This window comes from Somniosus microcephalus, chromosome 9 (genome assembly GCF_052327205.1).
Source record: "Somniosus microcephalus isolate GS21.2 chromosome 9, FLI_Smic_1.0, whole genome shotgun sequence".
Lineage (NCBI taxonomy): Eukaryota > Metazoa > Chordata > Chondrichthyes > Squaliformes > Somniosidae > Somniosus > Somniosus microcephalus.
The window spans coordinates 206,492,745-206,618,299 of record NC_140995.1 but is presented as its reverse complement, the minus strand read 5'-3'; the positions used below and the strand labels follow the sequence as shown (position 1 = coordinate 206,618,299).

At 42.2% G+C, this 125,555-nt stretch overlaps 1 protein-coding gene across 5 annotated transcripts; it reads left to right on the top strand.

Annotated features, from left to right (window-relative positions):
- The first annotated feature begins 11,332 nt into the window (after window positions 1-11,332).
- Window positions 11,333-119,932, top strand: slc22a16 (solute carrier family 22 member 16). 5 transcript variants are annotated; one of them, XM_085997808.1, is made up of 13 exons: window positions 11,333-11,820; window positions 12,011-12,272; window positions 13,459-13,505; window positions 22,275-22,345; window positions 36,908-40,495; window positions 64,343-64,422; window positions 64,804-65,277; window positions 68,961-69,078; window positions 83,761-84,313; window positions 106,343-106,470; window positions 107,844-107,953; window positions 109,179-109,278; window positions 113,231-119,932. In XM_085997808.1, the coding sequence occupies exons 5-13, from the start codon at window positions 40,436-40,438 to the stop codon at window positions 113,492-113,494; spliced, it is 1,887 nt and encodes a 628-aa protein (XP_085853934.1). In that variant the 5' UTR covers window positions 11,333-11,820; window positions 12,011-12,272; window positions 13,459-13,505; window positions 22,275-22,345; window positions 36,908-40,435; the 3' UTR covers window positions 113,495-119,932. The 5 variants fall into 5 exon arrangements, with proteins under 5 accessions (XP_085853934.1, XP_085853936.1, XP_085853935.1 ...); XM_085997810.1 differs by lacking the exons at window positions 11,333-11,820; window positions 13,459-13,505 and having other exon boundaries at window positions 11,902-12,272; XM_085997809.1 differs by lacking the exons at window positions 11,333-11,820; window positions 22,275-22,345 and having other exon boundaries at window positions 11,902-12,272.
- Window positions 119,933-125,555: the final 5,623 nt, after the last annotated feature.

Sequence of the window (125,555 nt, the reverse complement as noted above, 5' to 3'; positions counted from 1 at the left end):
TCACAATTTCAAGGGCAACTTGGCTTGTGATTACTCCATTCCACTGTCAATTGGGTCTCCCTATATCCAAACAGGTGGAAGGATCTGCAATGAAATGGCACTCACCCTGAAGCCGCAACCGAGAGTAACACAGGGGTTAAGGTTTCATACTTGACAGGCTGTGCAAATGCCATATGCAACTTGCTCTCGCACAAACATTTTAAAATGAACTTTTTCCTCCTCAATGACATCTTTGTGCATTTGTTAGGAATTCTACGAGATGCAGTCATTGCCTGCAGAGTAAATGTGTGTAGTTTTCCCTTGCCATAGCCAAAATCAGAAGTCAGCATGTGGCTGCAAGCCAGCATCGTATTACTGCAATAGGCAGCTTCAGAACATCAACCCATTCTGTCATAGCTCCATGCAGAGTACAAACAGCCTCCATTTTGTGGAGGAGCTTGAACTTCGAATCAAAGAAATAGAACATAAATGGTCAGCAAACATAGAGCTACTGGCCTTGGTCATGCATGGCAGCTGTGGGCTCTCAGATCTCACTTACCATTCGGCTCTCTGTTGCCACTGGTGTCTCAAACATGCTAGCATATTCCTAGAACCTATAATCTGTAGATATATGATAAAGTTGTATTCACTAGAATGATACACATTGGAGAACTGGACATATTAATTCACAGAAACTCATATGGTTAGTGCAGCAATCAATGAGGCGGTTAAGTTTGTGCCAAGCCCTAAGATTATATCAGGGGAATTGCAACACATGTTTCCCAGCAATGCTAATGCAATTGTCTGCAATAGCTATTAGTTCTGCAATATTACCTTATTACGGTGTTTGTATTGTCATATGATCTATGTGTCATTGAGTAACATTCGTGAGCAATGTTTCCTCCCAGATTTTCAACTGTTGCAAGTAAGTTAATTACGTGGATTTATTCATGGATGATATAGAAATTACAGCACTGCAGGAGGCCATTCAGTCCAGCCCATTGGCGCTAGCTCTTCAATTTCAGCTAAATGTGCTAGTCCCATTTCTCCTGTCCTTCTTCTGTATCCTTTTATAGAAAATTTGTATGAATGTCCCCATGATTTTGTTGGTGGTTGCACCATAGAAACATAGAAGATAGGAGCAGGAGTAGGCCATTCGGCCCCTCGAGCCATTTAAGGAGATCATGGCTGATCATTCAAATTCAATACCCTGTCACTGCTTTCTCCCCATATCCCTTGATCCCTTTAGCCTTAAGAAATATATCTAACTCCTTCTTGAATATATTTAATAAGTTGGCCTCAACTGCCTTCTGTGGTACAGAATTCCACAGGTTCACCACTCTCTGGGTGAAGAAATTCCTCCTCATCTCAGTCCTAAATGGCTTACCCCTTATCCTTAGACTGTGACCCCTGCTTCTGGACTCCCCTGCCATCGGGAATATCCTTCCTGCAGCTAGTCTGTCTAGTCCTGTTAGAATTTTATAAGTTTCAATGAGATCCCCTCTCATTCTTCTAAACTCCAGCGAATATAAGCCAAATCGACTCAATATGTTATTCCTGCCATCCCAGGTATCAGTCTGGTGAATCTTCGCTGCACTCCCTCTATGGCAAGAACATCCTTCCTCAGATAAGGCGACCAAAACTGCACGCAATACTCAAGGTGTGGTCTCACCAAGGCCCTGTACAACTGCAGTAAGACATCCTTGCTCCTGTACTCGAATCCTCTCGCTATGAAGGCCAACATACCATTTGCCTTCTTAACCGCCTGCTGCACCTGCATGCTTACCTTCAGCGACTGGTGCACAAGGACACCCAGGTCTCGTTGCACTTCCCCTTTTCCCAACATATTGCCGTTCAGATAATAATCTGTCTTCCTGTTTTTGCCACCAAAATGGATAACCTCGCATTTATCCACATTATACTGCATCTGCCATGCATCTGCCCAATCACCCAACCTGTCCAAATCATACTGGAGTTTCTCGGCATCCTCCTCACAGCACACACGCCCACCCAGCTTTGTGTCGTCTGCAAACTTGGAGATATTACATCTAGTTCCCTCGTCTAGATCGTTAATATATATTGTGAATAGCTGGGGTCCTAGCACCGATCCCTGCGGTACCCCACCAGTCACTGCCTGCCATTTGGAAAAAGACCCGTTTATTCCAACTCTTTGCTTCCTGTCTGCCAACCAGTTCTCTATCCAAGTCAGTGCCTCACCCCCAATCCCATGTGCTTTAACTTTGCACGCCAATCTCTTATGCGGGACCTTATCAAAAGCCTTCTGAAAGTCCAAATACACCACATCCACTGGTTCTCCCTTATCTATTCTACCAGTTACATCCTCAAAAAATTCCAGTAGATTAGTCAAGCATGATTTACCTTTTGTAAATCCATGTTGACTTTGTCCGATCCTGTCACTGTTTTCCAAGTGCTCTGCTATTAAATCTTTTATAATGGACTCTAGCAGTTTCCCCACTACCGATGTCAGGCTTACCGGTCTATAATTCCCTGTTTTCTCTCTACCACCTTTTTTAAATAGTGGGGCTACATTAGCTACCCTCCAATCCATGGGAACTGTTCCAAAGTTTATAGAATTCTGGAAGATGACCAGCAATGCATCTACTATTTCTAGGGCCACTTCCTTAAGTACCTTAGGATGTAGATTATCAGGCCCTGGGGATTTATTGGCCTTCAATCCCGTCAATTTCCCTAACACCATTTCCCTACAAATACTGATTTCATTCAATTCCTCCCTCTCATTAGACCCTATGTTCCCTGAAATCTCTGGAAGGTTATTTGTGTCCTCCTTTGTGAAGACAGAACCAAAGTATGTATTTAATTGGTCAGCCATTTCTTTGTTCCCCATTATAAATTCCCCTGATTCTGACTGCAGGGGACCTACGCTTGACTTCACCAATCTTTTCCTCTTCACATATCTATAGAAGCTTTTACAGTCAGTTTTTATGTTCCCTGCAAGCTTACTCTCATATTCTATTTTCCCCCTCTTAATTAATCCCTTTGTCCTCCTTTGCTGAATCCTAAACTGCTCCCAATCCTCAGTTTTGCTGCTTTTTCTGGCCAATTTATATGTCCTCTCCTTGGATCTTATGCTATCCCTAATTTCCCTTGTTAGCCACGGTTGAGTCACCTTTTTTGTTTTATTTTTATGCCAAACAGGGATGAACAAATTCTGTAGTTCATCCATGCGATCTTTAAATGTTTGCCATTGCCTATCCACCGTCAACCCTTTAAGTAACGTTCCCCAATCCATCCTAGCCAACTCGCGCCTCATACAATCATAGTGTCCTTTATTTAAATTCAGGACCCTAGTCTCTGAGTCAACTACAGGAAACTCTCGATTTACCGGCACCTAAATAACCGGAAATCTCTGTTAACCGGCAAAATTCAGGAGTAGGTTCAGGTAAGTTTTACTTCATATTAGTGGCCGTTCCTGGATCTGTGGCTGTATAACCGGGGTTCCTGCACCTGTTGCTAAGCAACAGGGACGCCTGGATCTTGTGGCGGGGTTCCTGCTCCTGTTGCTAAGCAACAGGGATGCCTGGATCTGTTGCTGTGTACCGGGCTCTCGTACCTTTTACTATACCTCTCTGTAATCAGGACTTTTTGATAAACCGGCATCATGCCGGTCCCCTCGGTGCCGGATAAAAAAAAGTTTCCTGTACTTCACTCTCCATCTTAATGAAGAATTCTATCATATTATGATCGCTCCTCCCCAAGGGGCCTCGCACAACAACATTGCTAATTAATCCTTTCCCATTACATAATACCCAGTCTAAGATGGCCTGATCTCTAGTTGGTTCCTCGACATATTGGTCCAGGAAACCATCCCGTATACACTCTAGGAATTCCTCCTCCACAATATTGTTACTAATTTGGTTAGCCCAATCTATATGTAGATTAAAGTCACCCATGATAACTGCTGTGCCCTTATTGCACACGTCTCTAATTTCCCATTTAATGCCATCCCCAACCTCAGCATTACCGTTAGGGGGTCTGTATACAACTCCCACTAATGTTTTCTGCCCCTTGGTATTTCTCAGCTCTACCCATACAGATTCCACATCATCAGAGCTAATATCCTTCCTTACTATTGTGTTAATCTCCTCTTTAACCAGCAATGCTACCCCACCTCCTTTTCCTTTTTGCCTGTCCTTCCTGAATATTGAATACCCCTGGATGTTGAATTCCCAGCCTTAGTCACCCTGGAGCCATGTCTCCGTAATTCCAATTACATCATATCCGTTTACATCTATTTGCGCAGCTAATTCATCCACCTTATTACGAATGCTCCTCGCATTAAGACACAAAGCCTTCAGGCTTGTTTTTTTAACACTCTTAGTCCTTTTAAAATTATTATTTACTGTAGTCCTGTTTGATTTACACCCTTGATTTCTCTGCCTTCCACTTTTGCTTTTCTCCTTCCTGTCTTTTGTTTCTATCCTTGCTTCCCTTTCCTCTGTCTCCCTGCACAGGTTCCCAACCCCCTGCCATTTTAGTTTAAACCCTCCCCAACAGCACTAGCAAACACTCCCCCTAGGACATCGATCCTGGTCCCGCCCAGGTGCAAACAGTCCAGTTTGTACTGGTCCCACCTTCCCCAGAACCGACTCCAATGTCCCAGGAATTTGAATCTCTCCCCCAAGCACCATTCCTCTAGCTACGTATTCATCTGAAATATCCTTCTATTTCTACTCTGACTAGCACGTGGCACTGGTAGCAATCCTGAGATTACTACCTTTGAGGTCCTATTTTTTAATTTACCTCCTAACTCCCTATATTGAGCTTTTAGGACCTCATCCCGTTTTTTACCTATATCGTTGGTACCTATATGCACCACGACAACTGGTTGTTCACCCTCCACCTCCAGAATGCCCTGCAGCCGCCCCGAGACATCCTTGACCCTTGCACCAGGGAGGCAACATACCATCCTGGAGTCTCGTTTGCGGCCGCAGAAACGCCTATCTATTCCCCTTACAATAGAATCCCCTATCACTATAGCTCTCTGTGGTGATTATTCCTTGTTTAGTAAAAGTATTGTGATTGGTTGTTTGTTAACTGCCTTGGGATATATGTTGTAATCTCATTGGTAGTTGATGTCACATGATGTGTGGTGGCCACCTTAAATTCAGTTCTTTTCCAGCTTTGGTTGGGACTGGATGTGGAAAGATGTGCTGCAGATTTTAAAGTTAATAAAGCCTAGTTTTGGAAGGCAAATCTATTCTTTATTTCAATTTATTAACTTTATGTTAGAATGGAGCGATATCTTCAACCAGAACGATTCAAGGCTGACCCCAATTCTGCTGGAGTGGATGATAAATGGAAACATTGGTATTGTACATTTAAAAACTTTTTGGGCGTGTTGGATCAAGAGTCTCTAAATAAGCTGAATATGCTGATCAACTACATTGCTCCGGATGTATATAAATAAATATTTTGGACTGTAAAACTTATGAAGTGGCTATTTCTACATTGGAAAAGATTTTTGTTAAACCAAAGAATGAGGTATTTGCACGTCACCTTCTATCTGCCCGTAGGCAGCAGGTGGGAGAATCTTTGGATACTTATTTACAAGCACTTCGGTGCCTTAGTGTTAACTGTAATTATAAGGCCGTGACGGCTGAAGAATATAAGGAAGAATCGGTACGGGATGCTTTTATTAATGGATTACTGTCTAGATCAATTCGTCAGCGGTTGTTTGAAAATAAGACTTTGGATCTTAAAAGTGCTTTTGAGCAAGCTTCTACATTGGATGTGGCTCAGAGAAGTTCAGATTCTTATGCTCTTTTTAATCGGCCTGCGACTATGGTTTCGGCAGTTTCGGATGAAAAGGAATTATGTGGACTTAATGGGAGTGGTTTACCAGATTCTGAAATAGTTTCTACTTCGGCGGTTGTTGCCTCTAGGATTCAGAAGTGTTATTTTTGTGGGAATATCCGGCACCCTCGTCTGAAGTGTCCTGCTCGGGAGGCTGTGTGTAGTAAATGCGGCAAGAGAGGTCATTATGCACGCGTGTTCAAATCATCAGGTTCAATTACCTCCTCCTCTCCTGGTGTGGGAGGGCCCTCCTCTACCACCTCCTCCTCTGTGACTATTCAGCCTTTAGATAGGGCGTTTATTGCATCAATTTCTGCTGCATTTGCTCATGGCCTAAACAAAGCTATAGTTACGGCTCAAGTTAATGGGTTGGAAGTGAAGGCCCTTATAGATACGGGCAGTACTGAGAGTTTTATAAGTCTTCAGTTTGCAAAGGAGAAGCATTTGAAAATTTCGCCTGTTACGTATCAGGTGTGTATGGCTCAGACGACCCTTACTTCACAAATAGCTGGTTGTTGCTTTGTGAAAATGATTCTTCTAGGTAATACGTATACTGATATACGCCTATCTGTTTTGCCTAATCTCTGTGCGGATATTTTGATTGGACATGATGTGCTTCAGTTACACGAGTCTCTTAGTCTTTCATTTGGAGGGACTAAGCCACCTTTATCTATTTGTGGATTAACCTCTTTATCCATTTCTCCATTATCACTTTTTTCCAATTTGATGCCGGATTGTAAGCCAATTGCTACCAAGTCAAGAAGATATAGTAGTCAGGATAGAGAATTTATTAATTCTGAAGTTCAACGTCTCTTATTGGAAGGAATCATTGAACCTAGTTGTTCGCCTTGGCGAGCACAGGTAGTTGTCACGACTAACGAGAGACACAAGAAACGAATGGTGATAGACTATTCCCAAACTATTAATAGGTATACTCAATTAGATGCGTACCCTTTGCCTAAGATTGATGAGCTTATCAATAAAGTATCTCAGTATAAGGTTTTTAGCACTATTGACCTAAAGAGTGCTTATCATCAAATTCCTATTGTTAAGAAGGATCAACCATATACGGCCTTTGAGGCTGGTGGAAAGCTGTATCAGTTTTGCCGAATACCATTTGGTGTTACTAATGGTGTTGCTTGTTTTCAACGGGCAATGGATGCTTTTATAAGTGATAACTCCCTCTCTGACACCTTTTCATACTTAGATGACATCACAGTGTGTGGCAAATCAAGGGTGGAGCATGATTCTAATTTAAAAAGATTCCTTCAAGCTGCGGAAAAAGTTGGTTTAACTTTTAACAAAGAGAAATGTATCTTTTCGACTACTGAGGTAAATCTATTGGGGTATATTATCTCGGGAAACAAGATTAAACCAGATCCAGAACGTCTGCGACCATTGATTGATTTACCTTGTCCTACTAATTCTAAGGCTTTGCAACGAGTTGTTGGACTGTTTTCTTATTATTCTAATTGGATTGCAAATTTTTCACGGAAGATCCGGCCTCTTATTCGGGTTACAACATATCCTCTATCATGGGAGGCCAGGACATGTTTTGAGAATTTTAAAAAGGATATTTTAGGAGCAGTTGTGCATTCTATTGATGAGCAGGTTCCTTTTGTGATCGAGACGGATGCTTCTGATTTTGCAATTGGGGCTACTCTGAACCAAAATGGAAGGCCTGTGGCCTTTTTCTCACGTACTTTGAACAATAGTGAAAAAAGACATTCTTCAATAGAGAAAGAGGCATACGCAATAGTAGAAGCATTGCGTAAATGGAGACATTATTTATCGGGGCGACATTTCACGTTGGTAACTGATCAAAAATCTGTGTCCTTTATGTTTGATGTTAAACATTTTGGAAAGATCAAAAATGATAAAATAATGAGATGGAGGATTGAGTTGGCATGTTACCATTTTGACATAGTTTATCGTCCGGGGAAGGATAATGTTGCTGCTGATGCACTGTCGAGGGCTTATTGTTCTGTGATTCACGGAGATACGCTTATTAATCTTCACAATGTCTTATGTCATCCTGGGGTTACGAGGATGATACACTTCGTACGCAATAAGAATTTGCCCTTTTCAGTTGAAGACGTCAAGCGGATGACTTCATCATGTTCTATCTGCGCTCGGTGTAAACCGAATTTCTTTAAGCCTCAACGAGCTCATCTTATAAAGGCTACTTCTCCTTTTGAACGTTTGAGCGTCGATTTTAAGGGGCCTCTTCCTTCAACTACTCAAAACCGATATATTTTTACTGTTGTGGATGAGTTTTCAAGGTTCCCTTTTGCTTTTCCTTGTGCAGATGTATCAGCTGCTACAGTTATCAAATGTCTGACTCAACTTTTTGTCATCTTTGGGATGCCTGCGTATATCCATTCGGATCAGGGAAGTTCTTTTATGTCTTCCCAGTTGAAGGAATGCCTTCAGAGTCGGGGAATTTCTACTAGTAGAACTACCCCGTATAATCCCCAGGGTAATGGACAGTGCGAACGATACAATGGGGTGATCTGGAAGGCAGTTATGTTGGCTTTGACATCCCGGAACCTTAAGAATACACAGTGGGAAATGGTACTGCCTGATGCCCTGCATTCCATTAGATCATTGCTTTCAACGGATACTAATGTGACCCCCCCCCATGAAAGGCTCTTTAACTATCCGCGGAGATCTACTACGGGATATTCGGTACCTTCATGGCTTACTATGCAGGGACCTGTGCTGCTTCGACGCCATGTTAGATTGTCAAAATATGATCCTTTAGTGGAGGAGGTGGAGCTGTTGGAGGCAAATTCCCAATATGCTCATATTCGATTCCAAGATGGGAAAGAAAGTACTGTTTCAATTAAAGACTTGGCTCCTTGTGGTGGCCAGCCCTCTTCTGAGGATATTAACAATAGTCATGATTTAGATAATGTGGATGCTGTTACAGATACTACGAATGTCTCCAATCCGATTGCAGATAATTATACTTCTATTAGTCAGCCCTTGATGGATGTTTATGACCGTCCCAGTTTACCTTCTGATGGGATTTCTAATCCGGAAACCGTTGAAAATCGGGATATGGATAGCCTTCCTGCTGAAGATACTTCTGTGCCTTCTGGTGTGGGAGGGCAAGGAATTTCACCAAGGTTAAGAAGGTCGACACGAACAAGATATCCGGTCGACCGATTGAAAATGGACTTTTAAATTGATAGTAATGTTTTAAAATTGTTGTAATATTATATTATATTGTTTTAGTTGAGAGATACTTAATACTTATGTGCAATGTTATTATTTGTTGTTGTTCACTTAGTATTGTGTCATGTAAACAGTTTTACTCTTGTGCATAGTTTTAGTTGTAAATAATTAATTATAAATTGTAAAGGTTATTTAGGTTGGAGTATATTTTAAAAGGAGGGGTGAATGTGGTGATTATTCCTTGTTTAGTAAAAGTATTGTGATTGGTTGTTTGTTAACTGCCTTGGGATATATGTTGTAATCTCATTGGTAGTTGATGTCACATGATGTGTGGTGGCCACCTTAAATTCAGTTCTTTTCCAGCTTTGGTTGGGACTAGATGTGGAAAGATGTGCTGCAGATTTTAAAGTTAATAAAGCCTAGTTTTGGAAGGCAAATCTATTCTTTATTTCACTCTCCCAGTCTTTTTCCTCCCGTCCTGTGCAGCAGAACGGCCCAAGGTGCCAGGAAGTTGGCTGCTGCTGCCTTCCCCCGATAAGCCATCTCCCTCAACAATATCCAAAGCGGTATATGTTTGAGAGGGGGATGGCCACAGGGGACCCCTGCACTACCTGCCTGCACCTACTACTCTGCCTGGTGGTCACCCATTCTCTTCCTGCCTGTGCAGCCTTTACCTGCGGTGTGACCAACTCCCTAAACGTGCTATCCATGATGTCCTCAGCATCGCGAATGCTCCAGTATGTATCCATTCGCAGCTCCAGCGCCACAATGCGGTCTGTCAGTAACTGCAGCTGGATGCACATCCCGCAAACATGGTCGTCAGGGACACAGGAAGTGTCCCTGATTTCCCACATAGCGCAGGAGGAGCATGCCATAGGGCCGAGCTGTCCTGCCATGACTTACCCTTTAATTAATTTAAATCAAATCAATACCACTAATTACACTACAATTAAATGATATACTCAAGGGCCCTTGGTTACTAGCACTCCCCGATACACAACAGAGACCTTAGAAACTATAACCACAAAAATTAAGACCGTCTAAATTTTATAATATATTCATCTTAACTGTCAAACTATATAGTATAAATACTTACCTGGCTGTACTCACCCAATCAGCTGCTTCCTCTTGCCTGCATCACTTTTTGAATCATGACGTGGCTCCAGAACGCTGCCGCCGGTCTGTGAGATTGGTAAGCCTTGTACCGCCGCTCTCTCCGCTCTCGACACCGGCCTCAATCAGCTCCCTTCCCTTGTGCCGACGTCACTTTTGACTTCTGACGTCACTCTTTGAAAATTCTGCCGGTGCTGAGTTGGTACCGCCGCCTCGCCACTCCTCCCAGGTCCGCACTGCCGCCGCTGCTGCTGCTGTGGGGCCTACCTGCGCCTTGGGCTCACTTTATACCGCCTCGCCACTCCGGAAAGGGCCAAAACAAAGGTGTGGATAAAAAATAAGTAAAAATATAATGGGGGCCGAGGTTATGATCTGAAATAGTTAAACTCGATATTGAGGGGGCCCTTCCCCCCCCTTTTTTTCTCTCCCACATGGCAGCTGTCTCTCACTCTGCCAGCACATTTCACTCCTAATCTAGTGCCGTCTTTTGTCTCCACTAGTCCTATCACCATCTCGTCTAGTTTTGAATACCTCTTAATGTCTCTTAACTTCTCTTTGTTCTCTCCCAGCCTGGCCTTTCAATCTATTTCATTTCCTGTGCTTTTCCAGTCTTGACAAAGGGTTTGACCCGAAACATTGACTCTATTTTCTCTCCACGGATGTTGCCTGGCCTGCTGAGTTTTTCCAGCATTTTCTGTTGTTATTTCGGATTTCCAGCATCTGCAGTATTTTGCTATCATAAAAGTTAATGTTGACTCTGATGAAAAAATAATCCTGGAAGGTGAATGACTGCAAACTATGCATTATTTTACCTACTTAAACAGTGTGGTGCAAGGCGATGGAGTTTGCATATCTGATGTCAAAGCTCACATCGGAAAAGCTAACGGAGCTTTTCAAACGCTTGACTCAATCTGGAAATCAAATGTGATTAGAGAAAAGATGAAGTCAAGAATTTTTAAGAGCAATGCGTTGGCTGTGCAACAAACATATCCACAAAAGAAGCTCAACAGCTTCCAGTATAGTTGCTGCAATCACTCTTTAATATAAGGTGGTTTAAGAAAGTAACAAATGAAAGTGTACTTCAGAGAGCACAGTCCGGAATAGAAGACACTGATCACATTCTGAGACTGCCTGACATAAAACTATAATAAAGATCCTTAAGCAAAGAGGAACTCTATGCAACACCATAACAATGATGTACCTGAAGTGTACTTGCAACTATGTTTGCTAGAGGCAAAAGCTCAAGACAGAATTGGATGACGTTGATTCATACCGCCTAGTGCGCCTCAACGGTGCAGGAAGAATGATGATGAGGACTGCAATGTTTACAATTCAACTGGACTTCTCAGCAACTGTGACATTTAACAAATCCGCTTTATCGGCCAAATCCTGTATGACAGGGAACTCCATCCTTCTATATCGGGCTAGTCTATGGGCCTGATGCTGGAAACAAAGTTAACCACCTTTGGAGGATGTCTGAGAATCATAAACTCAGAGCTGATCTCAAACTTGTACACAGTTGGGACAGAGTAGAGGTATCTGCATCCATCTGGTTTATACTGTATCCAGCCTGACGTTAGTACCGGGCGAGAAAAAGGTGGCGGGGGCAGGACGCACTATTTCCAGTCCTGTCATGTATCATTTGGATAAGCTCAAAAATTCAAATAACGATGCGGCTTTATGGACAGGACTCGACACGCTGGCACAAGACATGTATGTACTCAAGCTGTGGTCGCTAACTCCAACCCCTAAATCGCGCGATGTCAATCATTGTGATGTCTTCGATGATGCAGGTCACGTCGTTGATAGACATGATTCATAAAATTTTCTCTTTTTTTAATAAGAAATTAATCGCACTGCATTTTTTTAAAAACCCGTTTTAACGATTTAATATTAATATCAGATTGGACCAGGATGGAATGAGCCGTGGGGCTGGACAGACTCCTGAGCTGCGGGGTTCTTCACCCTCTCCCTTCCCCATTCACAGACCCCAAGGCGGGATGGATGGATGGATGGGGAGGAGCCGCTGAGATGAATCGTCTTCCAGCGATGGTGCGTCATTAGTCGGAGGAGCCGGTGAGGAAGAAGGCAGGTCAGCGTGCGCGGCTCCAACAATGGCGGGCAAGGAAGAGAATCACAAAACTTCCGATTTTTATCGGAGCGAGGTAAGAAGAAAAAGCATCTTTCTCATTAAATGTTTTTTTTTAAAAAAAACAAAAATTAAATTAACAACAGGCTGAAAGCCTGAATTTTCAGGAATTCTTCCAATTCCCTCACCACCATGTCTCCCCCCTCCTCCGCTCCTCCTCCCAACATGTCTTCTTTCATCCATGCCGCCACTACGATGTGGCGAATAAAATTGGCTTTAATCTCCACCGCGTTATCGGTATCTAATCTAAAATGTGGGCTTTGGGCTTTTTTTTAAATTTCCCCCTCCCTTTCTTAAAAGCCTTTTTGTATTGGTGACGGGACTGTTCTCCGACGGATTAAAAGCGGTGCCACGGATGATGCCGTGTTTCTTTCTCTTTCTCTTTGGTCCATGCGGCGCATGAACCGCCACCCAAGGGAAGCAAAAGAGACGAATTTTTTTGATGCAAAGCTACGCTTTAAAAAAAATACCCAAAATATAATTAACTTCATGAAATATATCTATTATTACTTACTTTTTTTTTAAAAAACACGATGGCGGGGGTTCGGGACTTGGCACGTGTCCGTTTTTTTTTTGAAAATGGAACCGAATTTCAACCGTTATTTTTTTAATGGTCTCGTTGCTACGGATCACGCCAGAGGCTAAAGCGACACGCGTTGCTGATAATGGCCGCAGGCCACCGAGGATGGAGAAATGGTCTTTATTTCATTCCACTTTACGCATGTGGAGATAGGAAGCCTCCAGTGGTTGCATTGGAATTTTTTTTTCTCTGTCGAGGTGTCATTTTTAAAAAAATATATAAAATGACCCTTTTGAGAAACACCTGGAAATTGCAAACAGCAGGAGGCTTCCAGTTCCCTAAATATGTAATATTTTTTGGTGTGGCTTGAATATTGACCTAACTAACTCAAATTCTATTCGATCCAGTTGGCCCCGTTTCCTCACCATTTAGTAGTAAGGATTGCCAATTTTTTAAACCTATATATAAAAACAATTAATTAAAAAGTGTACCCTTTTTTAAAAAAAAATGCAAGCTTGCAATTCCCACTCAGCCGGCGCAAATTTATGCTTACTAACAAGGTATTTTTTGCCATCCTCCATAACTTAAAAATCATGTCACTGGTTTATATTTAAAAAAAAACGAGGTTTACAGTCAATAAAGACTGGCGAGTATAATATTTATTTAAATTCTCTCTCTACAGGAATATGTTGTAAGAATTTGAGGGCATCATGCAATTGAAATAAAATCGTGAGTGTAAAACAGTGGTAAGATGTGGGTTCATGCACTCTTTCCCCACACAAGTGAGTTTCTTATCTGGGGTGGAGGCAAACCACTTGAGATGCTCTCCAGTAAATCTATAAGCAGCTAGTTACAGAATGATGGGAGGCCTAGTAGCCTTGCTTGCTGGGTATGACTTGGGTGGTGATGTTTTAAAATGGGGCCGAAAAATTGATAAGGGCAAGTAAAAGTAATTCATGTTTTTAAAGAGTGTGGGCATAGTGCCACGGTAAGTTGGTGTTCCAATGTGCTGTGACACAGTAGATGCATGTACGCTTTGTGTGGATCTACAGATTTCTTTTTTCCACCTTCAGCTTTTGTACAAGCCATGTAATCTCCCAGAATTCCCTTTGCTTCCCATTCTGTTCCAGCCCTGCCTGTGTCCTTGTGCCTTGCGTTCCGTTTCCCAGTTTGGCATTGCTAGGATTCAGGACTGCTCCTTTCAAGTAAGGGAAGACGGGATAATAATCAGTCTCCATTGTACGAGTAGAAATACTGCATCAACTATGATGGGACCATTGTGTTAATAAGGCCCTTTCATTTGTGCTGTGGAGACCAGAATAATCCCAATTCCCAAGAATGTTGTAAGCAGGGCTGAATCCTGATAATAGCAGCTGGGTAAAGGCAGATGCAGAAGTGTGGGGAAATGGAATGGACAGAAGTATGCAGGGAATTGGAGATTGCATTACTGGGGGGGGGGGGAAGTGTACAGCAGGGAGGTGGATAGGGTGGAAGCTAAGTACAGGGAGTTGGATGTGTGGAATGGGATGTTGAGTTTGGTGGAAGGTGGTGAAGATTAGATATATATCAGCAATGGGAAGCAGACTAACCGGTTTGGAAGTGACAGAGGAGGGCAGATGCGCAATTTGGCTGTGAGTTTGGGGCAAGAGAGAAGTGGAGGTAATGGCGGTGTGAACAGAAGGAAATGCATAGGGAGAAAAGAGGATAGAGATAAGGAAACGAGGTTGCTGCTGGAAAGTGAACAGATGGAATTTGAGTGAGCATGGGTTGATCAATTTAGCTTGGAGTCATATATATGGCCACATGGATTGGGAAACGACACATGGAGAAACTGGATGGGGCAGAGATAATGAAACGTGGTGCTGCTGAAGTACAAAGTGAGTTGATGGAAGTGGGGCATGCACCGTTAGGTGGATACAGGTGAGAAGTGAGCAGGTGTGGTTGAAAGGCCAATTGCTTTGGTGGGTGTGGCTGAAAGGAAACCTACCTACTTAATGCAACAGCAACTAATACATTTTGCAACAGCAAAGATGTGGTTATTGAAGGGAGAGGGAGGTCAGCGATCCAAGGGGACGTGGTAACGAGGGACAGAGACCCAGGAGAGTGCAATAGACAGATAGAATAGGAGTCTAAGGTGCATATCGGGAGGGGGGCAGCGGGGCAGCAGCACCCGGGGGAGGAAAGTGGAGTGGGGGCCCTCAATAACATGGCAAAAAGAGAGAACAGGATCCTGAGGCCATAGTGTGATTGGTGGGGGAGGAAGCAATATGAGCTTCCCATGTTGATGGATGTGACAGAGAAGTGTTGATGTGGAGAAAGAAGGCAGAATTGCAATGTAGAGATGGAGCCCATGACTGGGTAAAGAAATGTTCTGTGGGGTACAGCAGAGGGTGTGGAGAGGCCTCTCTGCAGTGTGGCAGAGCAAGGGTATAGGGTGGATGGGAATGGCTATTTGGCACCAAAGGCGGGGGGAGTGGAGTGAGATGTGGAGGTGTTGAAAAGAGAGTGGGGGAAGAATGTGTGCTGAAGAGAACAGGAGATGGGAATATTTGGTGTTACCAGGCCAGGGTGAATGGCAAGCAGCATCATGTGGCAGACAGGGATATGGGGCTAGAAGAAAGCTTGGGGTAATGGGAGGCAAGTGCAAAAATAGTGGGCATGTACTGGTGTGTTGTAGAAGAGAAATGGATAGAAGTCAGTGAGGAGGGTGATTGATGGGGGCATCTGTATTGGGAGTGGAGACATTTGAGGGTCAGACTCGGGAAGGGTAGGAAGGCAGGCTCCTGGGATGAGAATGGGAAGCTGTTGTTGGCAAATGGAGCTGTTACAGCACTGGTGGATGAGTGTCGTGGTTCATGGGGTAGAGGGACAGAAAATACCTGGTGGAAAAGGAAGGTGAATATGCTGGGGTGAAGAAGCACTTGACATGTTTGTAGAAGAATGCCTGTCAATAAGCTAAATTATTCACATTTTTAAAAAGCTGGTGGATTTTGTGGTCACAAAGGCTGGAGTTGCCTGCTGGGAAAGAATCTACAGTATTTCAATCTAGTGAAGGTGTTTGACATTTCCATTGCCAACTCCAGCTATCTTTATGGTTTCTAAGTAGGTGACAATTTAATGCTAATTATTATGGGCAGTTTTGTACTCTGGGACTAGTTTAAGGCTGTCCAAACTCATCACATTAGTCTGGGCTGGGATTGATCTCTCAAATTTAGAATTGAAAGAACATTGTTGTAAATTGCACCACCCAGTTCCCAGACAGTTAAATTTTATGCAAAAGCTGCACTGTATTCTTGATGCAGATACGTTGTGTGCCATTGATTTCTGTGTGTGTGCCATATTCTGTTTTGGATGTGCTGTTAGAATGTATTTCGCACATACATTGAGCCATTTTCCTGCATCATATAATTCTATTCATAAAAGCTCTGTTTAAAAGTTAGTATCTTTACTCCATTGCTGTGTATCTCGAATCTAACCCAGGGAAGACTTGCATTGGAGTAAATAACACTTGAGATTTTGAATAATGGCTGTTTTCATGTTTTGTTTAGTTTGCAAAGATGGGTGGGTATTGTTGGTACAGGCACATTTACTGTGAAAAGATTAGTTTGTCAGGGTTTACTGATGTTGCATTAGTTTTAATGATTGGTCTGACTGGCACTATTTTCAGAGATCTATATATTATATATATACGTTTCTAATAACCCAATGTAAGTAAATGCTGTGTGACAAGTGTTTTTTTTCTGTGTGTGTACATTAGGTGGAATAACAGCAGGGTACAGCCGGAGGCAACTGTAACAAGAACAGATGACTCTCAAATTTGACCCTGATGGTTTGTTTAGAGCACTGAAAGGTCTGGAGAAATTTTACTGGAGTACCAACTGGTAAGCCAGAGCTTTTCCATGACCTGTGTGTGCTCTAACAACTCCAGGTTCAATAAGTAATGCTTAACAGTGATTGAATTTCCGCGCGTGAGACAGACTTCAAGGTGACGGCGCTGTTTGGGAGAGAGCTCCAAAAGTAGGAGCAGGAATATGTGACGCTTTGCTGCTGGTATTCCATGTCGACTGTTTGGAATGATACAGGATGTTGAAGTGCAACTGCATCAGCTCTTGTGTTCCTGGCATAAACATGGAGGTCTAGCTAAAGCAGAAGCAACTCCTGTGGCACTGCTCCAGCCATGATCTTGAAGAGGACTGTCAGAATGGCAATGTGTCTCAGATGTTGCGGAGGATGGAGTATGCCAACTTAATCTGAACCAATGGTCTAAATTGCTTTGGACTGTAATGAGTCCACAAGTAAAAGATGGGTTCTCTGTAGCCTGCCAAACAAGGTTATAATATTCCATCACTGGGCAGATCCAGTCTTTGATACACTCAAGTTTTCCAGGCGTGATGAGTGGTGGTGAGGTTTCTTTGGAATTTCCACTTTTCTGCCGGCTTTTTGTTGGATGATCGTCAGTCAGTTGCCAATGCAACTCTGCTTGAAAGTTGAGTTACTGCTCAAGTCAGCGCCTCAGAAGAATGCATCATTACATCAGCTTTATGGTGTCCCTGCGACCATAGATAACCAGTGAGACGTTTGGCATTTCTGACTTCCTGATGTTTAGGTATCCACATAATAAATAAGAAGGTGGTATGCCGCACCAGGAATATCATCATGGATTCGTATTTTAATCCTTGCCTTTGCCAGCTCTCAACTAGTCAGGAGGTGGTTGGAAGAGAACAACAACTGATTACTTAGTAACGCCTCAATATATGGATGTCGGTGACTCACCTGGATTATCTTGTGTGCACTAACCTTACTGCACATTTACTGCGCATTGCAGTATGTTACTATTGCTGGTAATATAACATTGGAATATTTTTGGCACAGTAACCCTTAAAGCGCCAGCAAATCCAGAGAATTCCAAGCTCCTTTCAATGGCTTTTACGTTTTTGACCTGTATGCTACCACACTGAAATAAAGCTTGCTATAAGTATCAAAACAAATCGTATGTCAGAAGTAGATTTATCACTAATATGAAACATAAACTACTAAAATAAACAACATTCTAATTTTTTAAAAAGCTTTAATTTCACTCTTTTTCATTATTCTTCCTGATTCTTTTCTTGTGATTTTTAACCTTTGATTTATTTCTAATACTTTTACTTAGTAACACTTTCTGCCTCCCAGGTTCCACTATCCATTTTGGAGGTGGGGCCCAAGATTGAAAAACATGGCAACTAACTGGAAACTGATTACAAAGGGTGCTTTTTTAGCCATTAACTGATGGAAGTCTAAATATTGATATGGTCATATTGACGTGACTAGCTCAATTTGACAAAAAATAGACTTGAAAGTTTTAAATTGCAGAATGACAAAGACAATGATGAGGAATCACATATAACAAAGATCAACAAATACATTTCCTCAAGGAATATATAATGTAAGAATCATATGAACCTGGAGCTCACCATAAATGTCCAACTAAATCAAAACTAAGCCACAAAACCTGAGTTAAGGCTCTTTCAAACAGCTAAAGAGAACCCTAAGGATTACGTGATTGCCAAGGAGAGAAAAAGGGGATGGATCTAAAGGAGGTCATCCATGGGGAGAAATGCTCGTAGTCAGGATAGGAAGCTATAAGAAACAGGAAAAAACAAACCAAGAAAGGAATGATGGGGATGCTTCAAATGACGAGATGCAGAGCCTCTTTTCCAGATATCCCAACAGTGAACACAACTACAGGTGAACTGTCAATGACCCCTGAACCCTGCAATTACAAGATTCCACTAAACCCTACTTCACCTGTTGACCTCATACTTGGTAAATGAAATGTAAAACAAAGGGAGTACATAATCTCCTCATATCCTGCAGTCTATTAACCCATGTGGAGGCACTCCCACCTGACAGAAAAGACCAGCCTGCAACAATATGCTGAAAACACGAAGGTCATCAAATGACGTGGGGGGTCTATATGGTGTCCCACTATACATTAGAGAATTGGGGCCAATTGAAACATTCATGGCAGTCTTAGTTTTGATCTCCCATAATATTGACCAATATTGTTGGATCTGTGGGCAGAACCACAAGCATGTAGGAGATAGTACTTAAGTCATTATAAACCTTGCAAAGCTACATTAACTTGTTGCAGGACAACTATCTCATTCGTGCACTAGAAGCCTGATTTGATCTTCAAAATAAATCATTTATGATGCTCAAGGGTTAAACCCAACACATTGATTGATTAAATCAATTTTGAAATAATTAGTTGAATCTTACTAAAGTAAACCAAAATAGTATTCTGCATTCTTGGAGTGGGGGAGAAATGTGTATACATGCGCTATATAACTAGACCTGATTTTCAAGGTTTTAATTCCTGTATTTATATTAAAAAGAAAATGCAAGAAAATACACTTTTCCAGTCAAAAGTCAAACAAAATGTTTGTAATTAGAAAACTTTGGGTTTAATTGGATTGAGTTAACACAACAACTTTGGAAGAAACAAATAAGCTTCCTTCCAAAATTGTTTTGCTGAAAAAGTATAATACTTTAATGCTTATAACTTTCTTCACAAAGTATAATGTACAACATTAGCTGCACCTTTGGTGCTTCCTTGTAGAACTTCATTCTACTGCTGGTATGTGACACAGCCAACCGAAGGTCTGCTCTACGCTGATGATGCCTGTGGCTACGAGAGAAGGTGAATGGCTCCCTGCACCAAAAAGGGAAAAGCAACTACGTGTCACACTAGAATTGCAGTACATCGAACAATGTTTATGGGTTTTAGCGGGTTTGACACTAATTTTGGGGAAGGTAATTATTGGGTTTAACCCTAAAATCAGAAGGATTATATAAAGAAGAGCTTACTACCTCTGACTCATACTTTTTCACAAATATCCCCTATGTGCTAAGTATGAATCTGATGTGAATTGTACAACTACAGGGCTTTGATTTTTCACTTGACTGATGCATTTTACCTCTAAATGAAATGTAATTTTTTAAATTGCCAAGTACAGTATGATTACATTTTGTACACTTGATTTATACGACAGAATTTTAATATGAATTCAAATCACACACTTAATTGACAAGTTAGCTACCTTCAATGTATGTATATTAAGTTCAGGGGTTGGGGGATTGCTACTTAGCAGCATTTTTTTGTTTTAATGTTTAAAACTTTGGAATGGTAAGTGGTTATCAGGATAAAAGAAAAAAGTTGTATGCAGAAGCAATTAAAATACTTTTGAAAAAGTAAATGTATTGCATTGTGTTGCCTAATAAAACAGTAACTTTGCTATCAGTTTCCTGATGTAATTTGTAGATGTACAACAGTGCGAATCCGATTCCCCGGAGCCAAGCCCCAGGGCATGCATCTCTAACATCTACATTTATCTTACAATCCCACTGGACTGGCTGTCAAGAGACTGCAAAGAAGAAAGATTATGACATCCCTATACACCATGGAAGTAGCTGGATGCTTATTAGTATAGTCAACAGATTGACTAACTTTGGTTAGCCTACTTGCACATCCTGATGCAAGAATATAAAATTTTGCATCTGATGTAACGCAGGCTTTATAGTTTCTATATCCTTGTTTCCGGCTGGCTCTGGTTTTGTGCTATAATATAGAGGGGGAAGCTCCTGACCCTTGTGGTTTGTGTTTCTTCCTATATTTTAGGTAGATCTTCAGATCTGCTTTTTGTGAGATATCATCCACTGAATCTTGGGATTTGCCTTCTTCAATCACAGCCATAACTACTCAACCTTTGAACCAGCCACTCGGTCATGTCCTGCAAAATTTGAGGACGAATGACCAAAATTAGTTTCTCTTTGGCTTCATATATCACCCCTGGCCCTAATGTTCACATCTCTCTGCAGCGTAGTAACCTGCCACTTAAAACTACATCTCGTGAATGTTGTATTATGTCAGTTATGTTGCTTTTATACTGCAGTTTTGGTGTTGGTGCAGTTGCTACTTGAGTGTAGACTCAACACCAAAGGTACAATATAAAATTGGACAAGCCCATATCCGAGTAACTGAAGCCATCTGGAAGAGGACATCCCCTATCAGTAAGGATCATTGACCGTATAAATGCAGTTGGTGCAATGTCCTGCTTTTACTTTTTTTTAAAAAGGTAAGCTCTTTAACATTAACAGCAAAATTTGGTTGTCCATTGTGCAGCCATTTGCATTTTAATAATTGAAGAGAGCTGACTCACTCCTCATCACTTCAGCTCACTTCAGTCATTAGAAATAAGACTTGAGTGAGTGGGAAGGTCAGTGAATAATGCTTCTTGCATGTGTTTGCTACGTGTGAAGCTTTGCCTTCCCCAACCTCTCAGCAATGTCAACAGGCAGTGATGTATTGCTTCCTGCTTGCCCCAGTGAAAGTAGTCAAAACTATCCTTCAATGCACTCTATCCCTTTCTTTCACATCTATCTTTTTTTATGTTTCTCTCCTCACCTCTTTCTATCTGCTTTCTTGAGGACCTGCCAGGTGAAGTGGTGTCATGTTTTTTCTCTTGCAGCATCAAACCCTTGTGCCAGGCAATAGGCGAAACCAAACCAGACTGCTGGAAATTGGTACTCGCCCAATTAGCAACTGAATCGGCAGCTCTGAAGAGGTACCATCTACCTCATGCTGCACACCAAATCGCTGTTGAGAATGGATGGGGCTACATGCTGATTGGCAGCTATTTTAATTGATGTTGCCTGGTTAATTTGCTTTGTTTTCTGGGGGACTGCAATCTTAATGTCTGAAATCTTTTTTTCCTCCTGCTTGACTGTGAAGCTGACAATTGTCAGCATGTCTTTGCAGGAAGGAAAAGTAGCTTTTTTGCCATTGAAATCTGAGTTCTTGGGACACTTGAGAGGTATGGTTCTTAATCCAAACATGCAGTTATTGGATTAGTTTTTTTTAAACCTTTCTATGTGGGGGAATCCCTGTAAATACTTACACACTCCCACAGACACCCAGTCCTGTTAGAAGAAGTGTTAGCTATCCAATGCAGAACTGGATTATTGCTTCAAAAACCTATTTAATTAGTGCACAACAGAAAATCTATGCTAGCCTGTCAACAACTACAGAAAAAAAAAATCATGAGACACTGCTCATGGCACTCATCTGTCCAGTTGTAGACTGACCGTAATCCCAAGTCCCAGACACCTTGGAATCTCCTTGCAGAGTTTAGGGACCCCAGTTTGAAAACCTGTAACTTGGATGAATTCTTTATAGATGTAAACATTTCCTTCAATTATGAGGAAGTTAAAACAAAATATTTTCAAGGCAAATTGTTTTATATAGAGGTCATGCAGATAAAATGCATGTATAATTGAAGACTGATGCTTGGGTACAAAAAATTTCTAGCGGAGCTTGTACACGGATTGGGTTTGATAGATTATGTACATTTGGTAAATGATATAGGAGAAAGCAATACGCATGTTGCAACAGTGAATGAGTTTTGCCTGGTTTGAAATATTCAATATCCAGCTTTAACCTATTATTCTTCCCTTCAGGCATGTGATATAGGTTTTTGGGGATGTTCCTCTTTTTTCCTGGCTATGGTGCAGGCGAAGGGACCATACTGGTAAGAACTTCTGTGTTCCAGTTGTACTAAGAATGTTGCCTTTTACCTTTAACGCCTGCTGAATTTTGAGTAAGACTTGAATGCAGGTGTTTAAGGTGGGTGTCGGGGACTCGGCACGAATATAGTGCAATGGATTGACAAGTTGTAAATAACAAATCCATGGAATTTACACCGGGTATGTCGAACAGAAACCCAAAAGATAATTTGTTTTCTAGTCTATTGCTTGATCAGCTTCATCCTGAACATCATCCCAAAAGGGTTGCACCTTGCTGCAGATCTAAAATATGTTGTATCCAGTGACTGTGTACCTACCACATCCTGCCCACTGGATACATGGTTTTTGTACCTCTAGTCCCTGCCTGTATTGCTGTTGATGTTAGCTACCAGTGTTGGTATTCAACCTGCTTCTTGCTTTTTAGCAATATGAAACGAGGGAATGCAATTGACACAGCTGTGCCAACCTCTCTCCTGTGTTGGTCGTGGAGCCCTTTCACTTGTGCAATGGACACCTTATTGTACTGTTCCTTTGCTTTATTGAAAGAGAAACACTAAATCCTGGCATTGGCAATTAAGCAATTTGGGGAACAGGCATACAGGGTAGCTTCTGTAAAGGATTGGCATAGGAGGTAGACACATGGAGGTGTTAGGGGATACAGACATTGTGACTGGATTTTAGGCTTCACTTCAAATTTTCAGTGCACACGTCTAGCAATGCCATCACCCTGCGTGACATTATTTGCAGATGAACTTCAGAAATATAGAGACCAAAGGACAATTCCTATAAAGGAAAAAAATAGAAGAGCCAGCTCCACCGAAGAGTATGCAGATACTCTTTTTGGCCAAAATTGGACCAACCTCAAGTTTTTTCCGTAGTGGTCATGGCATCCATCAGCTCATTGGTGAATAAGAAATTAAGTGGGGTGAAGAATGCCTTCCTGAATAATCCGTGTGTAAGTGTTTCAATGAGATTAATATTATGACCCAGTGCCTATCTCTTATGACTAGGTATACATCTAGTTTAGCAGTTCACCAGAATTTTGCAAGAGGCTAGCTTCTTTATGAGCAGGAAGCTATCAAAAGGTATGGAAATGTTGGGGGCTACTGTTTTCCCTGAATACTGGACATTGAGAGGCTCATTTCATTTCTGCACTGAGATTATGCGCATCACACTTTGACCTTGTGCTTTGAAGTCAAATTAGTGACTAGGTACCAGGTTGTTGTGATGCAGATGCTGGAACAGCTTCTCTCTGGCTATCATTTCCATGCGCTTTAACATGATTCTCTTGACAGTAGGAAAGTTAGTCTAGTTATTAGGATTTGCCTGATCACTTTTTGTGAATGGCCATATTTGATTGGAACAACACTGGTTGATGAGTCAAATAATGTTCCCACTAGGTTTTCAATAAAGTGTAATGGGAGTGTGAATTTTTCACAGCATGTGTACCTGAACTGTGAAAGCACCCAGCATAGCAGTTAATTTACAGATAATTGTCCTTCCAAATTTGGTTTAAAGGAAAGGACTTGCATTTATATAGCGCCTCTAACAATGGGATCTTTTACACCACCATGATGCCTTGGTGGTCTGCACAGAGTGATCTTAAATGGAGTGCTTCTAAACAGTGTTAAAGTTGGGAATTTGGAGAGAGTGGAAGTCTCTGGTAAGTCTGGGTGAGTACTAGCTGTAAAAAGTGAAATTTAGTTTAACATTTTGAATTTAACATAGAACTTTTAAAACCTGTAGTTAACAGAAACTGCCTGTCAGTCAGCTGTAAGTGTTTGTCTTGAACACGAATTACTGTGAGCAGGGAGGTGAGACCGCACTTGTAACTTGTGTGGCTCCAAGGGTATAAAAGTAAACACCATCTGCTGATGCACAGTGTGTTAAAGTTGGGAATTTAGAGAGAGTAGGAATTCGGAGCAGAGGGGGAAGGAGGTGCTACGTTTTGCCTCCAATGCTTGTGCTTTGTTACAGGTAAATATTTAATTTCATCTACGTAAACTTAAACTCGATCTAGTAATTAGTTAAAAACTAAACTATAAGCGAGTAAATAGAGTTGAGGTGCCAATCAGCCACAATCTAATTGAATGGCGGAGCCGGCTAAAGGGGATGAATGGCCTATTCTACTGAGCCAAAGCTGATGCCTTTGTGTCTGGAAATAGTTTTTTGGGGATCAGTGAAGTATTACCAGTTACAGTCTGCCACTTATACTGAAGGGGATGAATTAACAGTATCACTGATGCGTATTGGCCTAAATATTTGTCTCCCTATAATGTACTAATACCAATATACCAAATAAACCTAGGGGCAACAATGGAGCAAGAGTAATTAGTTCCTTGGATTGAGCTTTTGAGAGTCGGGAGTATCTATGGCCGAGGTGTCCAAGAATGTTGTCTTTGTGGGCCTCATAGATGTATATCAGAGAGCCTAAGGAGCCACATATTATAAATCTGTGTTTCATTTGATTTGCATATATCTCAAGTTGTGGATATTAACAGAGAATGGTATGCTCACTTAAAATTTATCCACCAATGTGGCAAAAACACTAATAACATCTCTTTCCAAACAAAATTCAAGCAGGACAAATCAGTGAATAATATATACAAGTACAATTAGTTTCTGATCTTCCAGGGCTAAGGAGCTGTGTGGGGTCCAGGAGCTGCAATTTGGACACCACTGACCTATGGCATCAGTTTTTTTAGAAACAATTTTGAAGGAGCTGTTTAACTTGATTTAGACTGATCTCGATTTGGTTAGTTGGTTGTTACACTTAAATGGAACTTTTGATACCTGACATGGATTTTAGATCTGGTATTCAAGAACTGCTTTATTCAAAATGATGTGAAACGTGCAATTCCCTCCCTTTCAGGAGGATGGGAGGTGGTGGGATTGCATGCAATGTGAGAAATGCATATTTCTTCGGATCTGACTGCTTTCCATCAGTCTTGGAATTATGAGAGAGAATTGTGTAGTTTGGAACTGTTGACAGATTTATACTGAGATCTCAGTTCTTTAGTTTGCCTGATCTTCCCTATCTACTGAAATATTTCATTTTGGCTAATGCTGCAGCACATTTGTTTGACTAAAACCAGGTTGAGAGTCAGCGTAAACATTTAGCTGGTTGGAAGGAATATTATACTATGCAACATTGAGTTGATTTGAATAGTCTGAGTTGCATAGAATTTACAGCACAGACAGAGGCCATTCGGCCCAACTGGTCGATGCAAGTGTTCATGCTCCACACGAACCTCCTCCCACCCTACTTCCTTCCTCCCTCGTGCTTATCTAGCTTCCCCTTGATGCATTTATGCTATTCACCTCAACTACTCCATGTAGTCGCAAGTGCCACATTCTAACCACTCTGAGTGAAGAAGTTCCTCCTGAATTCCTTACGTGATCATTTTTTTATGCCCCTTATTTGGACTCCCCCACAAGTGCAAATGACTTCTCTACGTTTCTCCTATCAAACCCCTTCATAATTTTAAAGTTCAGATGATGGGATGCCAGTCTGAATGAGAAACTTGTTGCAAGTATTCCAGTTTTCTCAATCGTATATCCAAACAATTTTCCTTTCAAGAAAAATTACTTCTCTTTCCTCCCCCCCCCCCCCCCCCCCCAACTTTAAAAATTGAGCAATTCTAACAACTGTGGTGAAGTGCAGTCAAAAAAATTGAATGTAGGTCAGAGCTTATGGTTTAAGTAAATATTACCCAGTTGTACTTCGGTCCCCATTCCCTTCTCCTTAGATGGCAAGCTTTGGACAGCCTGGTTTTATGTTGTTTGGGAGACAAGATATGTGGCTTTGGTAACTAATGAGGTTTATGTAGGCTACACATTTCACCTTTTCTCAGTCTGCAAACCTGCCAGCCACCGAGGGTCTAGAATCACCCACTGAAAAAAACACTTGCACTTATGTAGCACTTTCATGTCCTCGAAGTCCCAAAGTGCTTCACAGTCACTGAATCAGTTTTAGGCAAATGCAGCAGCCAATTTTTTTTTATTATTCATTCATGGGATGTGGGCGACGCTGTCCAGGCCAGGATTTATTGCCCGTCCTTAATTACATAAGAGCATAAGAAATAGGAGTGGGAGTAGGCCATTTGGCCCTTCGAGCCTGCTCTGCCATTCAACAAGATCACAGCTGATCTTTTGCTTCATCTCCACTTTCCTGCACTATCTCCATATCCCTTGATTCCCTTAATCAAATTGCCCTCGAGAAGGTGGTGGTGAACCACCTTCTTGAACTGCTGCAGTCCATGTGGTGAAGGTACTCCCACAGTGCTGTTAAGCAGGGAGTTCCAGGATTTTGTCCCAGCGACGATGGAGAAATGGCAATAAGTCGGGATGGTGTGTGACTTGGAGGTGGTATTCCCATGTGCCTGCTGCCCTTTCCTTCTAGGCAGTAGAGGTCAAGGATTTGAGGTGCTGTCGAAGAAGCCTTGGTGAGTTGCTGCAGTGCATCTTGTAGATGGTACACACTGCAGCCATGGTGCGCTGGTGGTGGAGGGAGTGAATGTTTAAGGTGGTGGATGGGGTGCCAATCAAGCGGGCTGCTTTATCCTGGATGGTGTCGAGCTTCTCGAGTGTTGATTGAGCTGCACTCATCCAGGCAAGTGGAGAGTATTCCAGCACACTCCTGACTTGTGCCTTGTAGATGGTGGAAAGGCTTTGGGGAGTCTGGAGGTGAGTCACTCAATGCAGAATACCCAGCCTCTGACCTGCTCTTGTAGCCACAGTATTTATGTGGCTGGTCCAGTTAATTTTCTGGTCAATGGTGACCCTCAGGGTGACGATGGTGATGCAGTTGAATGTTAAGTGGAGGCGATGAGACTCTTGTTGGAGATGGTCACTGCCTGGCACTTGTGTGGCGCGAATGTTACTTGCCACTTATCAGCCCAAGCCCAAGCTTCATTATCTGAGGTGTTGCAAATGGAACTGAACACTATGCAGTCATCAATGGACATCCCCACTTCTGACCTTATGATGGAGGGAAGGTCATTGAAGCAGCTGAAGATGGTTGGGCCTAGGACACTGCTCTGAAGAACTCCTGCAGCAGTGTCCTGGGACTGAGATAATTGGCCTCCAACAACCACAGCCATCTTCTTTTGTGCTAGGTGTGTCTCCAGCCAGTGGAGAGATTTCCCCCTGATTCCCATTGACTTCAATTTGACGACACCTTCTATCACTTTGCTGATGATTGAGAGTAGACTGATGGGTCGGTATTTGGCTGGATTGGATTTGTCCTACTTTTTGTAGACATGACATACCTGGGCAATTTTCCACTTTTTGGGTCGATGTCAGTGTGGCACCTGTACTAGAACAGCTTGGCTACACAGCTAGTTCTGGAGCACAGGTCTTCAGCACTACAGCCGGGATGTTGTCGGGGCCCATAGCCTTTGCTGTATCCAGTGCACTCCGCCGTCTCTTGATATCATGTGGAGTGAATCGAATTGTTGAAGACTGGCTTCTGTGATGGTAGGGAACTCCTGAAGTAGGCCTAGATGGATCATCCACTCAACACTAATGGCTGAAGATGGTTGCAAACACTTCAGCCTTGTCTTTTGCACTCACATGCTGAGCTCCACCATCATTGAGAATGGGGATGTTCAGAGAGCCTCCTATTCCTGTTAATTGTTTAATTGTCCACCACCATTCAGGACTGGATGTGGCAGGACTTCAGAACTTTGATCTGATCCGTTGGTTGTGGATCACTTAGATCTGTCTATAGCATGCTGCTTCCGCTGTTTAGCGTAGTAGTCCTGTGTTGTAGCTTCACCTGGTTGGCACCTCATTTTTAGGTATGCCTGGTGCTGCTCCTGGCATGCTCTTCTACACTCCTCATTGAGCCAGGGTTGGTTCCCTGGCTTGATGGTAATGGTAGAGTGAGGGATATGCTGGGCCATGAGGTCACCGATTGTGGTGGAATACAATTCTGCTGCCAATGGCCCACAGTGCCTCATGGATGCCCAGTTTTGAGCTGCTAGATATGTTCTGAATCTATCCCATTTCGCATGGTGGTAGTGCCACACAACACGATGGAGAGTGTCCATAGTGTGAAGATGGGACTTTGTCTCTACAAGGACTGTGCGGTGGTCACTCCTACCAATACTGTCATGGACAGATGCATTTATGCAAAGCAAACTCCTACAAAAAACAATGACATGAACAATTAGTTAACCTTTTTTACTGGTATTATTTGAGGGATGGTTGTTGGCCAGAATACTGTGAAAGCTTCCTCAAAGTGCCGTAGGATTTTTCTGTCCACCTGAGGAGGCAGATGTGGCCTCGGTTTAATGTCTCATCTGAAAGATGGCTCCTCCGACAATGCTGCGCAGAAGTGTCAGCCCAAATTATATGCTTAAACCCTGTTGTGGAGCACTTGTTAATCTTAGTCTTCATGTGCATTTGCTTAAATATATCATAATTTCAGAGACCAAGTTCCTACCAGATGATCCACCTTTTGGATAGCAAGCCCAAAGATGCTGCTTTTTATGATCAAGATGCAGAAACGGATCATTTGCTCTTGTGCTTTGCAAATCCTTTTCTGGTGTAGAATAGAATGTCTCTGCTCGGTAACTGGTATAATGTCGTCTCTAATGTTCTGAGCTGTATATTGATCCACTCGTCTATCACTGCAGATGCCCATACTGATGAAACAGGATCAGTATTACATTTCTTGCAATTTTTATTAACTTTTGTGATGCAGAGAAAGGGAATTACTAGAATCTCTAGATGATCTGTCATTGTGAAGCAGTGAATTGCCTTTCTGTAATTTTCTGTCATTCCATGGATCTTGCAAATATCTCAGGTGGAAGGAGTGCTACTGATTCTAGTAGCCCCGATTTGATTGAAGAAGAATCATTTTTGGAAGTAATGCAACTCTACTGCTGATCCAAACATGCAAAGTTGCAGAAGGCATTTTTCTTCTGAATTGGACAGCCAGTGCCAGATGACATTTACTCAACAAGGCTACCTGAAATTTTATTCTAAAAATTGAGTGCTGTTGCTCAAAAAGAAAGTCTGTCTTAATGGGACTTGCATATAATGAAAGAAATGTCATATAGTGCCATAGTTGAAATTCCGTCAACACATTGGATTTAAACTAAACTCAGTGCACAACTACATAATAGGAATGACTTTCCCACTTTCTGCTCACAAAGGTCCTTGGAAACATTTGCCATGTCTCCAGATGAATGGAGAGAACATGATAATGAATCAAAACTGCCAACTTATGGTGTAGGATCTGTACCTGATTTTACATGAATTTCTGTACCCACACATGCAACCTAAAACTTTTCACTTGGAATATCACTTTGGTAGTTGTGGAGTCTTGAAAGAAGGATTGCAAAATTCCAGGATTTTATGATAGACTGATCCTGGGTCATGTGGTATGAGTATAGAGCAGTCTTAAACTCCACTAAAATTCTTCCTGAAAATAATAGATAATCTGTTATCCGCTGTTTTTTCTTCCACTTCACTACTCTGAGGTGGAATGGTATTTTCATTGAGGATGCTAAGCGGGTCTTGGTTTTCTATGTTCAGAATGAAGGACTTCAATAAAACTGGACAGTTACTTGTTTCTTGCGGAACTAGGCTGCTGGAGTATTACCTCTTTCTATCTAAACAGAAAACCATATGGAATGATTAACAAATGCTGTACCTGTTCCATGATAGTTTCTTGGGCTAACAATTCTCAGCATTCAAAATATGGCTATATTGAACCATCATCATACACTTTCTAAGGATTATTATTTAGACATGCCTTCTTATTAACAATCCCCCTATAGATTGGTCCACACTCCTTGGCAGGCGATAGTTGTAATTCTCGTGATATGTAGGGGGGGTGGAGGGGTTTCAAATGAAGCAGAAAGGCAGATTAGTGTCAGCGGTGGCTCAGTTGGTAGCACCCTTGCCTCTGAGTCAGAAGGTTGTGGGTTCAAGTCCCACTCCAGACACTTGAACACACAAATCTAGGCTGACACTCCAGTGGAGTGCTGCACTGGCAGAGGTGCTGTCTGTCGGATGTGATGTTAAACAGCTGCTCTCAGGTGAATGTAAAAGATCCCATGGCACTATTTCGAAGAAGAGCAGGGGAGCTTTCCCCAGTGTCCTGGCCAATATTTATATCTCAATCAACATCACTAAAGAAAATTATCTGGTCATTGTCTCATTGCTGTTTGTGGGAGCTTGCTGTGTGAAAATTGGCTGCCGTGTTTCCTATATTACAGCAGAAACTACACTCCAGTAAGTACTTCATTGGCTGTAAAGCACTTTAGGATGTCCAGTGGTTGTGAAGGGTGCTATATAAATGTAAGTCTTTCTTTCTATTTACTCAGTAGAGTCTTCTGCATTCTTCAAATGAAAAGCAACTCCATCTACCATGTTCTTGCCCAACTGGTTCCTCTATTATCTATGTAGTTAACTGCTAAATATCCAAAATTATTTTACCAAATAATTGCTTACTTCACATCTGGTGAGAACTGACGATGCCCAGAAAAGTTGCAATTGTTTTTAGTCAGTGTGGAAGGGAGAATCATTATACCAACCTGATCATGACATTGCTGATGTAGATGTCATGAAGGAAATTGCTTCCACTATCCTCCCCATTGATAATATGGTTTATCTATATGGTATGTTGGCCCTCTTCGTAGCAAGAGGGTTCGAGTACAGGAACAAGGATGTCTTGCTGCATTTGTACAGGGCCTTGGTGAGACCGCACCTTGAGTATTGTGTGCAGTTTTGGTCGCCTTATCTGAGGAAGGACGTTCTTGCCATGGAAGGAGTGCAGCGAAGATTCACCAGGCTGATACCTGGGATGGCAGGAATGACGTATGAGGAGAGATTGCGTCGATTGGGCTTGTACTCACTGGAGTTTAGAAGATTGAGAGGGGATCTCGTCGAAACCTATAAAATTCTGTCAGGCCTGGACAGACTAGATGCTGGAAGGATGTTCCCGATGGTCGGGGAGTCTAGAACCAGGGGTCATAGTCAAAGGATAAGGGGTAGGACATTTAGGACTGAAATGAGGAATTTCTTCACCCAAAGAGTGGTGAACCTGTGGAATTCTCTGCCACAGAGGGCGGTGGAGGCCAGTTCATTAAATATATTCAAGAAAGAGTTGGATATATTTCTTAAGGCTAAAGGGATCAAGGGATATGGGGAGAGGGCAGGGACAGGGTACTGAATTTGAATGATCAGCCATGATCTCATTGAATGGCGGAGCAGGCTCGAAGGGCCGAATGGCCTACTCCTGCTCCTATCTTCTATGTTTCTATGTATATAAAGGGTAATAGTGGGATATGGATGGGGGTAAAAATAACTTACATACTACTTTTGCTGCTGCACAAAAAGTAGGTAATTTGTTGATCTAATTCCTTGAAGGAGGTATGAGGGATATTGGGCCTGTACTTTTGGAACACGTTCGGAGGTCATGGGAATGCTTTCATGCCCACTACCTAAGAGGGTATGGCATGCCAATCGGTTGTATATTATTTAATGATGCACTGGACGGCAGGATAGTTGGCTTTATAAAGAATTATCTGGGAGTGCAGGTAATTGATACCCATTTAATGAGACAGCAGCCCCTAATCAGATTAAGCAGTGGACCTATTGCCATGGTCTCTGGCTTGGTACAATTGATCCAGAGGAGTGGTTCATAAAGAATGGAAATGGATGCCTAAACATTAAAAGTATATAATATTACATGCTCCAATTCAGCAGTTCAAAACCACAAATCTAAACCGGCTAGCACATGCTGGGGAAGTAATACAATAACCAAAGCAAATGAAGGGGCATGTTCCCGCTATGATTTTAAGGTGGCAAAATGATTCAAGTGTGAGCCTTGGGAATTAGAATAAAAAATGAAAACAATAATCAATCCTCAAGTGTCGGGTGTAAGGATTAGCACAAAAGATGAAGTTTGGAGAAATGGCTCTCCACCTTCTCCAGACATGATTTAGCCCAGATTTGTACAATAATTGCTTTAGTCATCCCTGTAGGTGCTGTTAGGCTAATGGAAAGCTGTCCACTCAAGAAATGAAGGCATGGTTAAAAATCCTTTCTTGCAATCATGTATTAGCGCAAATGATGCAACAGGCAGGAACCTCTCAGTTATAAAACTCAGAAAATCAGGACGTAGACATTAAGGAATATGATTTGTTCACCTGATACTACCTCTGCACAGGTGCTATGTCTTGCTCAACCCTTGAATGGGTGGTTCCTGAGAATTGAGATGGCTACTCAGACGGATCATGCAAGGAGTGAGAACGGTAGCAAGAATGAGCTACTCAATATAGCTTCTCACTTTCAATCTAATGGAATGGGTCTCCTGTAATAGTGTGATGTCTCTTTATGCAAGAATAACAGAACCTCCTCTTGACTGGGGAGTTAAACCCATAACATTAAATATTAATCATCCTTTGGGAGGATGCTATACCAAAAAGAAAGTGTAATGTGTGAGAAAAATAAAAGTAAATCAATGTGAGAACCCTTTCAAACATGGTCGAGTGCCTGTCCACTTTGCAGAGAAACCTCCATGCAGAATATTTATGGCCAGCAATACCAGTGATTTGTCATGCATTAAAGATAGGATAACAGTTTGTAAATTATTCATGGCTTGAGATGATAAGCTATAAGAGAAGTGAAAATAGGAGAGAAAATAATTAAGGATTTATATGAAGTAAATAGCCATGAGGACTTTTCCAGCCACCTGCACCTATCCCCCCAGGAAGGATAAAAGTTGCTTGTGACCTTTTTAAAGGAAATAACACTGCTGTGAGTTACCTGATCTCAGCAAGGCCAGTTATGGAGGCACTGCAATCCGCCTCAGTCCAAGTAATGGACAAATGAATCAGCCAGGCTCTTGTAATTTGTTGGAAAGTCCGGATCAAGTTCATCTGTGATGTGCTAAAGGTCCTGATATTTGAGACCTTATTTAAGTTGCTGATTTTTTTTTTTGTTGGAAAGGAGATTGCCACATTCTCTTACAGATGTGGTCTTCAGTTGCAACATAGAATTCTGGACACTAATTCAGGGACAGACCAAGCAAAAACATCTGCCTAGAGGAGTATTAACTTCAGATCTTCATAGTCATAATGGCACAGAAGGAGGCTATTCGGCCCATTGCGTCTGTGCCGGCTCTCTGGCGCAATCCAGTCAGTCCCATTCCCCCGCTCTATCCCCGTAGCCCTGCAAGTTTACTTCCCTCAAGTGCCTATCCAGTCTCCGCTTCCACCACTTCTGTCGGCAGCGAGTTCCAGGTCCTCACCACTCGCTGTGTTTTAAAAAAATAAAAATAAAAAATAAAGTTTTTCCTCGCATCCCCCCCTGTATCTCTTGCCCAAAACCCTTAAATCTGTGTCCCCCTAGTCCTTGTACCATCAACTAGTGGGAACAGCCTTTCCCCGTCTAGCCTATCCAAACACGTCCTAATCTTGTACACCTCTATCAAATCGCCCCTCAACCTCCTTTGCTCTAATGAAAACAAATCCAGCTTCTCCAACCTGGCCTTGTAACTAAGATCCCTCATCCCCGGAACCATTCTGGTAAATCTCCTCTGCACCCTCTTGAGGGCCTTCACATCCTTCCTAAAAAGTGTGATGACCAGAACTAGACACAATACACCAGTTGTGGCCTAACCAGCGCTTTATAAAGGTTAAGTATAACTTCTCTACTTTTGTACTCCATGCCTCTAATTATGAAGGCCAAGATCCCATATGCTTTGCTAATCACTCTCTCAGTATGTCCTGCCATCTTCAGGGACCTATGCACATTAACTCCCAGGTCCCTCTGTCCCTGCACACTCTTTAAAACTGTGCCATTAAGTGTATATTGCCTCTCCCTGTTCCTTCTGCCAAAATGCATCACCTCATACTTCTATGTATTAAATTCCGTATGTCCTGTTGCAGTCGATTGATATCATCCTCACTGTTTGCCACACCCCCAAGTTTGGTGTCATTGGCAAATTTAGAAATTCTACTCTGTATATTCCAATATCCAGGTCATATCAAAAAAAGCAGTGGCCCCAGCACTGACCCTTGGGGAACACCACTGTCTACCATCCTCCAGTCTGCAAAGCAGCCATTTACCACAACTCGCTGTTTTCTGTCCTTGCGCTAATTCCTTATCCAAGCTGCCACTGACCCACCTATTCCATGAGCATCAATTTTGTTAATCAGCCTTCTATGTGGTACTTTGTCAAACGCCTTCCTAAAATCCATGTAGACAAAATCCATTGCATTCCCTTCATCAATCCTCCCTGTTACTTCATCAAAAAAGATTAGTCAAACACAATCTGCCTTTTACAAATCTGTGTTGGCTCTCCTTAATTAGCTTAAACCTCTCCCAAGTGCCCGTTAATTTTTTCCTTGATTATTGTTTCTAAAACTTTACCCACCACTGATGTTAAAACTAACCGGCCTGTAGTTACTAGAATTGTCCTTGCACCCTTGAACAATGGTGTCACATTTGCCATTTTCCAATCATCAGGCACCTCCCCCATATCTTCCCTCTCTTGTTGGAATGTACCTAGCCTGTACTTGGAACATCTCCTTAAAGATCACCCATTGTTCCGTTACAGTTTTTGAATCAACTTCAGTCAGGAATGTGGAGAACTCCACCAGGGTGACTCTCATATTTGTTAAGGGCTGCCTTGAACATCAACCTGAAGATGATCTATTTGGGGTCAGCATTGAATTAAACAAATTCATAAACAGTGGCAAACCTCACTAGAGATAGCTTAAAAAGTAGAATTTGTTGAGTAGCCATTATTCATCACTTTATAAGTTGGAAATGGGTTGACTTTTTAAAACCGCAGAGCAAACACTGGATACAGTGCAGAGAAGTGGCGAGGCAATTTACTATGCCTTTTGATCTGAACCCTTCTTTCCTTGCTGTATGTGTCAGAAGTGAGTTAGTGAAGTTTCCATTATTTAAGATTTGTCACAAATATTTAGCAAATAGCTAATTTTTTTTTAAATGGTTGCTTAAAATTCTTAAAATTCCTAAAACGTATCAAAGTCGATGTTACTGAATTCTACTAATTCTGTACATACCACCAATTTGATAGGTAGCTGAATATATATGTAGCATATTTTAGCCAGGATACTTCTAATGCATTTGTTTTGATATTTTTGTCATTATGCAACTTTATCCAGTTTAATTAACTGGAAAGTGTCTGTGTTAATTCTACCAAAAGTATGATAGCTTCCAAAACTAGTTAGGATAACTTTAACTCATTTTGAATAGTGGACATTTTGTTCTGGTTTGGTCACCTGGATATAATTTGGACATTTTTGGAGAGAAGCTTGGAGGTAGAACCTGTTGCCTCCCAATGTGCAGATTGTAAACCCAAAATATGCCACTCCATACACATGCTCCAGAAAATGTCACCTTTTTGCCAGATGAGTGAGAGAGACGGGACCGAGAGGTATGCTGCTGCACATTCTGACTCTAGCTTTTCCAGGCAGGAGGTCAATATTATATCGCCACAATCTCTGCAGCTCTGGATCCTGTTCCGTGTAAACTAGAGTAACACTCGTTGCAAGCAGGAGGGTGCGTTTCCTCCCACCATGGTGAAGCGAACGTCGGAGGGTTATGTCATTTTGAACAAGCTGGAGAACTACCAAGCAGCCTGGGATACCTTCTTGCAGGCTGAGATCGCTTCACTTCCAAGAAAACACTAAAGCTCTGTAGCATACCAACCAAGGAGATGAGTAAACAACAGTGATCCAACCCGGCACCATCTGAAGAAAATGTACCATGTGCAGTACCCCAAAGTAAATACAACTGTGCAAAAAAACTTAAATTTACCTACCTATAGATTCTGCCAACACTGTATAAACAAACGGTGCACCATAACTAATGATAGAAAATTGTAAAATTCTGAAACAATTTAAAAAAAATAAAGAAATAAAAGAATTGACAATAGCTGCTAGACAGTTCTCCTATGAAAGAGACAAATAGTGTTGGTGGTGATGACTGTGACCTTGTCAAGTTTAAAAGAATTTCTTTGCACTTTTAAGTTTTGCTTTGATCTGATCTGGGGGAAGTCTTCACACCAACCCTCCCCTTTGGTTGGATTAGATTTAATGTCTTCTCCCACTTTTCGTTTCCATTCTTCTGTTCTCCCCAGTCATAATGTGGAAGCTAAATATCCTTTCCTGGTAGACCCCATTTGTGACGTATCATTCAAAATTATAACTGTGCTAAGTGTTTACTGTTTTTTTGCTATGACATTTGGTGTGATCTTGTTATTTTCATCCTTGCTGGATAACTTGTTTTCTGTAGCTGTTTCTTGTCAATTACATTTTTCTCTTGATTCCCAAGTGTCAACAAGTTTCTTGTGCAGACACCTGATCCCATGCTATGCTAATTGTTTATATTTTTCTACTTTTTTGTTTGGTAGACATGAAAGACTAGTCTCTGTGCCAGTCAGACTCTTTGATCTTTCCTGCAAATATATAAGACATTTACTGACAAAATAAACAAACATCTAGCCTGTTTTAATACTAGGCTTCTTAACTGTATAACCTCTTTCCCTGTATCAATCATTATCTGTATTACAGCTGGATAAGTAAACTCCAAAACAAAGAAAAGAGGCACTTATACATGCTGTCAGTTCTACAGATGCAGCCAATTTCTGATGGCCATCACAGGAACTCCTGAAGAACAACTTCAGCAAGACTTCATAATGAATGCGACTGTGGTTCTCATTTAATGCCTTGTCTCTTGCCTGTCTTTAGTTTGTTCTTACTGCTGTTTATGATTGGTCATCTTCTGTTTCATTCACACTCTTAATAACATTGTTATTTAAAAGGAGACCATTGCTGACCTATTAGATTGTTTGCTTAGCAAATTGGAATTCCTATGAAGACAACCGAGCAAGATTCAGTATCACAGTTTAACAACTATGAAGGCCTTACTGTGAAATCATGTTAGGTCTTCTCCGTGTTATTGCAGTAAAAACATTCTCAAAGGACACAGTAACTGGGATGAGAACATATAAGCAGTTGTTTGTCACCTTAGATTCACATTGGATGCTTCAAATGCATTTAATCTAAAGCCTAATGTTCTTGGTAAATACTATGAAATGTTAAGAATGTGCTATGTTAGCTCACTTTTTTTACAAAAAAAACTTACTAGTCTTGCATTTTCAGTTTTGCCCTTTTTATATAAAAAAAAACTTTGTAAAACTCTTCAAAAGTCTGACTGTTTCTCACCGTGCTGCAGATCAATCATGAAGCTTATCACTGCTCGTATGGTTGATGGTGCAACCGCATACCACCCTCTCCAACCACTAGTTATGTCAACTCCTGGGCAAGGGGTGAAAAAATAGTGTAAACTCTACAAATTTGTGTTCTTGGTGTAGGAGCACATATCTGTAGTTCAGGTGCGGAGGAAATCCCATAGAGGCTGCTGATCTTTGATTCCAAATTCCAGATAGATATCCTATTGGATGAAGCTCTGTGGCTGAAATGGCAGATAAATGACAAATTCCACACGCATAGGGAGTGTAAGTGGGAGAAGAGGACCACATTGTTCTAGCCTCATCTACATGTGCTCCCTTAAAGTGTGGATTCCCTATTGGAATCCTGGAATTTACCTTGGTGCCTTTTATAGTGAAGGATTTGGTCACCGGATTCAAATGAGTTTCTCAATCATCTTTGATTTTGTTTTAACAAGCTTTTCCAAAGATGTGGTTTGCAACTTCCCTGTGGGCATGCCAACGTGCATGTTTGCATTGGTTAATCTTCTGCAGTTAACTCAAAGAATATTGTTACCAGTAGCTTTGCAATTTTTTAGGTGAGGTTGAGTCATGCTCAAGTTTGCTAATAACACTTGGTCTTCCCACTGATCACTGTGTAGCTGACCATTACATGGTAATATTCTCTGCCTTTGGGGAAATAGCTGTTGCAGATTTCCCTTTTTATCTAGTATGAGCAGTGGCGAACTACTGCTGGGTCTAGATGGAAGGGGAGGTCCCCTACACATCCGGGTTATTTGGCAGCACTTGTGATCTTTTTCACAATTTTCCTTGTTACTGGTGCTCAAAATAGTTGATGGGATAAGACCAGTATTAGTTGGCCACACCTCCATCTGTTCAAGTATTTCTCCTAGTTTAAGTCAAACAAGCATTGGTAACCCAGTCCATTCCATTACCATATGGCAGGAAGTGCATTTACAACCAAGATACTTGCAGTGGGAAACAAAAGGAAAAATATATATACATAAAATGTAAACCTATAATTACAAGGGCATATCATGCCTCAAGCTTCCCAAAGAACGGATGCCTATTATGGAATATAAATGTATTTGTGTTTCAGACAGCAAACTACTTTCCAGCTAGCTAGTTTATTTACAGTTGGAAAGTGTAACCGTAAATATGTTGGTGACAAGAGGCCAATTAGGCCATAGTTTCTTGTAGGTTATTATATAAGCAGTCTGTTAGAGACATGGACTATTCATTCAAACAAATCTCTACTCGTAGATGTCAATTAATTTTAGATGACTTGTTCTTCAACTGTGCTGAAATTAATTACTATTTCTAAGAGGAGACATTTGACACGCAGCCGAGAGAGTTTCTTCTGGTTACAAATCCATCGAGCAATGCAAAAGTGCAGCCAAATATTGAAATAGGTGAAATGGACACTAGTGGGGGATTGTGCCAGTAGTTACTGCTGGTGCTACATTGGCACTTTTTATGCTACATGGAACTGCTGACAGTTGACAAAGGCTTAAAAGGCAATACCAGGAAAACCAGATGACACTGGGGTCACCACCTTTGACTTTATTAAATACGAGTTCAAATCTCAAATTGTATACAGTTAAAGATTTTTGTGCCAAGCAACAAACAAATGACAATTTAAAGGAGTAAAAGTTACCTTCATTTTACAGCCCGCCCCCTCCAGTTATATATCTGCTACTTGGTAGAAAATATCTTCAGTACATTTTCCCCTCCTTTTTCTGCTCTTCATTTACACCTAGGAATAGCTTTATTACAGTGGGCCTCAACCATTCTGGAGCAGCCTGGCTGCTGATCACAATTACTCTTTTTTAGCGAATGCCTTAAGATTAGCATCTGGGTGGTTCAAGCCGTAACTTTCCACCTGGAACTATTCTGGAATGCACACTGGGCTGAGCTCATAAGCTACATTGGTTCTGGGTATGAATGGGCACTCAAAATGATAGGTTTCCACGGGAGTAGAAATGATTGAGCAACTTGAATATGCTTCATGCCAAGTAAAAAGTTAGTCTTAATTTTTTTAAATAATATATAAATGTAGTGAGTATTTGTACTGCCAAAATGAATTGACTATATTTCTAAAAGGCTTTCTCTAGCAGCTAGAAGATTATGCCCTAGAGCCATGAAAACCAGTACAGATTGCACAGGATAATCTACAGGTACAGTATTTCAGAAGCATTACACTGTTAAACTATAGAGACAATCTGTTTGAAATCCTATTTTTCTATATTCTGTTTTTTAAAAATTTAATTTCAACTTACTGTCTTGACACAGTAAACTGCTTCATGAATTGAAAGTCATGTTTGCATTTTGGTTTCCTGACTGCAGCCAGGCCATCTGGCACATCTCCAATTATACAGCTAACAAGAGAGTGTGAAAATCTTCAGGAGTTCACCTAAGGCCACCCATTGCTAGCGGGTCATGGCGCTGTACTGGTGTAGGGTGCTGGGGTACCAGGAATTGCCAGTCCATGACTTTAGTCAGAAGTCAGTTCATGTGGCTTGGGAAGCTACATAGAAGAACACGGGAATGTGGCTTGATCCTTTTTTCGGTGAAGATTTTTTTTGCACAATGCAACAATCCATTCATTGTAACTACGTGAAGACATCATGGTGTCCTTGGACAGTTTAAAGCACCCTTGCTGCACAAACTCCAAATCCTCAACCATGCAATACTTTTTTTTCCTGGAAAAGGAATGAATGCCAAGAATGTAATTACTACCAACTAGGAAAGAAAGCTAAAGTTAATTCCAAATCCAAATCTAAGCAATTTGGATGCTTGTGATTCAGACATTTGTGCCTGGCCATGCATGCTGCAGTCTTCTTAATCTGGTACAAGTTTTCTCCGCATCATGGCAGTTGATGGGTCGGCAGTTGATGGGTCAGCAGTGGCTGGAGATGCAACAATAAAGGTGAGCATTTTGTTTCTTAATAGTCTCCCAGTGTAGTGGAGAGCATCTGTTTCCTATTGATTCATATCTGCCTCAAATGGTCCATGTCTTAATTCCTGACAACCCACTCGAAGGTCTCAGTGCTGTATTGGGAGGAACACATCTATATCCCTGTCACTTTGCATCTGAATTTATGTTGGCCTTATGATTCTGTGCCTGTTTCTCAGCAGTATAGTGTCTGTAGGCAGAGAACTAGTACACACACATTCAGAGGCAGGAATTCAGTACTTGAAATGGCCAAAATCTATAACCTCCAAAAGAAATTAAAAACCTGAATGTACATTTCTATTAATAACTTGTTGAAAAATCAATGTAAGCACACAAAATAGTATTAGAAAATATTTTTTAAATGGAACAGTAATTATACTAAACTTGGCAGTCTTCCTTAGAGAGGCGAAGTTGTAAGAAACGGCACATTAGATGTTGCTTTCCTACGGTTAAGGTCTGTTATCAGGGTGACATATGAATAGCATCTGGCATATGGAAGGTCTCATGTTGTCACTAAATCATCTTTTCTAGGGATGGGGGCGAACCTCCTGAGGCAGAGAAAAGTATTCAGGGTTCACTGACAACTAGGTTAACTCAGGCTAATCAAAGGAAGTTGACAGATGACAGTATGTATTGCTGCCCAAATTAAGGTACTGAAATTAGCTGCTGTTTTCTTGCATCGTTGAATGAAAGGAAAAAAAGACGTACATTTATATAGCGCCTTTCACGTCCTCAGGATATCTCGAAGTGCTTTATGAAGTACTTTTGAAGTGTAGTCACTATTGTAATGTAGGAAACGTGGCATCCAATTTGCGCATAGCAAGGTCCCACAAACAGCAATGTGATGATGACCAGATAATTTTTTTTTTAGTGATGTCGATTTGAGGGCTAAATATTGGCCAGGACACTGGGGAGAACACCCTTGCTCTTCTTAGAAACAGTGCCATGGGATCTTTTACGTCCACCTGAGAAAGCAGACGGGGCCTCGGTTTAACGTCTCATCCGAAAGACGGCACCTCTGACAGTACAGCTCTCCCTCCGTACTGCACTGGAGTGTCAGCCTAGATTTTTGTGCTCAAGTATCGAGTAGGTCACCTAGTTTCCACTTGCATAGCTGAAAAATTGAGAACCCAGTACAGTAGGGCAAAATGGTCTTCCACTCCATCACACTGTACTTTGGTGCTACTAAACACTGGGCCGCCTAGCTGCTAACTTCAGTCATTTAATTCCTTTCTCCCTTTTGCTTCCTCTGTGAATTCATCGAGCGATATTAATCAGTGTTGGATAATGGAACCTTCACTCTTGCCACCTGGAACCCTCGGGTCATATGCAGCACAGTCAGATATACTGTAAAGCTCCCTCTACTGTGCCCCAAAAGAGACTGCCCTCCTTCTCTGGGTTGGATCATTTCTATTTCCCATGGTCAGGTCTCTTGAGTGAGATTGCCAATTTATGAATGAAATTGTAGGTAATTTTGTATTGCGACTACTCCCAATATGAACTACTTGACTCCACATAAATTCACAAAAGGCACCTGCAGCAGACAGAGAAATTAGATTTTCATTTTTTCCTGTTTGGATTGGAACCCTGGTCCCAAAGGTGAAAGCATAGTGTGCTACTCTGATGCATCACCTGTTTTTTGTTAGATCATTTAGAAAGTTTTTTGTAACTATTGGCTGATACTTGTGTGTTATGTCTCTCCAGCTCCAGAGAGCATAGGGGCTTTGAAAAATAATGGGCATCTGCTTTAATTTAGGAGTATGATTATCTGACAGAAAACACTGCAGCAGGTTGGATGGCCCCTTCCGTTAGATGACTCAAAACCTGCCATTGTGCTGTTTTAGTGGCAACACCTCACATCTCAGTAAATGCCTTCCACCATCAAATCAACAATTAGCCTGTTCACCACTTGTCAAGTAAAGATCATCTTCAGTGATGCCAAAAGTCCTTTTTCCAGCACAATGCTATGAAAAAAAATCTCTGTGCCATGTAAATAAATTTAAAAAAATTAAATAAGGAGAATTGAATTAGTGGAATATTAAAAGTTTTGTAAATATGAAAAGGTGCAATTTGTGTGGTTCAAATGCAAACAGAGTAGCTCGAGCACTTTGTGGCTAAATTAAAAGCAAATTGAAAGATTGCAGACGTATAGAAGTTCCTAAAATCCTTTGTGACCTTTAGCTTAGAACTCTCAGCACTAAAGTAGTCCAGTTGGCACATCACATCTGCCGTGCTAGCTGCACATCAGAGCTATCTAATCATATTTCCCTGCTTTCTCCTTGCCCTTTACTATTTTTCTCTTTACAGTATTTAATTCCCTCAATGTGCTAATTGACGATTTCAATACAAACTTGTGGTAATGCATTCCATATTCTAATAATCCTTTGCATGACAAAAATCCTAACCTTCCCCTTTATGCTTCTAGTACTAATCCTGAGTTAATAATGAGTACATCCTCAACGCAATGATGGAGTGGAAACTTGGGTGGTTGAGCATGAGGTAAGTAAAGATGGTGTGGATAATGAGGAGCAAAATACAAGCATTTAAAGGGAGTATGGTAGTATAGTGGTTGTTACTGGACTAGTAATCCAAAGACCTGAACTAATAATCCAGAGAAAACAAGTTCTAATGCCAGTTTGAGAATTTTAATTCAATTTAAAATAAAAAAAGCTGGTGTCAATAAAAGTGACCATGAATCTATTGTAGTATCTGGAGTAGGCCACTCATCCCCTTGAGCCTGTTCAGCCATTTAATTGTATCATGGTTGATCTCAGATTGTCGTAAAAACCCAATTGGTTCACTCACTAATGTCCTGGCCTGGCCTATATGTGACCCCAGTCTCACACCAACGTGGTTGACTGAAGTGGCCTAGCAAGCCACTCAGTTGTATCAAACTGTTTAGAGCAACTAGGGATGAGCAATAAATACCAGCCTTGCAAGTGACACCCACATCCCAATAATGAATTTTTAAAAAGTGAACCAAATTAGGTGGTGGCATCGGGGTGAAATTATAAAATTGATGGCAGGACATTAAATAGCTAGACAAACCAATGTAATGGGACTTAATAATGAGGCCACATGGACTGAATTATGCTGAGGGCTGCTTTTTGTATGAAGTGGAAGGTCCATGGAAACACCAAAGAAAAGGTATACAGTGGCCAATTGGGAACCACTGTGGAAATGAATGGTATTTATGTTTCATAGCATATTAAAGGGGCATTTTGGCTATCTGGGAAAGTTCCATTGAAACAGATGCTGTAGGTTAGAAGTTATTGAATAAATGTGGACACTTAATGCATTTGTACAAGATTCCTCTGTCCAGTATTTTAATGTGGGCATCAATATATGTTTGTTTTAAATGCGATGGTGCTAGCAGACAAAGCAACATGATATGAATGCATTTAGTGTCCATCTGCTAAAATCACCAATCTCTAGGTTTTTTCTGCTGTGGTACAAACTGGTTTTCATGCTGTTGTACTTTTGTAAGTTATACTAAACAAGTTTTTTTTCTTGAAGCTGGCACTAATATTTAAAATAATTGGAAGGTACAGTGCATTGGTGCACCACTATGTGTTGCCACAGAATGGTGGAATGCAGGTTTAAATCTAAACTAGCTGAGTTGCTGATCTCTGTGGAGAGACCAGGTGTTTCTGCACCAAGTTGGAGTGAGAACCTGAAGGAGAGTATTACGTGGCTCTCTTGTGCGCTCCAAGTTGGCTGGTTCAGAATAGACATTTAGAAGCAGGTTGCCTACCTGTTTCAATGACTCAGAAATAAACTGTGTGTCTATGAGCTGAACAAAACAGGAAATCCCAGATTCAATCATCACTCTTTGTTGAGTTAGCTGATCTTAGTCAGGACAGTGAAGATTGTCCAAAGGATTCCTGGGTTAGGCATGGAAAGATCACCCAGGGTTCCCCGTTCTGATCATAAAGCAGGAACCACTACTGGAATTGCATGAATGGATGCCAGGTGAGGAAATTTAGGCTCAGTTGTAACGTCTTCCATAGTTGGATAGCATGTTGGCAGTAGTGAATTGTGGGCACCACCACCTGTGGAACTCGGTACCTTCAGAAAAGAAGCGGAGAGAAGCTAACTGGAAAGAAAAGAAAATTAGGTAGGCCATCACCCATGCTTAGTTGCAGGTGGGTTTGTACCTAAAAGCAAAAAATAAACTACTGGTACACGGCTCGAAACCTTTCTGCTGTGTACAAATGACTTGAAACTATTCAATGGCTCAGTTGTGCTTTGGAATAAGATTGCACTACTTTCAGTATAGTGAACAATTTTTCAAATAGTAATTACAGTAAGCAGTCTTTCAAATACTGTTGTAGGGCAGAATTTTCACTTGTTGATATAATGGCTAACAAAGTGAGCAGGGGAATGTGACCACTCCAAGTACAGTACCAATATTCTCGCTTTACGTTATTTGTATACTATGAAGATAATTTAGCTTTGCAGAAGATGTATATTATCACACAGTCTATGTTTTGTATTTACAACAAAAAAAATGTATCTTGACCTTGTTTGTATGGGGCCAACAGCCGCCTTGTCTTAGTGTTATTTGTAATAATTGTAAATCGGGGAGCTCCACACACCAAAAAAAGGCTGAGTTGTACCTATCCCTACATATCGGCCTTTCTTCATCTGCCACCCCCTTTTTTCTGCATGGTACAAATTAGTCCATGTTCATCTTGTGTAACTTCCAGCACTGTTATGCACTGACAGTATTGTAGTGGATTAAACCAGAGTATGGTTTGCAGCTTTAGTACAGCTGAAAGGTTCAGGTGATGTCAAAAAACAATGAGCGAGCATGATATTGGAATCATATTATTACAGTCCATATATCTCTTGTGACACAACTGATATTACTTTGTGCTTCTGCCATGTCAGTTTTCTGCAGATCCATTGATTATGTCACATGAAAGAGATGAAATATATCTACAATGAAAATCCTAAGTACTTTGTCATGTGAAAAAAGGCAAGTGGTGCAAGGAAAATTTTCCTTGCATGTTAGAAAATAACAGCCACAGTGTTATATAGAAAATAATACACATCTAGGAGTGGTTAAAAGGAATTTAATTGAGGGGTCTAGATGCTATTACTACCATCTGTGAGATTAGATTATCACATAGAAATTATTTCAGAGTTTATTTTTTTAGTTGCTAGTACTGATTCTCTGTTGATATATAGAGATCATTAAAGTTGATTTTGTTTTTACTGATTTCCACCATAAATTCCCAGATTTTTCAGGTCAGTGGATTTTTTGTTAAGAATGAACCATTTCTTTTAACCTAGTATTTGCTATCTTCTGAGTTTCATCTGCTGCGTCAGATTCTCTTCCCCTCTTTACCGTTATTAATTAATATGCTCTGAAAGTGAATAATTTTTTTTAATGCTGTCTTGTAAAGTCTTGTCTAACTTAAACGTTTAATATAAAGTTGAAATCTAACTTTTTCTTTCCCAACCCTAATGTCCTAACTTCTGTACCTCGAACTTGATGCTTGTGGCAGTGTTATGTGTTTGGTGGGTGCCTTACTTGTACATCTGCTGGACTGCGTAAATTATTGTAGGCAGTCATTCAGCTTAACTGTGGCCTTTTAGTCTCTTGCTTGTTTTATTGACTTCTTGTCTTCTGAATAAAAACTGATTTTTCAAATAAAAATTGTTTTTTTTTGGGGTCACGTTTTTTCCCCTTATTTTCTTCCAGTTTCTGACGCTAACCTGAGAAACATCTGAAAATAAAAAGATTTTATATTGGCAATAAATAAAACCAACTTATCCTTATTGGTGTATGATGTTTACACAAGAAGATAAATTAACATGAATTACTATACATTTATTTGGAAATTTATTATTAAAAATAAATTTGAAATTAAGTACAAACCAAATGTCAGGGATCAGTGTTACGCTATTATGATTTACTGTATACATGATTTGGGCTTAGTATTTGATGAAACAATACCAAAACTTGCTAATGCAAACAAATTGGGGGTAATGGCAAATTGTGACCAGGATTGTGAAAGACTATAGAATGGAAATGGGCTAGCAGAAGAGTGGCAGACGCAGATTATTGTGGAAAAAATTGAAGTAATACATTTTGAAAGTAAGAATAGGGATTGAAACTGGTTTAAATGTAAGACTTTTAATGGAGGAGAAGTGCAAAGGGATCTTGCTGTGCAGATACACAGATTGTTAAAAATGGCAGCAAAAGTTCATAAGGCCATCACTGAGGCCAACAATCTGTGGTTTTACATCGAGAGACATGGGGTTAGATTTTCTTCTGTGATCCTGCCTGAACTGGGGCTGGATGGAGGCAGAGATTGAGATAAAATCGGGTGTGTGAGGCTTACTGCTGCCTCGCTGTCACTTTCCTTGCCCTGTGGAAACTGCTGCTGGACACAGCCCTTCATAGACAGATTGGTGAAATTGGCAGATGAAATTTAATGCAGAGAAATGTGAAGTGATGCATTTTAAAGGAAGAATGAGGAGAGACAATATAAACTAAATGGTACAATTTTAAAGGGGGTGCAGGACAATGTACCCTCTAACTTTTTTTTGGGGCTTTGTGGTCCATTCAAAATTCTGCGCACGCGCGGTTTTTCCCTTTAAAAGCCGGTAAACTGGCTGCACGGGACCTCCAGAGCACTGCGCAGCTTAAAGGGAACATTGGTGTAGGAACAGAGTCCTGGAGGTGTATGTACACAAATCTTTGAAGGCGAAAGGAGAAGTTCAGAAGGCTGTTTTTATAAAAATAAAAAAAAACTGGCATAGAGTACAAAAGCAATGACATTATTTATGCTATATAAATCATTGATTAGGCCCCAGCTGGAGTATTGTGTTCTATTCTGGGTACCACATTTTAGGAAGGATGTTAAGGCCTTCGAGCGTGTAGAGGAGGTATACTAGAATGGTACCAGGGATGCAGGACTTCAGTTACATGGGAAGACTAGAAAAGCTGGGGTTGTCCACCTTGGAACAGAGAAGGTTTAGGGGAGATTTGATGGAGGATTTTGATGAAGTAAATAAGGAGAAACTTTCCAGTGGCAAAAAGCTCGGTAACCAGAGGACACAGATTTAAGGTTATTGGCAAAAGAACCAGAGGCGAGATGAGAATTTATTTTACACTGCGAGTTGTTATGATCTGGAATGCACTTCCTGAAAGGGTAGTGGAAGCAGATTCAATAATAACTTTCAAAAGGGAATTGGATATATATTTGCAGGGCTATGGGGAGAGGGCAGAGGAGTGGGACTAATTGGATAGCTCAAAGAACCAGCACAGGCACGATGGGCCGAATGGCATGTGTAAATGCCAGTGGGGAGTGGGACATCGGCAGTTGTGCCAATGATCTCATGTCTGGTCCACTTACTACTACTTCCTGGGACTGCCACATAGAAGGTGGCAGTAGGCCCCAGGTAGCTGCGGAAGTGACCCTGAGGTCCGGGATTGGAGGGAGAGGGCCCAGTGAGGCTGCTCTCTCTTGAGTTTTACAGCACAGGAACAGGATATTCAGCCCACCAGGTCTATGCTGGTGTTTATGCTCCACACGAGCCTCCTCCCATTGTACTTCCATCTCACCCCATCAACATATCCTTCTGTTCCTTTATCCATGTATTTATCTTGCTTCCCCTTAAATGCATCTGTACTATTCACCTCAATCACCCCATGTGACAGCGAGTTCCACATTCTCACTGCTCTGCGTACTAATTGGATTTATTAATGACTATCCTGTATTTATGGCCCCTAGTTTTGGACTTGCCTCAAGGTTATAAACTCCAGCTCACTTATTTCTGTAGGCCTTAATCGCTGCCCAGTCACTTAGCTGTGTCGACCTACAAGGCTTCAGCTTCCTTGATTTTCAGGATTCTTCTGACCCTTTAAATACTTGGTTACCTCTTCTGATGCTGCAGCAACAATCCACTTACAGTCCAGCTGGGATTTTGCAGCTGTCTGCTAGCAGGGTCCTTCTTGGCAGCAGGAGCCCACCATTCATATTCACTGACCCCAACCCAAAGAACTGAGTCAGAACGAAGTTGGAGGGGTGGACAACTGGACAAAAGTCCCTTCCCACCACTACCCATCAAAGAAAAGAATCCAGCCCATAGTATACAAAAGCAAGGCGGTAATGTTAAACTTGTACAGAACCTTAGTTGACTTAGTTGAGCAGGAGAGAGTATTTTGCAATGTTTTGGGGCACTCCATTATAGGAAGGATATAAAAGCAATAGACAAGATGTAACGTTGATTAACTTGGATATTACCAGAGATGAATGGTTACAATTATGAATACATACTTGAGAGTTGAGGCTTTTTTCATAAGAGCTGAGAAGGTTAATAAGTGACTTGATAGAGGTTTTCAAGATTATGATGGGTTAATGATATGGTAAATAATAGACTGTTTCCACTAGTCAGTGAGATGGTATCAAGGGGGTACAAATTGAAGATAATCACAGAATTAAGGGAAAGTTTGAGAAAAATCCTTTGCACAGAGGATGGTTAGAATGTGGAAGTTGAAACTGCATTTAAAAAAAAAAGGTAATTGGATAAATAAAATAGAGGAATATTAAACAATATGGGGATCAAATGGGAGAATGGGATTAACTAGGTGGCTTGTATGGATAAAAATTCTAATGCAGACTTGATGGGCCAAATGTCCTGTTTCTATGCTTTAATGTATGATTCTGTGAAATAGTGAGTGAGGCATGGAATAAATTACAGTTTGAGTGTCATTTGCAAGGGACCGTTATTATACTGTAATGCCCTGATATTTCCTTGCTGACCCTGAATTCTACCTCTGAGGCTAGCAGGAAGCTTTGGTGGAAGAGAAATGTTAAATTGACTTAAGATAAAGTAGTGTGCCTTTGTAACTTACTTCAAAACCTCAAATATGTTAATAGACTTCCCTAGGAAGAACATTTTAATAGGTAGGCTTCCTTAGCTGTATGTCGGGAAACAAGTAATTTTACAGCAGTGCCTCTAAGTCTTATTGTAATGATTGTTGGGTGGAAAAATAAACTCTCATTACTGATGAGCACAGGGAAATTTATCATACTGGGCTTTTTTTTAAAAAAGGAAAGGACTTGTATTTATATAGTGCCTTTCACAACCTCAGGACATTTCAAAGCGATTTACAGTACTTTTCAAGTGTAGTCACTTTTGTAATGTAGGGAAATGCAGTAACCAGTTTTTTGCACAGCAAGGTCCCATAAACAGCAATGAGATAATGACCAGGTAATCTGTTTTTATTAGTAATGTTGGATGAGGAACAAATATTGGTCAGAACACTGGGAGAACTCCCCCTGCTCTTCTTTGAATATTAACATGGGATCTTTTACATCCACCTGAGAGGGCAGATGAGGCCTTGGTTTAATGTCTCAACCGAAAGACAGCATTTTCGACAGTGCAGCACTCCCTCAGTAATGCACTGAAGTGTCAGCCTAGATTATGTGCTCAAGTCTCTGGAGTGGGGCTTGAACCTATGTAAAGTTTCAGCTCGTCATGCTGCAACAAACACAAATATGACAGTAGTAAAGTTAGATTAATTATATATAGATACAATAAAAAAAAATCCCAAATACTTTTCTTCAGCCTGTCTGTCTACCCTATTTCCCTAAAGTCTCTTCCTTGCTCTCACCAATTTTTATTATTTTAACTTCAATTTTGTGTTGTTTTATCAAAATCTATTCTAATCTAATTAACCCTGCATCACACTTTGTCAAATATTTGCCGCCAGCAGCAGCACACAGGTAAGAGCCCTTGCATAGGATATACGACACGGAAACAGGCCATTCGGCCCAACCAGTCCATGCCAGCGTTTATGCTCCACTCGAGCCTCCTCCTTTCTTTCCTCATCCAACTCTTATCAGCATAACCCTCTATTCCCTTCTCCCTCATATGCTTGTCTGGCCTCCCCTTAAATGCATCAATACTATTCGCCTCAACCACTCCCTGTGGTAGTGAGTTCCACATTCTCACCATTCTTTGGGTAAAGAAGTTCCTTCTGAATTCCCTATTTAATTTCTTGGTGGCTATCTTATTTTGATGGCCTCTAGTTTTGCTCTTCCCCAGAAGTGGAAACACTCTGTGTCTACTCTATCAAAACCTTTCATAATTTTAAAGACCTCTATTAAGTCAGCCTTCTCTTTTCAAGAGAAAAGAGACCCATCCTGTTCACCCTTTCCTGATGGGTATACCTTTGCATTTCTGGTATCATCCCTCTAAATCTCTGCTCCGCCTCTATATCCTTTTTATAATATGGCGACCAGAATTGTACGCAGTATCTAAGTATGGTCCAACCAAGGTTCGATACAAGTTTAGCATGACTTCTTTACTTTTCAATTCAATCCCTCTAGAAATAAACCCGAGTGCTTGGTTTGCTTTTTTATGGCCTTGTTAACCTGTGTTGCTACCTTTAGTGATTTGTGTATTTGTACTCCGAGATCCCTTTGCTCCTCTACCCCATTTAGATTCGTATTTTCCAAGTAATAAGTGACCTCCCTATTTTTCCTAACAATGTAATACCTCACATTTATCTGTGTTGAGATTGATTTGCTAATTACATGCCCATTCTGCAAGTTTATTGATGTCTTCCTGTAATTTGTTACAGTCCTCCTCAGTATTGACTATCCCCCCCCCCCCCCCCAAAAAAAGTTTGGTGTCATCTGCAAATTTAGAAATTGTGTTTTTGATTCCAAAGTCTAAATCATTAATATAAATTGTGAACAACAGTGGTCCCAGCACTGATCCTTGTGGAACACCACTTCCCACCTTTTGCCACTGTGAATAGCTACTCTTTACCCCTACTCTCTGCTTTCTGTCTTGAAGCCAGCCAGCTATCCATTCTGCTATTTGTCCCCGACTGCATTCTCTGACCTTGTTCATTAGTCTTTTATGTGGGACCTTATCGAAGGCCTTTTGAAAATCTAGATAAATTACATCTACTGCATTATTCTTGTCTACTCTCTCTTAACTCTTCAAAAAATTCAATGAGGTTGGTCAAGCAAGATTTTCCCTTTTTGAAATCCATGCTAATTATTCCTGATTTATATTTTTGGTTTCGAGATGATTTTCTATTTTCTCCTCCTAGTAGGGATTCCATTATTTTTTTTCTACCACCGATGTTAAGCTGACTTTCTCTTTCCCTGGATATGTTCTATCGCCCTTCTTAAATATAGGTATTACGTTAGCTATCCAACAGTCCTCTGGCACTACACCTTTTTCTAACGAATTATTAAATATGTGTAGTAATGCCTCTGCTAGCCCTTCCCTAGATTCTTTTAAAATGTACGGATGTAATCCGTCCAGACCAGGGGTTTTATCCTCTTTTGAGTTTGATTAGTTTATTTAGTATATCTCCTTTTTATTTTAAATTCAGTATCTCATTTCTAATTTCATCGTCCAATGTCATGTCCACCTGTTCTGTCTCTCTGGTAAATACTGAAGCAAAGTAGTTATTTAATATTTCTGCCATCTCTATCACTGCCTCTGGTATTATCCTGTCCATCTCTTAGTGGCCCTATTCCCATCCCTACCTTCCTTATTTTATTTATGTGCCTGTAAAAAAAAATATTTTACTATTTTGTTTTATCTTCGTTGATAATTTAATTTCATAGTTCCTCTTTGCCTTCCGAATTGTTTTTTTGACTTCTCTCCTAATCTCTTCGTATTCTCCCATATCATGCTTCCCCTGCTGTCCATGTACTTAATGTATGCCTCTTTTTTTATTCGTTTATGGGACCAGGGCGTCGCTGGCAATGCCACCATTTATTGCCCATCCCTAGTTGCTCTTGAAAAGGTAGTGGTGGTGAGCTGCCGCCTTGAACCGCAGCAGTCTGTGTGGTGATGGTAATCCCACAGTGCTGTTAGGTAGGGAGTTCCAGATTTTGACCCAGCGACGATGAAGGATCGGCGATGTACTTCTATGTCAGGATGGTGTGTGACTTGGAGGGGAACTTGGAGGTGGTGGTGTTTCCATGTGCCTGCTGCCCTTGTCCTTCTAGGTGGAAGAGGTCGCGGGTTTGGGAGGTGCTGCCGAAGAAGCTTTGGCGAGTTGCTGCAGTGCATCTTGTAGCTGGTACACACTGCAGCCACGGTACGCTGGTGGAGGGAGTGAATGTTTAAGATGGTGGATGTGGTGTAATTCAAGCGGGCTGCTTTGTCCTGGATGATGTCGAGCTTCTTGAGTGTTGTTGGAGCTGCACTCATCCAGGCAAGTGGAGAGTATTCCATCACACTCCTTACTTGTCCCTTGTAGATGGTGGAAAGGCTTTGGGGAGTCAGGAGGCGAGACACTCGCTGCGGAATACCTAGCCTCTGACCTGCTCTTGTTGCCACAGTATTTGTGGCTGGTCCAGTTAAGTTTCTGGTCAATGGTGACCCCCAGGATGTTGATGGTGGGGGACTCGGTGATGGCAGTGCCGTTGAATGTCAAGGGGAGGTGGTTAGACTCTCTTGTTGGAGATGGTCATTGCCTGGCACTTAAGTGGCAAGTAATATTCGCACCACACATCAGCCCAAGCCTGAACGTCGTCCAGGTCTTGTTACATGCGGGCATGGACTGCTTCATTATCTGTGGAGTTGCGAATGGCGCTGAATACTGTGCAGTCATCAGTGAACATCCCCATTTCTGACCTTATGTTGGAGGGAAGGTCATTGTTGAAGCAGTTGAAGGTGGTTGGGCCTAGCACACTGCCCCGAGGAACTCCTGCAGTGATGTCCTGGGGCTGTGATGATTAACCTTCAACCACCACAACTGTCTTCCTTTGTGTTAGGTATGACTCCAGCCAGTGGAGAGTTTTCTCCGATTCCCATTGACTTCAGTTTTGATGCTCCTTGATGCCACACTCGGTCAAATGCTGCCTTGATGTCAAGGGCAGTCACTCTCACCTCGCCTCTGGAATTCAGCTCCTTTGTCGATGTTTGGACCAAGGCTGTAATGCGGTCAGGAGCCGAATGGTCTTGGTGGAACCCAAACTGGGCATCAGTGAGCAGGTTATTGGTGAGCAAGTGCCGCTTGATAGCACTGTCGATGACACCTTCCATCACTTTGCTGATGATTGAGAGTAGACTGATGGGGCGGTAATTGGCCGGGTTGGATTTGTCCTGCTTTTTGTGGACAGGACATACCTGGGCAGTTTTCCACATTGTCGGATAGATGCCAGTGTTGTAACTGTACTGGAACAGCTTGGCTAGAGGCGCGGCTAGTTCTGGAGCACATCTTCAGCACGATAGCCGGGATGTTGTCAGGGTCCATAGCCTTTGCTGTATCCAGTGCGCTCAGCCATTTCTTGATATCACGTGGAGTGAATCGAATTGGCTGAAGACTGGCTTCTGTGATGGTAGGGACCTAGGGAGTAGGCCGATATGGATCATCCACTCGGCACTTCTGGCTGAAGATGGTTGCAAATGCTTCAGCTTTGTCTTTTGCACACACGTGCTGGGCTCCACCATCATTGAGGATGGGGATATTCTTGGAGCCTCCTCCTCCCCCCGTTGTTTAATGGTTCGCCACCATTCACGACTGGATGTGGCAGGACTGCAGTGCTTCGTCTCCACAATGACTGTGCGGTGGTCACTGCTGTCATGGACAGATGCAGCTGCGACAGGTAGATTGGTGAGGACGAGGTCAAGTAGGTTTTTCCCTCTTGTTGGTTCACTCACCACCTGTCGCAGGCCCAGACTGGCAGTTATGTCTGGGCCTTACCCTCAACTTTTCCCTTGTGTCTTTATTCATCCATGGAGTCTCATTAGTGTTGAGCTTGTTCATGTTTTTTAATGGAATATATTTTTCATGGGCTCTGTTGAACACGTTTTAAATTTTTCCCATTGTCGTTCTACATCATTGTTTGGCAATATTCTTGCCCATTTTATTTTCCCAAGTTCTATTCTCAGCCCCACAATCAGCTTTTCTCCAATCTATTACCCTGGTCTTCGTCATATTTGTGTCCTTCTCAATTATTATCTTAAAGCGTATTATATTATGGTCACTATTGCCTAGATATCCCCCTACTTTTACTTCTCTTATCTGCTCTGCTTCATTCCCCATTACTAGATCCAATAGCAAATCCTCCCTTGTTGAGCTTTTACATATTGGGTTACAAAGGAGTCCTGTACACGTTGTAGGAACTCCATTCCCTTATCCCCTTTACCTACCTCTTCTGTCCAATTAATATCAGGGTAGTTGAAATCCCCCATGATGATTATTCTATCATTTTTACTAATTTCTCTCATTTGTTTGCATATTTCTTCCACCACATCCCTTCCACTATTAGATGGTCTGTAGACTATGCATATTAATGTGATTGATCCTTTATTATCTTTTATCTCTATCCACATAGATTCCATTTCTGTCTTGCTGATAGCTGCATCTCTTTTTTCTACTGCCGTTATGTTATCCCTAAAGTATAGCTACTCCACCTCCTTTTTCCCTCTCTTCTAAATATGTTATACCCTGCAATGTTTAATTCCCAGTCCTAATTTTTTTGTAGCCATGTCTCGGTAATCCCTACTATGTCTGGTTCCTCGCAACGTATTATTCCCCCCAGCTCCCCTGTTTTGTTACGGACACAGTGTGCTTTGCTTTACAGTAACTCATTTTTAATGACCGTTCCTCTCTTTATTTTTTTTAATACAATTCCATCCCTAAACCTCTTCAGTGGTTTAAGATGCTCTTTAAACCCTACAGGGGGAATTTTAACATAAAACAGGTGGGTTTGGAGCGTCGGGGTAGTTCAATTGTTGAAAATCAAATTCCCAAATTGAACCCGCCTCCAACGCGCCCGCTTCCGGTTTTAACGGAGGCAGGATGGGGGCGGGCAGCCAACCTGCCGCCAGGCGGCAGGATATCAATTTAAATATTAGTGTGGTTGGAAGCCTTTTTTTAACCTCCATTTTGTTTTTAACTGCATGTGGAGGGTTTTACAACACGACAGTTACAGCAAGGCAGGGACTGCTGCCTCCAGAAGGCAAGTGTCTTTACACCCACCTCCTGGATCCAGGGTCCCTGTCAGCCCACCCCCTGCGATCGGAGGCCCCCCCCCCCCCCCCCCCCCCCCCCCCAAACACGAGGACGTACCCTCCCAGACCCGCCTCCCCAGCAATCATCCTGAGGCTGGCCACAATCCTCCCTCACACCCCGCGCTGTTGCCCCCCCACCCCCCCTCCAAATCAGCATCAGGCTGGCCATGATCCTCTGATGCCTGGCCCCGAAGTGATCTCTTCCCCCGTCCCATAATGTTGCCGATCTTTTCTCCCCCCCTCCCCGTCCCACAATGTCACTGATTATTCATCTCTGGAGGCCGGCACCAACCCCCACTTGATCCCTCCCTCCCTCTGTGCGGCTTAGTGCCACATGCCTACCCACCCGTGGCCTGCCGGCCTCTCCATCTGGCTGGCTGCGGGTGGGAAACCGAGGCCTCACATGCAAATCATGGCCTCCCAGCCGTCTTGGAGCACCCCCCCCGGCTCCCAACTCATGTTCTCCCTTAAAATCCAGCCCTGCCTCTAACCAAGCTTTTAGTCACCTCTCCTAATATCTTCTTTGGCTTGGTGTCAATTTTTACAATTATGCTCCTGAGAAGCCCCTTGGGATGTTTTTCTATGTTAAAGATGCTATATAAATACAAGTTGTTTTTTCCTCTGACATGCACCATATGTTTTGATCAGAGCAAAATGGGATTTTGATTTGGATAAATACAATTCTTTTCAACCATTTGGAAGCACAATGTTGAAAATTGGCTTGACCATGTCTAGTTCATTCTATGGCACAAAAATGTATTCAAACAGGAAGAGTTATTGATTGATGGGTAAATTTGTGGCCAGTATGTAAAGGTTCATTTCAAGAATCAATAGATCATATAGCATCTCTTTTAATGTTGGGGAATAAGTAGGCTTTCATTTCAGAATTTCACTTTTTTGGAATGGGGCCAAATTAGCAGGCCTTAAAAAGTAGCAAATATAAAACCCAAGTTATTAACCAGAGACTGACTTGAGGAACTTTGCAAAACATATGTACAAATAGCATTTCTGACTTTTTTCTTAGTTTGTAATCAATAATCACATTAGAACATTAAAAAACAAAGCGGTCCTGATAGAACTCGCTTTTCTCTTGGAAGAAAATGGAAAACAACAGTTTTGCTTTTTTTAAAACAAAGTTAATAATGATCAGGATAATCCACTAAACCCAGTTGATGTTGAATATGTAACGAATGACTGTTCTATAAAATGGTAAACCAAACCTGATTCCACATCTAATACCCATTTTTGTAAAACACCAAAAGATGTAGTAATCAATTCAATTTTTAGCACTTGTGAGCAGGGAGCTGTGTATACTTAACAACAATGCAAACTAAAAAGAAAAGAAAGAACTTGCATTTCTATAGCGCCTTTCGTGACCTCGGGGCGTCCCAAAGTGCTTTACAGCCAATGAAGTACATTTGAATTATAGTCACTATAGTAAGGTAGGAAACGCAGCAGCCCATTTGCGCACGGCAAGCTCCCACAAACAGCAATATGATAATGACCAGATGATCTGTTTTAGTGATATTGATTGATATTGGCCACAACACAGGGGAGAACTCCCTTGCTCTTCAAAATAATGCCATGCAATCTTTTGTTATTAAATACCATAAGGCTTATTTTGAACTAAATGGTTCATGCAGGTGGGTTGCTAGAATATTTTTTTTTAAATGCCTCTTTTGATCCCTTACGGCACACACCATACCTTAATTGAGAGGGTGCTCTTTTAACCTGTTCCTGGGCCTTTATCAGTGCAGTTCTGTAACTAACTGGAAGGAAATGTGATGTGTGGCACAATACCAGTTACTGTGACCATTTAGATTGTGCCCTTTCCTCAAAAACACTTGAGCAGACAGATGAACAATTATCTCATTGGTTAGAAGAAATTACGGTTTTTCATGAGCTGCAAAGTCTATTGAGAGCTTTATCCAGAGATGTTTGAGGGGGACCACTTGGATGCTTTTGACAGCCAAAAAGGCATATTTCTAAAAAGAATATTCTATGGCACTTCTATATAGTCTTATATAATGAGTAAGTAGAACTCTGGGTACAGTTTCATCATTACATTTACAGGAGTTGATGGGTAACTCCCAGCAGGAAATAGTTTAGCTGAGGCCAGAACATTTCAACACTGCACCCGCGCAATGCCCATTATGCTCGAGATTTTATTCAGCCAGAAAGGGGAGGAGAATGGTTTCTGTCAAGAATTTTGAAATGGTTCTCTTTCATCTGATTGCAGGTGGAAAGTTTGTTTACCTTCTTCAGGACTAAGGACCAGGAGACTTCATTATCTATTGGGTGGTCCCAAGACCTTCTGCCTGGTGGATTTAAGAAGCTCCTTATTTTCAAATACATTACCTCACAGTAGAATATGCCATATGGAAATTAGTTTTGCTGTACTGCAATTTTTAATAAAAAGAGGTCAAGCTCAGTTGGTGTGACTGGATTTGTATTTTGATATTGGTTGAGTTTGATTTGCAGTATTCTACAAAAATCAGATCTGTCCAAGCCAAATTCCTCCCTAACCTGTGGGAAGGATTCAAAGAGGAAGACTTTTCTACTTGAATGCCCCCACATAGTTCTCAAATGCTATAAAAGGAAATCGTTGTACATTTAGTAATGTCCTTTCGTCTCATTCATTATGCTTTAGATTTATTCATATAGTCTTGCATTTGAGGCCTCTTTTTAAACAAAATGGTGCTATGCATGCAAAGAGACGCAAAATGAACCCCTGCCATAATAGCTGCATGGAGGGAGCATCAAATAGTTGATGTGCAGGAATGCTACTGCAGTAGGAAAATGCTAATTTTGGCAATAAGAATTTTGATGGTATTACTAACACCATATTTTCTGACAAAGATTTAATGATTACTGCTGTTAAATTAAAAGCACCAGTTGAACCAATTACTGAGGATACGTGTCATTTGAATAACAAGGCTTCCAGTTTCTGTCTTTTTAAACAAAACGTAATCTAGGTATGCCAGAAGTACAATCAGATATGCAACCCCCATTACAGATAGGAGGGGTAGCTGTTTTTCTGGTGCTGGATAAAGAAGATCTGAGACTGAGGTGGGAAAGAAGGAAGTTTAATCCTGAAATACCTTATCCAGTTCAAAGGGTACATCATCAGAGGATGAAATACTTTTGCTTATTGTAGAAGCAGTATGTTCGAAGGTTGAGACTTAACCAGGACAACATTGACCAACATCAGTTAGATGTTGTCACAAGATCTTGATTCCTTTTTAGTGACTAGATGCTCAGCCTGTTGCTGAAAGGTGATATGCTATACATTTATATAACCGGCAGTTTTTGTCCTGTAGGCAAGTGCTCTATACAGTGACTCCTGCCGTACGGTAGCTATATGTCGTCACCTGTGAACCAATACAATGCTTTACACGTCCTTCCTCTTGGTGCAGTTCAATATCTGCAGTGAGCCATGAGTGCTCAAGTGGTGATAATCTGAATATTGTAATGATAACAACTTCCCTGCAGGTAGGTGGAGGAAACTACAGTGACTTTCTGATCTGGTGAGCTGGCATAGAAACAGTTAACCTTACAGCAAAAGTTTAATACAGTTGTTGGATTTCCCAGAGTACTGTTAGTGGTTGATTGTACCCACACACAGATATGGGTTCAGCCAGCCAATCCAGTGGCATATGTCCACTGCAAGTGCTTTCTTTAGCAAACATAATCCTCCAGAGTTCTGTGAAATATCCAGTGTCAACACATGACCCCATCATTCTTGGATAGTCTGTACACCCAGTTCATTTGAATGGAAGGAGCATTCCTTGACTGGTTTTTGGAGGGACCAAAGTTACAATCTGTGAAGCCACAACTTATGACATATTTGAATTGCCTGTAAATACAGGCTGAGTACAGATATAACTAGACACACAAGTATATATAAGCTATTAGAAAAATAAATTTTGATCCTTGCTTTTGCATGATTCTGGAGGTGTTGTACATTATTCACCACACAAAGTATGCCATGTGGATTCTGCTTAACATTGCAATCTAGAAAGGCCTAAATCTCGACATACAAGAAGAATGGCTGTATTCTGGCAGTGGACGAAGAGGACTTCGAACATCCTGAGACAGGGAGACACCATGGTGAGAGACTAGTTCAAACTGTAATGATTCATTGTTCACTTAAAGCTCTCTCTCCCTTTCCCATGGTCACATTCAAGTCATCCAAAAGACATTGATAAATTATCTGAAAGCAATAAAACATATTTTATTTAGAAATAAAAAAGTTGTGCTCAAATACAACAATAGGTTTACCTCATTTTTGCACTAATAGACTTAAAAGTTACCAATGACTTAAGCTTCAAGAAACACAGTTGTATCAGAGAATAAAAGAATCCAGTTTCTTCACTGAATAACAAAAATCATAAACTGGTAACCATTTATAAGTGTTTTTAAATAATGTGTCTGCAGTTTCTAATTGTGACACTTCATATGTCTTAGAATTGCTCCTTAATGTATGTATGAATTGGTGGCTGTGATCTTTGTGTGTCCCCATTGTTGGCACTGCCAGTAGAGGAAGGACTGTCATCCAGATCAGTTTGGTAAGAGTCATATATGGGAGTGATGGAGGCGAGAGTGCCACTGAGTATTAGTTCTGACACCATTAGTTCTTTAGTGACTATAGCAGTTTCAGAAGACAGCCTTACGGCTTCTGCTGGAATTTCTATACACTCAATACTGTCTCAGTCACAGACAGTAACCAGAGAGTCCTCATCTTAAATGTTAAAATGTGTTCTGCAGATTTTAGAAGGCGCCCAGCTAACTGATTTGACAATGGTTAAAGATCAATGTGGATAACATCCCTAATTTCTGGAAGACCCCATCAGGAGAGCAGAATACATGTATTGTTCAATGTCTTGCTACCTCCACACACTGATTTTGTTGGAGCGTTTCCCTGATATCGACAACAGCCACAATCGGAGCCATTTGCATTGTAGCTCCGATGTCTTAGAAGCATGCATCAGTGTAGTTTGCAATCCCTCACTAAGGCTGCTAAAACCCTCCGTGAGCTCAGATTGCAAACTGTCAACAAGGTCACTTATATTATGCTCCATAATGAATTAAATTCCAGTCAAGCAATAGGCCAGTGCACTATGCATGTCAGTGTGCAGTTCCTGCATGGTTTGCTCCACTGCATGTTTGTAGGTCTGTTTTGCCTACTTCTAACATCTTAAGCTGTCGAGCAGTTTTGGGCCAGTAGATAACTGCACTATACAGTGACTCCTGCTGTACGGTAGCTATATGTCGTCACCTGTGAACCAATAGGGTGCTTTCTTCCTGGTGCAATTCAATAGCTGCAGTGAGTCGTGAGTGCTTATGTTGTGTAGCTGGTGATAATGTGGCTATTGTGATGATACAGCCTCCCTGTGCTACTGCTATTGATGGGTGCTGTAGGGTTAGTAGTTGTGGTAGTGCTTTCTGTATGAGTTATGTGGCAGAACTGATGCAGGCAAGTCCGAATGGTCCTGGTACATCTATAAATAGAATGTGTTCACACTAGTTGTTCCATTATCTTGTCGCCGTTACATTTTAAGAAACTTTCAGTGTACAGTTTCAATGTAATAGTAATTATTTTAACAATGTTCTCCAGAATCCGTGAATCAGCTGCCACTGTCATAAGCTCCTGAGTTTCCAGGGAGAAGATAGCAGACACATGTTCTTCTTGAGCTCCCTATAGGTGCTGGTTTCTTCCTGAGTTGCACATGTAGCCTTGCATTTATATGCTGTTTTTTTCTTTTCTATTGTAACATCATTAATTCTTTTAGAACATCACAATGGTTTTTTTTTATTCCTCGGGATAGCTTTCAACTACTTCACTATTTCTTCCCATGCTTGCCTGCATGTCCCTGGGTGCGTAGATGTGGCAAATACTGAGACTCTTCTAGCCATGGCGTCATTTGCAGACATTTCTACTTCTGCCTCTGTGAAATGTGGCTTTCTCATTGCTTCTCTACCATTTTCTGCGGTGTTCTAATGGTGGTATTATTGCCAGGCAGTAAATTATAGAAGTCAACTGAATCCTTTCTAGTTAGTTAAAATGGATTCTTGCAATGTCCTTCTAATTGGATTACTTAACTTTCTGCTGGCGGAAAATGCAGTAAGCTGTGCTTATCAGAAAATAGGCCCACAACAGTGGTATAACTATCCAATCAGCAGAACACAGCGCAGTTCAAAATGACAGAGGTTCTTGTCACTGTTGCTCAAAACCGAGAACATCGCTTTATAAGTTCTGGAAATAAATACTTTATTATCTGAAATAATGTGCCTGATTATTTAATGTGAGAATCAGAGAAAACTGGAAAATCCTGAAATGGTAAATGATTAAATAGATTAGTGTTTAACAATGTTCTTCAAATAGGCCAGGTGCAAGAAAGAATAAAACCCCATAACCGCTAGAATAAAGCGAGAGAGATGGGGCTTTGACCTGACGGGCAGTGTGAGGGAACAAATTACTTGTTGCAAACAATGGTGCTTTGACCCGAGGAGCAGTGTGAATGACCAAATTACTTACCTGTTACAAAAAGTTACCAACAGATTAGGACATTTTCTTACCTTTAACTTATCCCAATTTTGCATCCATCTGTCCCTACCTAGAAATCCGTGCAGTATTTTGAAACCTTTTAGAGAAAACTTGGTGCAGAAGATTAATACAAATATGAAATGTGTATACTGAAGCTGCATTTAATGTATCTCATTTCCAATGATATGCCTGTCAAGCTCCATCATTGTATATTTCATTGTTATTACTGTTTTGTTATTGTTAGTTCTTGATTTACCTCATCTTTTCTCCTACTCTTTTTAATCTTGGTTGTGTCCTGCACCTTGCCTCTTCACCTAGATTCCTCAATAATATTTTTAGTGTGATCAGAGCAAGCAGCCCCTCATCAAAGGTCAGTGTTCAGGATCTAGAAAACTGAAAACAAAACCCAAGCACTGTTTTCTAGCTTTAAATTGTTCCTATTGGTATAAAATTAAAGTATTTTCCAGAAAGTGGAAATGTAACTTAAAAAGGTTAAAGTATTCACAAAAAACACTGAGAAGTAGTTTTTATAGGAAACAATAAAGACTAAATTTTATGCCTAAACTTTCTAAGAACAAATCACATTTTTGTCAAAAAATCCTTTGTCCTACATGAATTGCATGTAACTATCTGTGTAGTCAACCTGCTATAGAGGTGATCCTGTGGGTGCATGGCTGATTTAGAAAAGAAGCAAAAGTGAACCATATCTTAACACTTTCCTATATAGAGTTAAAAAAATATTTTACCTTTTTTGAGGAAAAATTTACACAATTTAACAGCCTACTCAAAACCATCATGTTGGGTGTCACAGCTGGGAGAGAACTGCTCCACTGACTTGTGCAATGGATCCACGAGTGAACGGCTCTCGTGGAGGGAGCATAGATCAGTGGAGAGGATTAGGTGCTGAGTCGTAGTATGTATGAGTTCTTAAATAACTCTAAAATACAGTATCCATACCCAGGCAGAGTGTTGTTTCTTTATCTTGAGAGCCTCTCAGTGATACATTTGCCCTTTATGTCTGCAGAATGTCTCTCCAGTGAACATGAATCCCAGCAACCTGTTGCATAGTAATAGTGTATGATTTCTCCTAATAGGAAATAGATTTTCTCTTCACAATTTATATGGGGGAAATATTTTACAGTGAAAGTACTCCAAAGGTTAGGTAGCCTTAAAGGTGAATTAAATAGCTGCAGAAATTCAAACAAGGGACAAAGCACAGTTTCTAATCTGTTTCAGTTTAAGTCTGTAAAAAGTTCAGGAAAGTGAGGCTGCATTGTTTGTTTTATTTTATCACATGTCACAAGATAACAGAAAATTGCAAAACTGTATAGTCTCTGGTATGAAGCAAAATGATTTTTGCTTCTACTGGGGTCAAAATATACAGATCACCTGGTGTCCTTTTAAACTACTGGTGCAAATACAGTATTTACAAAGATCTAAATGTCAATCCAGCTCAGGTAAAGGTAAAAAAAAATGTTTTAAAAATTGTAATCATTGGTTTATGAAACGTTGGGGGACACGAGTTACCACACAGCAGCCTCTGTAGAGTAACAAAACACACAATTGAATAATAAACAGCTTTAAAATGTAACGAGAAGCTGCTGTTGGAACAGAGCTGTCATGCCCCTACAGTACTGTGCTAAAACAATGAAAAGTTAAGTAACACTTTTTCCAATGACTGTGTCATGCAGCTTTCAGATCAGGTTCATAAGTTCAAAATGTGACGGGACCCTCAAGTACCGGTGATAAAATGTAGGGTAAGTAAACCTGATGGGGGAACAAAAAAAATGATCTGTTCGATATGAAATATTTCAAATGACATTGTTATCGAGTTCAGTAGGCTCTGGAAAATGAAAAAAAAACTGTAACTTCAGTATTCCAAAGCTGTGGCTGAATTAAACATTTTATCAATTTTTATCCAGGGTGAGAATAAGCACGGTCTACCTGGCGGGTGGGTGGGGGGCGGGGGGTGGGAAGAATGGATGTGTCTTTAAGCAGGAGTAAGATGTTTGTTAGGGACAGTACACTGATGGTAACTTATTAATATTTTAACCATTTTTATGCTTTAAAAAGTGAATATTCAAAGGAAATAAAGTAACTGTATGGTTTATTTCTCTTGTATATGCAATTTGTGTGTTTTTCACTGGGTTGTGGGAGGAGTTCAAACTGCTCCATACCCCATTTATCTTCTTACTTTGTCCTCATGCCAAATCTCCTATTACCTTCAGTCCTCTTAAACTTTTGCTCTTTCTGGAAAGGCAGGGCAGCAAGTACCACTAATCTCCATGGCACCACAGACCCTGGAAAGGCTCTTTGACAAGCTTGGCCACTTTGGAAGGTAAATATTTTACTTATTCTTTTTGGCTTTTTAGTTTTGTTTTCATCGAAAGAAAATAAAGGTTTTGCTCAGGGACATTGCTTGGTAACTACTAAAGTAGCGTTTAAGACTAAAGGTAACTTCGTCTTAAAACTCTTGTTATTCCTGATGTGCAGTTTAAACAGGGAAAACTATTTAAGAAAAAAAGAATCTGAATGGTAAACATATATTTTAAGACTGTGTGAAGGTAAATTAAAAATAAACTAGGTTTTAATTCCCTTTCACTCCTAGTTCTTATGAAAACAAATTGCTTATTTAAAAAAATAATGAAGTTATGTTAATATTATGCTGTGCAGCTCTGCTCTTATTTGCTACTAATCAAAATGTCTTTGTATTTTCCAGATTCCAAGCTTCTGTGTATTTTGTAGTCAATTTCCAAACTATAGCATGTGGGATCCACTATTTGGCCTCAGTCTTTCTTGCTGTAACACCACAGTTCGTGTGCAAGTTACCTGGAAATGTGACCACAATCCTCATTTCAAATACTACAGCCGACCCAGGGGATCTGTGGAACTTGTGGACTCCAGAATCACGCCGTGTTATCGCTCAGATGGGAAATGGAGAGATCTGGGAGACCGAGCAATGTAGTCGCTTCAAAAGAATCGGGAGCTTCGAGCTGGTGAATTACTTCAAAGGCAACAGGACACGTTATTCCTGCTCTGACGGTTTCAACTATGATCCAAGCCACATTGAAAATAGCATTGTGACTGAGTGGGACCTGGTCTGTGACAGAGAATGGTTGGCAAAACTCACCCAACCTATCTTTATGCTTGGAGTCCTGCTAGGGGCTGTAGTGTTTGGGGACATTGCAGACAGGTAATTCTTTCTATTGTTGCTAATTCTGTTGACAACTCTGAAGTTTTATTTGTAATTTATTTTCACTTTTTTTCCCCTTTCAAACGTTTCCTAGCATCACATCCTTTCCCCGGCTGAGTTGGAAACCTGCTCTCAGGCCTCCAACAGTCCTCTTCTCTAACTGACTACTAGGATGTGTACTAGTGTGAGCAAGAGCATTAGCCCCTCTGATTTTCCCTTCTCTCTGTTATAAAGCAATTAGCCTTCAGTTCACTGCTTTCCCACCATACCGTTGCTCAGTTGGGGAACTCACTTTGTGAGGAATCACAGGCACAGATCCACATTCTAACACTCCATAGTACAGCATGTTGATGTTCCACGTCAGTGTGTCAGACCTAGTTGCTGCTCTTAGAAAACCGACATTTTTAAACTTTCTCTCCGTATTTAGCTCATGATGAGTTAGGATTCTATTGCGAAACTGAATTAAATTTCCTTCTGTGTACTGTGAAAGTATCGAGTACTCCCATGCCAGGTGCAGCTCTATTCAGATGCTAAGTTCCCACAAAACACCCACTGCAAAAGAAAGGAGAATTTGCATTCAAAATCACCTTAATATGTCTCTCAAACATCCCAAAGCACTTGATACAATGAATTACTTGGAAGTGCACTGTTGTTATGCAGGCAAGTATTGTGCACAGAGCAAGGTGCCAAAATCATCAGAGATGAATGGCCAGTCTGTCTCTTTTTGCCATGTGCATGCATGTATGTTGTATGCATCTGAAAATGCAAAGCAATTTTTGCAAAAACCTGTAGCAAGAGCTCAACTGACAATGAGTGAAACAATGTCCACTGCGCATATTATGAGAGAGTGCAATCGGCAAAATTGGACTGATTTGGCTTTGTATCTGCTGAATACTATATTGGCAGAGGATCAGAAACAGAAACCAACCTACTAAGATCCAACCAGTTTGCACCAGTTCTCACTCACCACACATGACTCCTAAAGATTATATTGCACGTCAGAGATCCGATTGCAACAGGCTTGAGACCTCCCACTCTCCTAACCCCATGTAACTGGAGCATTTGTGCTATGAGCTTATCATTCTTTGGAAATTGGATTGATAATGCTGAATCTGGTTTACTACTAAATGCATGGTGGTAATGGCGATGTGGTAACACGTGTGTGATAGTTTTATATCATTTCTTGGCAAAGACTCCAATTGGAGCCTCAAGGAGGAAAAATTAGACTACCTGTCATGCTCGGGCTATTCTTGCACGACCTACTGGTGATCAATCTGGGATGCATGGGAGCGGATCTAATTTTAAAACAAAAGTGGTGTTTTTGGTCCCAAGAGTTAGAAAATAGCAAAGGGACAGGGAAAAATTGAAAATTTTGGTGCAAGGATTGGAGTACGTTACCATTTTGATAGGTAAAGTACCGTGTATACTCAAGTATAAGGCAACTACGAATAAAGCTGCCCCTCAAAATGTCAGCCAAGAAACCCAGAACACACTCAAAAGATGCGCACCTGTCTCCAAATGCATTTCTCTCTTTAGTCAGTGGATTTCTATCCGCCGCTGTTCTACTTCTGCAGCTCTGACACATTCAAATCATAGCTCATTGTCCTGACTTATACTCTGGCTCTTACTACTGACTTTAAATTTCCTCTCCTACATCCATCTGTCTCCCAATGTTAAATCGGCAGTGGAGCTTGAACTTAAGTCAGGAGAGAAAATTGACATTTAAGAATCACAGCACTCATGGTGCAGACAACAGCTGACAGCAGTAGCTGCTAGGAATGCAATGTTTATAGTGCGCTTTAGTGAAATTAGAGGGAACCAGCCAATAGGGAAACCTGAGGGAGAATATGATGCATGTATAAAACAATTTCCACCTACTTTTAGGCCCAAAAAGGATGTAAATTTCTCGTCTCTGCACAAGTATATACAGTATGCTATGAATAATAAAGATAAAAGCACTAGTCAGTGGCCTGAGAGAGGAGACGCAACCATTCCAAATCCCCCTCCCCAGCAACACCAAACTGATGGTTCATTGAAAATTCTAGATTTGAGACTCTCATTTGAGAAACATGCAAGAATCAATGGTTATTAAAGGCAATAATCTATATATTACTAAAAATCTTGCAAATGTCATCCACTTCCTGTCCATAAACCTTACTTGCTGTTGTCACGTATTTTGGTGATAATATAATTGCTATGTCAATATTTCCCATCTAATTCTACTGTCCGTGGTCACATTGTAGTTGCAGGCTCTTGGTGGCTCTGGAGTGAGTTTTTGTAGTCTGTCTCCCAACTCTGTTGCTATCTTGTTAAAAAAAAAAGAAAACTTAAATTCATCAACTGATCTTGGGCAATGCCACAGGCAATTAACTGGTGTATATATAAAAAGTCTCTCATAAAGCACTCGCTTCCTTTTAAGAGTCACCACCTACTTTCTGCCATGCTTTCTCTGTCACATTTTATTGATAATATCCTTCTCACCATGAGGAATGCTGTGCGAGATCAGCTAGTGAATGAATAATAATGAAAGATCTGTGTTTACAAGTCTGTGTTTATTATTGATGAATATTGAACTGAATTTTAGTCCATATTGACCCATATTTTGTAATTTGGGTTTTATTCATAAATACCCAGACTTGAGCCACTTTTGAATTTGGGTCCCTGTATCCTTTTAAAAATGACTGGACATACCAACAGAGGCCAATTATGTGTCATAATTTTCCATATTTCACTGCTAGATTTCCCACTGTTAAGGTGTGAGACAGCTAGGGTCTCTGGCTAGCGTATCAGCACATTGTTTTATTTTTGTACCTGGTGGTATCGTTGGGAGTTGTCATTAGAACTTATGTTCCCTGATGGTATTTCTCAAATTCCTAACACATTTGTGTGAAGGAGCAGTATAGTTGTGTTCTCCTTTGGGCTAGTGAATGCATCTGTTTGACCCATAGTGTTTTTCTGAATGTACCCTATTCTATGAAACCTGTTTTCTGACCTCACAAATCTGAATTTAGGATCTCATGTACTTCAGAAGCCCAAATATTAATTTTTCTTGAGTATGAAATACCTCCATTTCTCTCTTTTTAACCAAGCCACACGCAACCTACAACCAAGAGGATGGTTGATGACCTACTCCTTGTGTGCACCAATGTTGCTACAAGCTAGTTGCTAGGAGCTACACAATTGTGTCTCAAGGACAAAACTCCACCTCCAATTTTTTGCCCAGTGGGAAGGCACCTCACCTGCTCAGTACAGCTGAGTGGCAACTCAGTGGAACAAACCTGTGTCCTGCCACATATCCAAATTGATAGCATTGATTCTGGGTTTTAGCATGCATAAGCCACTTTGATACAAAGTTATTTGTCAATAGAAGCCTCACTGTGCTTAAAAACTAGATAAATTTGGTCATTATCTATTAATTTCCTATTGGGTTTCAGGAACTCTCTTTGTATTTTCATTTGTTTGATTCTGTTGACTTTGCAGCAATAGCTCTAATGCAAAGTGCTTTGAGTACTTCATGTGAATTTTTAGAACCTTTCCTAAGGAGCAGCCTTGTCTAATGTTACCTCTGAGCTAATAAATGCATTTGCACAGCTGCACAGTTTTAGGTTCACTACTACATGTCATTGAGATTTCAAATATGTGAATTTGTCACTGTTAACCTCTTTTTTTTTAAACCTGCCTAGGTTGGGTCGACGCTCTATACTGTGGTTCACAAGTACTGCTCAGTTTGTGTTTGGAGTTGCTGTCGCATTCACCTATGATTATTATAGCTTCACCATTGTCCGTTTCCTCCTGGCCCTGGTACGTATTGAACTGCCCTTTATGTTTACTACCTTTTACTAGGTGTTAAATATTTCAGTCATTTTAGGTAAAGATTAGATCCAGGCTTTGGACTATGTTTCAGACTGCATGTATAACCAGTGCGCAGTAAACCAAATTTGTAATCCCAAAGTACGTCATTTCAGATTTATCTTTGCAAATTCTGATATGACCTGAAGTTTATGTGCATCGTTCTTTTCATCAAACAGAGAGGAAAAATTACCCATTCTGCATCTACTGTCCCCCATTCTGCATCTACTGTCCCCCATTCTGCATCTACTGTCCCTTGTTTTTTCCCTTAAAGAGACGGGCAGAGGCCGCAACATTTGCTTTTGGGTTGGAAAATCAGATTAGAGTCATAGTTATACAGCACAGAAAGAGGCCCTTCGGCCCATCGCGTCCGCGCCGGCCATCAAGCCCTGTCTAATCTAATCCCATTTTCCAGCATTTGGTCCGTAGCCTTGTATGCTATGGCATTTCAAGTGCTCATCCAAATGCTTCTTGAATGTTGTGAGGGTTCCTGCCTCTACCACCCTTTCAGGCAGTGAGTTCCAGATTCCAACCACCCTCTGGGTGGAAAAAGTTCTTCCTCAAATCCCCTCTAAACCTCCTGTCCCTTACCTTGAATCTATGCCCCTTGTTATTGACCCCTCTACTAAGGGAAAAAGTTCCTTTCTATCTACCCTATCTATGCCCCTCATAATTTTGTACACCTCAATCAGGTCCCCCCTCAGCCTTCTCTGCTCCAAGGAAAACAACCCCAGCCTGTCCAGTCTCTCTTCATAGCTGAAGCGCTCCAGCCCAGGTAACATCCTGGTGAATCTCCTCTGCACCCTCTCCAAAGCAATCACATACTTCCTATAGTGTGGCAACCAGAACTGCACACAGTATTCCAGCTGTGGCCTAACCAGCGTTTTGTACAGCTCCATCATAACCTCCCTGCTCTTATATTCTATGCCTCGGCTAATGAAGGCAAGTATCCCATATGCCTTTTTAACCACCTTATCCACCTGTTCTGCTGCCTTCAGGGATCTATGTACATTCACACCAAGGTCCCTTTGATCCTCTGTCTTTCCTAGGGTCTTACCATTCAGTGTGTATTCCCTTACCTTGTTAGTCCCTCCAAAATGCATCACCTCACACTTTTCAGGGTTACATTCCATTTGCCACTGTTCCGCCCATCTGACCAACCCATCTATATCGTCCTGCAGACTGAGGCTACCCTCCTCGCTATTTACCACCCCCACCAATTTTTGTGTCATCTGCGAACTTACTGATTGTTAAGTCTGTGGGTTGTATTATAAATAATCACAGACTCCACTGTTAACAAAATAAAACACGTCTTTACTATTCAGAGGCTCGGGCGATTCTGCCCTAGTTAACGTATCACAACCCTTATATACTGGTGTGGTCACTATCGGTATTACAGTATACATGAGCCAATAGATAGTGCCACCCTAAAGTAGTGCTCTTAAAGGCGAACGGTTACATTCTATAGTTCCCTTAAAGGTAAATGGTTACATACACAACACTCCTCCCTTCCTAGCTTATTACTTACAGAATCCCGTTAAACATACAATCTTCAACTTTATATAAACAGTTTGCAGATATACTCTCGATGGAGTCAACGTCATATAACAATTTACAGATATACTCTCAATGGAGTCAACGTCATATAACAGTTTACAAACATACTCTCAGTGGAATCAGTTTACAGGTTCAGTCTCTGTGGGAACAGTTCATAAATTCAGTCTCTGGTATTAATTCGTTCCAGACAGCATCCTCCATAGCCTTTTTTTTTTAACAGCTTGTACTTTCATCCTGTTGAACCAGCAGTGCGGACTTATACAACCCACTGGCTGTCTTGATAATGTCCCTGGATTTTTTTTACAAATTTAGCACCTTTCGTAGTGTTCGGACTGAGGTAGTAGAAGTAATAATATTTTAAACAGTTATTATTTTCTGCTTCTTCTTTTTCTTTTCTGCCTTTTTGAAACTCTCCGAGCTCTTTTCCCGGCTGCCATCTGTAGCGCCACTAACTCTCTATGTTCCTTAGACCTTAAGTGCTTCCTCAGGATTTCAGCACTTTGGGAGTTCCCATCACAATTTGGGCAGACCACATCCTCATAACATTCGGTGTCACTCAACAGGTCAAAACCCTTCTTCAAGCAATCATATTCATCCTGCTCTTCCTCGGATGTCTGCCCTTCCTTCCCTCCTGGCCTCATTTGTGCGTTCAATCCTTTCCCTTCCTTCAGGGATTTCGTTATCAGGCTATTTAATCCTTCTACTGAAGTAGCTGTTTCCCCATTCTCCTGTTCCCCTGGACGTAATTCAGCGTACTCCTCCATTTCATCCATCATTTTCTCCAATGCTTTCATCTTCTCTTCCTCTTGTACTTTGGCTTCCAGTGCTTGGAGAAGTTGCGCCTCGATGCTCTCTAGCTCATGTTCAGGGCCCATTCCCAGTTGAAACTGTTCTTCAAGTCGGTCAACCTCGGTAATTGCCGCCTCATATTTGTCTTGGGCTTCCTTCCATATTTTTATGAGTTCTGCCATGTCTTTCACCTCTACATCCTCATCTATGTATGGAACTTCTACCGATGAGTCTGTCTTGGCCCTGAGCTCCTCAAGAATTTCCTGCAGCCTTTGGACTTCTTGCTCATGTTCAACCTTTAGTTGCTCATATACTTCCAACGAAACTAGCTTTTCGGAGGTTGCCGAGTTAACCCCCTCCGGAATTGTAGTCTGGGCCTGTTCATACTGTTTTTTCAACTTCTCGCACTCTGCTTGTAAGGAGTCGTAGAGAAGAACTGGAATAAAATCCTGGCTTCCTGAAGATTCCTCTTCATTTGTTTCTTTCGCAATTTCCTGTTGGAGTTCAGCCAAGGCTGCTATGCTATCTGCCTCTCGAAGTCTCACTGCCATCAACTCTTCTTTATTCTTGCAGTCCATCTCAGCCATTTCCCGTTTACTTTCATTTAACTGAGTGAGTAGTCCCTTATTTTGGGCTGAGAGATATTGCACCTTCTCATGTAGACCCTTGCACTCCTTCTCTGCTTGACATAGCTGATTACCGCTGATTTGGTTCTGCGTTTCAAGTTCCAACATCCTTTGCTTAGCTTCTTTCAGTTTCGCCCCTATAAGCTCCTCTTGCAACATGGCCACATTATTCTCATCAGGTAAAGAAGCGTTTCTCTTTTCCATGTCCAAGATTTGTTTCTGCATCTCCTTAAGAGCACCCTGTGATTCAACTTCTCTTAACTTTGCCTGCACTAGCTCCGTCTCTAATTGCAGAACAAAACCCTCAGTGCAGCGTGATTTGCCCTTCTGCTGTATCTCTAGATCATGCAAATATTCTAACCCCTGAACATCATCAGGGAGATGTGATCGGTAATTGGTCACGATGGCTCTATGGTCGCTCTCTGCTTGAGCCAGTAGGTTCTGTTGTCTTTCCAGACTCTCCCATTCGGTGTCATAGAACTTTTTCATTGTTTTCATCTCTTGTACGAGGCGGTAACTTAATTGTTCTAATTGTTGTTGTACTTTGAAATAGCGTTGAGTTCGAGCCCGGTGTTCCTCCGTAATGCATATGTCTGTAGCTTGAACAGACTCAGAATTCTCTGTCTTTATGCACGCCATCGATTTTCCAACCTTAGTCCGTGAGTTAATGTTAACCTTGTTTTTCATACATAAGCTGGACTTATCGTCTTCCGGCTCAGAGTCTGAGCTGCTTGTCTGCACCGAGTCCTCACTCGTCATTGCTTGTCGGTAGTGCCATTCCATGTCTATTTTCTTGATCCACTCCCGTCCTAGAAGTGGTGGTCCTCCCTCAGGTAGTACGTACAAATTCATTCTTGGGTGTACTTTACCCCTATCTCTCACCTTGACTCTTATTTTCCCCATGGGGTATACGCGATGCCCCGTGTATGTCTGTAATACGAACTTGGTATTTCTTAAGGGTATGTGAGAGAATAGTCGGTGGTAGTCCTTTTGGTTGATGACTGATACAGCTGATCCCGTGTCCAGCTCCATTCATACTTGGACTCCAGCTATTTTTAGTGTGACCCAGATCGTCTGTAGATCAGTTACTTTACCCACATTGTGGATTCTCAGACTATCCAACTCCTGGCTGTTTGGGTCTGAGTCTGAATTTTGTTCGTCTGAACTCTTTTTCAGCCACCTGATGCACCTTGTTGTACTTTTCTTGTGGTGGTGGCTTCCTTTGTTTGTTGGTCTTCTTTCTGGACCTGCATACCTTCGCGATGTGACCCAGTTTGCCACATTTCCTGCACTCTTGATTCTTAAACCAGCACTGATTCTGGTCGTGCGTTGTCTTTCCACAACGGTAGCATTTGGAAATGCTTGCAGTCATTTGGTCCACCCCGAGTGCCGCCGCCTTTAGCTGCATTTCCGCCGTTCCTTTCACTGCGGCTTCGTGCGATGAAGCTATGAGGACAGCCCTGTCCAGTGTGAGGTCGTTTTCCTCCAGGAGTCGCTTCTGCGTTCCTTCTTTGGCCAAGCCGCATACGAACTTGTCCCGCAGCGCCTCTGTCAAATTCCCTCCAAGCTGGCAGTATTTCGCTAGCTTACGCAGTTCGACTAAGTATTCCGCATTGCTTTCATCTTGCCTCTGGGTTCTGGCGTAAAATTTAAATCGTTCAGCCAGTATCAACGGTGTGGGGTTCAAGTGATCCTTCAGCACTGCTACGATCTCTTCGAAGGTCTGGTCCACTGGTTTAACTGGTGCTATTAGATGTTTCAAAAGCCCGTATGTTTTTGCTCCCATCGAATTTAACAAAGTTATTGCCTTGTCGTCATCCTCAATGTCGTTGGCTACGCAATATATTTCTATGCGTTCCACATACGTGGCCCAGTCTTCTATTTCAGCATTAAAGTCATTAATATTTCCTCGCTTAGGCATCTTCTTCTCTTTTCGAGTACAGTACAAGTATTACTTTACTTATTATTAATTTTCTTCTCTCTTCTTGAGAACACCACAAATATTGCTGTACTTATACTTATTTTCCCTCTCTTCTTGAGAACACACCAGCCTTTCTGAAAAATCTTATTACTTTCCTGAAATTCTTAATAATTTCCAAGATGGCGGTTTCCCGCTTCTTCCTTCTTCTTCAGCGGTTTCCCCGCGAAAAATGGCGGCTTTCCCGCGCTTCTCGCTCTCCCCGCCCACTTCGATGGCGGTTTTCCCGCGCTTCTCGGCGCTCTCCGCCCACTTCAATGGCGGTTATCACCCGTTCCCCGACGCTGACTTTCAGCCCGAGTGCGGCCCTTATCAGCGGATGCGATCGATGGCCCGGCTGCGCCTCGCACTTGAAAGCGGCCTCTGGCTTACCCGCTCGCGCGTTTCACCGCGGCTCTTATCAGGGATTGCGATCGCCCTGTCTTTGCAGCCAACGCTGCGGCTTACCCACGAGGTTATGGAGGCTTCAGGGTCCTAATGCCTGTCGCTTCCAGCCTGTCGGTTCCAGACTGGTGAGGATTGAAACCTCTCTTCAACGTCCTGTCTTCGGACGAAGCCGCCGTGGAACAACTGCCGCAGGGTTCGAATCCTGACTCGTCGCCAATGTTAAGTCTGTGGGTTGTATTATAAATAATCACAGACTCCACTGTTAACAAAATAAAACACGTCTTTACTATTCAGAGGCTCGGGCGATTCTGCCCTAGTTAACGTATCACAACCCTTATATACTGGTGTGGTCACTATCGGTATTACAGTATACATGAGCCAATAGATAGTGCCACCCTAAAGTAGTGCTCTTAAAGGCGAACGGTTACATTCTATAGTTCCCTTAAAGGTAAATGGTTACATACACAACACTGATCATACCTTTTACATTCACATCCAAATCATTAATGTCGACCACAAACAGCAAGGGACCCAGCACTGATCCCTGCGGTACCCCACTGGACACAGGCTTCCAGTCACAAAAACAACCTTCGACCATCACCCTCTGCCTTCTGCCACTAAGCCAGTTTTGGATCCAATGTGCCAAGATTAGGATGTTGTTGCAGAGTTACGTGGAGCGAGGCGAGACTGTGGACCGAGACAAGGATCTTAAATTTGATCCCTTGGGGAGCCGAAAGCCTGGGTAGGTCAGTGAGGATGAAGTGGGAAGGATGTGGGTGGTAGAATTTTTGACGATTTGCAGTTTATGGAGGATGGAGATTGAGAGGCCAGCAAGGTTGAAGAATCAAGCCTAGAGATGAGGAAAGCATGGATAAAGTTTTCAGTAGGATGGGGGGGTGGGGGGGCGTGTCCACAGTAAAGGGCAGGCTATATTATAGAGGTGGAAGTAAGTGGCTTAGTACTGGATGGGAAAAGGAGATTTGAATCTCAACTCTTGAGTTGAACAGAGTACCAAAATTGTGTGCAGTGTGGCTCAACAGCAGCAAGCTGCCATAAAGCAGGAATAGTGTTGATAGCAAGGGTGCCAAGTTTTTTGGCAGGCCTAAAAACAATTGCTTTGGTCTTCCTGATGTTCAGTTTAGGGTTTAGCTTCAGACTTTGACAACCGACAGTTGTTTGCACCTTTACCTCTCCTACAGGCAGTAACTCATTCTGAGATGCAGTTATGCAAGTTCTGGAAGCCGCCTGACACTTCCCCCAAGTGGCCATTCTTCTATTTTAAGTTTTAATAGCGAGTGCCAGGAGGCTATTTGAACAAGGTGGCATCTCAGCCGAACCCAATTCTGTTTTTACCCAATATCCTCTCATGTTTATTTCCAGCATGTCACTTAATAGCGATCAGGAACACTACCTAATTTTTTCTGAAGCTAATTGTAGCATCCCTACTGTTGTGCTGGCTGAAATAAGATTATTCAGCACAGACTAGGGATTGAGACTAGAAAAATTCCAGTTTAGGGCTGCTAAAGTTAAGGAAACCTAAAAGATCATTCATAATGCATATATTTTTTCTGAGAGCGAGAATCCCCCTTTTTTAAAAGGAGATATCCCACCCCTACCCCATTAAGTTTCTGGAGTCTCTCAGCCCTTACAAAGGATAAGAAAGGATCGTTGATTTACAGACCACCTAATTGTGGAAGGGAAGTGGAGGAAGAAATATGTAGGCAAATCTATGAAATGAGTAACATAGAATAATAATCGTGGGAGATTTCAACTACTCCCAAATAAACTGGCAAAGGAGTGGGGAAAGGGGAAAAGGGAATTGAGTTTTTATAGTGTTTCCAGAGCTCCTTTCTTACCCAGTACGTAAGAAGCTCAACAAGAGAGGAATCACTACCTGATCTGGTAATGGAAAATGAACCAGAACAGATAAGAGAAGTAAGCATAGGGGAACAGTTAGGAAATAGTGATCATAACATAATAAGGTTTAAAATAATGATCGAGAAAGACATAAGTTAGACAAAGACCAAAGTAATAGATTGTGGGGAAAAAAAGCTAATTTTGAGGGTATGAGAATGGAACTAGGGAAGGTAAACTGGAAAAATAATTGACAGATAAAAAGATAGAACAGCAATGGAAAATATTTAAAATGGTAATCAATAGAGTTCAGGAGAAATATATTCCTCTTTTATAAAAAAAAAACTAGCCAATAATGAAACACCATGGATGAATAAAGAGATACGGGCAAAATTGAAAATAAATGAAAAGGCATACACTCAGTTCATAGACAATAAAGGAGATAATGACGAAAGGGAATACGAAGCGGCTAGGAAAGAAGTCAAAAAAAAGTTAGGAAAGCAAAAAGGAACTACAAAATTAAATTATCAAGGAATATAAAAAGCAATAGTAAAGTATTCTACAGACAAATAAATAACAGAAGAAAAATCAGGATAGGGACAGGGCCACTAAGGGATGCAGAAGATAAACTCGCGTGAAATGGCAGAAATATTGAATAGTTACTTTGCTTCAGTATTTACCAGGGAAACTAACAAGGTGGGCATGACACTAGAAGAAGAGATAAAATAAGATCTAGAGGGTGAAATTGGATTAGGCCCGAAAATGGGCCTGCGCCCATTGAAAGTGGTGCAGGCAGCACACAAAATTCGTGCTGCCTGCTCATTATAATGATTGGAGCGCTGAGCTCAGCGCTAAACGTGCTGCTAGTTGGTTCAGCGTTCAAGAGGGGTGCCAATATCGAGTGCAGTCTGCCGGCCAATAAAGTTTTGCCGTGGCTCTCTGCATTTCTTAAAGGGGAGGTGCTTTGTTGCAGAAGCACCTCATTGCCACTGTGGATGCAGCCATGTTGCAACAGGGAAGAGAAAAAAGGGTACGTCGCTTCTCAGATGCACCACTGGAGGCCTTGGTCCAGGAGGTATACAGAAGAAGACAGGTCCTCTACCCAGGGGGTCAGGAGGCCTTCTCGACAGAACACCAGAAGGCAGTGGGAGGAGACAGCCCAAGCTGTCACTGCCGCCAGTGTTGCCCCAGGACCTGGATCCAGTGCCGCAAGAAGTTTAATGACCTCACGAGTGGTCAAGATGAGTGAATGCATCGTCAAATGCTATATCCCACCAACTGCACCACCAGCTTGACACACTGCTCAATACACCACACCCCCATCACTCACCTACCAACAATCTCTAGCAATCATGACTCGTACCTCACAATCAGTTTCACCTCACCCTCACTTACCACTGCTGCAAGCCTCACACCCACATTTCACATCTTGCATGCAATGTCAGGTATTCAACCATGACAGACACATCACCCAAACACATTGCATCACACTCACTGACATACTTCCCTTTCTCTTGCAGGCCAAGGTGGCTTACAACCGCCGTGAATAGCGGCAGCAGGCGGGGGGTGAGGAGACTGTGCTGGAGCTAATTGGAGAGGTCGTGGCGAGCGGGAAGGTTGAAAGCATTGCTGATGACTGGATGCTCATACCCAATCCTCCTCCTCACACCCACTTCCCCCTCATCGCACAATCACTTGCAAGCTGCTGATGGTGTAAGCGTGCACTTCTTGTTTCCCCCTGCGCCCCCCCCCCCATCAAAACCTGGCCCTTGTGTCTTTCTCCTTTCAAATACCCAAGAACTGACAGCAGCCCAGCCAGTCCCCCGATCAAGTAGAAGAGGAGAGCGATGAAGAAGAGGGCGAGTTCGCACATGAGTTCTGCTGTACAGGACTCCGATGAGGACTTCGATGGGGCAGCCTTCAGAAGAAGGGTGATGGGCATGCACACACAAATGCTTGCTGCAATGGCAGGCCTGCCAGAGAGCCTCTTGTCAGTGTTAAAGAGCATGGAGGAGTCTGGCTTCCACATTGCACGGAGCTTGGAGCTCATGATTTCCAGGGTGGAAGTGATGGGCAACTCCATTAGAGCACTTGTGGACACATGATGCTGCGTTTGATGGGCAATGTTGCAGCACAAGCGGAAGCGACCTAACATCTTGAGTGCTGCAGTGGAAGCTCAGACTGCTCTCGTGCAGTCTCAGCTTACTACCACGCAAGCTAAGACTGATGCCATCATTGCTGGGTTTATGAGTGTGGAAAGGGGCTTGTAGAGTCTCCGAGCAATCCAGCAATCTGTCCTTCCAACAGATGGCTAGGAATGCTGAGACGCTGCCCTGGGGGAGTGGCAGTGGCTCCATGGAGCAAGAACCTGCTGTCCTTTCTCAGGATGACAACATTCATACTCCCGCCACTGCCAGTGCCCTTGCAGCTGCCTGTGCCGAGGTGGCGCAGTCTACAACCGTGCCTTATACTCCACCAGTGCCCTTCCAGCTGCCTGTGCTGAGGTGGTGCAGTCTACAGCCGAGCCTTCTAGGCCCAGAGCTGCTCGAAGTCTTCCTGCAAGGCCATCTGCAATGTCCCCCATGGAAAATTCAGCAGCCTTCCACCAGCCATGCTGCAGCCACTAGGATAGCACTGCATAGGAGCACTAGAATACGCAAAGGAACACAAAAGACAGACACTAAGGGAATGCACAACGATGATTAGTTGACGTTGTTATGTAATATTGGATTGGATAATTTATAAATTATTTTTGTTTTGTGGTGGCTCTCATTTCAGCTTTGTGCCCATGAGGACCTTGCGATGTTCTGTGACAGAGGGATGGTAAGGTGGGGAAGTGTTGCGCAATGGGGATCAGGGGTTTCATTTATTGGAACCGGAGTCTGATGAGGTGCTCACGGACAGCCCGTCCGGAATGGGTATTTGCTGCCTGCTTCTTCTTCCTCTTCCTCCTGAGTTGGTCGCGGAACCCATGGTGGCAAGGGCTGCGCCCTCATGATGACCAAGTTGTGGAGGATGCAGCAAACCACCACAAAATGGGACACCCGCGTGTACTGGAGGGCTCCTCCCGATCGGTCATGGCAACGGAACCATTGCTTTAGTTCCCCGATGGTCTGCTCGATGAGTTTCCTTGTGATAACATGGCTGTCATTGTATGACTGCTGGCCACGAGTGGTGGGGTTGCAAAGGGGAGTCGTCAGTCAGGTGTGGAGTGGATAGCTCTGGTCTCCGATCAGCCAGCTTTGGGTTCAGTGTGGTGGCTGGAAGATTGCTGGCACACCAGACTGGCGCAGGATGAAGGCATCTTGACTGCTGCCAGGATACCAGGCATTTACCATCATGATGTGCTGGACGTGGTCGCACAGCAACTGCACCTTAAGTGAGTGGTAGCCTTTGCAGTAGCAGTACATCTCAGGATTTATATGCACCGCCTGCAAAGCCACGTGTGTGCAGTCGATGGCGCACTGCACCATGAGGAAGCCCGATATCCTGGCAAAGCCACGTGTGCGCTCCTCCTGCTTCTCTCTGTTCAGAGAGAAGACAATGAAGTCCCTTCTCCTGGGGTACAGAGCCTCTGTGACCTCCCGGATGCAGCGATGGACGGCGAACTGGGAGATGTCAGCTATGTCGCCTGCTCCAGACTGGAAGGATCCGGTGGCAAAAAAATTCAGGGCTACGGTGACCTTGAGGGTCAACGACGGCGCTTGTCGCCCTGCTCTGAGGCTGCAGGTCTGGTTGCAAGAGGTGGCAGAGTTCTGTGACCACCTCTTTGGTGAAGCGGAGCCTCCGAATACACTGCTCCTGGTTTAAGTGCAGGTAGGAGAAGTGCTCCCTGAAGACCCTAGGTATGTAAGGCCTCCTGCTGAGAGCTCTTCCCTCTGTGAGCAGCTTGTCCTCTTCTTTGCTGCCTCTGTTCCATCTCCCTGTCATGCTGCAGCGCGAGGGGGACTGCAAGTAGAGCCCCCATAACTGGGAGCAAGTGGTCTGAGCAGAACCCTTGAATTCAGAAGCAAGGCCACCTCCACTTGCAGCATGACTCCCTGTCACCTCACCAACTTTAAATAACTCTAGAAAGCTCCAAACAGTTCCACAAAGTTACCAGCCAGTAAAAATCAAAAAGTTACCTGAAAGTTGTTGGTGATCCCTTTGAATATCACTGGTGGAGGGTCCCTCGTTTAGCTGTGCATGCTTTGGAGAGGGCGTGCAGTTAAACAGCGACATCCAAAATAGCAGGTTGCGCATCAAATCAACGGTGCACGTTGATTAACGACACAATCTGTCTCATTAGCATTCTTCTGCCGAACGCAGGCAACGGCCGCGCTACCAACCAGCCCAAAATGGCGACCACCGCGGCCCATACTGGTTGTGGCTGGAAGCGAGGCACCCGCGATTTTTCTCCCAAAACCGGCCTTAAATGCCGGCACTAAGAGGGGGAATTTTGCGGCCAAAGACATTTAATATAGAAAGAGGGGAGATAATTGATAAACTAATCAAACTTAGAGAGGATAAAATCCCTGGTCCAGATGGATTGCATCCACGCATATTAAAAGTCATTCGGGAAAATGATAGTAGAGCCATTATTACATATAAATAACAATTCATTAGAAAAGGGAAGAGTGCCAGAGGACTGGCGGACAGCTAATGTTATCCTATATTTAAAAGGGGAGATGGAACTATAGATCAGTTAGCTTAACGTTGGTAGTAGGAAAGATAATGGAATCTTTACGCAAAGATGTAATAGAAAAACTTCTAGAATCTGAAAATATAATGAAGAATAGTCAGCACGGATCTCAACCTTATTGAATTCTTTGAAGAAGTAACAAAGAGTAGACAAGGGTGATGCAGTAGATGTAATATATTTGGCCTTTCAAAGGGCCTTCAATAAGTTACCGCATAGTAGACTCATGACTAAGGTCAGAACATGTGGAATCGGGACAGGTAGCAGAATGGATAGCAAGCTGGCTACAAAACAGAAAAGAGAGAGATGGGGTTATGGGTAGCTACTCAGACTGACAAAAGGTGGGAAGTGGTGTTCCACAGGGATTGGTACTGGGACCACTGTTCACAATTTACTTTAATGATTTGGACTCGCAAATTGGAAGTACTATTTCAAAATTTGCAGACGACACCAAATTGGGAGATGTAGTTAATGCGAAGGAAGAATGCGATAAAATACAGGAAGACATTAATAAGCTTGTAATAATAGGCATGTAATTAGCGGATAGATAAGTGTGAGGTGGTGCAGTTTAGTAGGAGGAATATGGAGGCCACATACTGCTTGGATAATAAGAGTTTGAATAGAGGAGCAAAGGGATCTAGTGGTACAGATGCAAAATCACTAAAAGTAGTAACGCAGGTTAATAAGGCCATTTTAAAAATAAAAGGAAAACCAAGCGCTAGGGTTCATTTCTAGAGGGATTGAATTGAAATGCAGAGAAGTCATGTTAAACTTGTATAGAACCTTGGTTAGATCACACTTGGAGTACTGTGCACAGATCTGGTCTCCATATTATAAAAAAAGGATATAGAGGCATTGGTAAAGGTGCAAAAAAGATTCACAAAGATGATACCAGAACTGAGAGGATATAGTTACTTATCAGGAAAGGCTGAACCGGCTGGGGCTCTTTTCTCTAGAAAAGAAAACGCTGAGGGGTGACCTAATAGAGGGCATTAAGATAATGAAAGGGTTTGATGGGGTAGACATAGAGAAGATGTTCCCATTGTGGGGAGTCCAAAACTAGAGGTCATAAATATAAGATAGTCACTAATAAATCCAATAGGGAATTCAGGAGAAACTTCTTCACCCAGAGAGTGGTAAGAATGTGGAACGTGCTACCACAAGGAGTCGTTGAGGCAATTAGCAAAGATGCATTTAAGGGGAAGTTATATAAGCACATGAGGGAGAGAGCAATAGAAGTTATATGATGATAAAGTTGGATAAAGTAGTGTGGGAGGAGGCTCGTATGAAGCATAAACGGCAGCATAGACCAGTTGGGCCGAAAGGCCTGTTTCTGTGCTGTACACTCAGTGGAACATCAGCCACTGCCAAGAGGCAGGCAGGTGACCTGCTTCCAGGTCTCTGAATAAGCCATCCTGAAATCAGCAGCGAGCTGTTGGTCAGCAGTTGCCAGTAGCGACCCTCCCTAGAGTCTTCCCTCTCGCCCTGTAGCAAAGTGCCTTGCATCTGTTTGGTGCCTCCCCACAATGGCATGCCTGAAATAAGTTATTTATTGTAGGGAAGATTATGGGCACAAGCTTGCATTTCAGCTGATCAATAAGTTGGGGCTTTAGTGCACCCTGCCCCCTAAGTAAATAAATGTATATCGTATTCAAATATTTTTATTTTGTAAAAAGAAATTTGTGTGCAGATCCATATATATAAATTGTTATTGTTAATGTTGCAAATAGCAGATCAAAATTGTGCTTCTACTATTTATATTGATAATTCCTGTCAAACCTGGGTGTATTTCTCAAAAATAGCATTGTACAGCAAACAAATGAGTTACCCTGAAGCTGCTCTGAATACACTGGTTCTTTCATTTAAGGGGTAATTTTAACCTAACCCACCAGGCAGGAAACAAGCAGTTCGGGTCAGATGCTTGTTTTGCACCCTGCCTGATTTTACTCTCCATTGACATACTTGGAGATTAAAATCGGATGGGGTGTAAAGCAGGCGGCCAACCAAAAGCAGCCCGTGAGTTCAGTTAAAATCAACCTCTTCGTGTAAAATTCCTATGCTACCATTGTGCCTGCTTTGATGGGTCTTTCGCACTCATGAAAGAACCTCATTGTTGCCAATCCTGGCTGCATATTCCTTTAATGTGTCTATACAGTAAAATCAGGTGAATAAGCTGCACTTTCATGACCTGTAAATGGTAATTTGTTTGAGTGTGAGTGGTCTTTTGCTGCTCGATTCCCTACTATAAAAGTATCAGGTGTGACTTTTACTATACTCCATTTCTTATGGTAATTCTTGGTATGGGCTATTGGATGGAGAAGCATGGCTACCTTAGCTGCCATTGCATCAGAACAGTGTTGCTGCTGCTGGTATTATAATTACCATCTAGTTAGGGGGCAGAAATAGTAAATCAAGTTAAATAGAAATTCAACAGGGAGTGACAGTTTATTTAACATGTAAGAAAATAGGTGATAAAGAACAATTAGCCACATCATGAACCCTAATCTCAGCCAAGCAGAGCGTTAAGTAGGGGGAAGAAATGAATACAGGAGAATGTCATGCAGCCTAGCAATTATCTCCAATGAGGCACTGACAGGGGTCAAAAATCAGGTTGTCTTCCCACCTTTTAGATTTGTGGGTGATGTGTGCTACAGGAGAGAAAGGGCCCCAAATGAAGACAGTAACACAAAGTTTTAAAGAAGAATGAAGGAATTTGTAGAATTGGATATAATTCTTACATTTAACTCTTTTTGTATTTGAAACAGGTTTCTAGTGGCTACCTTGTGGTAGTTTTTGTCTATGTGACAGAATATACTGGATTGAAGGCCCGCAGTTGGGCATCTATGCATGTCCATGCTTACTTTGCTGTTGGCATTATGGTGGTTGCCTTGGTTGGATACCTGGTACGGGCCTGGCGGTTCTATCAACTTGTACTGTCGCTTGTGACCATTCCTTTCATCTTTTGCTGCTGGCTATTACCCGAGACCCCCTGGTGGCTTCTGGCTAAAGGGCGGCTTGAAGAAGTCCAGAAGCTGGTTGACACAATTGCCCGGTGGAACAGAGTCAAGATCCCTTGTCACCTCTCAGTGATCCAGATGAATAGTCCCGAGGATTCAACGGACAAAGAAATTACAAAAGAGCAAAACGTGACCAAAGTAAAGAAAACCAGTATCTTGGATCTTTTCAGTAGCTGGGATTTGACTAAGAGGACCGTCACAGTTTGGCTGGTGTGGTTCACTGGGAGTCTGGGCTATTATGTTAGCTCTTTGGGCTCTGTCAATCTGGGTGGAAATGAATATCTGAACCTCTTTCTAGCAGGTAAGAACAAGTTTGCATTGAAACCGAGGTGACATCACCTGGCTATTTGAATACAGTTATAGCAGGCAGACTATTAGTATTTTACTGGAGTCTAGTATTCAAAACCTTCAAGTTACCCAGGTCTTTTCTTTTTGCTGCCAATGTTAAATACTGAAGGGAGACATTACATTGGCCCTGAATTGGCGGTCGGAGGCATACTAGAAGAATACGCCTCTGAATCGAGAAAAAAATCCAAACTTACCTAGAGCTTCGGACTCTTCGGGTCCTGGGCCTGCTGGCGTATGCCTGCGTAAAGGCCCACGGATCCCAGGGGTGCATGCAGTTCACAAGCGTTCATTGGTTGACTGGGCCCACGTGATCCCATCAAAAAGGGGAATTCCTATACAATAACAAAATACTGTGGATGCTGGAAATCTGAAATAACAACAAAGTTCTGGAAACACTCAGCAGGTCAGGCAGCGTCGCGGAGCGAGAAACAGAGTAAACGTTTCGGGTCAAACCCTTCGTCAGAACTGGAAAAGGTTAGGGAAGAGAGATTTGTAAGCAGAGGAGGGGAGGAAAGAACAAAAGGAAGGCCTGTGATAGGATGGAAGGCAGGAGAGATTGACTGACAAAAGGGATGATAGTGCAAGGCAAAAGGAGAGGTAATGGGACAAGTTAAGAAACAAAAGATGGCTCTAGATGATGTGTGAATGATGATGGCAGCAACATTACCAGCTACCATGTGAGGAAACGAGAGAAAAAATAAAGAAATACAGGGGCCAATTTATAGTCTGAAATGGTTGAACTCGACGGATTCAACGGATCATCCTGCGCCATTTTCACAACCTCTAGCGTGATCCCACCACCAAACACATCTTCCCCTCTTCTTTCCCCCCCCCCCCCCCCCTTTTCAGCATTCCGAAGGAACCGCTCCCTCCGCGACACCCTGGTCCACTCCTCTATCACCCCCAACACCCCTTCCCCTTTGCCCGGCACCTTCCCATGCAAGCGCAGGAGATGCAACACCTGCCCTTTTACCTCCTCCCTTCCCACTGTCCAGGGCCCCAAACACCCCTTCCAGGTGAAACAGCGATTTACTTGTACTACTTACAATTTAGTATACTGTATTCACTGCTCACAATGCGGTCTCCTCTACATTGGGGAGACCAAACGCAGATTGGGTGACCGCTTTGCGGAACACTTCTGTTCAGTCCGCAAGTGTGACCCGAGCTTCCGGTCGCCTGTCACTTTAATTCTCCGCTCCAGTCCCACTCAGACCTCACCGTCCTCAGCCTCTTACACTGTTCCAATGAAGCTCGAGGAACAGCACCTCATCTTTCGATTAGGCACTTTACAGCCTTCTGGACTTAACATCGAGTTCAGTATAGTCAGTCAATCTCTCCTGCCTTCCATCCTATGTTCCCATGTTCAAAATTAATTAAAAGACCCTTTAATTAAGCATTTAAAATAAAAAGTTAATTTTTTGAAAAATAAATTTAAACATTTTAAAACTGGCCAAATTTACCTAAACTAATTTTAAATGTATGTGTATGTTTAAATCATTTTTTAAAATGTAATTTAACATTTATTTTAACCCTTACGCTGGCAAAAGGAGGCTTTTACCAGGCGTAAGGGTTTTGTGGGCATTTGTTGGGCAAATAGCCCAACTCCGCGCCAGCGAAAGTGATTTTGTAGCAGATGCGGTGGATCTGTCCAAGTGAAACTTTACGGATCGCAAGTTCCTGGTTTTCGTGCATGCGCAGCGGGAGTGGAAACCTGGAACTTGTGGGGCCATTCTGAGGCTTCCGACAGCAACCGCGTATGCTGTCGGAAGCACCGTAATTTCACACCCATAATGTTTGATTTTTTTTTTTTTAACCAGCATTTCTCTCTGTAGTAGTGCAAGCTGTGCGGGTAATGTAATAAGTGAATAACTATTCTTGGGTGCCAGATTGTACTTGGAACTGAAGGATCAGAGCACTGCTAATGATCCAACAGATCCAGTTTCATTTATTAATGTGAACAAGTTAATTGGTGGTAAGTATTTTACTAAGTAGACAAAATCAGCTCAGAGATGGTAATGAGTGATTTCTAAGAGCTGGTCGTCTAAAAGCGATTTGTGTTATGTAGGGGATTGATGGGAAGAGGTAGAGACTTTAAATGGGGCAAAAACATCAAAATTAATCTGGAAATTAGGCATGTTTGACGAAGTAGTGCTTTACAGTATCTCTATGAAATGGGAGCCTTTACAATTCAAGTTCACTATACGGTAGGATAGGAATTTTACTTTATACTTTAATAACTTCACTGCTTGGTGTTGAATATTCTGCTTAAACCTGCCAATATTTTTGCAGTGATGTAATAACATTTATTTCTTGTATTATTTGATGCAAACCTGGGCTTTGACAGAATGGGATAACCCTTAGCTGTAGATGATTTCTCCTTCTGGGGCTTGAACTTTCTACTGGGAAAGGAGTGCAAGTGCTGGAAACATTGGAAATAGATATTAGAAATGCAATGAATCAAAGATACATTCCCTATTAGCCCTGGAAAATCCATAAACACCACAGTGATGGCTACCACCTCCTATAACCTGTTGCACATGTCTCATTACGATCAAGATCTCAACACAATTGTCTAATTACTTCCCCAAATAAAGAAGTATCTTAGTTCTGGTGTGCCACTAAGCACTTCTTAGAAATCTGACCACCTGCAATTTGTCTCCCTGTACACAGAGCATTCACTGGGATACATGACCATCTTTGCAACCATATGCTACCGTTACACTAAAGTCAGTTATTGATGGTATTGTTCTGCATCTTGCAGCAGTTTTCTCTGGGGTCCCACTGTGTCCAAGTATTTGTCTTGATGTGCTTTGAGACATGCCACTTAAGGTAGTTAATTGATTTATATACCAATTTAAACCATCTGACAGTTATTTGATGACCTGACCTAGATTGAAGCCTTCCACTTGGTAGGACTTCAGGAACCCAAAAGATCTTATCTAATGAGAAGTTTACAAATGTAATGTCTGACATTCAGCCTTCCTCTCTGAACTCTCAAAGTATGTACTAAGAATTTGTCACTGAAAATTGGTCTGTATTTCCTTTCTCCTTGTTTCCCAAGACCATCTTGGTAAGCTTGATGAGACCACGTACGAATACAGCAGCCTTACCTGTCACATAATGTGTTTTCGCAGAAGACAGTATTTTCTGCCTTCACTAGATTTATTTGGACATAAAAGGCCTCCCTGACAGATAGATACTCCTACTGCTGAAAGTGCTCCTGTGTTGTTGATCATTTTCCTTCACAGCAGGTGGTCAGTAGCTCTCAGCATCTACCCTGACCTTTATATAACCAAAGCTAAAAGATTTGAAGCTATGTGGACTGGAATTTGAGGAAGTTTGCTAAATGAGCAGAGTGTTGTTAGGAATAAGTTTAAGGAATTTAAGGATATGTACAGGGAGAGATGATATGCTATCTGGAAAGAGATTCTGGCATGGAAATGTCATAATAAGGAAGGCAATTAGTCAAGGATAAATAATAATATAGAATGTAATGGTTGATGGAATATTCTGAAGATTCGGTCTATTTACCTTCGGGATAGCTTGTAGACACTTGCAATTCCAATTCCTCAGGAGATTTAGTGAATTGTCATCTTTCATAGAGTGGATTAGATAAATGTTGTCATATCTTTACTAAAAGCACCCTTATAAAAATGTCCTGCTAAAAAACTGCTGATCTTACACAGTTCCATTACTATCAGCAGTAAAAGGAGAACAATACTTTGACATCACAGAGCATTTGCCGGAGTTAAACTAAGTTCTTTGTTGAAAAGGTGGAATTGCACTGTATATTTACATATTTGGACCATTGTAACAAGCAAAATATTGCAAAACATGGTCACAAATAGAAAATATTAGACTATGAATGTTTAAATTTACATTGTGGGCGGCATACAAGGTTAGATAAGTTTTTTTTTGTTACTTTTCCTAACTATATTTCCCACATACTACAGTACTCATTTTCTCCAGATGATGATCTAGGTTTCAGATTATTCTAGGAACCGTATCAAAGCCTATCTACTCTTTCTGGTGGGGGTGATTGAACAAATCGACTGTAAATTAATAAAACATTAAATAAAACTTAACAAATTAAATTAGAATTTGATTGGCCGGGGTGATGATGCACTCCAGTCCCCGCGGCGCCCACCGGTCGCCTATACTTGGTCTAATGTAAAGGAGTGAACTCAGTGCTGACAGATTTCCCTGTCTCAAAGTGCACAATTCCTCTGTCACAAATAGCACTCAACAAAGAGCCAAGAACTGATTAAACTTACTTGGCCAAACAGTCCTGAAGTAGTTCTGAGAAGAAAGCAGTGGCAATCTGCAGCAATCCAATTGTGAAGTATGCACTTCTTCCAAAGAATTGGTTACAATCGTTTTTTTCCCAGCAAATATATTTCATACATAGTTAAACTCTTTCACCAACCATCAAGTTATTGGATTGAGTTTCTAAAACAAAAGCATTTTGACTCTATACCCCATTTAAAAAAAATCAGGTCTCCACTATCGGTTCGTAGTACCAAATTTTCTTCAGTCAGGAAGGTAATACAGCGTGGCTTTTGCCATGGCTTCAATTGTGTAGGTGCTAAATTTTAAAGGTGACCCTATTATTAAAGGGATTATCTCCCACTGGGCTTTCTTGAGTCCCATCATAACAAATGGCAAAGTAGGTGAGCTGCACTCCCAACCCATGGTAAAGCTCCTGATTTCCACTTGGTACCTTCCCATGATAGCACTTTGGAGAGCAGTAACCTGTCAAGTGGCTTCCCGTGGGTGTAATCCACTATTAATCCACAATATTATGATTCAGTGGCACAGCAGAGTTGGAACATCAGCTGCTGTGAAGATGTGCAGTCAGTCCTCTGGCAGGTGCTAAAAATGCTCTGTGATTCGCCAACAAGACTTGCCTTTTTCGTGCCCACAAGATGGATTAGTGCAATAGTACAAAGTGGACCATCTAGCAGCTCTATTCAGAGCTACTGAAGCTCACCCATGAGTTATCTAGCCAGAAAAGGATTAGAATTCAGAACTGCAGGGGGTGATTTTGCCAGCCCTGGGGAGGTGGGTTTGGAGGCGGGACTGCCAGGAAAATGGCAGAATCTGGGGTGGGTACCCATCCCGCCTCAGTGCCATCTTCCCAGGAGGTGTGTACCTGACCCACGCCGGGTCCCGTCTCCTGGCGGCGGGAAGGGGATTACAGCCACTTAACTGCCTGTTAAAAGGCAGTTAAGAGGGTTATCCACATTTTTCCATTAGAGGGGCGGGCTTCCCGACGTCGGGAAACCCCGCCAGGGTCAGCGAGGCGAGCAGTGGGTCTGCAGGGGTCGGTGGGGTCCAAAAGTGTGCTGTGGAGTTGAGTGATGGGTGCAAGTGTGGAGAGGTAAGTCTGAGGTGAGTGAAAAATGTTAGAAAAAGTTTACTTACCTTTGTTTCTTCCTGCAGGCTTCAATCGTTGGGGATCCGGAGGTTCCGGCATCTCCACAGCAGAGATAACGGAATGGCTGCTGCATTCTCCGATGCAACAGCCATCTGCTTTCTGCTCAGAAAATAGGTTTGGTGAGCCTTGAGTACAAGAACTCACCAAACAACAGAGAATGTCAGTGTTTGACAGCTTCTCAAAGCTGTCAAACGATGACAATTCATCTGTCAAAAGTTTTTGACAGCTGAAACGTCATACGCTGATGTTCTCTGTAAACCGGCTTCCCCTTAATTGGCCTGCTAAGCCCACTGGGCGGGCTTAATAAGGTCAATCAAGGGAAAATAGTGTGACTAAAACCCGACAAGCAGCAGTCCCGCTTCCAATGCCCCCCCCTTGGCAGAATCACTCCCTCTGTATGGGACTCCATCTCTTTAGCAACAGAGCTGCAGGGACACCCCACAGGTATCTGTCCTAACCCATTAGCTGCCATTTGCCACATTGTTTTGCTGTTGAGGTACACCGTTGTCAGAGGCTTTCTAGGAGTCAGATTTGCTTTTAATCTACTTTTCACAGTTCTGGTTTAATCAGAGGTTTCGTTTTCAACCCTAAAAAACCTTGTTAACTATAATTTTGTTTCCTGTTTTGAAAGCAAAGCCTTTTTTAATTGTGACTAAACTGGCTGTATTTAAAAGCTGTCAACTTGTTTTTATCTAAGCAGAATATTAACCTACTTGGCTTATCTTTTAATGTGAACAATAACTCAACTGAGGATGGATATGGGAATTTACCAGCTGCTTAGCTATTTAATTTAAGGCATGAGTAAAGAAAGACTGCAGGTGTACTGTACCAATAATTGAGAGTCCTAATCCCAGTGTTTTGTTCTGGAGACAACCTAGCAACCAATTTTCAAGACCTTCATTATAACATGAGGCCATTTATGACTCATTTTGTTGTGAATTGGCCTTGCATCAATTTTTCAGCTTGGTGTTCTTCCCAGCTTGGTTGGATTTGGAGCCACATTTTCTAAAAGGGAGTGGAGATAAGAACATAAGAAATAGGAGCAGGAGTAGGCCATAGGCCCCTCGAGCCTGCTCCACCATTCAATAAGATCATGGCTGATCATCGACCTCAACTCCACTTTCCCGCCCGATCTCTATATCCCTTGATTTCCCTAGAGTCCAAAAATCTATCTATCTCAGCCTTGATTATACAAAGACTCAGCATCCACGGCCCTCTGGGGCAGAGAATTCCAAAGATTCACAACCTTCTGAGTGAAGAAATTCCTCCTCATCTCAGTCTTAAATGGCCTACCCCTTATCCTGAGACTATGCCCCCTAGTTCTAGACACTCCAGCCAGGGGGAAACAACCTCTCAGCATCTACCTGTCAATCCCCTTCAGAATCATGTATGTTTCAATGAGATCACCTCTCATTCTTCTCAACTCCAGAGAGTATAGGCCCATTCTACACAATCTCTCATCATTAGGATAGTCCTCTCATTCCAGGAATTAATCAAGTGAACCTTTGTTGAACCATCTCCAAGACAGGTATATCCTTAAATAACAAGACTAAAACTGTGCACAGTACTCCAGGTGTGGTCTCACCAAGGCCCTGTACAATTGTAGTAAGACTGCCTTACTCTTATACTCCAACCCCCTTGCAATAAAGGCCAGCATGCCATTTGCCTTCCTTATTGCTTGCTGTACCTGCATGCTAGCTTTCTGTGTTTCTTGCACGAGGACACCCAAATCTCTCTGAACACCAATATTTAAAAGTTTCTCACCATTTAAAAAAATATTCTGTTTTTCTATTCTTCCTAGCAAATAAATAACCTCACATTTCCCTACATTATACTCCATCTGCCACCTTACTGCTCACTCACTTAGCCTATCTATATCCCTTTGCAGACTCTTTGTGTTCTCCTCACAGCTTACTGTCCCACCTAGCTTTGTATCCTCAGCAATCCTGGATACATTTTGAAGAAGGGTCAAACCCGAAACGTCAACTCAAATTTCTCTCCACGGATGTTGCCTGACTTGCTGAGTTTTTCCAGCATTTTCTGTTGTTATTCTGGATACATTACACTTGGTCCCTTCATCTAGGTCATTAATATAGATTGTAAATAGCTGAGGCCCCAGCACTGATCCTTGCGGCCAACCTGAAAAACACCCATTTATCCCTACTCTCTGTTTTCTGTCCGTTAACCAATCCTCTATTCATGCTACTATATAACCCCCAAACCCATGAGCCATTATCTTGTGTAATAACCTTTTATGTGGCAATTTATCGAATGCCTTTTGGAAATCTAATTATACTACTTCCATTGGTTCCCCTTTATCTACTCTGCTAGTTACATCCTCAAAAAACTCTAATAAATTTGTCAAACACGATCTCCCTTTCATAAAACCACGTTGACTCTGCCTAATCGTATAATGATTTTCTAAGTACCCTGATACCACTTCCTTAATAATGGATTCCAGCATTTTCCCAATGACTGATGTCAGGCTAACTGGCCTGTAGTTCCCTGTTTTTTCTCTCCCTCCTTTCTTCAATAGCGGTGTTACATTTGCTACCTTCCAATCCGCTGGGACCGTTCTAGAATCTAGGGAATTTTGGAAGATCAAAACTAATGCATCCACTATCTCTGCGGCCACCTCTATTAGAACCCTAGGATGTAGGCCGTCAGGTCCAGGGGATTTTTCGGCTTTTCGTCCCATTAGTTTCTCTAGTACTTTTTCTCTACTGATATTAATTACGTTAAGTTTCCCACCATTTTTGGTATGCTTTTTGTGTCTTCTACTGTGAAGACCGATACAAAATATTTGTTTAACGTTTCTGCCATTTCCTTATTCCCCATAATAATTTCTCCTGTCTCTGCCTCTAAGGGACCAATGTTACTTTTGCTAGTCTCTTCCTTTTTCCATACTTGTAGAAGCTCTTACAATCTGTTTTTATATTTCTTGTTCGTTTTCTCTCATTTTTGGTCATCCTTTGCTGGTTTCTGAAACTCTCCCAATCCTCAGGCTTACTACTATTCTTTGCAAATTATAAGCTTCTTCTTTCAATCTAATGCTCTCCTTAACTTCTTTAGTTAGCCACGGATAGGTTACTTTTCCCGTGGAGTTTTTGTTTCTCAATGGAATATATTTTTGTTAAGAATTATGAAATATTTCTTTAAATGCTAGCCACTGCTTATCTACCGCCATATCTTTTAATCTATTTTTCCAATCTACCTTGGCTAACTCGCCCCCTCATACCTATGTAATTGGCTTTACATAAGAACATAAGAAATAGTAGCAGGAGTAGGCCATTCGGCCCATTGAGCCAGCTCCACCATTCAATAAGGTCATGGCTGATCTTCTACCTCAACTCCACTTTCCTGCACTATCCCCATATCCCTTGATTCCCTTAATGTCCAAAAATCTATTGCGCTCTGTCTTGAATATACTCAACGACTGAGCCTCCACAGCCCTCTGGGGTAGAGAATTCCAAAGATTCACCACCCTCTGAGTGAAGAAATTTCTCCTCATCTCAGTCCTAAATGGCCGACCCCTTATTCTGAGACTGACCCCTGGTTCTAGACTCCCCAGCCGGGGGAAACATCCTCCCTACATCTACTCTGTCAAGCCCTGTAAGAATTTTGTATGTTTCAATTACATCACCTCTCATTCTTCTGAACTCGAGAATATAGGCCTAGTCTACTCAATCTCTCCTCATAGGACAAACCTCCCATCCCAGGAATCAGTCTGGTGAACCTTCGTTGCACTCGCTCTATGGCAAGTATATCCTTCCTTAGGTAAGGAGACCAAAACTGTACACAATACTCCAGGTGTGGTCTCACCTTAGCCTATATAATTGCAGTAAGACATCTTGGCCTAGAAATTCATTATAGCCACTTTTGGGGCGGTAAAGTCGGGCGGCCGCTAAAGTTTGCGCCCGGCGCAAAGTCGAGGCCACTTCGCCGATATTCAGTTGCATCACCCTAAGAGGTTGCTGCTGCACTAAAACAGGCGATGCACGACTATCATTAGGCGCTAAGCCGGCAGCCCGGGGCGCTAACACCGGAAGTTGGGCGCAGGGCAGGTGCGGCGAGCTGCTGATTGCCGGCAGACACTCTGGCTCCGGTGAGCTCTTAAAGGGGGAGGGTGGATTAGTTTTTTTGACAGGCCGAGACTAGTGTATTTGTGTTTTTGGGGAGGGCTTCTCTCCATCATCCTCCTCCTCCTCCTCCCCCTCCCCCTCCTCCTCCTCCTCCTCCTTCGTCGTCGTCTCTCCTCGTGTCTCCTCCTCCTCCTGCTGCTGAAGGAGGGAGTGCCCTTTAATTTGCGCTCCCCGCGGCCCGCCTCGGCTGTGTACCGTTCCACGTCACAGTCGAATGGGGCGGCGCGAGTGAAGTTCCGGTTCCGGGCGCACAAAGGGCGTTGCACGACGAAATGACGTCATGAGCGCGCGCAATGACTTTGCGCCGGCGCTAACTGTCTACTGAAGTTGGGGCGAGGCGCAGATCGCGCTGCGCCCGGGCGCTAAGCGCCTAGCGCTCGAGATCTACTCCTCCTAAGGCGCTAACGGCTGGCGCAGCCAACTGAATTTCTAGGCCCTTTACTCTTATACTCAAATCCTCTTGTAATAAAGGTCAACATACCATTTGCATTCTTAATTGCTTGCTGTACCTGCGTGTTAACTTTGTGATTTGTGTACAAGGACACCCAGGTCCCTCTGAACACCAGCAGTTCCCAATCTCTCACCATTTAAAAAATACTCTGCTTTTCTATTTTTCCGACCAAAGTGGATAACTTCACATTTCTCCACATTATATTCCGTTTGCCATGTTCTTGCCCACTCACTTAGCCTGTCTATATCCCCTTGAAGCCTCTTTGCATCCTCCTCACAACTTACATTCCCACCTAGCTTTGTATCATCTTGGATATGCTACATTTGGTCCCCTCATCCAAATCATTGATAGATTGTGAATAGCTGAGGCCCAAGCACTGATCCTTGCAGTACCCCACTAGTTACAGCCTGCCAACCTGAAAATTTAAGTTTAAGACTCTAGTTTCGCAAGTCACTCTCAAACTTAATATGAAATTCTATATTATGATCTCTGCCCCAGAGCATCCTTTACTATGAGATTGCTAATTGAGCCTGTCTCATTACACAAGACAAGATCTAAAATAGCCTGTTCCCTAGTTGGTTCCATGACGTATTGTTCTAGGAAACTGTCCTGAGTGCATTCCATGAACTCGTCTGCCCAGACTACCTTTGCCAATTTGATTTGTCCAGTCTATATGAAGATTAAAGTCCCCCAAGATTATTGCATTACCTTTGTTGCAAACTCCTACTATTTCTTGATTAATATTCTGTCCAACGATATAGCTACTGTTAGGGAGCCTATATACTACTCCCACCAGTGTTTTCTGCCCCTTGTTATTCTTTAACTCCACCCATACTGATTCTACTTCCTGATCTTCCGAGCCGAGATCCTTTCTCTCTACTGTCCTTATGTCATCCTTTATTATCAGGACTACCCCCCCCCCCACTTCCAATCTGCCTGTCTTTTCAAAACATCAAGTACCCTGGAACATTTAGTTCCCAACCTTGGTCACCTTGCAACCAATTCTCTATAATGGCTATTAGATCAAACCCATTTATCTCTGTTTGTGCCAAAAGTTCGTCTATCTTGTTACGAATGCTTTGTGCATTCAGATAAAGAACCTCTAATTTAAATTTTTTAAACCATTATTCTCTGCTTTGACCTTATTCTCTGCTGTACTGCACTGTCCCTTCCTATCACACTCTGCTTATTTTTACCCAAATTGCTTCACTGTTCTATTGCCTTGACCTTTTTCTTAGATTTCTAAATTTCCACTCACCTGACCCCTTCCCCCCTCTTTTTTTTTTAGTTTAAAGCCCTAGCTACAACCCTAGTTATTCGATTCACCAGGACGCTGATCCCAGCCCGGTTTAAATGAAGCCCATCCGGACAGAACAGCTCCCTCTTTCCCCAGTACTGGTGCCAGTGCCCCATGAATTGAAACACCTTCTTCCCACACCATTCTTTGAGCCATGCATTTAACTCTCTGATCTGCTTGACCCTATACCAATTTGCGCGTGGCTCGGGTAGTAATCCAGAGATTATTACCCTTGAGGTTCTGCGTATTAATTTAGACCGTAGCTCCTCAAACTCCCTCAGTAGAACCTCATTCTTAGTTCTGTCTGTGTCGTTGGTTCCTACATGGACCACGACAACTGGATTCCCCCCCTCCCACTCCAATTTCTTCTCCAGCCGCAAGGAGATATCCTTAACCCTGGCACCGGGCAGGCAACACAGCCTTTGGGACTCTCTTTCGCTGCTGCAGAGAACAGTATCTATCCCCCTGACTATACTGTCCCCTACCACATTCCTTCCTTTTCCCCCCACTTGGATGGCCCCCTGTACCACGGTGCTGTGGTCAGTTTGCCCATCCTCCGTGCAAAAGATGTAGCAAATGGCTCTCACTTTTGCCGGTCTAAGAAACTGACAAGATCCTACAACAGCCTGAACTTGTCAGAAATGATTGACTGTCACAAGTGTTTAACTTTGCTCAAACTGAACTGTTCCTTTGTTCAAGTACACATGCTCTGGGGGCTGTTGCCTTGTTCAGGGTTTCCTAGCAGACATTACAGTAATCTTATTTCTGATATTGGGAATTTGCAGCTTTTGCAATTTGATGGCTCATCTCCATATGTCCTTGTGCATCAGCAGCTTGCTATTTGCACATTACCCTCCCCGAGCCTATGAGTGGCCCATTTATGTTCCAAACTTGCTAAGAATAGAACACATGTGACTGTTCATCCAAATGTTACATTTCAAGTGCATGCATAAGTATGGGGTATCTTGAAAGTTACTTAGCCTCCCCCACTCCCCTCATCCCCAGACGCATTCAGTTGTACTATGAAATTTATACGGTAATCCACACACCAGGACAGAAACAGACAGCTCTATCAATAGATCTTGGCTCATTCCTATAAATTCCATGCTTCTGCAGTGTAAGCAGAGGCCTGGAATGAAACTGGAATCCATCTTCAGTATGCAGCTCTTCTTTTCTTGCATCTATATACTTTATAGATCAGAGTACTTCCTAAATGGTGAAAAGCTAGAAGCAGTGGAGGTCCAAAGAGACTTGGTGGTCCATGTACATAGATCATTAAAATGTCATGGACAGGTACAAAAATAATCAAAAAGGCTAATGGAATGCTGGCCTCTATATCTAGAGTACAAGGGGTTACAAGTCATGCTGTAGCTATACAAAGCCCTGGTTAGAGCACACCTGGAGTACTGTGTTCAGTTCTGGGCACCACACCTTAGGAAGGATTGATTGGCATTGGAGGGAGTGCAGTGTAGATTTACTAGAATTATATCTGGACTCCAAGGGTTAAATTACAAGGAGAGATTACACAAACTAGGGTTGTATTCCCTGGAATTTAGAAGATTAAGGGGTGATTTGATTGAAGTTTTCAAGATATTAAGGAGAACTGATAGGGTAGATAGAGAGAAACTATTTCTGCTAGTTGGGAGTCTAGGGCTAGGGGGCATAGTCTAAAAAGTAAAGCCAGGCCTTTCAGGAGTCAAGTTAGGAAACATGTAAAGGGTGGTAGAAGTTTGGAACTCTCTTCTGCAAGCGGTAGTTGATGCTGGGTCAATTGTTAATTTTAAATCTGAGATTGATAGATTTCTGTTAACCAAAGTTATTAAGGGATATGGGGGAAAGATCAGCTATGATCTCATTGAATGGCAGAACAGGCTTGAGGGCTAAATGGCCTACTCCTGTTCCTATGTTTTTCTTCTTGTGCTCATCAGGAAGAAGTGTAAGAGTGCTGGACCATGGAATACTTTATCACCCATTATCAGCATCAGGCATTCCAAAGTTAGGTGTAACCTGAGTCTCTCTTCATTACTATCCCCAACAATGTGCCTTAACCCCCAACCTCAAGAGTACCACCCCAGCCATCTTTGTGACTCCTCTGCATGATATTGCCAGGGTCTGCACATAGAATCAAAAAATCATAGAATGATACAGCACAGAAGGCAATGATACGGCCCATCGTGCCTGTGCCAGCTCTTTGAAAAAGCTATCCAATTAGTCCCACTCCCCTGCTCTTTCCCCATAGCCCAGCAATTTTTTCCTTTTCAAGTATTTATCCAATTTCCTTTTGAAAGTTATTATTGAATCTGCTTCCACCACCCTTTCAGACAGTACATTTCAGATCATAACAACTTTGTGTAACATTTTTTTTCATTATGTCACCTCTGGTTCTTTTGCCAAGTACATTAAATCTGTATCCTCTGGTTACTGACCCTTCTGGCACTGGAAACAGTTTCTCCTTATTTACTCTATCAAAACTGTTCAAGATTTTGAATACCTCTATCAAATATCCCCTTAACCTTCTCTGTTCTAAGGAGAACAACCCCAGTTTCTCTAGCCTCTCCACATAACTAAAGTGTTTAATCACTGGTACCATTCTAGTACAGGAAACTTTGGTTTATCTGGAGGTTGTATGTCCGGAAACCTCGGTCTAACGGCAGAAATCAGCAGCCGTTTTGGTTAGGTTTTTTTTCTTCTAGCATTTTTTTTTTTTTTAACAGTCAGGCTCTGGAAAGCGTCTCTGTAGCTTAGCAACAGCTTCAGAAACGCTTCCAAGGTACGGGCCGAGTGTTTACAAGCTGTTGCTAAGCAACAGTGTTTGTTGTCAGATACGGAGATGAAAACCTCCGTATCCTTCAACATTAGCGCTGGTCTATCCGGAAGTTTTGATAGATCGGCAGCAGCTCGGTCCCGTCGGTGCCGGATATCGCGAAGTTTCCTGTACATCTTTTCTGCACCGTCTCCAAGGCCTTGACACCCTTCCTAAAGTGCCACATACTCCAGCTGGGGCCTAACCAGTGTTTTATATAGGTTTAGCATAACTTCCTTGCTTTTGTACTCGATGCCTCTATTTATAAAGCCAAGGATCCCACATGCCTTTTTAACAGCCATCTCAACTTGTCCTGCCACCTTCAAAGACTTGTGTACGTACACCCCCAGGTCTCTCTGTTCCTGCACCCTCTTTAACATTGTACTATTTAGTTTATATTGCCTCTCCTCATTCTTCCTAACAAAATGTATCACTTCACACTTCTCTGTGTTAAATTTCATCTGTCACGTGTCTGCCCATTTCACCAGTCTGTCTGTCCTCCTGAAGTCTGTTACTATCCTCCTCACTGTTTACTACATTTCAGAGTTTTGTGTCACCTGCAATCTTTAAAATGATGCCCTGTATGCCCAGGTCCAGGTCATTAATATATATCAAAAAAAGCAGTGGTCCCAACAGCGACTCCCGGGGGACACCACTGCATACTTTCCTCCACACTGGAAAAACAACCATTCACCACTACTCTCTGCTTCCTATCCCCAGCACCCTCGCCTGAGTCAGAAGGTTGTAGGTTCAAGTCCCACTTCAGAGATTTGGGCACAAAAATCTAGTCTGACACTCCAGTGCAGTACTGAGGGAGTTCTGTACTGTCGGAGGTGCCATCTTTCAGATGAGACATTAAACCGAAGCCCTGTCTGTTCTCTCAGCTGTACATAAAAGATCCCATGGCGCTATTTCGAAGAAGAGCAGGGAAGTTATCCCCGGCATCCTGGATAATATTTATTCCTCGATCAACATCACTAGAACAGATTATCTGGTTATTATCACATTGCTGTTTGTGCGACCTTGCTGTGTGCAAATTGGCTGCCGCGTTTCCTACATTACAGAAAGTACTTCGTTGGCCATGAAGTGCTTTGGGACATCGGTGGTCATGAAAGGTGCTATATAAATGCAAGTCTGTCTGTCTTGGCTAATTTTATATCCAAGCAGCCACTGTCCCTTTAATTTTGCTAACAAGTCCATTATGTGGGACTTTATCAAACACCTTTTGAAAGTCCATTCCACAACATCAACTGCACTGCCCACATCCACCCTCTCCGTTACTTCATCAAAGAACTCAATCAAGTTAGTCAAACACAATTTGCCTTTAACAAATTCATGCTGCCTTTCATTTATTAACCCATATTTTTCCAAGTGCCAATTAATTTTGAACCGGATTAATGTCTCTAAAAGTTCCCCTACCTCTGACATTAGGCTGACTGGCCTGTAGTTGCCAGGTTTATCCCTCTCCCTTTTCTGAGCAGGAGTGTAACATTTTCAATCCTTCAGTCCTCTGCAGCACTCCTGTATCTAAGGCGAATTGGAAGAATGTGGTCAGAGCCTCCGCCATTTCCACCCTTCCCTCAGCAACCTAGGATGCATCGCATCCAGACCAGGTGACTTTTGAGCGCTGCCAACCTTTTATCTCTCTATTTTTATCCTATCCAATTTCTTTACTACCTCCTCTGCTTAAAAAAAAAAATCTGAGAAGGCGCCTTTAAAGAGCTGAATGGGTTTGAAATATGGGCTCGAGTCCAAAAGTTGTCATTGTACAATATACAGCACTAAATTTATACTTTTTTCTAACTACTACCAAATTAGAACAAGGAGCCCTTTTACCTACTTGTGCACAGTTTCAAAATACATTTCCACTGAACAAAGCTAGATCGCAACAAAACAAGTGCTGGTTCATTTTTTGCTCAATGTGATCAAACTGCTGAATTCACATGAACTCAGGATTCTGTTCCATAGAAACATAGAAGATAGGAGCAGGAGTAGGCCATTCGGCCCTTCGAGCCTGCTCCGCCATTCAATGAGATCATGGCTGATCATCCAAATTCAGTACCCTGTCCCTGCCTTCTCCCCATATCCCTTGATCGCTTTAGCCTTAAGAAATATATCCAACTCCTTTTTGAATATATTTAATGAACTGGCCTCCACCGCCCTCTGTGGCAGAGAATTCCACAGGTTCACCACTCTCTGGGTGAAGAAATTCCTCCTCATTTCAGTCCTAAATGGCTTACCCCTTATCCTTAGACGATGACCCCTGGTTCTGGACTCCCCGGCCATCATAAACATCCTTCCTGCATCTAGTCTGTCCAGGCCTGACAGAATTTTATAGGTTTTGATGAGATCCCCTCTCAATCTTCTAAACTCCAGTGAGTATAAGCCCAATCGACACAATCTCTCCTCATACGTCATTCCTGCCATCCCAGGTATCAGTCTGGTGAATCTTCGCTGCACTCCTTCCATGGCAAGAACGTCCTTCCTCAGGTAAGGCGACCAAAACTGCACACAATACTCAAGGTGCGGTCTCACCAAGGCCCTGTACAACTGTAGCAAGACATCCTTGTTCCTGTACTCGCACCCTCTTGCTACGAAGGCCAACATACCATTTGCCTTCTTAACCGCCTGCTGCACCTGCATGCTTACCTTCAGCGACTGGTGCACAATAACACCCAGGTCTCTTTGCACTTCCCCTTCTCCCAATCTATTGCCATTCAAATAATAATCTGCCTTCCTGTTTTTGCCACCAAAGTGGATAACCTCACATTTATCCACATTATAGTGCATTTGCCATGTTTCTGCCCAATCACCCAATCTGTCCAAATCGTACTGGAGTTTCTCGACATCCTCCTCACAGCTTACCCTCCCACCCAGCTTTGTGTCGTCTGCAAATTTGGAGATATTACATCCAATTCCCTCGTCCAGATCATTAATATATATTGTGAACAGCTGGGGTCCTAGGACCGATCCTTGCGGTACCCCACTAGTCACTGCCTGCCACTTGGAAAATGACCCGTTTATTCCAACTCTCTGCCTTCTGTCCGCCAACCAGTTCTCGATCCAAGTCAGTACCTTGCCCCCAATCCCATGTGCCTTAATTTTGCACGCTAATCTCTTATGTGGGACCTTATCGAAAGCCTTCTGAAAGTCCAAATACACCACATCCACTGGTTCTCCCTTATCTATTTTACCAGTTACATCCTCAAAAAATTCCAGTAGATTAGTCAAGCATGATTTACCTTTGGTAAATCCATGTTGACTTTGTCTGATCCTGGCACTGCTTACCAAGTGCTCTGCTATTACATCTTTTATAATAGATTCTAGCATTTCCCCACTACCGATGTCAGGCTTACCGGTCTATAATTCCCCGCTTTTTCTCTACCACCTTTTTTGAATAGTGGGGTAACATTAGCCACCCTCCAATCCATGGGTACTGTTCCAGAGTCTATCGAGTTCTGGAAGATGACCAGCAATGCATCTACTATTTCTAGGGCCACTTCCTTAAGTACCCTGGGATGTAGATTATCAGGCCCTGGGGATTTATCGGCCTTCAGTCCCATCAATTTTCCTAACGCCATTTCCCTACAAATACTGATCTCTTTCAGTTCCACCCTTTCATCAGGCCCTATGTTCCCCGGCATCTCTGGGAGGTTATTTGTGTCCTCCTTTGTGAAGACAGAACCAAAGTATGAATTTAGTTCGTCTGCCATTTCTTTGTTTCCCATTATAAATTCCCCTGATTCTGACTGCAAGGGACCTACACTTGACTTCACCAATCTTTTTCTCTTCACATATCTATAAAAGCTTTTACAGTCAGTTTTTATGTTCCCTGCTAGCTTACTCTCATATTCTATTTTCCCTTTCTTAATTAATCCCTTTGTCCTCCTTTGTTGAATCCTAAACTGCTCCCAATCCTCAGGATTATTGCTTTTTCTGGCCAATTTATATGTCGTCTCTTTGGATCTTATGCTATCCCTAATTTCCCTTGTTAGCCACGGTTGAGTCACCTTTTTTGTTTTATTTTTATGTCAAACTGGGATGAACAAATTCTGTAGCTCATCCATTCGGTCTTTGAATGTTTGCCATTGCCTATCCACCGTCAACCCTTTGAGTGCCATTCCCCAACCAATCCTACCCAACTTGCTCCTCAGACCATCGTAGTTTCCTTTATTTAAATTGAGGACCCTAGTCTCTGAGTCAACTACTTCATTCTCCATCTTAATGAAGAATTCTATCATATTATGATCGCTCAGACCCAAGGGGCCTCATACAACAAGATTGCTAATTAATCCTTTCTCGTTACATAATACCCAGTCTAAAATGGCCTGATCTCTGGTTGGTTCCTTGACATATTGGTCCAGGAAACCATCCCGTAAACACTCCAGGAATTCCTCCTCGACAGTATTGTTACTAATTTGGTTGGCCCAATCTATATGTAGATTAAAGTCACCCATGATGACTGCTGTGCCCTTATTGCACGCTTCTTTAATTTCCCTTTTCATGCCATCCCCCAACCTCCGCCTTACTGTTGGGAGGTCTATATACCACTCCCACTAATGTTTTTTTCCCCTTAGTATTTCTCAATTCTACCCATACAGATTCCACATCATCTGAGCTAATACCCTTCATTACAATTGTATTAATCCCTTCTTTAACCAGTAATGCTACCCCACCTCCCTTTCCTTTTTGCCTATCTTTCCTGAATATCGAATACCCCTGGATGTTGAGTTCCCAGTCTTGGCCATCCTTGAGCCACGTTTCCGTAATCCCAACCAAATCATATTCGTTTACCTCTATTTGCGCAGCCAATTCGTCCACCTTATTACAAATGCTCCTATGCTCACCTACTGATCTATTAGCATTTTTAGATAAATGGAAAATATCTACTTTGAAACTTCACTCCATCATCCATTTTTCCTCACTAGTGTTCAGAATTTCACTTGACTGCCTAAATCCCCCCAGGGTGGATGTATCTGTACTGGTACATGGAACAGGTATAAAGTGATATACGATGCTGGCTTCATGGGGGCTGCTAAAGCCTATGGCTTGTTCTTCAGGGATGCTTAAGAAACAGAAGAATAATGTATGTTGGAATGCTGACAAAAAAGCACCAAACAGTTCTACATAGGTAGTGTGTGCCATGGTGGTTTGCTTTAATCATATGACGAGGGGAGGAATAACAAGAAAGGGATAGTACAAGTCCTGAACCACATCTAACATGGCCTGTTCACACTCATTTAAAGACCTCAACTGAGGGAAAACTCTTTCTTGTATTATGCACAACTTTATTCTGCAAGCAGAAAAGTAGTGATAAGATGTTGGAAGTTTAAAGGTAGAAAGAATTTGCATTTATATAAAACATTATTACATCCTCAGAACATCCCAAAGCACTTTACAGGCAATTAAACAGTTTTGAAATGCAGTCACTGTTACTATTTAGGCAAATTTGGCAGACATTTTGTGCAAGATCCTACAAACAGCAAATGAACTGAATGAACAGTTCATCTGTTTTGGTGGTGATGACTGAGGGAGAAATATTGACAAGGACACCAGGAGAACTCTGTGCTCATCAAATAGTGCCATGGGATCTTTTACATCCACCTGAACAGACAGCTGTTTAATGACTCATCTGAAAGATAACACTTAGAATGCAGCACTTCTGACTTGCATGTCAGCCTATATTATGTCTTGGAGTGGGGCTCAAAGGTGAGAGTGCTACCATTGAGCCAAGCTAACATATTGAGGAGCATACGGAAGAGTCAGTACGAAGTGGCCATCCTGCATCACGAGTTACGGGAGTAACTGAACAGTCATAATGTAGGTTATTTGTAAAGCTTGCTTTGTGGGGTCACCTTTACAAATGGTCATGCATCAACAGTTGCAGTTTGAAGTGGCAAAATAAGTTGTGCCCAACTGAAGTATAGGCATGCATGTGAAGCTTGGAAAGTGCTATTTTCTGAGGGCTGGGCTTGCAGCTTCAGTCAAGGAGTACAGTAAAAGGTTAAGAGGAAACTGTTATTGGCCTACTGGCAGAGCTAGGTTTGGCTGACTGCTGGGGTTGTACTCAAGATTTGGCCAACTTGGCAGGAAGGGGGCCGAGCTAGGAACTGGGGAATGCTGATTATACCTAGTCCGAAGGCAGAAGTGGAAACCCTGCAGACCGAACCTGGGGCCTGAAGACAGGTGACAGAGATTCCTGGGAGAAAAATGGAGGCGGTCCTCCAAAGCTATATTGGACAATCTCAAAATGATGGGGTGGGGGGCAGGGTCATGAAACTCCCCCCACACTGACTCTGCTGCTATAGTAGCCTGAATTATTTTCCCCTTTTAATTGATATGGTACAGTGTTGGTTAGCTTTACCTTGGCAGACTTGCTGAGGCGAATAAAGTTTTTTTTTCTGTATCTGCTTCCAGGTTGTCTGGACACCTGACACTGCTTTTATCCTGACAGCTATCCATTAGCCAAACAACCAGTGCATGGCTGCTGAGAGGAAGATGCCCTGAGATGGCAAAGGGGACAGTCCTCCTTTGCTACACTTCTTCTGCCAGCACCTCCAAGCATGCTTCTGAAAATGGAACAGATTTGCTCCTTCCTGAAGTCATTTCTCCTCCTTTTCCCAGCAACAATTCATGTATCCCTTTTAAGGTCACCAGTAGTTCATGTAGTTTCCCACCTTCCCCCAGCTAAGAGTGAGCTCTTCCAGACCCAATCCAAACCAGAAATGTACAGTGTATATATAATCAGGCCCATGTTGGAAAGTCCTCTGAGGTCCGTCAGTATTCTCACAACAAGCACAAAGCTTACCTTTCCATTATAGCCAGTGGCAATTTCTTTCCCAAAATGGAAAAGTTCCCCTCTAAGTTGCACAATCATAAAAGTGATTTAAACATTTATGAATATACAAAGTAAACAAGGTACAGTACTGTACTTCAGTATGGAAGCAGTAAAACCATATGCAAGCACTGTTGGCAAAGAACTCCCAAGTTTCTAATTCAGATTTAGTTATAAAAATACACTGAGGAACAGTGCGCACTCGTTGTCTAGTTGGATTGTTAGACTTCCATGAACTATTTACAAACACATTTTATATTTGTATTTACTACAAATCTTAATTTCAGTTGCTATTTAGCAGCTGGTCTCCATACGAGGATAAAAAAGTTGTTGAAATATAGCAACTTCTTGTTCCATTTCATTACACACAAGCTTAACTCCTTTGATTCTAGCTTTCTTATCTAAACAATCTAGATGGCTTTAAAATAGAAAATCCTTGAAATAAACAGCCTATGAGTCAGCATCTGTAAGGAGAAAAAGCTATTGATGTTTAGGATGTGAACCCTTCAGAATCGCTTTTTATATATTTCAAATATCTGTCTTGGCATCACGTGTAAAATATGTGAATATGAACAAAACTGGCTTATTTAACCATAAAACAAGTTACTTATTATGTTTTGTATTTTTCATCCTTCTCAACTCCCAAATAAATTCTTTAGCAGTCATATTTACTTGAACATGGTTGATGAATTTGGCTGTCTCCATGTTTGAATGTTAAGCTACTACTGAAAAGACCTAATCTTGACAGGTGTGTGGTTGTGATCCCTCTTAGCAGTTTAACCAATCTTAGTCGTGCTACATTGGGTGTCAGAGCATTTCCCACAGGGAAGGATCAACCCAGAGCACACTCATCTACCTCAGAATATAATGTACCTGTGGCATAGACAGATCAAGAAAAGGGGAAAAAGGAAAAAATACCTTTTAAAAAGAACTTTGTGTGTACTTATTGAATAACTCCTCCAGTTGCTTACCAGTATGTGGCCAATGCCTTATCTATAACTATGTACCCATTGACAGGTGCGGTGGAAATTCCTTCCTATATTGTTGCTTGTTTTGTGATGGACAGACTGGGAAGAAGAAATACATTAGCACCATCCCTCTTCCTGGCTGGCATAGCCTGTATTCTCACCATGGTGATTCCTCAGGTGAGGTTCTCAGACTTCCTTTTCTTCAAAAGCTAATCTGGAACTGAAATTGCGACTTTATTAGAAATCGACATTTAGAGGAGGAGGAGAAATTCCGCATCGTTTTGCCTGTTTTTTGGGCCTAAAATTAACATTGGGGAGACCAATTTTGGGTCACAATCTCCCCCAGAAGTGCACCGGTGTCCAGGGCACCGGCCTGAAATGGACATTAGGTGCCTTGCATATGCAAATTGTGGTTCCCAACGTCGCTTTGGATGAAAGTCCAATTTCTTGGCCAGAAGCTCTAATCATATATAACACAATGCTACACTGGTGGGTATTAATTACACAACCTTTGGAGCGAGAGGCTAGGGAAACGGACACTGGGGTGGGTGGATTCCTCTTAGCAAAAAATGGGAGATGCATATTGTCTGTAACTAAAATTATAGTCTCAGAAATCAAACATTTTGAAGCTGTGTTCCTACGATTTCAATAATGGCTCACTAATTACAAAAATTGTGTGATTAAGACGTACCTGCATAGCATTGTATTTTATAAGTTTACAGCTTCTGTTATAGCCTAAAATGGGCAATAACAAATCACTAGCCTGTTTCACACCCTGACATATTTTCTTCTCCCTCTGACTCGAAAAGAGAACCAAGTGTGCCAACTCCACAAAGATACACCCACGGTGGTGGTCCAATGGAGCGGTAGGCGCCAGTCTAATACATTGTATTAATGCCATGTTACATAGTCCAGTGTGTGTCATGACTGCCATTGATAACTAGTAATTGGCACAAGTATGAGCCCTTAGGATCTTTGTTTATTGGGTTCTTTTGAGTTTTGAAGAAAACCTGAAATTGCATTTCTGTTGTCACCAGTTTAACCTGGTTGATGCAGCTGGGGGAAAGAGACCCAAGGAGTAAATTGTTAAACTTTTTTTTAAACTATTCTTGTGGGGTCAGGAGGAGCAAGAGTACTTCTGCTCCTCTGGACCCCACAAGGAAAGTTTAGTCACGATTGCAAGGCCCTCCTGAAACCCCCTTTGTGCAACTTATCTGAATGCCGGGGACCATTCCCTTAGTCCCTGCCAGCGGCCTCCTGCCGTCTGACATTCCACTCCCGCCCAACAGCCAGGTGCCGCTTCACACTGGTTTCGGGTGATCAACCAACAGGCAGATGAGGCCCGGGAGTTAATATCACCCGAGTTAGTCAGTTCCCTTCGTTTATGGAATTAATTCATACTTGACAGCCGAGTATCTTCCTCATGTGTGGAGACGTATCTGGCCTTCCTGACTTATCTTATGGCTGAGATGAGGAAGTTGTCAGTGAAAATTAATTTCAGGTAATGTTTATGGGGGAAGTGACACTGAGAATCTTTTCTATTTATACAGGACATTGAGGCTCTGTCTATCACTGTCAGCATGATTGGAAAGTTTGCCATAGCTCTGGCATTTGGACTGATTTACCTGTACACCGCTGAGCTGTACCCTACTATAATACGGTAAGTGGCACAAATATAGGGCTCCAAATGCTTCGAGTTAGGTTACACTATAAAAGAGTATGGTATGAAGCTACACTATTTACCATGCCATGACTTTCTATGGAATATTGGTAGTCTGTTGAAATAAAATGGTGAATGGAGGATAATTGCCGTAAAAGCTCCTGAAAAGTTAATTGGTAGCAGAAAAAGAACACTGCAGGTGGCCTGAAGATAGTTCACTGATTTTCTTACTAAGCTCCTTTTAAACCTCCTTCTGTATACAGCTTAGTGTCTAGTGACCCTGAACGGCCATTATATATGGGCGGGAACAGCACTGTGCATACTGCAGGCTGGAATGTCAGGAAGTTGGATGCACTCTGAAATGATACCACCCAGCCTTACTTTTAATTCCATGAAGCACAAAGTTCCCAATGAGGAGCTAGAATTATTAATTTATGAGGCTACTAGCCACAAGAATCTGCTATTTGGGTGTCTCGATCTCAATGAGTGGGAGGTTCCTCAAGATTTTCCATGCCTGGAAATATGGGCAAAAGCAAGGCGAAGATCTGGCGGAATGGACCTGCATCAAATTTCCCACTCCCATAAATTGGCATAATAGAATTGAAAATTGGCCCCTGTTTAGACTTTCTGTTATGATTGCCTTGATTCAGCGTGAGATAGTGACACCCAAATAGCAGATTCTGGTGGCCGGTAGCCTCATAAATTAATACTTCCAAGCTCCTCGTTGGGAACTTTGTGCTGTCAGGTCTCACCATTAGCAATTTTGAAGGTGTCAGCCTTGGCTCAGTGGTAGCATTTGCCGCTGTCAGAAGGTTATGGGTTATAGTTACACTCCAGAGACTTGAGCACACAATCTAGGCCGACACTTCACTACAGTAGTGAGGGAGCACTGCACTATGAAAGGTGCCACCTTTTGATGAGATGTTAAACCGAGGCCCCGTCTGCCCTCCCATTGGCACTATTCGAAGAAGAGCAGAGGTGTTCTCACCAGTGCCCTGATCAGCGTTTATCCCTCAATCAACATCACACAAACAGATTATCTGGTCATTATTTCATTGCTGTTTGTGGGGCCTTGCTGTGAGCATATTGGCTGCCTCGTTTCCCTACATTACAACAGTATTTCACCAGCAAACCCCTGGGGAAATTCCAGATGCTACTGTTTAACCTCTGTTTAATAATTCTGGATAAGAGCTACTAAGTAATGGTGAAAAATGTTTTCTTTCAGTTCTTTGGCTGTCGGTAGCGGGAGTATGATGGCCCGAGTTGGAAGCACGGTGGCGCCTTTTTGTGTTCTCCTTTCATCAGTGTGGATCTTTCTACCGCAGGTAATAAAATTCATACTTAAGAGTCACATTTTTATGCCAACTTTTTCCATTACACATTCCTGTGTGCCCATTTATATTGGAAACTGCCAGTGTAAAATTGTAAATCACGTTGGGACCATATGAACGTAATCTGTGGAATGCAACTGGTTGGTGTTGAATAACTTTAGATTGATATTTTGGGAGATTTTATTTTGCTTGATTGTCTTCGGAGGTGAGGGAGGATTCAACATTTCTCCTTTTGAGCGATTAAGTAAGTTGGAGAGAGTCCATGACGGTGCAAATTGCCAATGCTTAATTGGAAAGAATCAGCTTAGTAGGTTGAATGGACTTTTATTGTTCCAAAATGTGTTCCTGATGCTGTGGGATATTAATTTCACTACAGTGTGCTGCTAGTCTAGCCACTGAGTGTATTCCTCTCCCTAACATCTGTCTGAGGCTGAACCACACTGTTAGTAACCTTGGTGTCATATTTGCCCCTGAAATGAGCTTCCGACCACATATCTGCAGCATAACTAAGACTGCCGATTTCCACCTCTGTAACATCGCCAGTCTCCGCCCCTGCCTCAGCTCATCCTAGAAACATAGAAGACAGGAGCAGGAGTAGGCCATTCGGCCCCTCGAGCCTGCTCCGCCATTCAATGAGATCATGACTGATCATCCAAATTCAGTACCCTGTCCCTGCTTTCTCTCCATATCCCTTGATCCCTTTAGCCTTAAGAAACATATCTAACTCCTCCTTGAATATATTTAATGAATTGGCCTCAACTGCCTTCTGTGGTAGAGAATTCCACAGGTTCACCACTCTCTGGGTGAAGAAATTCCTCCTCATCTCAGTCCTAAATGGCTTACCCCTTATCCTTAGACTGTGACCCCTGGTTCTGGACTCCCCGACCATCGGGAACACCCTTCCTGCATCTAGTCTGTCTAGTGCTGCTAGAATTTTATAAGTTTCAATGAGATCCCCTCTCATTCTTCTAAACTCCAGCGAATATAAGCCCAATCGACCCAATCTCTCCTCATGCATCATTCCTGCCATCCCAGGTATCAGTCTGGTGAATCTTCACTGCACTCCCTCCATGGCAAGAACATCCTCCGATAAGGCGACCAAAACTGCACACAATACTCAAGGTGTGGTCTCACGAAGGCTCTGTACAACTGCAGCAAGACATCCTTGCTCCTGTACTCGAATCCTCTCGCTATGAAGGCCAACATACCATTTGTCTTCTTAACCGCCTGCTGCACCTGCATGCTTACCTTCAGCGACTGGTGCACAAGGACACCCAGGTCTCGTTGCACTTCCCCTTCTCCCGATCTATTGCCGTTCAGATAATAATCTGCCTTCCTGTTTTTGCAACCAAAGTGGATAACCTCGCATTTATCCACATTGGGCAGATGCAGTATAATCACCCAACCTGTCCAAATCATACTGGAGCTTCTCGGCATCCTCCTCGCCGCACACACACCCAGCCAGCTTTGTGTCGTCTGCAAACTTGGAGATATTACATCTAGTTCCCTCGTCTAGATCATTAATATATATTGTGAATAGCTGGGGTCCTAGCACCGATCCCTGCGGTACCCCACTAGTCACTGCCTGCCACTCGGAAAAAGACCCGTTTATTCCAACTCTTTGCTTCCTGTCTGCCAACCAGTTCTCTATCCAAGTCAGTACCTTACCCCCAATCCCATGTGCTTTAACTTTGCACGCTAATCTCTTATGCGGGACCTTATCGAAAGCCTTCTGAAAGTCCAAATACACTAGTTCTCCCTTATCTATTCTACCAGTTACATCCTCAAAAAATTCCATTAGATTAGTCAAGCACGATTTACCTTTTGTAAATCCATGTTGACTTTTTCCGATCCTGTCGCTGTTTTCCAAGTGCTCTGCTATTACATCTTTTATAATGGACTGATGTCAGGCTTACTGGTCTATAATTCCCTGTGGAGTTACATTAGCTACCCTCCAATCCATGGGAACTGTTCCAGAGTCTATAGAATTTTGGAAGATGACCAGCAATGCATCTCCTATTTCTAGGGCCACTTCCTTAAGTACCCTAGGATGTAGATTATCAGGCCCTGGGGATTTATCGGCCTTCAATCCCATCAATTTCCCTAACACCATTTCCCTACAAATACTGATTTCATTCAGTTCCTCCCTCTCATTAGCCCCTATGTTCCCTGACATCTCTGGGAGGTTATTTGTGTCCTCCTTTGTGAAGACAGAACCAAAGTATGTATTTAATTGGTCAGCCATTTCTTTGTTCCCCATTATAAATTCCCCTAATTCTGACTGCAAGGGACCTACGCTTGACTTCGCCAATCTTTTTCTCTTCACATATCAATAGAAGCTTTTACAGTCAGTTTTTATGTTCACTGCAAGCTTACTCTCATACTCTATTTTCCCCCTCTTAATTAATCCTTTTGTCCTCCTTTGCTGAATCCTAAACTGCTCCCAATCCTCAAGTTTGCTGCTTTTTCTGGCCAATTTATATGTCCTCTCCTTGGATCTTATGCTATCCCTAATTTCCCTTGTTAGCCACGGTTGCGCCACCTTTTTTGTTTTATTTTTATGCCAGACAGGGATGAACAAATTCTGTAGTTCATCCATGCGATCTTTAAATGTTTGCCATTGCTTTTTCACCGTCAACCCTTTAAGTAACGTTCCCCAATCCATCCTAGCCAACTCGCGCCCCATACCATCGTAGTTTTCTTTATTTAAATTCAGGACCCTAGTCTCTGAGTCAACTACTTCACTCTCCATCTTAATGAAGAATTCTATCATATTATGATCGCTCCAAGGGGCCTCGCACAACAAGATTGCTAATCAATCCTTTCTCATTACATAATACCCAGTCTAAGATGGCCTGATCTCTAGTTGGTTCCTTGACATATTGGTCCAGGAAACCATCCCGTATACACTCTAGGAATTCCTCCTCCACAGTATTGTTACTAATTTGGTTAGCCCAATCTATATGTAGATTGAAGTCACCCATGATAACTGCTGTGCCCTTATTGCACGCGTCTCTAATTTCCCTTTTAATGGCATCCCCAACCTCCGCATTACTGTTTGGGGTCTGTATACAACTCCCACTAACGTTTTCTGCCCCATGGTATTTCTCAGCTCTACCCATCCTCTGCTGAAACTCTCATCCATGCCTTTGTTACCTCTAGACTTGACTATTCCAACGCACTCCTGGCTGGCCTCCCACATTCTACCCTACGTAAACTTGAGGTGATCCAAAACTCGGCTGCCCATGTCCTAACTCACACCAAGTCCCGTTCACCCCTCACCCCTGTGCTCGCTGACCTACATTGGCTCCCAGTTAAGCAATGCCTCGATTTCAAAATTCTCATCCTTATTTTCAAATCCCTCCATGGCCTCTCCCCTCCCTATCTCTGTAATCTCCTTCAGCTCCACAACCCCCCCCCCCCCCCCCCCCGAGATATCTGCGCTCCTCTAATTCTGCCCTCTTGAGCACCCCTGATTATAATCGCTCAACCATTGGTGGCCGTGCCTTCTGTTGCCTGGGCCCTAAGCTCTGGAATTCCCTGCCTAAACCTCTCTGCCTCACTACCTCTCTTTCCTCCTTTAAGACGCTCCTTAAAACCTACCTCTTTGACCAAGCTTTTGGTCACCTGCTCTAATTTCTCCTTATGTGGTTTGGTATCACATTTTTTGTCTTATAACACTCCTGTGAAGCGTCTTGGGACGTTTTACTACGTTAAAGGCGCTATATAAATACAAGTTGTTGTTATATTTGTGGTTATAACTTAGCTGGCAGTCTTAATGTTTTACTATTATTTTATATTCCTTTTGTAATGATAAACAGACATAATGAGGACAATAAATAAAAGTGTGATGGTACTGGATTTCATTTTAAGATTTCAAATGTGCAATAAATTTAACAGTAATCATTTGATAAGTACTAATATCTTCTCCGACCCTTTGTGGCAGCTGATTGTTGGAGCCATGTCCTTTATGACTGGCTTGTTGACCCTGTTGCTCCCGGAAACCCTCGGGAGGCCTCTGACCCAGACCTTCGAGGATGCTGCAAAATTGCAAAGAAAATTTAAGCAAGACAAAGCCAAAGAAGCCTCGTCACGTGGAGGACATAGCAGTGCTGCCACAACAAGTATTGAGAAACAAGATTATATTATCGATGGTATGGAGAAGTCAAAGGAAGAGCAGACTCTGATTGAACATTTAACAAAGTTGTAAAGTGCATTTATTCATCACAAAGCCTTGAAACAGGCAGATGTTACAATGTTGGTACTGATTAGATACTAATATCTTAAATCTGTGAACTAACAAAAGTATAGAAGCAGTTTGGCACCTATACAAACAAAAAAATATATAAAGTAGATCCCAATATGATTTTTAGTAGTTTGTCCCTACTCTAGTTAATAGTGATCAAGAATTAGTCCTGTTAGACAGCAAGAGAACAACTTCATATGAATTCTAGTGCATGCTGATTTACATATATTGGAATTTAACTGCAAAATGAATATGGACTGATAACAGTCGATCTCCTAGCCTACAGTAGGCTGCATTTTATATTCTTAGCAACTGTCTCTTCTGGTAAAAATCTACTCTTCAATTTTGACCCATTAAGGCCTCTAAGAAAATACTGATACAGGTAATTATTTAAGGTTTTCTATAACATTAATCAGAACTGGATGATGAGAGATGTGTTTTTTGGGGAGGGAATTCAGATTTACAAGAAGCTAAGGCATTAGTTGCACAAATCATGAATCAGACAAGCTGCTATCTATTAGCACATTGACCAACAAAAAACTACATTTTAGCATTCGTTCAATGAATGTTGCTATATCGACCACAACCAATCCACTGTAGAGGACCTAATCATTGGGCTTGATCCTTACCCATTATCTACATCTTTATTAACAAATGTTAATCACTATAAACATAGGCATAAGAAACACGGTCTTTGTATTTTTATTGTTAGTAATGTCATATTTTTGCCAGGACTGAGAAATTTGCATCAAAATTTAAATGTATATATTTGAGGGCAAGACTCCCTCTGATGTTTTCCCCATTTTCTGGTCACCCTGGATCATGCACCAACTCTGGGCAAAAGTTCTCCACTAATGTCACTGTGAACGAGCATTAGAACATATGGCCTACACACGATTATCCTTCTAGTTGCCCTTCCTTCCCAGTGAGGAAGTGCCTGGTCTCTGCTTGGCACCTACCCATAACACTGTGCACGAAAACGGGAACTGAATGCAGCAGACGAAATTGAACCTACATCCCATAACTCAGTAATGACACGTATGTAAAATTATTTTTAGTTTAACACAACCAAATTTGTGCCAGCAATAAAAATAGCAAACCGTGCAGCAATGTCCATCATAAGCTGGGTTCAATAACCTTGAGAAGTTTATCCTCCAATGAGAACACTTTTTCAAAAAAAATCATCTTTTGGTAATTTTTTTCATTTTTTAATCTGCCCCAAAGTTAGCCATGCCTTTCTCCTACATCCACACTGCCCTTTGTAGTCAGGAAGGCAAGAGATTACAGACTGTAGATACCTCAAAGGGTACTACAATGTCAACTGTTAGTAGACTTGCAACGATAAACTGTTTTTACAGCATATGAAAGAATTTAATCATAATTTGTTAATTAGTGTCCTGCCCAAGGAAATCCTTCCAATTGAGAGGCACAAAAAGAAATAAGCAGGAGACTCCTTGAACTCATACTTTGATTGGTGGAACCCATAACAATGCGTTAAACCTATTGGCAAATAATTAATAAAGAGTGAAAATAATATTCATGCGCTGCATATAGTAAAATAATGGACACTGCTATATTGCTCGAGACCCATGCCAGCGCGGTTGGGTTGCCCAAGTGCGGATGTCGTTCATATGGCTACAAAACTAAATGTAAAACTGCAAGAACTTGTGAGGAGCAACTGCTGGGAAGACCCATTTTTTGGTAGGTCTTCCAGGCCACCAGTCTTGGAGAGTCCTGGTCGATTTACACTTGGTTTTTGGCCAGGAGTGCGAGGACCATGCTCGGGGAACTGAACAGCACAAGCATAATGCAAGAGCTTCGAAAGTGTCCCTGATTTTGGTCATTTGCCCTTAATGTTCAAGTTGAAAGGTTGTGAGCAAGATACCAGCTGAGAATTTAATTTGGAACTTTCTCCTCAGTCCCTACTTTTGAGTACTTAACCACTTATTTGAACCCATGGCTGTATTATTTAACAGTTTATGAAGAAGTCAGTGCCCTTGTTATACCTTGGGGAAGGAGGTCTGGCAGGATTAAACAATGCCGCCTCGCTTGTGTTAGTCACTCCGTCATTGGTACTCTAATATTGTCCAAACCTCAGATGCCCATTGTTTACAGGCAAGCATGTAGGAGTCACTTCAGTGATTACCTGATTTTCCATTGCCATGCCAAATGTTGGAGGAAACCAGAGTGTCCCGTGTGCAAGACCTGTTTCAGCTCGTCACACATTTAAAGGGATTGGACTTGTGCCGGTATGTAGATAGAGCAGTACTGATACGCTGGTTTCTGGGACACAGTGTTGGCTTGAGTGGTTATACTGGAGCTGACACAACATGCAATGGCAGATGGAGGCGGCAGCTGAAACAAGGCAATACAGCTACTTCTATTGGGATTTACATGCCGAGTTTACAATTCTAAGGGGGCGAGTTTGGTGTGAAAACCCTAGTAATGATGAGGGCATTAATTACATCGCTAACATTTTACTAACCGTAGGCAATAACATACTAGTACTAAAAATGGAATAACAATGTATCTCTAGATTTGGTCACACAGTGCAGCTCATTTAACCAGTGGCAAACAAATGCAGATTTGGATACTGTTATACTTCACTGTTGTCCCAGTGCAAAACATAGCATTGATGCAAAGTAGTGCTAAAAATCACGTTAAATTTATGCAAGGTGGGCTTTTACCACTATGTAACACCTCTAGCAATATGGCACACCTTTAGGGCTTGTGCATAGACAGTGAAGTGTAGGTGATAATGTGTCTTTAAAGCGGCAAGAATCCATTGTTTAACAGTATTATAGCCCTTCCCAAGCTATGTTACCTGAAAACCGATGTTCATTCAATCTATCATTGAAAATCGCTCTTCCCAAAAAATCAGTTTGGTTAGCACATGCCTCACTGTGTTTGTAATACCCAAGGGAAAACTGATCTTTGACACTTCTCGGCTAACAGTTGTACCCTATTCTTACTCCAAATATCAAAAAGAGCATGTACCAAAAAGAAATATCTAAACAGCCATCATTTCTACCAAATACAAAGTACTTTGAAGGAATTTTGAAAACATATCACATAATTAAAAGGAGATCTGTATTTATTTATATTTTAAATATAAATTTAATCTATCCTTGTTCCAAGTGAGGACATTATTTTCTGTTAATAAATTTGGTAATCATTTCTAGAATCTAACCAGATCCCTCCAGGTCAGGTAGAGTGACGGATGCAATGGCGATAGGGAGAGTTTACAGAGGGGTAGGAATGTAAAGCTGGAATCTGCGAAGTCCATCCCACTGGATAATAGTGGCTCCAACAGGATAGCAGTAGTGCTCCGCATCTGATTCCATTTGGCAGATTACTGTCAACTTGAGCGACGATTTTAACTCGCTCAAAAGGCCCAGTTAACACCAACTCTCCGACCACTGCCATGTTTACAGGGGCATACTGCTGGGCAGCCAAAGTGCCCACCTCTTTCAGGTACTGGGCTCCTTTTGATATACAAATCGGGGTCCTATGATGTGCATAGAACCACAGTTGCCATTTTAGGACAGAAATGGTCGGAACGTACGCCAGGCACTCTGACCAATTTGACTGGCGGTACAACCGAAGAGGCCCCAAATATGTCTGTTTTAAATTATTTTTGTGTGGTCAGAAGCTCCTCCAGGCCCCACAAAAATAATCTGGGCCACTGCTGTGCTGGGCTCCCCCAACCACCGCAATTATGCTCCTCCCTCCAGGACTTACCTTGCCTGAATCTGTCGAATTGCATAGAGATCCCCATTTGGTGCCTGCGGCTCAGCAAGCACCAAATCAAGCCGGGGCCTCCTAATGGCTCCGGCCTCTCTCTGCTGCCAGAACAGGTGGGTGGCTGGCACAGTCCACCACCCAAAAATTAAAAAGTACAGCATGTCCTGGACAATCTGATCTGCAGGAAGCTCGTGGAAGCTAATCACCTTTGCCAAAGTTTCTCATGCATTAAGTACATTCAGATTCATGTGTGCAAGGTAAGAGGACATGAGGACCTTGGGCAGTGCTAGATTTACTGCCAGCGTCCTGATGGAAATTTAATGGTGCTTTGATTTGAGAACAAATCTGGATGTTGCTGAAATATTATGTTAAATAGATATAGTATGTCTGTTCAACAGACCTTTTACGGTGAGGGGGGAGGGGTGAGGAAACAGGAAAACCTATGAGATCCGCTTACAAAAAAGTAATTAGTAGAGTTGGAATTTGCCTGGTAAAGTGGCTAAACTCGTACCTTTTTAAAAAAAAAAAACAAACATACAGAACTAAGCAAATTAAGAAGCCATTTTTCTGTAGTCAGTTATTTTTTTAAATAATACTTTAGAGCATGTTAAAAAGGCCAGGATAGAAAAAAAATTGTTTCAAATAATTGGTCCTTAGAATACACCACTTTGAAAGATACACTGTTCACAGTTTTAAGTATTTCTAACCTTTAGAATGCTGGATGGCATTTCTAAGCGGGTACATTGGGGATTGTTTTATCGGGATTGCTGCTGTGTGAGACTAGTGTTGTGGAAAAGACATGCAAAATTTCCCATTTCAGTATTTCTGTGCTGTCCTCAATGTGACGCAGCCATTCATGTCATCAGTATTATAATGTGTGGAAACTTACACAAATTAAAGTTGAACAAAAGACACTTGGGGGGGGGTTCCTCCCCTGCCCCCAGACTGAACCCCTGTTTCAAGCACATGGAAAAGTATTTGTCAATTTCTAAGACATTAACAAAGCAAAAGTGAAGACACCTGAGAAAAATTCCTTATCCATAGTATTCTCTGAATAAACTGCAATATTAAACTCACTTTCACTCTGATGCTCTGATCCTCTAAGGATTTATTGATATGGTTAACTAATGAACGTTAACCTTGTCACCAGCCCAGGCACAAACTTCAATCAGAACAAAAGGTACTCTGGGCAGTGTAAACTTACAATATGTGAACAACATTCAAACATTTAAGTATTAGCATAGAACAGCTTCTGTATTAGTGGCACTGGCTGTAACTTTTCAGACCACTGAAAAGAATCAGTGGGGTTGCAAACATCACCTCACTATATTTATGTAATTGAACTAAAATTAGGTTTGATGTGTTCATAATATGAACCAAATCAAAAACTTTGGCAGGTCAAATTATAAATGGGCCTCTGCTATAGATGTTTAGACAGGTTATTTGTGGTTGTTTGAAATTAAACTGTTTTTGTGATTAGAGAATCTGTATTCAAGTCACTGTTAAAATGTGTATTGTTTATACTGTACTTGAAAAATGTATTGGACCACAAAACCTAAAATCTGATTGCTGTGAATGTAACTTAAGTTTCTTGTGTATATACTAGCTCTACTAACTCTTATTGCAATTCATTGATTTGTGCTTTGCTGAATAGTTTCGTTTCAGTTACGCACTGTGGGATAAATGTGGGCTTTAATTAAGCCAGAAAGCTAAACATATTTTGTATTAGTACCATTTAGTTTCGCTGATGAGAATTGACTGATACTTCTGAAAGGTGTCATATTGTTTGCTGTTAATTGTCCGTCCAAGCAATCTTCAGGAAACGATACAAAAACAAACCATTGCTGTAATATTTTAGATATGGTGGTGAAATATTTTCCTGACTGCTTTGAGTAAGCTTTTTCGCCTTTAAGCTAAAAGGGAACTCTATCTAATTTTATAAATTGTAAATTCTACAAAGGCACAATTCTGTAGAATGTTCTGTGGCTGCATTGCAGGTAGAAGTGGTGACATTGCCTTAATGGTAAATCAATCATTTATCTAGAGTGGTTCAGAACATATTGTCAGAGGATTCCCTGCCTCAACGTTTTTCATCTCCTCCCTTTATCTTTAGGTTTATACAGGCCACATGCTATTCCTTGTCAGAGAAGGTCAAACAGCAAGACAACCCACTCGCTGGTCTCTTACTGCTGCTGTCAAGCATAATAGTAGGCTGGGACAATTTGCCATCTAATATTTTTTCCTTGCCTCCTGGGCTGATGTGCCTGACCTCCATTCTGATTGAGATTGGAAACTTAGCACATTCTAGCACTCCACATCATGGTGTGTTGGTGCAGTACTATGCCATAGACAGTATTATTTTTGTGTACCTAGTTTAAATTTACCCTTTTTAACAGCAGGGTAGAGTTCTCCTTTAAGAATAAAAGTGTATTAATTTTTCAGTTTGAAAGTCTATTCACTTAGGTTTTCACTTTCCAAGTTTATAACAGATTAATTTAACGTTAAACCCTTAAAGCCCTAATTACAGTGCTACAGGTATTGAGTTTGGGAACCATCTTTATGGACTAGGATGGTCATTTTGAAATTCTGTGACATTTTCTTTGCTTTTCCATTGCCATATATGATATGAATTCCTTTAATAAATTTTATTGAAATAGATTAGTTGAATGTATGGGCTTTATTATTATCTATTCACTTGGAATTACAATTTAAACTGTGCTCAATAAACCAGAACAAAGGTATGTATTTATTTGCTAAAAAAAATTTCAACCTCCACATGCAAATAGGAATTACTGCAATCTCACAGGAGGAAAATTACCAGGATCGATGATTTTTTTAATATTGAACATCAGAGATTGAGAAAAGGTCATGTTTTTGTGAGTTTCTAGTTAGTAAATGTAAGTCTTTTCTTTCAGCCCCCATAATCTAGAGGGGAATTTTGTGAGTTTGTTCAATTTAAGCTCTGTTGGGAGTTTAGCTGGCTTGTGTGCCATTTTGTGTACACATTTGGCTTAGTTTGCAACTCCCTCAGGTTTACCTCAATCAGACAGACTCTTAACATCAAGCATGTGGCTGCTGATCAATGGCAGCACCTGTCTTCAATATTTGTATCACACAATAGATCTACCCCAGCAACAGAAAACTCATGACACCTATCTGTTACCTTCCATCACCATTAGAGAATTTCCTGTATAAAAGCTGGTCCAGATTCAACACGTGCTCAAAGTGATCAATTCAGTCATTTGAAGGTGGTTCTTGGTCACTAGAATGTCCATGTTTGATATTTTTTCCAGCACAAAAGAACCTCAAGATCAGATGGAGAATCAAACCTGAGCAGGAAGTGTTTTACAAGACTACCCTACTACTGTAATAATGCACTGGTTTGAGTCATGATTGGTGAGAAGGTCTTGGGGACTTGTGGATCTGCCACAACCTACTTCAGCACCAGTCACACTTCAGCACCAGTCACAAATCAGCTCAACTTTAGTTTCAACTCCAAGGGCAGCATTAGTACTGAGCAACCGTAGTGTCCCAGTCCCAAATTGATTGCATCGCTCCCAACCAACATGTCATCCAGCACTGTCTGAAGCATTAGTTGTGGCTCCTGAGCTGGTATTGGTCCAGGATGATTCAGATACTTGGGTTTCGGCAGGATATGTCCCCAACATCGAATTGGCCTGCTGATGCCAATACTGCTCCAGGAAGTGCAACACAAGGTGCTGGTCAAGGAATCCTTTGAACGACTTTAAGGACATGTTTAATGTGCTTACTTTAACCATCGAAACCTATTTCAATATATGGTGAGCTTTGTGAAGATAGCAGTGGCATAATTTTGGTTCAAGTAGAACTGCCCCATAAAGTTTTAATCTCTGTGCCGCTGCTGGTACTAGTTGACAAGAGGAGCTTCAGCATTGCATGATGGAAGGGGTGTTGAAGCTTCCATTAAGTTGCCCGAGATGTGGCTATTATATGAAACAAAAACGAACTTTCCCCTCTCTTGAGGAGAAGGAGGAAGAGGATGAGGCAAGTAGACGCTGATGAGAAAATGAAGGAAGACACTTCATTCCAAGGTGGTCCTCTGGTCAGACTGCTAATTCAGCGGCCTAGAAATTGAGTTTGCGCTGCGCCAGGGCTTTAGCGCCGGAAGTTAGCGCCGGCGCTAAGTCCCTTTGCGCGCGCCAAAAATTCAGTAGCGCCGCACCCAAACGGCTGCCGGCGCTACTGAAGGGTTTTAGCGCCTGAAAACTGGCGCATTGCGGCACTATTCCGGCGCTGCGGTGCGGCAAGCTCGGGAAGTGCAGGCCTCCTCCTTCCGTTAAGGAGGAGCTGCCTGCACCCGGCCGCGGCCCGCGCAAATCTCTTAAAAAATGAGCCCGGCACCTCGGACAAGTGCCGGGCTTGCATCTGTTCCGGGGGGGGGGGGAAGTCCGGGGAGGGAGCTGCGGGCAGGCGGCCGGCGGGAAAGCGGCCGGCCGCCGCGCCTCCTTAAAGCGCCGGCGCAGACTCCGGCAACACTCGTTTGCCGGAGTCTTAGTTGCGGCTGCCACTGGCGAGGCGGCCGCAACTGAATTTCGGCTTGGGGCCGGGTTACCACGGCAACCGGGACGCTGCGCACACCGATGACGTCATCGGTGCCGGCGCAGCGCTACCGGTCTACCGCCGCGGAAGGGCCCCAGGCAATTTAGGAACCGGCGCCAATTGCAGCGCTAGGCCCTCTAGCGCCGCATAATCGGTGCTAAGGGCACTGAATTTCTAGGCCAGCATGTCTTTGAGTAGTGTCTGGATTTCCTCTCGGCTATTGGTTCAAGCTAAGGCACAGATGAGCACAATGGGTTACCGGATCTGGTAAACACAATGGGCATCCAAACTTTTGTATTCCTATTGGCAAGCCCCCAATATCAGCTGCAATAAATCCAGACGGTTGCGGTTGTTTCTCATCCAGATGGAAGACTCCGAAAGGACGAAGCGAGGGACTTTTATGTCCAACTGAACAGGCAGATAGAACTTAGTTTAACATCTCATCCAAAACACAGTCACCCTAATTTTAAACCCCCTGCACTGCATGAGAACAGTGCTTGCAGTGTTAAAATAGGGGCAGAGTACTCCTCCCTATTTTCACTGCAGTCTTGCCAACTGTAATTATAACTCCTGGGTTTTGGGAGGCATACGAGGCCCTTGCCACAGGCAGGTGAGGATCCTCAAATATTAAACTGTTGGAGTCCGATGAAGTCAATCGGAACCCAACGTGACTTTAACCCCAGGCTGTATGAGTCGCACGCAGACCATGTCCAAGGCCAGAAGGGACCCAGGTACGTAATTATTTTAAAAATGTTATGGTTTCATTGAGGAGCAGGAGGGCTCATCTGGTGTGTGACTGGGACAGAAACTTTGAGGTGATAGGTGATGCCATACACCTGCTGCCCTTGCTCTTCGAGGTGACGGAGGTCATGGTCTGGGAGGTGCTGCTGAAGAAGCCTTGACATATTGCTGCAATAAATCCTGTCGATAGTACACGCTACAGCCAGGCTATGCCAATGGTGGACGTTCGTGTTAGTGCAAGGTCCATTTCCAATTAACAAAAACAACTTTGTTACTTTAATAAAAATGGAAAATGCTGGACACATCAGGTTAGTCACCATTTAATAGAGAAAGATGATCAATGTTTTAAAGAGCCCATTGTGTCATAAGAACATACAAGAAACAATTCTTTAGACTAGACAAAATATTCCACCTAAAAAGATTAAGTGGCATTTCTCTTTCAGATGCTGACTGACATGCTATGTATTTCTAGTGTTTTGTTTTTATTTCAGATTTCTATTTTTTCTTTTGATTTCCATTACATTCTCAATTGATTATGGTTTACTGAGATAAGCTATTCTAAAAGCAAGACTGTTCTTTGTTAGTTCCGTGGAACACTGTTCCACTCATAGCACATACAAGACACCGGTTTCAATTCAAAGGAGACACAGTCTGCATACAGAAACTACCACTGCTTATACAAGACACCGGTTTCAGTTCATAAGAGACACTGCATACAGAAACGACACCTCTGCTGTGAGCACAGGACAAGAGAGATTTAAAAAGTCAGACCTGTAAGAGTGCTATAACATCCTTTCTTTCCAGGCTTAAATGACTTCTAATTAAAAAAAAGTGACCTTGCTACTATTTAACTTTTTATACAATTTTCCCACTTTTACCAACACACTCTAAGCCCTTGGTGATTTGTAAAATAATTAATGCATTTTGTGATGCAGGATCAGAGGATTTCTTGTTAGCCACATTGCAAATTAAAACCGTTTATAATCTGTTGAATCAGGGTGTTTGTTCTAGTGGAACAATATGCTAATTTTTAGTCTGATGTATCCAGCCGTCTTTAGTGGTGACTCTATGGCATCATAAAGTTTCATAGTGAGATTTAAGGCTGTGGGGCTGCAAATATTTAAAGATGTAGAATTTTTGCACATTCCACTTTCTATGCCAGATATTGCAATTTCCTCATCTTTTCCTCACGATTCCCAATGAGGTATAGCACAGGTCAATGAGAAAACACTTAACCCATCAAAATCACCTCCCCCCCCCCCCCCCCCCCTCTCAAACAATCAGCTGTGGCTCAAGTGGTAGCACACTTGCCTCTGCGTCAGAAGGTTGTGGGTTCAAGTCCCACTCCAGGGACTTGAGCACATAAAGCTAGGCTGACACTCCAGAACAGTGCTCAGGGAGTGCTGCATTGTCGGAGGTGCCGTCTTTCAGATGAGACATTAAACTGAGGCCCTGTCTGCGGGTGGACGTAAAAGATCCCATGGCACTACAGGTAGACTATCCTTTATCCGAAAACCTCGGGACCAGCCGTGTTTCGGTTTTCGGAGAATTTCGGATTTCGGAAGGTGGGTCGGCGGGGGTCCGTGGGGGGTCGTGCGCACGACTTACGCTGACGCTCAGCGTAAGTCGGCGGGGGTCGGGGCCGGCGGGGGTTGGGGTCCGCGGGGGGTCATGCGCACGACTTACGCTGACGCTCAGCGTAAGTCGGTGGGGGTCGGGGTCAGCGGGGGTCGGGGTCGGCGGGGGGTCGTGCGCACGACTTACCCTTTATCCGAACTTCCGAAACCGGAACCCTCTAAAAACCGAAGGTTTTTTTGTTCAGTGTAAGTCGTGCGCACGACTTACGCTGAACGAAAAAACCTTCGGTTTTTAGAGGGTTTCGGTTTTCGGAAGTTCGGATAAAGGGTAGTCTACCTTCGAAGAAGAGCAGGGGAGTTTTCCCCGGTGTCCTGGCCAGTATTTATCACTCAACCAACATAACAAAAACAGATTATCTGGTCATTATCACACTGCTGTTTGTGGGAGTTTGTTGTGCGCAAATTGGCTGCTGCGTTTCCCACATTACAACAGTGACTACACTTCAAAAGTACTTCATCCGATGGTCGTGAAAGGTGCTATATAAATGTAAGTCTTTCTTTTCAATGCACAAAGTACCCCATCATGGGCTTATGCCCAATGCTTAATCTCCTGAGGGGAGTCCCACTCAGACAACGTCCACAAAAAAAACTTAAATAAACTTGCTTCCTAGCCACTAAAGTTAACAGGTAAAATCCATGATATCTATCTAATATTACAACCTATATTATTTTACCCTGACCAGTTACATTCAACAGATGACATTTCCACACTCGGCAAACGATCATATTCCATCGAGTATTTCACTAGCTATGTTTATACTTAGCCACATGCAAGTACACAGATCCCTGAAGGCGGCGGAACAGGTGGTAAAAAAGGCATATGGGATACTTGCCTTCATTAGCCGAGGCATTGAATATAAGAGCAAGGAGGTTATGATGGAGCTGTATAAAACACTGGTTAGGCCACAGCTGGAATACTGTGTGCAGTTCTGGTCGCCACACTACAGGGAGGATGTGATCGCGTTAGAGAGGGTGCAGAGGAGGTTCACCAGGATGTTACCAGGGCTGGAGCGCTTCAGCTATGAAGAGAGACTGGGCAGATTGGGTTTGTTTTCCTTGGAGCAGAGGAGGCTGAGGGGGGACATGATTGAGGTGTACAAAATTATGAGGGGCATAGATAGGATTGATGCTGAGGAGCTTTTTCCCTTAGTAGAGGGGTCAATAACTAGGGGGCATAGATTCAAGGTAAAGGGCGGGAGGTTTAGAGGGGATTTGAGAAAGAACTTTTTCACCCAGAGGGTGGTTGGAGTCTGGAACTCACTGCCTGAAAGGGTTGTGGAGGCAGGAACCCTCACAACATTTAAGAAGCATTTGGATGAGCACTT

What these genes read in the sequence shown, in the direction of transcription:
- slc22a16 (XM_085997808.1), top strand. Translation starts at nt 40,436, where the DNA reads ATGGCAGTTGATGGGTCGGCAGTTGATGGGTCAGCAGTGGCTGGAGAT. An exon ending in AAGCTTGGCCACTTTGGAAG is followed by an intron (nt 64,423 to 64,803) that starts GTAAATATTTTA and finishes TGTATTTTCCAG; the next exon opens with ATTCCAAGCTTCTGTGTATT. An exon ending in TGTGGATCTTTCTACCGCAG is followed by an intron (nt 109,279 to 113,230) that starts GTAATAAAATTC and finishes CCTTTGTGGCAG; the next exon opens with CTGATTGTTGGAGCCATGTC.